This window comes from Platalea leucorodia, assembly GCF_965183815.1.
Source record: "Platalea leucorodia genome assembly, chromosome: 1".
In the NCBI taxonomy this organism is placed as follows: domain Eukaryota; kingdom Metazoa; phylum Chordata; class Aves; order Pelecaniformes; family Threskiornithidae; genus Platalea; species Platalea leucorodia.
The window spans coordinates 56,770,269-56,914,447 of NC_138823.1; the positions used below are offsets into that span (position 1 = coordinate 56,770,269).

The window sequence follows — 144,179 nt, forward strand, 5'->3', positions numbered from 1 at the left end:
TTGCTGATTTTCTTAACACCCTGAGCAGGAAGGTCTGCCAAAGGATCAGGTTGCAAAGCCTATGATTTTAACCGGACAACCCCTCTCCCCCGCACTGGAAGAGCTCCCCACCTGAACTGCAAAACGGGAGTTCTCAGCACAGCGAAGCTGCGGCTCAGGCCCTTGCTGCCTGCTAGCACGCCCCAAGACCTGCCCTGGCCGTACCCTCCGACCATCCCACAGCCGCAACAGTAGCTGACAGCCCTTCTGCAACTTCTACTAACCGTATCCGAAAGGGGGACCTGTGGGGAAGGGGAGGGCAGACATCAGGATAAAGGCCAAGACTAAAGGTCGCTGCATCCTAAAACTTCTAAGGCTGTTCCTCAAGTTGTTTTGCCTTGGCAGCTGACTCCTCCCTAGGTACCCCTCGGTGCTCCTCCACGTCCTCCTGTCAGGGCTGCTCCGTCCTCCAAGGCAGGAGCGCGCTGAGGCCACTGGAGAGAGACCAACCCGCTGCGAACTGGGGCTCACCAGCGTGGGCCTTCCCCTTCCCTAATCCCTCTTCTCTACTGGAGCCCCCGGTCCAGGAGAGGAACCGCAGCGCTGCCCCCCTCACCGCAGCCTAAGGCTCCCCTTCGGAGGGGGAGGGGAGCTGGCAGCACAGCCTTGCTTAGCTACAGCTCAGCAGACGACTGGGGGAATCAGCAGTTGACGCATGTTGATTTGACAGATGCGAATACTGCATCCAAGATTTCTGCACCGAGGAACGCCACTTGCCGACACGCAAGCGATCCTCCCGGGAATCCCCATCGGCTCCTGTCGCTGCGCCCCCCCTTAGGCAGAACCTCACCCCGGTACTGTGCGCCGCTGCCTGTTCTATCACCGTGCGGGGCCTCGAGGTAGGTAGGGGTAGGAGACCTCTGCTGACAGGACTGCTTATCGGAAACAACATTGTCAGGCACAAAAATGAACCCGGGAAAAAAAACCAAAAAGAAAACAAAAAAAAGAAAAAAAAAAAAAAAAGAAAAAAAAAAACAAAGCATACCACAAACCCCCTCAGTCAAAAGGCCAGAAGAAACAACTGTGAAATAGAGGACCAATACAAGGGAAATGGCCCAGCCCTCATTTGAGCCTTTGGCATCACCTTACTCAAACCAAGTTTATCCAGGTTCTTACACAGGAAACCTAGATTGACTAAAAAATAACTGAAATTTCTTTTGATGTTCAAACAGTGCACTTCTCTCAGTAGCCTTGTCAAAAAACATGCAGAGAAGCGTGCTCAGTACCTTCACTTTCGACAGTCGTGATTCAAAGCCACCTGCAGGTAATCCTTTTAAAACATTTCCCATACAGAAATATTACTACGCCTCTGCAGAAATGGGTCACGGTATTTCCAGCAGACCATGATCAGAGGGCTGTAAGATGTTTAAAAATCGGTTTACTTGTCTCTGCTAAGTCACAGTGTGTTTTAATCGGCTAGATGTAGTCCAACCTCAAGCGCAATTGAGCCCTAAAGCATTCCCATTACCTTGGGCTCTTTATTTATTTTTCCGATATAAGCAAAAAGTAAAGTAAAAGTTAAGTAAAACTAAAAGGCAGAGTCTGAAAGCACTCGGGGGTGGGGAGGGAGGAGAAGATCATGCACATTTTAAGTGAGCTTTCCTGTCATAGCCTTATATTTTTAAGGCAGTCTATCAGTACGTCCTAACTCTGCATATAAAGAAAAGATTAATCGCTTTAAATGTGCTTTCCATGTTGTCTGAATGCCAGCACAGATAGGAAGATGAGCCTTTTCCACCACTATCAGAGAGGGGAGAACTGACATGAGAGAACAAGTGGAATACAGAATCAGCTTTTGTCCATCTGCCGGTCTCCGACTCCTCTTCCCGTCCTATTGAGCCAGAGAGGTCCCTGGGCTGAGATCAGGTCAGGAAGCACGAGCACGCACAGAAGCTTCCACGCCAAAGGACAAGGCAACAAAAGGAGACCTTGCCGACGGGAAAGAGACCGATCAAGGCGTAAGAGTGTCTGAGCCACAGGACAGCCTTCGCCTTCTCAATTCAAATCGGCCACCTCTGAACCCCCAGCCTCTGACAGTGCAGAGGAAAGGGGGCAAGCACTAACACTGACTGAACGCAAAAACCATCGCAGCCAGACCGTACACCTGCACAGGAGGGCTGTCTCTTCTCTTGCCGAGGTTGCCAAGCCCAGGCAAACATTTATTTCAGTTGGGCTGAAATTAGCCGGCTGTTCTGCAGTCCTAGTGAACGTAGGATCTTGTCCACGGGGCCAAGAATTTGTGCAACAGCTATCTGGGACATTCAAAACAGCAAAATCTGATTTCCAAGCATCAGTCATGTTTTGGTTAAAAACAAGCTGCCCTCTGGAGGGTTCCAGACATTTGCCAGTTTTATTGGCATGAAATCTGCAAGAAAGCATGGTGAGGAAACAGCGCTACCAAACCCTGACGGGTCTCTAGGGAGGAACAACCAAAGGCAGAGAACCTGCTGTGAAAACCAGCAAGCGGGAGAAAGGCAGACAGTGCTATAACCAGGACATTGGAAAAAAACAGATTGCCCATGACGAAGCTCAAAGAGGAGTAAGCCAAGAGATTAAATGGAAAACAACAAAAATTGCTTGTGAAGGACTGATTTGGCATTCCACTAAGAAGGCAGGGGTAGAGCTATGATACTGCTTTTGGGAAATCGCAGGCCAACAGATGATGATTCGGGAGCCACCTCACTTTCTGCTCGAGAAATCCTGACCAAAAGAGAAATGAATTGAGATACAAAGCTCGTATCTTTCTGCAGGGGAGATACGCAGGAGGGAATTCACCAGGTTCTTTCGTAGTGTTCCCAGACACCAACCCCCAGAAGAAACAGCTCCTTTTTTCACCACTCAGAACCAAGCTGCCCATTTCCTCAAACCCCGTATCCTTAGGGACAAGTTAAAGCTTGAATTACTGACGCTGCTAACACTGCCGCCATGAGAAAATTCCCTATCAGAGTTAAGCAACAGAGACCACATCCCGCAGGCTGTAGATGAAACACTCTTGGGCAATGCTGAGAATAAAGCAAGTCTTTCCTTCCCTGTCAGTTCTTGGGAATCACCAAATGAAGCAGAAAAGAGGCAGACAGACCCATGACATGCTGGGTGAAGAAAAAAAGAAAAGGAGAAAGACAGCTATTTCTCCTCTTCCCTGAAGCCGATCTTTCTTTGTTCCACGTCAGGGGAATTCAGGCACTCTGCAACTGAACACACGCAGCCTTCCTTCGGAAAAGCCTCAAACTCTCTGTCAAATTCACAGGCCTGCACCAGTATTGAAGAAATATGGAACAGAGAGAAATAAAGCATCTGGAAGATGTGTCTCGTTTTTCAACTTGAAGGTGTCTTATCCTTAAAATAACTAGAAAATACCCAAAGGGATGAGATATAATCCTTCATTTTACTGGACTAGTGGAACAGTACATTAGTACAGTAATGGAATTCAGCTGGGACATGTTCATTCTAGACTCAAACACTAGGATTTCTTTTAAGTCTCAGCACTCCTCCAGTGAATACTGCACTTCATTCACAGTTAGCAGACGACCCGAAGCATGCTCTGGTCTGAACAAAGAGCTGATCCCATTCACCTCAGAAATCACACACATGACCTAACAACAATTCCAATGTCGGTACACTGAGGCAAAAAACAAAGGCATTTACGTAGCCTGAACAAAACGCACAAATCGACTGCGCTTCAGTGCGTATTTCTAAAGTGGGAATCATCTGGCCTGGGAGAGGAGTAGTTACTTTTAGTTGTTCTCTGTATGGCAGCAGGGAAAGCTCAGAAATCCTCCTGCCTGTAGAGCCCACGGCTTTCCAACAATCTGCTGTCACCCAGACACACTGCCTAGTCCTCTGGGGATTTGCACATGATTTCTGAACAATTATTGGAGAACATGAGGAACAGAAAACCTGACGAGAATATTACCTATACTACAGGAACTTCTGACCTGGGCATATAGTTGCCTTTTCAAATTTTAAGCAGATTTTGAAAAGAAAAGGGAAAAGCAAAGGAAAAACCTGGGGAAAAAAAATTAAAAAAAAAACCCAAAACACACACACAAAACCAAACCAAGACAAGACTAAAAAAAAAAAAATAATAAAAATTAAACAAACCCCCCAAAAAACCCAAACCCACCAAGCTTCATGGCAGACAGAGATAACTCTGTATCTTAACCACCTCCATGGCTATGCTCAGGAGTAGAAAAGCAGGCCTTTGGGGAGTAAATAGCAACTTTGTTTACTAGAGAAGAAACTGCAGAAGAATCTGTTTTCCCAAGAAAACCGGGAGTGGGGTGGCGGAGACACCTGTCTGAGGCTGAACTGCCAGGGTATCAGGCACCTAACTGATAAATGAAAATGTTCTGCTAAAATAAATCAAAGATAAGCTGCCATAGCCATTTCTACCTCCTCAGGAAAATAAGCTTCACGCGCTTCAGGTTCAGCAGGCTGGAGGAAAGGTGATTTAAGCAAGTTGCCCCTGGAAGACATAGAAGGAGATACCGTATCAGGCATTTTAAATGAGAGGAAATGAAAGCAGTCAACAGACTGAAGGCAGATAAAGAAGGTAGATAAAGGGCAGTTTGAGCTCACAGTTCCCTGTAAATCTGGACCGAGGTGGATATTCAGACTCACTTCAGCAAAGATGCCATTTCACGCTGGAGTGACAGGTTCCCAAGCACAACAGGGATGCTTGAAAGAGAATCTAGCAAAACCTCAATTACATGGCCAAAGTACATCTGTGCTGTAGTATATTCCATCTCAAAATGCAAAATTCTTCACAGTCATTAAGCAAACCCCTTCCCCCTGCAATAGCCATCAAAGTGTAAAGAACCAGAAAAAAAAAAGCCACTTAAATTTCAAACTTATTCTTTTAATGTTTTAAAAAGGTCACAAGATTGCTTTCAATCTTATTAATAAATTTTATTTGGACAAGTAGAGAACAACTTGTATCACAACAGCTTTAAACAACATGATTAAAGACTGCAGCACTCCAAGGAGGCTCACAGATATGTACAGTATATGAAGAAAAAAGTTGCACCTCAGAGCCGATCATGATCAAGTTAAAAATACCTGACTTAAAGTACATGTGCTAATAAATTTCCTTTAGGTCATGACCAGCATGAAAATAATTAGGACACAGGTACTCAGCAAAGTTTTCTGCTAATGGGTACAGCAATATGCTGCATTTAAGGATTAAAATCAAATTCTAGTTTAGTGTTAGCACTGAGCCCTTAAGAGAAATCCAAATTTCTACTTTTCCCCATTTACAAACATCGAAGCTATTCCCACTTAAGGGTGTGCCCAGCTGCACACAAATCAAGTCCTTGAATGATAAAAACTTTTAGCGCTAATACTGGAGGTCTTACATCCCGGTATAAATTTACCTTTCTGGCCATTTCATCTATCAGTTGCTACAGAAAATACTTGCTAAGTTAACTCCTCAGGAGAAACAATGCAGGTTTCTGGAAATCACATCCTTTCTGCAATGAAAATGATCTGCCAATTCAAGTTTCATTTGTTCAGGAAGACAGAAGATTTAAGGCTTCGGTGGCAAAAATAATCCTCTGAGCAGTGTTTTTCTAAAGTCAAGCTGACACAGGTATGGTTACTTTTTCTTGACTTAAAATCCCTGGTATCAGGCTTAGATAACATCCACCTGTTAAGTCTGGCAAAAAATCTCTCCTTCCAAAGAGGTTGTCCTAGATCAACCATTTCAGAAGCATTTGAGGATAGTTTGTTTAAAATTTTTTAATTATAGCAACATTCAGAACTTTTTAATAAGTTGATGAAGCAGTGCTCATGGCATCATCTGCAATTTTGGTACTGGCAGGGTGTATGCTTGCAAAATATTTGACATCACTGTCATCATCCATTTGAAGCGCCATAATTGTTTGCTCCACAGCTTCTTGATGAGAGTTGGCAGAATTTAGGAAATATTCTGTAAGAGAAAATGCACAAGACTTATAGGAGGAAAAGATGGCAGATACTTCAACGCAAACCTCAGCATACTATCATGAGGTTCAAAATCTCATGAGACAGTGCACATGTATGGTTAAACTGGAATATCTGAGCAGGCACGCAATAAGCTTCTGAATAAACCTATGAATTCACCTAAAAAAAAAAAATCCATTGTTTCAGAGCACAGTTGCTCTAACAGTGCTGTTAGAGTACAGGAATTCTATGGTCTTTCAGTATAAATGTAAGCGTGACAGACTCCATGACCAAAGAGGGAAAAAAACCTGCAAAGAGACTCAAAAGGAGTGTGCTTATGTTTGTGATGGAGGGAAGGTATCATAAACCCACGGCCATGCCGCTCCATTTCACTGGCAGGCTTGCCAAATAATTATCAAACAATAAAACTAAGATAACATGAAATAAGAGTGGAAGGAGTTGCAACATGTGACAGTTTTCATGAACTACACAACACAAGTTGCATAAAAGCAGCGTTAACTACAAACAGTTCACAAGAATGGCAATTTAGATCTAAGGTTTAAAAGCTTCTGAACTTATTTTTTAAATCTGCCTTTCATAATCTATCCACCATCCCTAATCATGCACGCAATATCTTTGAGGCAGGGTCTACCTGTATTATAAGGTTCCGTAGTGGCAATGCAGAATGAAGGTGTACCATCCAGGTGGGGAACACAAAAATAACGAGGACAACAACAAAAATACCAATACTACATGATAACAGGAAGAACAGTGACAGCCTTGGCACGGTTAACAGAGGATAAATTACTGCACATCAGCTGATCCATCTTAACTGTCTACATGTGCTTACTCAGAGTCTCCAGCATGCACAAGACAGCTAGCAATAGCCTACTTCTCACTGTGTTGGCATCCTCTGTGTTGTCCAGCGTTTTGAACATTTTGCATTTTTCTTCACACTTGCTATGCTAGGAACAGCAGTCCTCGAGCCAAGGTATGGTTTTGAGGAAGAAAGTGACCAGAACTGGATGAATTATTCCAAGCGTGGACGCTGCTGGTTTACAGAATAGCATAATATTTCTAATACTGTTTTCCTTTACAGTGCTTTGGAATCTGAGCACTGATGACTCTTCTGGCATCTGCTATGCATTGGGGATGCTTTCCTAAGCAAAGTCTGCAATTTGGAAGTTGCACGTCTAATTTCCCTGAAGAGACTCCAGAGAAACTTTCTTCCCACTGCTACCATATAAAATATAAAAATACAGAAAACAAACAGCAGCCATCTCTTCTCCCCCAGTGAGAAAAGAGATGGTGGATTTGTATGGAAGAATTTTTCTTTTTTATCCTTATTACACAGAACAGATTTTTTTTTTAACCAAATAAAAGGCACTGCACAACAACTTCACAGTTACTAGTTGCTCATTTGTGCTTTCTGTGCCCTGACGACACCCCTACAAACTAGCTCATTCAGGAAAAATGGTACAAAAAGAACAGGCTGACATATGAGCAAGAACTCTTATTTTCCCAGTGTTACACAACAACGGCTCTGATACCCCAAGAAGGTTCCTGGTTTTATCTCAGCCAAGGTAACATTCCACACCAAGGAGACTGTAAAAGCAAGAGCAACCCATATCTGATGTTGTTTCTTCTTTCCCAGCTGACTACAGGAAAGCGGAGGGACAAAAAGATACGCAGTCAGCCCATTGCAACTCTTTCTGACCACTAACCTTTCTCTAAAAGAGTTTGCTTTAACGTTTTTGCGAGCAGGACTCGAACATTTGGAACCCTGTCAGATGCCAAGTGTAGTAAGTGTGGCAACAGATGCACAGCAAACTGGTCCATGGGCAGGCAGTCATCTTCGCTGATAGTCTGGCAAGAACACAGAAGCAATTTCATTAGATTTCAGCACAGCGAGGACAAAATCCCAACACATAACCAGGGCTGACAGATCTTACTACTTTCATAGCATGAATACAGTAGGTAGAATCCACAAAGTTTTAAAATACAGTACAATACTTTCTAGCACAAAGTCATACACAATAAAGCAAGTTAGGGTCGAGGAAAATCAGGCTCAGTTAGAAGCCCACTTTATTTTGTATGAAGTCTGGCAACTTCCTTATTTTTTATTGCGTTTTTTTAATCACTGTATGAGTTGAAAAGAGGGAAGAAAAGACCTTCGCAATCCTTTTTAAGATTAATTTAGCCTTTGTTTTAACTAGGTACTATATTAAGTCAAGAATGGTCCATTTCAATGAACATCCATTGTACCCAAACATCTTTATATAAGCTCAAAGATCACATTTCTCCAAGTACTTCAGAGAGCTGTCCCACTTGGGCAGCAGCCATGTTGGCTCCCAGTTTGCACCTCTGCTACAGCCTCCAAACTTGACCATTTCCTTGGGACCCCAGCTAGTTGCAACTCTTCTCCTTATCCTGCTGAGAATACGTTGGTTTTGACCAAGCTGCGCTAGCTGGCTAAGGAGGCATAGGCAACTCATAGCACTTGATTTCTTAAGGGTAACACAAAAAAGTGGCAGACTGCTGCAGCATATTATAAAAATCTCACTTAATGCTGAGTAACAAAGCAGCTTCCCAACTCAGGGATTATTTTGCTATGCGTTTGTTTCATATTCAACACCAAATCTGACAACCTGATGTTAATATGCTATGCTAAAGATGCATTCAAGCTCATCTATGGAGCAACACTGAAGAAAGCAGCCATGAAACCTATTTCCCTTGGAAAGAAAGTTCTCAAATATTCATTAAAATAGTGTCAACAGGCAGCTAAAGAGTTCCATCTGTTTAGGGCCCCTTCATTCTTACCACCCCCCACCTCCCTGCCAAAACCAAAAAGATGAGCAAAAAGACATTTTACCTGGCAAATAAAGACAAAAGTTTGCCGACCGGACCATTTGCGGCATCTACAGAACTTTTCAACAAGTTCATTCATGAGGTCTACCACAAAGGTTGATGTTGAAGCCATGTACAATTTTTTTACCATTTCGCTAACCTTGAAGAAATGAGAAGAAAGAAAAAAAAAAATACAAAAATTACTTCTGACCACCAACCGTCAGAAGTTTGAAATCCTGAATTTACTTAGATTGCTTTACCAGCTTGTAAGAAATCCAACGGACAGAAGACACTTTGTCTGCACAGAGGCTGAAAGCGATAGGTCGCAAGTAGTCATAAATGTCTCTGGCACTGTACAGATCTAGAAGCAAGATCAGTTGCCTACAAGACGGAAGAAGAACCAAACAGAGTACATTATAATAATAAGAAAAATAGCTTTAACTGTGAATATGATCACTTATATGACAACACTTGCCAAATATGCAATATGGCCATAATAAAGTTAATGAAAAGTAAAATCTTTTCTTTTTCAATGCCATCAGTTTGACTATGGGTCACTTGCAAATTTTAAATTGCCACTTATTCACAATAATGGCAAAATGCTGCACGAGCTCAAAGAATGAAAAACTAGGGGAGAGGCAAGGAAACCAAGGTTGCATTTACAAGGCGGGGATCCCGATACTGGCTACAATGTACATGGAACACAGCGATCCAGATGTGAATGACGCTGCAGTGTGCACATACATTTGAATACCTCGTAAAGACATCTCACATACATAACGCATGTACAGCTACAAACCAACTACTCTGACTTAAGTGGCCAAGGATACTTATCAAACTAAGTACACTGATATATTAAATCAATAAACTTCTACTTCAGAGTATACTGGACAACTACAGAAATTATCACTTCTTCAATTTGTAATGAGTTGATTGTTGCAGACACAAATATGCGTCATGAATGGGAGGAAGCATGTCAAAAGAAGTGGCATGACACGTTACAAACAGCCGATTGAACATCTCCATACCTGCAATAACAGGTAAGTGATTTGTAGTTACTAAATCAAAACAACACTTAAATGTAGCAAAAACATGACATCATGATCAGTTGTTAAACTAGGTCTCTTAAAACTTAATTCAAAAGACACACTGCAATTAGTCATTACAATATACTCATTTCATCATTCATGCTAGAGAAGCCCTGGTCCCACAGCTCTCCTCAAAGGGCACATGCTGCAGCCTTGATCAAACTGGTGCCCCTCTGCTGAATTTGTTCCTGTTTATCAGCATCTTTCCTCTATTGGTATAGATGCATTACCCCAGATGAGATCTAATGAGTGCTGACTAGAGGGGGCTGATCTATTTCCTTGATATACTGACTTTGCTCCTGTTGATACAGCCCAGGATCATGCTGGCAGGACACACGGCTGGCTCATGTTCAGCTCACTGTGCTCCATGATACTCTGGGCCTTTTCAGAGCTGCTCCCAGGGCAGCCAGTCCTCAGTCTGTCTCACTGTCAGAGCCTCTTCCTTCCCATGCACAGGACTTGACATCTGTCCTTTGCTGAATTTCATAAGGCCCCTCTGGATGGCAGCCCTTCCTTCAAGCCCAGTCAATACTGGTCATCCCATTCTTGTGTCACCAGCAACCCTGATGAGAGTGCACTCTGTCACCCCCTCCAGGTCACTGATAAAGATGTTAAAGAGGAAAGGTCCCAGAATGCACTCCTGCGGCACCTATAGCTATACTCCAGGTAGAGTACAACCTATTACCCATAACCTCCTGCACCCAACCATCCAATGACTTCTACTCATCTAGCGTCCACCCATCCAGATCATTATGTCCTAACCTGGCTACAAGAATATTCTAAGACATGGTACTAAAAGCCTTGCTAAAGCGGAAGTAAATGACATTCACCACCCTCTCCTCATCCAGATTCAGTCATTTAATCACAGAAGGCAGGTTGTTCAGGCGTGATTGACTCTTGGAAATTCATGCTGACTGTTTTCCTGAAGGAGTCCTCCTTCACATGCCCAGAAATGGTTTCCAACAGGACCTGCTCCGTGATTCCCAGGGCCTGCTGTGAGGCTGACAGAATTTTAACTCCCCTGACAGTACCCATCTTCTAAAAGGCCAAAAGCACATCATATGCCTTTCTCTAGTTCACAGAATCACAGAACGGTTGGGGTGGGAAGGGACCTCTAGAGATCATCTAGTCCAACCCCCCTGCTAAAGCAGGTTCACCTAGAGCAGGTTGCACAGGATCACATCCAAGCGGGTTTTGAATATCTCCAGAGAAGGAGACTCTACAACCTCTCTGAGCAGCCTGTTCCAGCACTCTGTCACCCTCAAAGTAAAGAAGTTATTCCCCATATTCTGATGGAACTTCCTATGTTTCAGTTTGTACCTGTTGCCCCTTATCCTGTCGCTGGGCACCACTGAAAAGAGTCTGGCCCCACCCTCCTGACACCCGCCCTTAAGGTATTTGTAAGCATTGATAAGATCCCCTCCCAGCCTCCTCTTCTCCATGCTAAACAGACCCAGCTCTCTCAGCCTTTCCTCATAAGAGAGATCCTCCGGTCCCCTAGTCATCTTCATAGCCCCTCGCTGGATTCTCTCCAGTTGTTCCTTGTCTTGAACTGGGGAGCCCAGAACTGGACACAGTGCTCCAGATGTGGCCTCACCAGGGCAGAGTAGAGGGGGAGGACAACCTTCCTCGACCTGCTGGCCACACTCTTCCTAATGCACCACAGGATACCACTGGCCTTCTTGGCCACAAGGGCACATTGCTGGCTCATGGTTAACTTGTCCACCAGGACTCCCAGGTCCTTCTCCGCAGAGCTGCTTTCCAGCAGGTCAACCCCTAACTTGTACTGGTGCATGGCGTTATTCCTCCCTAGGTGCAGGACCCTACACTTGCCTTTGTTGAACTTCATTAGGTTCCTCTCCACTTAACTCTCTAGCCTGTCCAGGTCTCACTGAATGGCAGCACAGCCCTCTGGTGTATCAGCCACTCCTCCCAGTTTCGTATCATAAGCAAACTTCCTGAGGGTACACCCTGTCCCTTCATCCAGGTCATTGATGAGTAAGTTGAACAAGACTGGACCCAGTACTGACCCCTGGGGAACGCCGCTAGCTACAGGCCTCCAACTAGACTCCTCACCGCTAATCACAACCCTCTGAGTTCTGCCATTCAGCCAGTTCCTGGTGACCTGCCTGTATGTTCACAACATTTCAAAGGTGATGGCTGATGGCCTCGCTATCACATGGGCCAGCTCTGTCAGCACCCTCAGTTGCAGCCTGTCTGGTTTGATGGATATACATGGGTCGAGTTCTCAAGTAATCCTTTGGTTGATCATCAGCCGTCACTGAAACCTACTCTAAGCACGGAGGCCTGGCAAATCTTGTCAGTGAGTACCTTGTCAGTACCTCAGCCTTCTTTGTGCCCACTATCACTAAACCATCCACCCCATTCAGCAGTGGTCCCACATTTTCCCTGTTTATTCTTTTTTTGCTAACGTAACAGGACTTGACACCCCTTGCAAGTCTCAGTTCTAGCTGAGCTTTGACTTTCCTAATACAACCCTACATGCCTGGGCAATGTTTCTAAATTCCTTCTGTGCACCCTGTCCCTGCTTTTACCTCCTGTATAATCCCTTTTTGCATTGAAGCTCAGTCATGAGTTCCCTTCTTAGCCAAACCAGGCTCTTGATACTTTTCCTTGTTTTTCTGAGTATCAAGATGGACTATCCTTTCACTTGGATGATGCTGTCCTTAAAAATCTGCTGGCTTTCCTGAGCAACCTGACCCTTCAGAGCTGCCTTCCATAGGAGCCCACATACCAGTTCCATGAAAAAGCCAAAGTCTGCTCACATGAAGTCCAAGGTCACTACCCTGCTACTTGCTTTCTTTACTCCCCTCAAGACCTTGATCTCCTCCTTTTCATGGTCATGAATTCAGCCTGCTCATCAGACACAGCAACTTCAATTCAAATGGCTAGAACAATTCTATTGACTTCAAGAGCAAGCAGATGTGGTCTTCTCTTTTGGCAGCTTCTTTTTTTATGGAAGGGTAATGTTTTCAACATACGGTGATGCAAAAGACATTCAAGTTCCAACTTGAGCATTTATAAATGATACACAACTACTAGGAGTTTTTAAGCAATGGGGACAAGTGGAGGAGGATAAGGACTATCCGCTAATTTAAAATGAAGAACGTCACTGTAAGACATTTATTCTATGATATTAACATCTTTAAATATCCATAACAATGAAAACAAGCACCCAGAAAACTACATACTCAGCCAGCTCTGCACGGAAACGCCAGTTCCTGCTGTTATCAGTCACTAGGAATTCCTGGAGCTGATAAAGATACTCTCGTCTTTTGTCAAGATGAAGAAGCTGTAACAGTAAACATAAACTTACATAAAGAAACGTAGGCTACAATCAGCAGATAGAACAAAAGCTTTAAAATACAACTAATAAAACACTTGCTTTTATTTAAAAAAAATACTCTTTAGCAATGGTGTTGCTTTTCTGGACTAAACCCTATCATGCTTAGGTCTCTAGAATCACATGGGGCACTACTGAAAGCAAAATCTGATCTAGTCTCTGCTTGTACTCTAGGAGGTAAGCAATAAAGATAGTATTGATTTTAAAGGCATGATTTATATCTTTCAGCTCCAAAAATGAGGCAGTTACCGAAAAACTCCTAAAGAAATTTGAGAAGTTGCACAGAGAGGTTAGAGCCAAAAGACTTCATACCATCCACTGGCACCTATATATTGAATAAACATGCACAAAACAGGCTCTTCAGAGAAAAGAAAGTATCAGCAACACAGATGTCCTGCAAAATATACTCCAGTATTCAGACATCTGGATTCCATCCAGATTTGTATGGATTCCCACAGAATTATACCAGTGTTTTGTTAAAAAGCAAGTGCATACAAAGAAACGAAGCAAAACACATAATTTCACTTGACCAGAGTTGAACACAGACATACCTTGAGGAAGTCATGCAAGTGTTTAAGCACACCTATCCTGACTTCATCTAGATCTTTTAAAAAGCCATTGAAGACAGGAACTAAATCTCCAGCTGTAAGCTGGTCTCCAAGGATGACAGCAAGTTCATGTATAGAAAATGCTAGTGTCCGCCGAACCTTCCACTGGAAAATAAATACATAAATGAATTTTACTGATGTATCATCTGAAGTGCTCTATTTTAACTTGAGGGTCAGTATCCAAGCTGGACTCCCAGCGAGCTACAGTACTTACAAATACATTTAACAGTGACTCATGTAACAATTGAAAATGAAATTGGAAATCTAAAAAAAAAAAAAAAAAAAAAAAGGAAAAAATGAAAAGGAAAGAGAGGACAAATGACAAGGTATCATTTCTTCCACCTGAATATCATGGAACTAGGCAAATGAAAGTAATGAAAATATTTTAAGGGAAGGAAAATAGTATTCCTGATATCAGTACTCTTCCACACATTACTTTCTCCTTTAAATTCTTTTGGATAAATTAGTTCCATACTAGTTCCACTCTCTCACTTGTCTAATTTATAAAACAGAGCAAGATATATATATCCCACAGTATTTCAGCTGGCATAGTCTAGCTTCCATAATAGGTAAAGTTTCACCCACATTGAGTGCCCAGCAGTCCAAGGACCAATAGAGCTTTTATTCACCCTAAACTGAGGGGGCATCATTTTAATGGAGTAAGTATTTCACGTAAGTCTTTTTAAAAATAAAATAGCATCTGTTCTTCAGCCAACACTTTCCAATTAGCATGGGTAGTGTTCTTTTGCCCTGGTTTGGCAATTCAATCTTAATTCAGATCAGACTGGCGATAAACTCTGGACAGTTCTGAACACAGGGTAATTTGTTTTTATTTATGTTTGAAATTTATTAGTTGGCTGGTTTTAGTGGCTGCGAAAGAGTTCGGAAAATATGAGCAATAGCTATGTATAAAATTACTCACTATCACTGAGAACTGCTGCTCTGACATAGCAAGCAGCAAGTTCGAGAGAGGTGAATTAGTCTGAGAATGTATAAAAAAAAATAAAAAGAGCATCTCCAAAAAAGGAAACAAGGGAGGACTGGGAAACAACTGTAAAATGCACAAAGCCACCTCCTTACCACCTGACAGCAAGGAAAATGCTATTTCCAGTATTTGTTTTTAAAACAGCAATGCTGCATGGTGATAGTGATGTTATTCCCTTATGACTCGATGCAGTACCAAAAGGCCACCAAAAAGCCTGGCGTGAGGCTGACTCACTGAGCTCCAGACATGCCTGCAGGGGCACATGTCTGCTCACGCACAGCAGCACAGCCCAATTTCTCGTACTTATGAGAATCCCAAGCACTGCCATAAGACCTCAAGCAAGCAGAGGAAATCAGAGACCTCTCCTCACATTCCCACTGGAGATCCACCTCCCACTCAAACTGCCCCACTTCCTTACTACCTGAGCACCACACACACAGCTTCCTCTGAGACCACAGTTACACTTCTATTCATTATACGAATAACTAATATCAGGAATGGAAAGCTCCACGTAAAAAGCGGAGCAACCCAACACCCAGTAAACAAGAGAAATCATCATAGAAGTTCAGATTATTCACGGCCACATCATAAAAGTTCAGATCATTCACTGTCAGAGCTTCTTGAGCTTACCTGCATGTCGGATGCCAGCGTCTCATAGGTATCTTTCAAACAGTGCCAATTTTGTCTGCCTAACGTAAGTGCCACACCCGGCAGGCTGTAGGCACAGTGTTTGGCAATCTCAGTATCAACTGTTTGTGCGCGGGATGGATCGGTCATTGATAAATACTGATCCAGCAAGGCTTGAGGTACAACATCCTACAGCAAGAAAAGGGTAGCGTGTTTACACTATTTTCAATAAATCCTCATAAGGCTTACTAAAATTCCAGGGCATACTGTCAGAAGAACAACTACAGAGTATTATTTAATTACAATCTCCTAATAAGAATGCAAAGATTTTGTATTTCCTAAGTTCCACCAAAAAGTTCCAAAGAAATGATGACATGACTGGGGGCTACTTGAAAATATACAGACCAATGTAACAGATGAGTGGGTGGATCACTGTCTACTTAGGCAGACCAGGAAATTAAGAGACTACATTCTACCTTTCTACGAACATTCAGGCTCGCAGGCTGTGCAAATTGGCTATTTTAACTCATCCATAAAAATAGGCAGAACAGCAAGTGATGAGACTTGTTCAAAAATCATTTTCCTATTCCTCTCAAAATCTTGGGGAGGTGGGGAGAAGAAAACTAAATTAAAATGCCTTGAGGAGGGGGGGGAAGGGGAGGAGGCACAGTATAGTGCGTTCAATATTGCTTCCAAACTCCCTAAAGAGACAGCAGGAAAGAAAAGAGTTCTTCAGAGACAGAGATCTCTGGTGAAGACCAATCCTCCTCTCTGCTGAGAAATTAAAGCATCTGAACTAAAATTTTGTGAAAACCTGTTTGTGTTGACTTCAACACTGTCTTTGCCTCAGCTGCTGTCAGTTTATCTCGGGCACTGACCCTACCCAAGGGGGTGCACAAGAGCATTTCCCTAACACACAACTGCCAAATAGCTCGGCTCACAAAAAGCAACAAGAGGGACTGAGGTTTCCACTCAAGGAATCATGCTGATGCAGGGTGGCACACACAATACTGAACTATGTAACAACAAACATTCGATTCCTTTTGGGGAAAAAACAACAAAGAGACAGCTTGAGCTTAATGAAATGCTTTCACACCTTTTCTTCAAAAAGCTGTCAGAGGTTGGGGACAGTTCCACTCAAAACATTTAACAAAAAATCCAGTTTCCTCAATAACCTAATTTCCATTACAGGATAGTTTCCATAGAAAATGAAACCATTGAAACCAGAGCCTGGAAGTCTACAGTATTGTTCTCATGTCAAACAATACTGTCATCTCTTATACATAACTAAAACAGAAGCAACTGCCGAATGAAGCCATTATCTCTGGAAACACAGAATATTTTAAAATTACTTATTTTAAGAGGTTTGCCATATTTTACAGAAAACACATTACATCAGAAATGACTGAATGAAATGCATAAAAGAAATCCCCATATACATTCCACTTATCTAATACATGTAGGAAAAACAGAAGCCACAGTCATTTACCTGTACTTTGGATTTTCTTTCTTCTTCAGGGCTGAAACTACTGTTGGTGCTCAAATCTGAATCATTATGAATATAATGAAGTGTAGAATCCATGTTCTATGGAGGGGGAAAAAAAAAAAAGGTCACAAAATACACTCAAGGATTAAACACAAAACAAATGTCAACATCAAGAAGTGCTGTCCTCACCTCAGGGTCTTTTCCTCTATTAAAGCAACACATGTTTTAATATCAAATACAATTTTGCTACAGCTCAAAAATCAAAAGGCCTGTAAGATAAATCTTTGTGTTTAAATTTCATGCACAGGCTCCTCTTATTCTGCTCCATTTTGGTTTTTACGGAATGAAAATCACAGGAGAGGAGTACCTTTGAGACTGCATTAAGGAAAATGTAACTAACATATGAGTCACACTGCTTCTCCCCTGAAGGGAAAATGAGAAAACATCTGTAGCAGATTTTGTTGGATTTGTTGCTTTGGATTTGTGCTAGAAAAAGGTCAAAACAAAGCCACCCTCACACTTAAAAGTAGAAACTGATGAGATTTATGCTGTTGCTCCTTTCCTAGAGGTGATTATTCTATGATCTTCTCTGCAGATGAGCTTCACCTTATAATACAGAGTCCTCAGGCCTCTCAGCAGTTCTATTAAAATAATTTTTAGCAATCATTCAAGCATCCTGGCTACATATCTGGGCCTTGAAGATAAGGATTGAGACTCTGTTTCAGAACTCTACCAAGCAGCAGAGGTTTGATACGCTATGATAAACTGTGCTGCTGAGGGGATGCACTGTCACTTTCTATACCAGTGGAGCTCCTCAAATACAATGGACTTTGCATAATCAACCATGAATTTCAAGAAGTAGGTGATGAATATTTGGAAAGTAGATTAGACTGCTGTCTGGTAGAACAGGACAAAGGCATTTTTGTTATATGTGAGCCAAGGTATCTGTTCACAGACGCTGCAGGGCAAGCTCTCAGGGTCAACACAAGCACCAAGAATATGCCTACTCCACCAGCTGCTCAGATCAGTTTGACAATGAGAATTTTCAAGCAAACTATAAACTTCTTCAAAAAAGCCTCCAGGATACCATCTGTCTTCCTTGGTTTGACTTCAGACAGTTGCTTTTTCCTCTTTCATGATCTGCTTTCATCTAAGCATTGGGTTGTAATTTTAGTCACTGAGGTATAATTACAGGTGATAAAGAACAGGGAGAGCTGTGAGGCAATTGCATATTGCTGGCACAGCAGCCCAAATCACCTGTCAGGCTTATCAAGCAGCAGCAAGAAGGTGTCAAAGAGCCAAGGAAAGAACAGATCCGCAAGTGACTCCGTAACTAAATGTGTCCAGCAGCATGTAACTCCAACTATAAATCCTCCAGAGGCTCTGAAAGCCATCTCTGCAGGATTTTAGTTTGCCAGTCAATTCTTCACTCCTTTTTAGCCTTTTTTTTTTTCCCCCCTCCAGAAAAAGAGATTGTTTTCAGCATTGCCAGAACATCACCAGCTTTCAAATCAAGAAATTATGAGGCAGCCAGCACAACATAGCCATAGGGCTTTCCATGAGGTGCCCAGGTGCATGGAACTGGAGGCTAGTCATCCATTCTGCTACAATAAAAATGAAAAGACTTCATCTCTCAATCTCTGCTACCCTTGCTTTAAAAGGCTAAGTTTTTTTTAAAAAAAAAAGATAAAAATAATACTTTATTGATTGAACTAAGTTGAATGACTAAATATACTGAAGGGTGTCACAGATGCGAACATTTTTACACAGCCACTTTTGAAGTCAAATATGCGTTCCAGAAAGGAAGACCTTCAGTACAAAAGAACCACAGCATCAGTCAATGCAGTATCTCCATTCCTGTAGATGAAGTTCCATCTGTACGGTTTCCATGTAACGTGCACACACTGAACTGAGCATTGCGGAGAGCCAGGACATAAAAATTCAGCAGGGTTTAGCCTGAAAGCTTCTCGCGTACCAAACTGGTCAACCACCACCTCAGAGATGCAAAATCTTTGTCGCGGCCTTACAAATCTCTTATGCGAGGTTTCCTTAGCTGCAGTGTAACAAGAGCTCCATGGTTGTGCTCCACAGACCCCTGCTCTGCAACATGGGTTGCACACAAAGCCCACAGCACCAGGGCAAGTGGTGCTGGCGTTTCCTGACCAGGCAGCTGGCCCAAACACAGAGAGATGAGGCCAGTCTCAGGGCTCCAGTCTCCTCCTGGCATCCACCCTCTTCTTAAAGAGATGTACTTGTGCCAGACAGGGATGTCCTGATTTTAGTCCAGTTTCCTTTTTCTTTCTTTTCCTTCCCTTCTCCCTCTACCTCCAACCAAAAAAGCAGACTCCCACACTCATCCACTGGAAATATGACTTAGGGGATTTCTTGAGGCTAACATTCATTTATCAAACCTTATAGAGAGCATACAACCTAAAGGAAATGAAAACGGTGGCTCTTCAGGAAAAATAAAACAGCTACCCTCTTCCTCAACAAACAAGCTTCATCTATGTCCCCAAACCTTATCTGTTCACTTTATTACAACATTTATTTTCATGTGAATAGAGAATCTCTCTTTAACATGTAGCACTAACTCCTTCGGGAGCCTATATAGCTGCAGAAGGACAAGCAAAGTATGATTTTGCTTTGTGATATGTGTGCAGAACTGTGAAGGCTGCTTTCAAATACAAAATGCTGTAGCTCAAGTTTTCTAAAGTATTCGGTACCCTGTTGACACTTTACTATGCTGAGACTTAAAAAATGAAAACAAAAAACAAACAAAAAACCCCCCACAAACAAACAAAAAAAACCAGCACAAAAACAAACTACCTGCGAAAATCGGAGCTCTCCTCACTGCTAGGGGCAACAGTTCACTCACTCAACAGATCACAGCTTGATTCCCAAATTCTAGGTCACCTCTATAATATCCTTTCACTTTTAAAATGAGGACTTGATTCAGTGCCAGTAACAAACAAGGAACTGACAGATTAAGAACGTCCTTTTAAAAGTAAAACCGAAACATGCAAAAACATCATATACCAGCAATGTGACAGGTTCTTAAACTTTCTGTCAGCATCGTACTCTGTAAAGAAATAAAATGCAAGAAAGTCCCTCTGAACAAACACCACCCTCATCACCTCCAAAAATGAGAAGGACAGAGGATACATTTACGCTGTCATTTTACAGGTTAGCATCAGAAAGAAATGACTACAACAGATCCTATGATAAAGAAACATATCAGGCCTGACATCAGGAATTGGGGGCAGGTTGTTGTTTGTTGTTTTTTTTTTGAAAAACAAACAAACCAAACACATTGGTAGTGTTAAATTATGACTGTGTATAAACAGCAATATCCAAGTAAATGTCACATTCCTCCACTCCCAAAATGTTTTTGCACTACACAGTAGTCCAGCAGCTTAGGTGAAAAGTTAATTAAATGTCATCTGCTCTGATAAAAGAAGGTTGAAAATGTCTGCACTGGACTGATGTCAACTCCTAGACTTTTCAAAGACATCAAAATTCCATCTGAAAATACCATTTAGGCAATATGATTCAACAAATCACTTGCTGTAGATTTATAGAGCGTATTTTGGAACCATTGCTTACTACATAGCTATAGCTTTTAATACCAAAGCTTGTGGCACTATATGCAGTGAACATAGTGGGTTTGGCCTAACACACAGTACAGAACAGAAAAAGATATCAAATGCCACAGGCTTCAGTCGGGCAGGGGGCAGTGGTGGAGTGCTGAAGAAATAAGTGCAAAAAACTTTAAAATGTTACTGATTGCTAGAAGCCATTTTCTCTTTCAACAGTCTTCACAACATCCTAGACTGCAGGTCCTGAGCTACTCTTCTTCTGTCTTTGACAGGGAGCACAGGGAACAAAGTACTTCTTTCTCCAGGGAGAGCAAGGGAAGGCAGCAAAGCAGGGAGGGCACTGGAGAAGGGGATTAACTTATTATCAGTAGGGCTCTGTTTTAAGTAAGGCAATTTTGCAGTGATCAACTGCAGTAGTATTTAAAACATCTTAAAATGTGATATTCACAACAGAGATTTTAACAGAAACAATTTAAAGAATTTACATGGACAAGCACAGACCTAGCAAAAACAAAGGCACCCAACACAACCCATTTTATTTTAGCAGCTAGCATTTCAATACAGCCAACAAAACCAAACATCACAGTAGCCAAAAGTAAGAAGCATTTGGCTGCAATTACCGCACAAACTCAAAATACAGCTCTATTACTGGAGCCCTGGAAATCCTGAAGCAGGGGGAAATAGAGTACAAAACTCACTTCTTACCTCAACAGTGTCACCAATTAAAGGCACAATATCACCCAGTATAGGTTTAAAATTTTGTTGGTCATTGATGGCTAGTTCAGTCTGTGAGTCTGTTTCCTTGCCGATGCTGGCTATTGTCTCTTCTTGAGGATCCAAACTGGATGCTCTGAGTGCAGCAGACAACACCTCCACTTGTGCTACAGCATATGAAAGAGAAATACATGAGAGACTGAACTGCAATAAACTTTTATCAAGTCCACAAATCAGCTTTTGGACAGTGACTAATTAACTGAAGGATGGCAGAACAACTACGGGGCAGGTACAAATTTAAGATTATTGACAGTTAGCAAATCCCAAACTGGGGAAAACTAGCATAAAATGTAAGGCAGGTTAACACACCACTCTTTTCCTAGGGTGCTCAACCACACTACAGTTCAGTGGAATTTGTCTGTAAATCAAAAAAAAAAAAAAAAAAAAAAAAAAAACAAAACCAGGAGTAAGAGATTGCTGTTACGGCAGGATCCGTTCTTTAAGAATCTCAGTACATATTAATGGTGCAAATAGTCTTTGGGGCAGAATACTAACTTACTGACTGGGTCTTTTGTGGGTGGTGGGACTAAGAGAGAGAAGGGAAAAGTAATTCAAATAAAGGTTGAGAACAGGTTTATTCATACTGAAAGGATTTCGGTTCTGAGAGCCTGTGTTATATGGCCTATATATGGCCATTAAATTCTTAAGTTTTTATAGCAACTCTAAAGCAAGATCTATACAGGAAGGTCCTAGACCCCAGTAACTCTCTTCTGCACAGGATACTTTAGACTCCTTGCATCCTCTAAAGGAATAATGAAGGTTGCACTGTTTTATGTCCTCTTATTCATCAAAAGAAAGCATTAGCACTTCACACTGCCATCCACTCTTTTGAAAAAGATCCATCAGTTCTGAGACTGCTCTGCTTTCCATCCCTCCACTTAATGCTAATTAAAAAAAGCTTTGTTGAGCAATGTTCCTTGGATATAGCCTGACCTAAGCAGATCAGGTATCAGAAGCAATCTTAGCTGCAAGTGACACAGAATTCAGCGCAGACTGATCTACCCTGCCTCTCTCCTCCTCCACTTCTTTCCAAGAAGGTAAGGAGGAATAATCTCCTGACCCATTAAATTTACCCAGCCATCCGGAAGCTCTGCTCCTCATAGACTTTGGCTTTTCTGAGGTTTCCTAAATGCTTTTTCTGAAATTAAATGTGAAACCACATGCTTGGTTTTAATCCCACATTGACATACTAAGTTACAGAATCTGAATTTCTCCCTCTAGCTTTTTTGATAGGTTTATTAACAAGAATTAGACAAAGGTAGTTGGATTTGTTTGTAGACAGAACAAACAGACATGCAACACATCTGTTACAAGAAACAAAACTATAACTCAGCACAATCTTAGATAGCAAAAAATTGGAAAACACACTACAGATTCACTGGTTTCTAGATGGGAGTCTGACGAGCAGGAGTAAAGATAATTCTTTTCAATATGCAATGCTACGTTTGTAACTGTGTCAAATTTCTGATGGAATAACTGTAAGATATTCTTGCTGTATTACTGTAATTCATCTCAACAGGAAAACCCACAGCAAGTAAGACACTTAAAAACTAAACAAACATCATACTAATACTTCCACTATAAAACGCATTATGTTAGAAAATATAGTTTCAATATATATCCACAATATATAATATATGATCTATACATAAATTATAACACTTAGGAATTTTACAGTACAATTTGTAAGATTAAAAAAAGCTTCCTATGGCTTCACTATTCAAGCGTTACTTCACTGACAATAAACCTCTGCACTTTGAGGCCCACAAGAATAAACAACATCAAGGCTAGCAAATTCCTCCAAAACTTAAATATTCAATAAACCACCCTAAAATCATGCAAGATAGGTGGCACCTGCTATGGCAAGAAATGCCTGTTGGATTCCAGTTTATTCTCATTTAGAGAAATCAAACAAGAAAATTAAAAGGAATTATATCCTGCTGCACATCAAGGAGACATTTTTCACGAAGACTTCTTTCATGAAGGACTTCATGAAAAATGTATGCTCATTTTCACTTAAAAGTCAAGAAAGCTTACTCTGACTGGGTTACACATACTGCTTCAATACTGAATATTTATTTACTGAAAAATCCACACAAAGCTCTAAAGATTACTTCTAGTAACAAAAGTGAAGGTATCTACAGCAGTAATTGGGTGTTTTCCAACACTGCCAGCCTGCGTGCCTGGACCACCCTTGCTTGGGGGCTTAATGGGATGGAGACCACACGTATCCTGATCTCCTCTGCCTGCCCTAGAGGAGATATGACACAAACGTGCATCTCCTCAGCTTCTTGTCAGTTCTATAATCCCAAGACGTGGGGATAAAGGACAGGAGAGGCCAAACTCCCAAGGATTTCACTGACTGGCAAGTGCCTTCTTGCTTCATTGAGTGCTTCTCCATAGGTCCTGTCACCAAGGGTGACTCCAGTGCTGTCATTCACTGAAAAGTGAATGACCTTAAGTCTGTAAACATCTTAAGGTCCTAGCCAAAAAGAGAGCCAAACACAGAAGGCTCCAGAATGGTGGAGTAGTGAGTAAAGGAGGAAGAGAAAGAGAGTGCATGTGTGAGTATGTGCATCTAGGTGGCTGCCTTGAAGATACTGAAACTTGAGACAGCACCCTAATGAGCTGTCTTCGCTCCCCTTGTAATCCCATTACACACTGACACAGCCCAAGATCTCTGCTGACACACTTCTGACTGCTGTGGCTGCTGCTCCTCCCCATCTCCCACAAAGATCTTTCCTACAGCCGTAAGACAGGCAACATTTTCCGGAAAACCATTAAAAGTACAAGCAAAGGATAAGGCTCCCCTCTCATGCATGGCACAGAAATGCTTCAGAGCTCTTGGTAAGCAAGGTTTTGGGAAGAAGACTGGAACAGAATCTGCTGACTAACAAGCTTTCACAACTACCTTCCGAAAAAATTGGAGTGTAAAGGTCAGTTTTATGCATTATACAGAACTCATATATTGCATTGATAAGATAAAGTCAATGTTCACTGGATCTTAAACCATCTGCTAATTAACTCTTCCTTTGACTTTTGCTTCAGGGGAGAAGTATTTTTCAGCAAGAAATTATTTACGCCTGGCTACTGTACCTGCATCCTAAAATAACTGTCACAACCTTTCAACTGAAAACCACATTTTACCTGGACTTATTAAATTTCCAGGTCCTCAGGAGGAGAAGGTCCTCCTTCTCTCCTTTCAATGTGCTTTATTGCTGTTTCCTGTTTCTCCTGATGTTTCACTAGAAGACACTGATATTTCTAAGAGGCATGCTCCCTTCTTTTTTCTGAAGGATCTGTGTTCCTTACCCTCACTTCTTACTCAGAGGCAAAAGCTATGGGCTGCATTAATGGGTACAGAGATGCAAGTAATTAAAACACAAAAATAAGAGGAGTTTCTTCTCCACTTCCTCCTCACCTACTATTCCATTAACAATACATTTTAGACTTCTACTGCAGGCAGCGCTAGTAGTCTAACTTATAAGCATAGTTTTTATAAGGGAATGGGATCAACTGACCCCGCATTTGGGCTGGTTTATCCCTATTAGGTCTCCATTTGGCAAAGCAGCCTGTAACTGGCATAAGCCACAGTTAGCCCCAGTAACCTGCAAGTCAGGCTTTCTCTCTTCCCCTCAAATAATACTAAGAAAAGCTGACATTATACGATTTAGCTTTTTCTGTGCAGAACGTAAAGAGATAAATAAAGCTGAAGAAAGTGTCCCTGGAAAGAAAACTAAAGAAATAAAAAAATCTGGGGAAAGAAAAGCAGCCTCTGAAGTAAGTGAAGACGGCAGCAGCCTCAGGGAACTGGAAAAAGGTGACCTGAATAAAGACCCTGTGATAATTTTAAAAGAGCTGGCATACTTCAGAGGAATGTGCAGGTTTCCATCTCCCAGTTTGAGACCCTCAGGATGTCTGGCCAGTAGATTGGAAAGGTCCTATTAACAGGGATTACATACCACTGCTTAACTTTGCACAGCTTGTGTAGCTCCGCTAGCCAGCGGAGTTTGTCTGTGAGAAGACAGGCTGTCTTTATCTTGGTTGCTGACTGCTCAGCTACCTATTACTCAAATTTATCATTCTGGCAACACGCTAGTTCTGGAGAGAAAGCCTCAAGGTAAAGATTTTGGGGAGTGAGATTCAGTTAAAGCAGTTCACCCCTTTCCGAGAATGAGATTATGGGAAAAAAAAAAAAAAGTGTTCCATGGCAGTTGCTGGTCACTGTTAAAAAATTCTATTTGCTAGAGACCTAATTGGTCTCCATGCCTTGGAGAAAGGATTTGAAGTTTGAAATGGAAACTGCTCCGATGATACGGAGGTGCACTACAGAAACACAGAGAACACAGTCAAGTTACAAACCTAAAAACCCCCAAAACAAACAAAAAGACCCCAAAATCCCACGCAACCACAAACAGCTCATTCTGTGTATGTAAACAGTAACCCATTAGTGCTTGGCAGCCAAGACATCTGCAAGACTGGGGTATGCACTGAATATACTGTACTCTGGGCTGCATGAACTGGCAATGCCTTTCCTTTCTACTGATCCTTCCCCTTGTCATGGTATGCTGAAGTACCCCTTAGATAAAAACTGAGTTATTCTGTTCTCAATACTTCTGCTATAATGATGCAAGCAGGTGAGGGAAGAAGCACCTCACAGAACATAGAAGGGCGAGGTGAGATGTGAAGTAGAGGAATGCAGAATCCAGAAAGGAAGAGAAATGAAAACAAAAAAGGAAATAAGAGGGGAAATACATATGGAGGGAAGGGATAGGGGTAACAAAGGTATAGTAGTTGCTATGGATGCATATACAGCACAAAGCACAGGGAAGAGGGGAAGAAAAAAAAAACAAAAAACAAACAAAACAAAACAAAAAAACCAACTGTACTGAGAAAGAATCATTGCCAGTTGAACTCCAGTACCAAATCTCCACACCTGCCTCAGCTGTCAGGGACTGGCTCTGAAACCAACTAGCAAAATGGAAATCAGTGTCCACTGATTGTACCATGAAGGACATCACCTTATTACCGTCACCAGTTATTCTGTAGTGTATTCAGTACGATCTTAAGATCCTTCAAAAACCCTGTGCCAATGACCCTGGCCAATATGGTTCCACACAACAGGTATTAATTTTCTTCTTTTTTTAAGTTTAGAAAATAGTCTCCAAAACAAAACATGTTAAGAGGACGCTTAAGTTGCACAGTCAAGCACTGAGAGGCTAGGTACAGCCAGAGTTAAGGTCGTCCAAACAACTTGTGCATTTGTCAGTAAGGTTAACATCATACACTACAGTCTCATTCCCAAACTACACTATCGCTAACTCATCCCCACTTCATCTTGTGATGTCGCTAGGATGCTTGCCCCATTTGTTATAGAAACCAGAAGATGTGTACCTATGGGAGCTCTCCAGTATGGCAGGCCTCTGCTTACCGACCACAGCGAACACAACATCTTCCACTCCCATTCCCTGGCTAGGAATGCAGCAATAAAGACAGGAGCACAGCATGCAAGCAGGAATTCAGGACTTGGGTGACAGCAAACCAATGAAAAAATAAGTGCAAGAAAAAGGTCACAGGGATTTAAAAAGAAAGAAACAGAGAAAGAAAGAGAGGGGGAAAAAAAATTCCTAGCTTGCTCAGTCTTTGCTGTCAAGAACCAGCCCACTCACAGTACAAGACTCAAAAACGTAATGGCTAGTCTTGTGGGGCAGGGTGAGCAAGGGAAGACCATAAGCACCAGCTGGGACCAGGGCTGTTTGGCAAACACTTATAAGCCACATATACTGCAGACAAAACTTACTGTGAAATTAGGAAGTTTCATAAAATGTCTATGAAAATAACAAATTAAGACAACCTTTGGACTGAATATTTATACCATCAGTTTGCAACAACAGTTTTAGATGGTAAAGAAGGAAGCATTATTCCTGGTATTGCCATGAGCAAAGAGGCAGTCAGGGCTCTGATCTTCTGGATCACCCCCAAGGGGAGTTTACCTCCCTCCTGTCACAATTTATGGAGCGTAAGGTCCAAAACATAGGCATTAAGTCAGCTACTCAGAGACTGAAGTCTGGATACCTACCACTTCTACATGCGCCTTAGTGTTTGAGACAAGCATGCAAAATTAATACTATTCTATCAGTTTTGGTCTCAATTTCCTTATGCCTCAATGCACTTTGCCTAAAATTAAAATAGCAATAGTACCAAATCAAAATAGGCATGTTGTTAAATTCCAGCTTCTGAAGTATTTAGACCACATAACGAGAGTACAGGCAAGAGGAAAAAAAGAGTACAAGGTTTAGAAGGCGTGTTTCATGGGCCTTCACTGCACAGCCCTGACCAAGTCAGAGGTACTGAACGGAATACAAAGGTGACTGAGTAATTAAGACCACCCACCCCCACTCCACCCCAAATTAGAATAAATGGCACTGGTAACTCTAATTCAAATCTTTCCTAACTTGTGGGCACTGGGAACACATGGTGTTGCCAACCTAGGAATAGTTTTCTTCTACTGAAATGCACAAGTGCTAGTCAACAACTGCACAGAAAACCTCTTGACACCCAGTCGAGAGCGCTACAAAAAGAAAAAAAAAACACCCTGCTCTGAAACCAGACACGAACACACACATGACAAACAACCCCATACCACAGGACCATTCTGAACATACAAATACATGCCTACATAAATCTTCATTACAAGTGTTCAGGATAGGTTCTGTAACTGGACAGAACAAGGTTTTATAAAGCAAACCTAAACAGCAGTGCAAGTTTTAACAGTGGGTTTCAGAGATGGGTTATGTGAAGACTGAGATCATTAGCAAGGCTGAAATTGTTTTCTTATCTCTTTCCTTAGAGAGTGCCCAAAGCGCTCTTAAGGCAACAAAGTTTCATCTGCTGACTTCACAATAGATTAAATAGAAGCAGCCCAAAATGGATTTAAGAAAAGTTATTAGCGTATCAACCTACTAACAAAAAGAAGTTGCAAGGAGTACCAGTTTATTCTAAAATGTTTTTCCTACTCCCAACTCGCCCCTCTTTCTCCTGCCTACTTTTTCTGAGGTATGCTTTCCCCTAGGGATTCTTCACCTCCAGAATAACACGGCTTGTTCCTTAGTGGTACCTCTGGACTTCCTGACTGTGACGCTTAAGCTTGATGTGCCTTAGAATTTATTCAGCATACGAATACCAAGGGAAACATATCTCCAGTAAGTATGTGTGAAATGGCTGAGTCATTTTAGCCCAGGAGGTATCTCTGAGGTACTGCTCCAGCAGCTGGTCATACTTATGAAACCCTTCTCCACCCTTCAAGAGCTTTTAAAATTGAGGATAGGCATTGACTTCAAGAATTCAGTTTGGATCCATTCGCAGTTTGACCTAACAAACTCGGCATACTTAAGTCAACAACATGAGACTGCAATAATAAAAGACGTTGCAGAAAAATGGAGAAGACTAATTCATTAAAAATAAAATGGCTAATGCATAAAATGAAAACCATTTATCATGCTTCAATATTTAAAAAAAAATCTTAATCTGCCTTCTTATTTTGCATGTATGCTAATTACAAATTAATTTCCTGATGAACAGCTTATGCCATTGAACCATTTATTTGATTATACTGTCAAAACAGGCAGTCAGAAGTTTATACTCCTAACTGTATGTGTATGCAGTTTATGGAAGGAATACCTTTCTACCTTTAAACATCTTTACAAAAATGCAAGTTCCCTTTTAGATCATCAGTTTTCACAATTAAATCAAAATAGATACCATCTCTTTGAGGACCAGGAGAAAGTAGTACTTCTGACTTACAACAACTGAAAGGTTAAAGCCCAAACTGCTAAAGCAATGTATGCATACCTCCAAATACTTAAAAATGCTTCAGTATCTTTACTATACCTTTAACGTCTGGATCATCTATATGGGGTTCCAAATTTTCTATCATTTCTTCCAATTCTTTCCTTGTTGCCATAGGAATGTTTGGAGACACTGGCATAGTGAGTTCCTGAATTTCTCTATCGAGTATTATCTCAGAAGTCTGCTGAAGCTCGAAGTCAATATCTATTTCAGGAAGCGGAGTCCGCCAGAAATGGAAAGAGTTGTACAATTCCTGCTCTGAAAGAGAGGTTTCCTGTGAATTCATCCCAGCCTCCCGCAGACCTGCTGTACAGCAATGAGAACTTCGCTTGTTCTTGTCAGCCATTTCCCCACAAGATTCTGAAGACAAAGTGCAATGGAAGGATGACTCAGTCTGGAAATCACTTTCCCTCTGGGAGTTATTTGACACTGTATTTTGATCTTCCATGGCATTTTCAAGTTTTGTTGCAAAATCATCATTATCAACATGTGAAGACAGATCCTCTGTCCTGTTGTGCTCATCCTCTGTTGTGACATCTTCTGTAGTCCTGATTTGTTCACTGTTGAGTGCCAAAGCAAATGAACATTTAAAAACCAAAACACACTTGTTGCAAACAGATGCTCTTGAAAATTCACACACATGCTTGTCAGCTTGCTATTTATCAAACTAGATCTACTTACAGCATAGCATCATAGAATCACAGAATGGTTGAGGTTGGAAGGGACCTCTGGAGGTCACCTCATCCAAGCCCCCCTGCTCAAGCAGGGCCACCCAAAGCCAGTTGCCCAGGACTGTGTCCCAACAGCTTTTGAGTATCTCCAAGGATGGAGGCTCCACAGCCTCCCTGGGCAACCTGTGCCAGTGCTTGGTCACCCTCACAGTGAAAAAAAAAGCATTTCCTGATGTCCAGAGGGAACCTCCTGTGTTTCAGGTTGTGCCCATTCCCTCAGGCCCTGTCACTGGGCACCACTGAAAAGAGCCTGGCTCTGTCCTCTTTCCACTCCCACTTCAGGTATGTGTACACATTGTAAGATCCCGCCTGAGCCTTCTCTTCTCCAGGCTGAGCAATCCCAGCTCTCTCAGCCTTTCCTCACAGGAGAAGTGCTCCAGTCCATCATCTTTGTGGCCATTCCTGGACTCTCTCCAGTATGTCCATGTCTCTCTCGTAGTAGGGAGCCCAGAACATGACCCAGCACTCCAGCTGTGGCCTCACCAGTGCTGAGCAAAGGGGAAGGATCACCTCCCTCGACCTGCTGCCAACACTCCTCCTGATGCAGCCCAGGATGCCATTGGCCACCTTTGCTGCAAGGGCACACTGCCAGTTCATGGTCAACTTGGTGTCCACCAGGACCCTTAAGGCCTTTTCTGCAAAGCCGCTCTCCATCCAGTCAGACCCCAGTCTGTACTGGTGCATGGGGGGTTGTCCCTCCCCAGGTGCAGGACTTTGCACTTCCCCTTGTTGAACTTCAAGAGGTTCCTGCCAGCCCATTTCTCCAGCCTATTGAGGCTCCTCTGGATGGCAGCATGACCCTCTGGTGCATCAGCCACTCCTCCCATTTTTGCGTCATCAGCAAACTTGCTGAGGGTACACCCTGCTCCACCATCCAGATCATTAATGAAGATGTTAAACAGGACTGGACCCAATATTGACCCCTGAGGTACACAAGTAGTTACTGGCTTCCAACTACGTGTTGCTGATCAGCGCCCTCTGGGCCCAGCCATTCAGCCAGCTGACAATCCACCTCACTGTCTGTTCGTTCAGCCCATACTTCCTCAGCTTCTTTATGAGGATCTTATGGGAGAACATGTCAAAAGCCTGACTGAAATCTAGGTAGACTATATCCACTGCTCTCCCTTGTCTATCAAGTCAGTCATTTCATCACAGATGGTATATCATCCTAAGGTATGCTAAGTTACTGAATAGTCATGTATTTTTAGTAAATAACTGAAAATTCTGGTAGTCTATTAAATAAGATGATAAGTTCCAGATCTTTCCATTTATCAAGATAAATACTCAATTTATACAGAAGAGTTAATTTTCTTAACTTGCAGTTCATACAGAAGAAAAACAAGGAGCAAGAAATAATCTGTAGATTTAGCAAATTCTTCACCTGTTTTCCTGTGCAGAACCACAATCTTCTGGGTTTTTACCATCATCTTCTTTAAAGTACTGGCCACTGCTGGATGGATTAGCAAAAGTTGATATGAAAGGCCCCAGAGACTGAAAAGCAGCTTGGCGGACCTAGTGGAAAGGGTCCAAGGTAGAAAAAAAAATTATTTTTATATATAAAGCTTGCTGTCCTATAAAACATAAATGCCTGTTACTAGGAATTGGAAGAGTCATAAGCCTACTGAGGAAAGCAACAGCAGAGGCTCTGGTCTGGAAAGAGGCAGCCAGCTGTATACATAAAGTGCTAAGTAAAAAAAAAAGTTAAGAAAAAGCAGGGTAAAACAGTTAAATCATGGGTAACTAAGTTGACAGGCCTATTCCCCACAATCAAAGAAATCACAATTATTTACATAGTAGAAGCAGGTAAATGTGAAAGCTCAGGTGAGAATTTTAACAACTTGAAACGAAACAATTATGTGCAGTGAACAAACATTTCACTACCATAAGTTTAACTGATGATAAGGTCTGCATTTCTTTCCCTTTCTTATTTGGCTATGTTGTTCATTTGCTCCTCCTTTCTCCTACTACTTATTCTCACCTTCTCAACAATTATCTTATCTACCTTGATTTTTATCATTTGATTAATTCTGCTGGGATACAACCTGCACAGCTTTCCAGGATCCAAGAGCTCATGCTCCTGTGCACAAGATATACTTTTGGCTCTCGGAAGTTGTCTGCTCAATAACAAACTTAACAAGGTTTGAAGAGTAGGTCTTCAAGACAAAAAACAAAACAAAAAACAAAACAAAAAAACCCCACCCAAACCAAAGCCAAACAAACCCAAACCCAACAACAAATACTATCACCCCACTCCACTACCCCCCAAAAAAGGTGGTGGTGGTAGGGAACCTCAAGAAATACAAATAAGTCACATCTAATTTTCCAGTTTTGTTAATGATTTTCAGCAATGCTAAGTCACAGGCAGTTCTGTAGTTAAGAAAAGCTGTCCCACTGACACAGTTTTTCTTGTATGCTCCAGTGAAAATGTGAGGGACTCTCTACACCCATGGACAAACTAAGCAGTCTAAGAAGAATTTTGCTTGAGGTGCGTGAAACAAGCTATGCTATCCACAACTGTGGGGAGAAGTTCTATATGGAGTATCACAGTAAAATGCTTTAAATATATCAGCTATACAAGAAATAAAAAGTATTTCTTACCCATCGCGAAGGATCACTAATCAAATTAATAAAAAGGGTTGACAATTTTGTCCTCCGGACTTCCTGCGATGTTGCACAAGAAACTGCCATGAAGCATTCAGCACAGGCTTTCCTAACTCCCCACACATTATCAGAGCAGAGCTGGAAAAACCTCGGCAGCTGTTAGGAGTATAGTAAGTTTGCAAATCTTAACAGGCAGTACTTGTTTCAAAGCAAGTTCTTTTTTCACATTCATTTTCTTCATCCCATTCTCTGCCGTCATACTCAGATGCACCGAGTTGTAACATTTGCAAGACAAAGAACACACATTCAGTAGCACCACCCTTCTAATCGGTTGCTTTCATGTTACTAATGGATACAGATAAGGAAAATTCACCTGTCTGAAGAATAGCAAAAAAGTACTAATTTCCTAACTTCATATATAGCAAAAAAAAAAAAAAACCCAACCAAACAAACAAAACTCCAAAAACCCAACTCCAAAAATACCCCCAAGCCCAGAAAACCTATCATAAGACAAAACTTCATCTCTACACCATTCTTTTAAAGCACATAACATTGAAAGGAATAAAACCATAAATAATACTGGTGCATTAGTGTTTTACCTATCAGAGACCACTTCAGATTTTTGTAAGATTCTCACTGAAATTCAAAGGAAGAGCATCTTCAGAAAGAAAGCAAGCCTTTCTTTTCCACCTGAACTTCTCATTGTTAGATTTACCAATCTCTGTCACCACTTACCCTACAAAGCAGGACCTGAACTGCATAGAATAGGGGAATGAGAAAAACACGGCATTTGGCGCAAGAGAAAACAGGTTTGAACAGAGCAGTGGTTTTACTAATAAAACTGAAGCATTCTGAAGTTGTTTTTTTGGAAACGGTAATGGTAAGGATGAAACGGTGGACAGAGTGCAGGTGAGGCAGTCAAAGACATGCAGGTCATCACATGGCCGCCTTCGCTTGCAACAGGCAGAGTGGTAAGGTGCAAGTAATACAATGACTGTTGCGACAGCACTGTTCTCAATTATTGATGTTCAGCTGTTCCTACTTTCTGCAGCAAAGTCTTCTGGACTTTGCTTCTGATTTTAAAAAAAACACTTATATTACAAAATGAAGTTTTATCTAAAGCCATTCAGGTTTTTGCCCCCCCCCCCCCCCCCCCTTTAAATAGTCCCAAAAGAGGGAAAATTGTATTTTCTGTTATGGAAACAGATCCCCAAGTGTCCAGCCACATGTTACTGCTTTCACATAAAATAGCCACCACTTTTTTATTTCATAGTCTAATTGCATTCTCTACAAAGTTTTAATCCAAATTCATGACGTATGACTAAGAGGGCATTTGTGTGAGCGACATCAATTTACATCCCCAATCAAGAAACATACGGTATGTAAATCTGTGAAACAATACTTCATTATCAAATGGCTTGAATCACACAGTACCTAGGGAAAAATGCAGCAAATGCTGTAAGAACACAAGAAATGCACCGAGGGTCACGCTAGGCATACCTGTCCCAATACCACATCTGCAAAAGGCTGCAGAGCCTCTTGTTGAAGTCATGCCTGCATTTACTCTCTCCATATAAGTCCCTCACTAATTCATGGCACTGACTCATCAACCTCCTTTGGCCCTCAACAAGCTCACTGTCCACATCCCCAAAAGGAGAAAGCTTGAAGAAGGACCTCAGAGACTGTCAGGCTGATTTCTGCTCCCTAGCCCTGTCATGTCTCCAAGCCTAGCAACATCCACCAGCTCCTTGGACCTGCCAAGGGAATGGGGGCGGGGGGTACTGTTAAGGATCCTCTGCTCACTGCTCCATCCAGTTCCCTGCTTTTCTATTTTGAATTTGTGTCTCCTCCCTTCACGTCATTTGTTATTGCCCAGATGAATTTATTTTCTCTGCGTTTCTTTCTCTTTCACTCCTTCCCAGGAGGGTTGTGAGGCTTTGTTAAGAGTCAGGAAAACTAACTTTAAAAGATTAAATCAATGAACAGAGGCATTAAGTGATGCTGTTTAAAGAGACCACATAAGCCTCGTCACTTCTAGCAGCCTATACCACCCATGCTCCTCCTGCATCTGCAATTTCTCATTGCATTTATGGACATTAGAAGACATACTCCTGCTTACTTCTTGCCTAATGTATTTTTGAACTTGCAGATACTCTCTGCCTCCACAGCCCGAGGTATTTTCTTCAGTCTTGGTTTAAACACTTCTCCCAGCTCTAGAATTGAGTACCCCTTAGGTCTAGACTGTGTGACTTGGCAAGTAAGAGTTCTATATTCATAGTAACTGTCTTCAAGATTTTGTAAACGTCAATTATAACCTCAAGTCAGCAAAACTGAAGTCACAGCTTCTTTTAGTCTCTCCTCACTAAGGCAATGTAGCATTTGTCTAATCATTTTAGCTGCCCTTCTCTGTACCTTGTCTAACTCCACTACTGACTTGTCTTAAAAAGAAAAATCCTTTAAGAAACGGCTTACCAGCATTTCTTCAGTGGCTTGCTGCCCAACCACACTGCAGATATCTCCAAAATTGGCTGCACATACCTAGCAGACAAAATGCAAGAAATAACCACTAAGACCATAGTTTTAATACAGCAAACAAAATCAAAGGAAAAATGTAAACAGCTTTTAAACCCATAAAAACAGGTTTTGGTGCAAACTCAGTATCAGCCACTTCCCCATTCCAACAGTTCCCATGGTTTAAAAAAAAAAAAAAAAATTAAAATAGTTTTCTTCATTCCAAGCTTAATCAGCCTTTTTTAATCATGAAAGAACCACCCCAGAATGTAAGTAAAAGGGAAGGAGGATAAAACACATTCAAAGTGCTGCTGTCACATGAAAGAATACAAGCAGTTATCAAAGAAAATAAGCTATGCAATGGCAGGGTGAAACCAAAACACAGCCTCAGCACCTAAATACCATGATGGAGTACTGGTTTATTTCATCTTAATGAGCATCCTTAATTCCATCTATGCACAGAGATATGAGGTCAGGTGGTTGATGCTGTATCAGTTACAGTTGGTTCACATTTTTGTGGCTACCTACACAATCATAAGGACATGCAGATTCTTTCTTTGTCTCTGATAATAAAGGTAGGGACTCTGGAAAAAACTCAGTGTCAAATATAAAATCATTGGAAACGCGAGCTACAAATGAAATCCCATAGCTTTCACTTATACATGTCACAGATGAGATCGAACAGGAAAGAGTCACTTAGACAAATGCAAGTTCCAAGTTGATGACACTCCTTTCACAGACAATCCAGATCAGATGCTGATAATTCATACCTTACGAACATGAAACATTCTGCAGTCACAGCACATCTCGCAAAACCTAGGAAGAACAAGTCTTTCCGTGATGTCCTTTCCCACCATGGAGGCCATTTTGCACATTATCTAATGGCAAGACAAACACTAATCAGGGGTGCTTGCAGAACACACAATTCCATATCACTTAAGTAGAGGCTTTTTACGTTTACTTTTCATTCTGATGCACATAATTTTATTGAAAATTGTGAAAAATACTGGGGGAAAAAAAACATATTTTGAATTGAAAAGGTTTGGCCACTTCTGCAAAAAGCTTTTTTTTTTTTCTTTTTTTTTTTTTTTTTTTTTCTTTTTACACTCCCCCTGTCATGATTTAACACAGCTGTAGAAGACATTAGTCTTTCACCAAACTAAATCAAATTCCTAATTAATGGAGATAACTGAACTCTCAGAAATTACTCTCATATCTTACCAGATTTACAAAAATAAAAAAAACATGTCCAAGATTCTTTCACTATTCCAATACTTAACAAATATATATTTACAATTAACAGAAAATTGACAATTAATATGCTTAAATGACTTCCACAACTTCTGTATGATTTAAAAATTAGAATACTCCATATTGCACATATGCAACTCCCTAACATAAAATTACTGAAAAAGCATATTGTACCAAAGAAAGTGACAGCTTTTCCCTCTGACTGCACTTCCATTCTGATTTTTACTACAACTTTCAAAAAAGAAGGTAATCTAAAAGAATTTTATGTTTAACTTTCCTAATCGAGTCAGTAAAACGACTTAAATTTGTTTTCCTATAATAACAAATGATTATTTTTTTAACCTCTAGGGGCTCAGTGAGCTACAGAAACCTCTCTCAAGTTTCAATACCTTCAAAACAACAAAGATGGGTAAAACAATTCTGCTTTACATTTTATTCCCTTATGTATTTGTAAGCTGCTTCAAGAAAAAGTACTAGAAATTTGGTGCCAAATACAATAATGCCCAGCCTGCTTATTGTTTACGAGTCCAGCCACATTATGAAAGCAAAATATTAATGAGGTCTCTCCGAACCAAAAAGAATTAAAAAAAAAAAAAAATAAAAAAAATCACCCAGCAAAAAGTATCAACCTAAACTGCAAAAATTCAAGGGAAACATAAGGACATACATCTTCTGCCATTTCTCCTTTATAAATTAGCTTACTAATTTGGTTACTATTTTAATTCAACACACAATAATTTTTAGTTATTAAGGTTGTGTCTAATGCAAAAAAACCCTACCAGCCCACCATGAGTTAATCGACTTAGATGCTTATTATCTCATTCAACAAACCAAAACAAAATCAATAAAGAGACTAGACATACAGCAAAGACTAACAGAATTCAAGCATTAAAGATTTGCCAGTGATCAAAATTTTCCACATATGCAATTTAAACTTCTGTAAAACAAACCAACCTGAAAAAAATAAAAAGCCAACAATAGCAGATGCTTTAGGAGTCAATAAAATGAATCCCCTGATGGATTTTTCTTTACAGCATATATAAGCTATTGAATTTAAATCTAACCTCGACTTGAGTGTAACACAGCACAGGAAAAGTTACAGATTAGTTATGGATAGCAATATAATTTTTTCTCTTTAATACCACATGGATGTGCATCTCGGAATCACACTAGCATTACTGCAACCTCACGCATTCAAGCAAACTTTATACTATGTAATTTGGGATTGCTGTTACTTACAGCCACGGCTTCTGTCTTGACATCGTCATTGCTGTCTGGAGCTGTCAGGTCTATAAGAACAGGGCATACTTTGGTCTCCACATCGTATCTCTCTATGAGTTCTTGCTCCAACAGAACTAGCAATGCGGCCTGGCTTGTTTTTCTTACCTATCATAAAAAGACAAAAATCAACCCAAGGAATTCAAAGACAGTTTTTTGTTTTTTTGTTTAAATATGTGTCCTGTATTTTGGAAGCTGTACCTATATACTGCCACACATCTATATCAATTGCACTCAGCAAGAGGACAAGTGCTCCAAAACCACTTTTGCAAACACTCCATGTTTGAAACAAACTATGTTTGAACCCAAGCACACCTGCATATTGTAAACTAAGGCAACATTATTATAAAAGTGTCCACCTAGATACTTCCTAAAACACAGGACAGCAAGATCAAAAAAAGCAGTCATGGCAAAGCTCATGCAAAAAAAGCAGCACAACTAATTGGGAGTAACAAAGTTCTACGAAATGTGAATTTTATTAAACAAATCCTCTTTTTCTGAGATTAACACGTTTGGCTGACAATGAATAGCCATACTTATTTCAAATGTATTTTAAATTCTAAGAGACAATTTTTCTTAGTCCCATCTAACAAAAAAAAGACTGTACAAAAATAAGATATCCATTAATAATTGACTTCATATGTGGCTAGCCCCTGCCTCTCAAAAACTTCATCAGAAGAGAAAACATTACATAAAACAAGAGACTATATACTGCAATGCGGCAATTTTGAAAACACCTTCGAGATCTTTGTTTCAGAGCAAACCAGCCAAATAACTATGCAGTATCAACAGAAGTTAAGGCAATGAACAGAATCACTGATCTGCTAGCAAGAGAATATCAAGAAGTATGGTTGTTGTATTATACATGAACTAGCAAACCAACTATTAAGAAAAATAGGTTTTGGTACCTATTTTAACTATGAAAAAATCTGGAAAGGGCAAGGGAAAAAGTGACAAACTTAAAATACTTAAAATAATGTATCACCTAGGATTAGTCTAGTCTGAAACGACATGGAGAAGCCTAGAAAAAGCTGTAGACAAGCTAACTCAGACATGCAGAGAAACAAACCACACAAGTCCAATCCAAAAGCTTCATTGGATTGAGATACAAATAACTGGTTATGAAGGTACATAACGATGTAAAAAAATTGAATTATACCAAGGAGTCAGTTTTTCATAACTACTGTTCCTTTTTGTCAGAATTTAAATTATGTAAGCTTATCAAAATGATTGTTTGATTTTGTCCATAAGAATACAATGCCAGATAAAAGGCCCCAAATCAAAACAGAACACTTTAGATGAAAAACTGTTGGAAGTTTTCTTTAATTAAAGTTCAGAGTGCCATGTATTTTATGTCATTCAAAACCTTTTTACCCTGAAATATTACACAGTTGTATGATGCTCAATTATTTACATTGAAAAACCTCACACCAGGTATATTCAACTAGCTAATAAACTACTTGTGAAAGACACTTACCTGGTTATTCTGGTCTGCAAGGTATCGTACCACAATAGGCAGTAAGTATTTGGAAAAAGCATACGGGATTGAAGGTCTGTTTTCTTGACAGAACATAGCAATATGAGGCACCTGTTCCATCAGTTCTGCCCGCACTGTTGGCTCTGTCAGGGTCAAAATAAAACCAAACAAGGCACAATAAGTATTTACAAGCATACTGCCAGAACAAGCTTTTTACAGTCCTGTACATACAAAACTATGTTCTCAAGTATTTATGGCAAGCTTCATTTTAACAAGAACCATCTTTTTGGAAAATGAGGTATAACTACACTCTGTACTGCTAAACTACTGAAAAGACAGGTCTCACATTCTCAGTAAAAAACAAAGAAGAGGTATATGAGAGCAAGCCACCAAACATGAGTAGCAGAGTCTGTCTGAACTCCCTACAAGCATCACCTACTTCCAAGAAACCTGCTAAGCAGAAAGTCAACCCAACACTGGTACCACTATGAGAAGAAACAAACTGAGCGGTGCTCCTGGCCTCAGCCTCTCATGCGGGAAAAATCCCACTGAGCAGGACAACCAGCCACAACTACCAATGCTCTTTTTCATTCTTTGCTTTTTAAGGCTACTGACATTTTCGTCAGATAGAAAAGGTCCTGCATCTTTCCAGTTGCTTCTGTTAAACCTTTCAGGTATGTTTTTCATCAGTCGGTGACTATTTAAAAAAATATTTAATTAACTTTTTAAATTCAGAAAACAGTGCACTGCTTCAATCAATCCTAATCCCTGCAGAACATGGACCACCTATTTTGGGGGATGAGAGGAGAAACAAGAGAAGAAATACAAATATGGATTAAATGCCAACTATTAAAAAGTAGCTTCAATTTAAGAAGCAGATCATTATCACATGCCTGATAGTCCACTTGTCCACAGGAAAAAAAAAAAAAAAAAAAATTTTAGACCTAAGTATTTCTGTCCTTTCAGAATTTTTACATCTGTAGTTACTATTAGAGAACTGAGTATCTATAAAAACATATAATGAAAATTCATCAATTACTCTCAAGTTACAGTAATTTGATTTACAATATTTTAAATAATAAGATGTATACTGTTCAGAGGATACGCATCCCTTACTAAATTTTTATTTATGAATTGTTCAGGTAAAACTTAATGGTATGAGCAGAACCCTCTTCCTTGGAATTAACATGATATATTAAAAATACAACCTCTTGCTAGGTAGAAACATGGAACTTGCATTGGTATTTAACGTGACCAACGCATGCAGCACTTGGCTTTCTTGAACGCTGGTTACAAGTGACAACTTAGGCCTGAATAAAACAAAGATAAAGCAAGTACCATGCTGTGCGCAGTCTCTTCTTCACTGAGGACAATAAGAACAGAACAGATCATAGCACACAAAGTAATCAAATGCCTATGGGCTCCATTTCTTTGGCTATAGACTTAAATTACTTTTCCTATAGAAAAACATAACAAAATGCTCTGTAAAGTTTATGAATTGCTGACAGAGTTTCAAGAAACAAAATTAAATCCAAGATAAATCCATACTGAATAGGTTTGCTGTTCATGACAATAAAGAAAAAAAGTCTTCCAATCTGCTCTGTTTCTCCTCCCAAAACATTAACAGGAACACAGAGGACAAATGCCTTTTTATTTAAACTTCAGATGTTCTGAAACATGCGCAGATTGAACTCCATAAGCAATACACACATCCCAAAGTTTGTAATGAAGAAGTCTACTCAAACTATGTGCAAGTTCTAGCAGACTTGAATTAACAAAAATGAACAGATAACAAAAGGCTAAATTCTAGTTTGGTGGACACTATGTTTGTAGCACTAAACGTGACAGTTGACCAAAATAAGCACCTGTAAATAGGACAAACATAATAATTAAGGAGATCATTAAATCTAAAAGCTCAATTCTACATATCATATTGATGCAAAGAAAGGAAATACTGTTTCTTGTAGTTTTTCTAAAAAACGTAGTCAGAGAATAAAAAGTTACCATCCCCAGTCTAAGTTTCTAATTTCAGTCTAACCTTCTGTTGGGAGCTTGCAGCACCTCCTACTATTGAAGCTGCCTCCAACTTCCTATCATAGTAATTCATCTTTCACTTCCTTATAAGAATTGGCCAGAGCAGTCCTTAGAGCAAGAGACAGCATAAGCTGCAATTCTTCATTAGGATGAGGTTTCCGGGGGGGGGGGGGGGAGCGTGGAATCAACCACAGTAGATCAGCTGTTTTCAAAACTAAAGTTGGCAAAACCATCTATCTTCTTCTGACATTGAATTCTTGTCCTCTTATCTGACAAGGCCTAGCTTCTTCACTTGTAGAAGAGGGGCTTGAAATGTGCCAGAGAGAGGAGTCCTTTTACATCTCAACATGTTTTTTCTGTGAAAACCTGCCCAAAGGTGGCTGAGCTAAGAGGCCTTGAAAACACCCTCCATTTGCACCTGCCCAGTAGCTGACAGAGAGCACAGCAACTACAAACTGAAGAGTCCTTCCTTGCTGAGCAGGTTTTGAGATGGAGAAAGCCATCATCACTGCAGACAGACTGTACACAGCCCCTCTCCCAAGACCAACTCTTTTGAAAAGGCTGCAGATGGGAAACAGAGTGGAACGAGGAACCACCAGGCTGGGTAAGGAGGGATGGAGGGCTAAGAGGCGAGTGACAAGGAGATAAAACTAACGACTAAAGGGAAGGGAGGCTGAAACTTGCTGGACAAGAAACTGGAACCAGGGCCCAATGCCAGCACTGGACGGACTCGCTCCCACCTTTCCCATCAGGCTGCTATTTCAAAACATACCCAGGACAAGGGTACAAGAGGCTTGTGTCACAACACTTATCACTAGGATCTCGTTCTCGCTTCTTAGGACCCCTGCCTCATTCCTTGCAGCAGACAGAAGATGACTGATGTGGGGAGGGCAGAGAGGAGGGGGAGAGAGGAAGAGAAATTTGGCTGAGGCTGCATGTTTGGGCAGCAATGCTTCTTAAATTGTTTCCAAATTTGCTTCAGGCAGTTCCCACCCTCCCAAACCCAAAACTTGCTGCTGGCCTTTCCATTATACCAATGCAACTGTTTGTGCAGCCAGACTACAAACCATATCAAAGAACTGATCTGGCTGACGCAGCTTTTGCCCTACCACAGCTGCATGATTACACAGCAAGAACTGGCACTTAGATTTGTCTCCCTGTGCAATCACACGTTTCCCTCAAGTAGCAGAACTAGCTGATGATGGAAGCAAGTAAGTGATGGTAAGAGGGGGCAGGAACTGCTTACTGTGATATTACCATCAAAAACAGAGTGAAAGAAGTAAAATGCTGAGAAATCTGATTTGTTCCTTTGCCTAGCGTGAAGCTGTGCAAAATGCTCAGGCCAAACTCTTCACAGAGTAATTGCACACTATTCATTTGATTGCTGTCCGAACTCCATGTCTTCACTGCTGAAGAAATACCACCACTACAATCAAAGGCAACAAGAGCTCTGTATTAAGCTTATCAAGAGCTATGTATAAAGCTTCGGACACTAGGCACTCAAAATGGGCAGACTGTTTTGATTTTGATACCTCTACAGTTTGCCTACCCACTGGTAAAGTAACACCAACTCTCCCTTTCCTCAAACCAACTCGGTTTGCTATGAAATTGAATTCATAAATTTCTTTATGAAGTTCTCCAGTAAGAGAGCAATGAGTACCAAAGACATAAGATCCTTTTTCCTTCAGAACAGGTTTCATCTATTATGCAGCATTTAAGAGAGTGGTCACACCGCCTGACAATATTGAAGAGCTGCTCACGTAAAGCGAGCCCCCTTCTTACCGAGCTACTAAGTAAGCTCTGGCTTTGTGAGGATCACAGACAGATGAGATGACGCAATTAAACATTTGAAAAATTCATGCCCAGGAATGAATTAGAACTGTAAAGTCACCTTAGTTCTTACATTCCCTAACTTTTAAGTACATGGCTCTGAGATCTTAGTAAGGTCAATTCAAACCAACAAACAAACCAGCACTGTGTATGTAACTGGCTGTGTAACGGAACACCGCAATTCACTATCAGAAAGGCATTTGTGCTCTTCTGGGGAATTACTGCTGCTATGCAAGAACCTGAACCTTAAGCTTACCAATTTAGATAAGATCTCAATTATTCCAAATGCTGAAGCATATGTTTCAGTGTATACTGAATAGAGCCTAATCTTGCAGTCTGATGGGGTTACAGTAGAGCTTTTTTTTTTGCATTCTGTTTCCTAAAGACCCAAGCAACAATGCCAAAAATTTCCACTAAAGATACAGCACTTTCTCATTCCCTTCATCCATTCCTCAGCTTTGTCTTTAGCTTAGACGGGTGGCAGCTTCTAATACAGATTCCAGCAGGCTTCAATACATGACAGTGTCTGCCATTTCAGTTTAAACTTTTCTGTTGTTTATAACCAGACTTATGGTTTGGTCATCAACACAATGAACAGAGCATGGCAGTATCAGTTAAAATTATTACACACAACTTCTTAAAGCATAAGCTCATCCAGCTGGGGAATACATCTGTATTACATATTTTTTGCACTGTACAATACAGTCGGGATCAGGCGTTCATACAGTATAAACAAAATCTGGGTGGAGAATTTTGCTTCACATCAAGACTGAAAGTTTCTATTTTAGGTACTCTGGAAAATCACTGTGTACAATTAGGTTCTCCATAACATTTGCTTGGAACAGGGTTTTTCCGTTTGGCAGAGGAAGTATTTTTAAATGCTGCTCTTTTCAAACTGTCTCCTGAAGGTACAAGTTTATGCCTTAAAGCAGCAGGCTACTAGAAAAAAAGCTGCAACTTGTCAAAACAAAATAATTTAAAAAGAAATATTAATATAAAAAATTAGTTCTCAGAAGCAAACTCATATTTGTTTTTCTCATTTATTAGCACTATATTTCATTCTATCAGGTCTTGTGTATTCTCTAGGTACAGAATTACACTGAATTGAGTTTTAGAAATCAAGTAAAACTAAAAGAATGACAGAAGAAAGTGAAAATAGACTTCCATTTCTTCTGTTTGTGAAAGAACTTTGAAAAGAAGTTGTCAAAATAAAATGACACAGTTCTAACTCTCTCGATTTCCAGACCACATGAAACCAGCAATATATTCCAACCAACATCTCCAGAACCTGGTCAGACTTGGATCTGCACACACCAACCCTCAGTTTTAGCTATGTCACAAATCACCATTTAAAATCAACATCACAAACTGACTCCAAAATCATAGAAGTAATCAATTGTTCTTTCCCCACCCATGAAAAAACCATCTAAATTTCCCCTAGAATTTGACACCATCTTTCATGTAGCACATACACTTAGCTTTCCTATATAAATGTATAATGTTTGTTTCACCCCTGCTGAAGCTTCAGGTCACTCTCTATTCCAGTTCAGCTATGAGGAAGTAAAGCACCACGGTTAGCTGTCTACTGGAAATTAAAAGGGGATTATTGCAGAGCTGCACAGTACAATACCAACTAATTGCTCCAGAACAGTTATCTGTAAGTGAAGTAATTATTCCAGAGCCAGCTGACAACTAGATTTATTTCACAATAGCTTATTCTGCAACAACGTACAGTATTTAGAAGAAATTCTGCAAAGCTTTCATTATCCCAAAATGACCATTCTGGAATACAAGGAGCAGTCCATTTTCCCTACATTTGTGAGGAGCTGTAAGGCTTTTCTGTTGTAAAAGTGTATATGAAGAACAACTGCTGGTGATGTTAACACTGCTTTAACTGATGATTTTGATGAATGTTTTAAGTACACCTGAATATTAATAATATTAATATTTGTTCTTATTAGGGTTGTGAGTAAGAAGTAAAGGCGTACGTGCATAGCTTTGCATTTACACTTTCATTCTTTTAAAAAAATATTTTTGTGAAAGGCAAATGAAAATACTGATTTATATGTGCTAGAGAGAAACAAGCAGTGCAGAAAACACCTTCATGCCCTTCCTCCTGTATAGATCCCCATTTCTGTATTCAGCCTGAGTATAAGGTCCACAGCATACTAAGATGCCAATCTGCCAACGGCATAGCAATAGTACTGGATTTGTATACGTGTCTATTCTCAAACTGAATGTCATTTCCATGATCGAAGACAAAGTTTAAATAAATTCTACAGCTTATCAACTGAAACTTTATCTATTCCCTTCTTTCCCAAATATAACTTTCCTTCCCCTCCTTTTTTTCCTTCTAGTGTCATCCATATTTTCCCTTCTGATTTCTCTCATTTCCTGTTTCATCTGTCCCTCCAACTTTCCTACTTTTTTTGAAGGCAAAAGAAAATCTAGACAAGTGAAAATACACCGTAACCAGAGCCCATCCATTTTAGCTTACGAGTCCATCAGAAAGATTGATGTGTCTGACGTGTGTGCTGCTTCAGTAGTCAGGTTCTTTCCTCTTGCTAACCAGAAATGGACTTCATTACTGACTGGCAGAACAAGGAGTGAAATACAGACTAATGAGGGAGGGTACAGTCATTAGTCATCCATCAGATGCATGGAGAGACAAAACAGGATCACATCAATCAAAGGAAAAAATTCTTAGTGTAGCAGGAGATGAGAGAAGAGGTATGGAAAATCCAGAAACATGAAGGCTGGGAGAAAAAAAACAAAACAGGTGGAGCTATTGACAGCTGGGAAAGGCAAGTATTAGCACTCCCATTAATACTGCTTATATATGAAGATTTTGTTAAATGAAATGCTGTAATATGTGCTATTCAACAGGTACTGTTGGCATCTCTCACTATACCAACAGCAGTAATTGAAATGGTCTTACCAACATAGGTTAAGCACACTATTAAGTAATTAAGGTTGTGAGGCCATCCACATGAAGCCTGATTATACAGCTTCAAAACATAATGACCAATTAGTCTAATAATTGTTTTTAAAATCAGTTTGTTTTGCAAACTGCATTCACAACTGATTCTATGCAGTAAAGAGACTACTTTTCATTCAGGACAAAAAAAAATTCTAGCTGGTTATATTCAAGCAAACAAGCAGCAGTCCTCCAGGAAGTCACTTTCTTTTTCCCCATCATTTCTTTGGAAAGATACCTATATGCATCTATTTCAAAGCACACTAAAATACCACATATATTTTAGAAATGAAGATACAGACTCTAAAAGAACCCTCAGACAATAAGATTTAAAGCTTCTAGCACCCAGTTTTGCAAGCACACTGAGCAAAACGCCAATAATGCAATAATTCTGGCTGAGGCTAACTTTCGAAGCCAGTTAATTGTACTTGTGTGCACAGTGACGAAGCCTTATATCTGATAAGCCATTCACAAGCTGGTACCAAAAAAAAAAGTTTGAATAATACTAATTTACTCAAGCAAAAAAGACAGACATAAGGGCCTTGTTCAAGCTCACATAAGTCTGTTGTTAGTCTATATTTGAGAATGAAGAAGGCCCAGCTGTTTTAACACAAAGCTAAGCACTTCATCACTAACAAGGGTTTATGGGGGATAAATTAACATCTGCCAAGCACTGAGCTTCTATGCCAAGCTGCTTCTTGGCTTCTATAGGTTCAAAGACACCACAAAAACATCTAAGTGGGAAGCCATAACCAACATCCCTAAAGAAACAGAGAAATTACAATGTGACTAAACAGCAGATTCAAAAGCAATACAAGGTAGCACCTTTCTTAACACAGCTGTAACTATTCTAGAGAACTCACTACCAAAGATGGTAGGGAAGTCCAGAGTTCGGAAGGATTGGGAAAAAACCAAACCCCACAGCAAAATCACAGACTTGGCAGTAACACCCAACTACAGCAATGAAGGCAAACACTGAAGAAAATAAGCCTTCCAAACAACTGAGATTTGGAGAAAAACTTTCTTTGGCAAGCAAGGGGGTTGGAGGCAGCAGATTGTTCCCCAGCTGCCACTGATGGGTTTTCTCCACTGGAACAGCTATTCTGTGCTGCCATTTACATATAGCAGGATATGATACCAGGGCACAGCAATTCTGGTGTTCCATCAGCACTGAGAACAGCTCTTTTCCGGTATCACCCAAAGTGGATATTTTTTCCCAGTAGAAACATACTAGTGATCTTAAGGTTGCAAAAGCCACATGTAACCTGGAACTAATTTATTAGAAAGAGTCCAAACTGCCCTGTCAGGAGAAAACCCACTTTATATCATTTGTATGTGCAGTGACACAACAGTAGTCAGAACTGTCCTTCATAAAATACATTTCACTACAACTCACTGCCTGTCCACCTGCAACCCACACACTGGCTGTTGACAGAGAGATGTTAAAACATCACTTAGCATTCTTTAGCAATACTTAATTCTTCCCCTCCCAAACATACTTTCATAAATTAGTGATATTAATAAGAGATTACTCAGAGTCCAAATGAGCTCCCACCAAAAGCTATTTCTTTGGGAATTTTTTGTCAACAGTTTTTTAAAAATAGTTTTAGAGCTGATATTTGCCTTTGCCATGATGCCTCAAAAAAATTACGTCATGGCTATCCAGTCGGTATGTCAAGATCTGTGTCAATCATACCAAACCATAGCCTCATGATTTTTTGTACCTTCCATCCTACAACCATATATTTGGACCCAGATCTTTTTCTAGTAAAGATTAATTTTTATTTCATGTTAATGCAGTGTTTAGCATAACAGAGATGACATTTAGCTTCTTAAAGTGTTATCACAGTACATGAAGAATAAAAATAATTATTGTTTTGAAAAATCTCTTGCTCTCAAACACAGGAATGGCTGCCTCATTGTAGCCCCAGTTTATTTATTTAAAAAGAAAACCAAACCAAACGTTCCTCAATTCAAACCTCATTATACCAGCTACTGCCAAAAAAAGTACCTCGCTTTCTGTGACTTGATTTGACGAGAGAAGACAAATACTTCCAAATGCTAACAGGCATAAGACTAATGACTATCACCTATTAGAAACAAGAAGACCTGTACATAGCTGAGTTTGTCTTCCCAACAATTTGGTTTTATTTTTTATTATTTATGCATTTAAACACAAAGGCTTGACTCCAGGATGGCTCTAACCATACAGACACCTGGCTCTAACCAAGCAAGTCAAAATGCACAGATAATGTTTTCTTATTCCAAATTCAAGGGTTGTTTTTGTTTTACAGAACAAGTTGGAAAAAATATCGTAAATGAAAAAAAGCATTAGATTAGAGAAAAATGAAACACAAGTCTAGTAATAGCAACCTTAACAACAACAACAAAAAAACCAAAACAAAACCCCACACCCCAGAACAAAAAACCGAACAAAACCCACTGTGCTGCAGTTTGAATAATAGCCAAGCACATATATTAAGAACATACAAAGCATATCTAGTTCCCTAATGAATTTTCACATGGTTTAAGACACAAAGATATTCTAATAACCTGTCTTACGGAAACAGGCTAAGTCCAATACTGCAACTGCTCGAGGCACAAAAATCACAGTCAAGTTTGCAGAAATTTAATTTGTGGGGCAGCTGCAGAATCCAGTGCTACTAGTTTGGCAGATCTGAGACAACTTCTACAATGCAGGAAAAGCCTGAAATGCTGCTTTTATTGCCGCTGAGAAAATCTCAACCCTGACTAAAAGTGTACTCCACCCTTGTTAAAGGAAACAAATTGATTTGAGCTCAACTCTTGGCTTCCATTACATTTCTACCTAAAAAAACGTCAATTTGACACACTTAGTTGGTCACCAATGAAAAGCCTAAGGCTACAAAGTTGCTGCACAAGGCCATTTTCCCCGGACACGCCTGTCCTATTTTCCAAACTTGAAATGAAGCTTCAGAAAGTTTCTGATGCTCAAAACTGTCAACGTGATCACACAAACAAGCACTGTATATACAGATTTCAGAAGCAGAGCTTTGCTAGGAGAGCACTCTGGAAACAGTAGCACGCCACTGTTCTCAATTAAAGACACATTTAATCTTAAATGAATAGTGACTTTTTTTTTTCCTTTTAAAGAATCCTTGGAGACGTACTCAATACAATTATGTAATGCCTGCAACAGGCTGTTTTTCCTGGCTAAACAAGGACATTCCCTCAGAAAAATAAAAACGTGCATTTTATATGAAGACAGTAATGACAGAATAACAGAAAGGAGCAGAATACCTTTTTACCCTTGGAAAGCATTACGTTCTGCACTTCCAGAAGAAGGGAGAAAAACTAACAGACATTAAACAGAAGAAACATTTTCTTCGCATACAAGATTTAATACAAGTTTCTCTCCATAGCACTCCTACAATGACAAAAGAATGAACTTCATGTGTTCTCTGATGTTTTGCCGCTAAAGCCTTCCTTCTTCCTTCTGGTGTATCCTTCAACTGTATCAGCTATGTTGAAATCAAGCCCTTAATTCTTTCTAGAGCATCTTCAACCTCGAATTTTATTACAGCTCTCCCACACCATTTTTCCCTTCATCCACTCCCCCACCACTTTTCAAGCACTCCTTTTCTTTCACAGTTGTTTTTCATTATTCTCCTGCTTTTGCCTTTTATTCCAACCACCCAGTAGTCTCAATATATTCATGAGCAAAAGGCCCTCTATATTTACAGAGCCCTCCTACTCATTACTCATATCTGCATCTTGCTTACCAATTCCTGCTGCCTCTCTTTTTTTTCACAACTGGTTGCCCAAAAGGGACCAACTTCAGCATTTAAATTCTATCAAAACTAATGGGAGTTTTGCACAGATGTTTTGCAAGATTCTTTTCAAGGCAAGAAATTAATCTTTATCTACAAATCTAAAATAATCATGCAGATCTGCTGAGTAGCCAAAGTACATAATAAAAGTTATTCAAAAATGCACTGATGGGAAGTGGTAATCCCATGTTTTGAAAGGGCTTAATTCTGTTGAGCAAAATAGCAAGGAGAAAAAAATCATTTTTGGGGGGATGATTTAGCAAAATGAAATTTTACAGTATTTTATGGCATGTGCAGAAGCCTAGTTTGAATATTGAAGATCAGAAAGAACATATTGGTCCTGTGCTGAACACAGGTTCAGCAATTCCGACTTTCCTTCATTAACCCATTAAAATGTTTAATGCTACCTACCTGAATCATCAGCTAATCTGCTGATTCTCTCCAACACAGCAATACAATCTCTCTCATCATCACTGACTTCCTTCAAAGTGTCCAGCAAACTTCGAGCCACCATTTGCCTAGTTTACAAGAAAGATTAAAAATTAGCATTATTTGTGTCCAGAAATACAGCCAAATCAAGTAATTGTGCAATCATACAAGTTTCTTAAACCAAACAGTAAAATTTTACATAGATTCACTTTTAACCCAAGTAAATTTAGTTAGTCCTGTTTTGGGAATTCTTAATTCTGATACCTGGCATAATCCTAAAGAACTGTTAACTTTAAATGTAACATTAAAAGTATCCCTTTGGTTTACAAGGATAAGGGAAACCAGCCACAAAGATAAAAAACAGTAATCATCTGCCAAGTGGGCAAACAGGAGCTGAACGTTAGGAAGTCAGTGTCAGCCTTCCATCCTCACCTCTGAATTCCCTAACTTGTTCCATACAAAGCAAGACACCACCACTATTGTCAGAATAGTTTTAAACAGAACTATGAACTTACTTTACAAACAAAAGCATGAAAACTCAAGCTGAAAATTTCCATACTGACAGTGACATTTAGAAGCTAAACTTCATTCAAATACTACATAGAGCAATGGGTACATACACTGTGAAAATAAAACATACTAGCCCATGTGTGCCTGGGACACATATTAAGCAAAGTAGAAAATGAAACATTAAGAAAACACGAAACAAGTCAGAGTCAACTCAGTTACTATTTCTAATGCATGAGAAATTTTTCTAAGGATTAACTTGTCAGTGACAAGACATAGTCAAATTTGAGGTTTTGTCCTCTAAGGTTCTGTTGCAGCCTATGTTACAAAGTCATAGCCATCCGTTACCTAGAGAGCCCTAAACATTAAGTTTTTAAGCAATGTATCTGGCAATGTGTGACAATCAACCTTTCTCCTGAACAACAGCCTGCACGGGTATAACTTTTTTCCCCACCCTTTTGGACAACATGGGTTGAACATCAGTTCAGATAGCTAGGAGGATTACCCCAACAGTGGAACAGGCCAAGGAACAGTGTCCAGCACGCTGCTAGCTCTTGTACTGCCCCAGAGCAATTTTACCAAAATGCTGAAGCAGCAAGGGTCAAGTGCCAGGTATTTCCAGAACTGACTGACAGGAACACTGTTAGGATGTAACCTAGATGTAAGCACTGTTGACAAACAGCAGTGCTGTAGACAAGAGCAGAAGCATAGCTAAACTTGATCATGTTCACTACAAACAGTGAATGTGAGCGATGGTCGCAAACTGGTAAGAAACAGACAGTTACATTCCTAGTGTATGGGAGAAGCTTGAGAACTTTACAATTCCATGCAATTGGAGAAATGCAGCAGGTTTTCATGAATTCCCACAGCTAAGCACACATTTCCATTTTCTCAAACTAAAAATCAATAATTTAAATGTTTCACATTGGCCACTTGCAAAACTATCTTAAACTAAACTGTTTTGACATACAGATGAACAAAATCCTCTAAAAAACAAGCTGCAAAAAACTGTTTGCCTGTAACAAATTTCCTCTCCCTCACTCTCTTCAACTTGGTAAAAGTGCAACATCTCTCAGCCGAGATCTTGATATGCAGTTGGAAGTTCAGCTATCAAAATCCTAATGGAGGGAAACAGACTACATGACACACTAACCTAGAAGCAGAGTTGACTTGGTCTTTTAAAGGGCTGGACACCTCTGAAAAGAGAAGAGGAACAGATGAAGCATATTTCATAAACCAGCCTGCCTGGATGCATGCGTCTCCTACATATTAAACGTAATCTTGGAAAGCAAATACAAGTCAATGGACCCGCTGAGTTGGTCTCAGCAAGTAAGTAACCACAATAAACAGCTCTATATCCCATCTGGCTCCTGGGGACTATGGAATGGCCCCCTGCTATGCTGGGAGTTTTGAGAAGACTCTCATCTCCTCATAGAGCTTTGTTAGCAGTATCCTGAACTGTGGTGGCTGGATCCCACAGTAAGTCTTTGCTAGCTCCTGTGAGTTGGACAGATGGCTACGCAGAAGTAGCCACTCTCTAAGCTGAAGGGCAGAAACCTTCTGCTCAAGAGGAGGAGATGAAAACACAAATCCTAACTTGAAGTAGATATGACTTATTTATTAAATACACTCAAAGCTAAGAAGGGACATTCAACTTTTTCCCTGGACTAATAAAGGTAGAAGATGGCCCCCAACTGCACCCAGGTGGTATTTCCCTCTTTGGCTTCTAAAGGAATCAATGGATCTACTTTTACATTTAGCAGATTCTGGTAAAAAGCATTACAACAAAAGGCAACAGGGCAAGCTAAGCTCACTTTAGAAAACCTAACTGGGTAGGCAGCCAGTAATGACAGGGTAATCTCTTAACTCCATCCATCCAGTGTTCTGAGAGATGATGTCCACTCATGTCCTCCAAGCATTACAGGCTCTGACCTAGCTCTGCCACTATCCCCAACAATCTGCCAAAATTATTCTTGTGCTTCCAAGGCGCAAACATGGGAGACAGAACTAAACCTACCTCACATTTGCCACAGGCTGAGAGCTAGCATGCAGGCAACTAATGCGGAATGACTTGAGCCCTGCAAGCTCACACTTTAACATGCTCCACTCACTGGAGAGTAGAGAATAAGCACGGGTCCCTGGTGCCCTGTCTAGCAGTCTGATCTTCCTTCTCATGCAAGCATTGGCAATCGAGCTGCAAAAAGCCTAGAACACAGGACTGCAATGAACTACCAATGCATAGTAGCATAACATAAGCTGACAAGCAGTAGCTTGCCCAGCAACTTGCCAGGTGAGTACCAGGTGAGCATCTGTGAAACTCTGTCAGAGTTCTGAAGGATGACCTGTCTGCTCTAGAGACAAACAAAACAAAAATAGGCGGACATGCTTCATGCTCAAAAGGCAAGGAGGTACCTCCTGTGACAGGGAAAGAGAGGAGCAGGTTTCCTGTAGGGATAATGACAACACATCCCCATAAACTGCATTCTAACAGGGAATCAGATGCCTTCAAGTACACACGTGACAGAAATGACTCCACCAACATTAATAATGACAATATAAGTGATTTCAATGGCATACGTTCTGTTACTATACATTATTCCTGGTTATCAGGTTACGATTTGGGACTAGGATTAACGGTTTCTTGCCATTTCCCTCCTGCCACTGGCTTAGGTTTGTGCAGTGCTTGCCTCTAATGAGATACCAAGCTCCACTAAGAACTTCCACCTTTACACATTCTCAGTGCCAGCAGAGTGGTCTTCATTGCAACAACTAATAGAATTGCATCTTCTTGCCCATTCAGTCAGCTCTCGTACCTGACCCCTCCAGGTCCAAAGAGACTTTCGCTAGCTGCTCTGGCAAGTGAAGCTTCAAATCAATAACCCTACAGCTGTGAACTCCGAAAGAAAATTATTTATTCACCATATGTGTCTTTGGTATACAACTGCCACCTAAGCAGCAATGCATCTATTTATCCATTAAATAGCTTACAGACCAAAGAAAGGGCAGAGGTCAAAGGCTGGAATGTAACATGCAGTACAAGTGTTTCAGCTATTATGTACAGAAGTGGAGGATTATCCACAAAGTTCAAGTTCTCATGAGCATGCATGGGGAGAGCTTCTCCAATGGTAGAAAAACCGGCAGTTAGGATATCTTGTAGGCACACTTCACTGCAATTAGCAGTGGGATAAAATGGGGATAGATTAGAAACACCCTGCCTTTATGTCCACATGCAGGGGACAGATATTTCGAAGACTCTGCATGCACGGACATAATTAGGATTTGTGATGATATACTCCAAGAGCAGCTATAAATATCTTTGCTTGGCTCATTCAATTTAATGAGTTCATCTGCACAAGGAGTGCATTTAGCAAGTAAGTACATGTTAAAGGACAAAAAAGAGAGAAAGAAAAGAATTTTTTCTTCGCCCATTTTTACAGAATTTCTAAATCAAGATTTGATGACATTTCATGTTTAAGTGAATATTGGTAGTAGTAACTTATCTTGGCACTGTTTTCCCCCAAAAATCTCAGAAGATACTCTAAATAAACTCCCAATTTCAAAATCAAAATCTTTGTACCCTTCTTAAGAAGAAAGGCTAAATATGCAGAGGTACATTCCATACTGTTGAAGTAATTAAGACATCTCTTAGTACTTTGGGAAAATTCTGTCCTTTGATAGTTCAGCTTATCATTTTAATGTATGCTTACAAGGTAAACTTTCTCAATCTATATTGTGAAAGTTAAGTAATTTATTTGGTATGCACATATCTGCAAATTTGTGCGAAAAATCTGTGGTTTGAGGTTTGTTTCATTTTTATTAAGTTTTATTCTTTGACATACAGTGGGCTCAGGAAGACTGAAACATGAAAATAGAGGAGAGTTAGAGATGAGGAGAAATAACCTAATTTATCCTAAAGTGATGACAAGTGAGAATGAATACCACTAGTTTCACCTGCATGGTTTTGGTATGAGTTTGGCATTTCCTTATTGTCAGTACTCAGCAAATACCTCAAAAAGAAAAAGTTTAAACTGGGCTAGGCTGCACAGACAGAAGGAAAGTGAGTGTGGAGAAAAAAAAAGCTGCAGCTGTGTATAACCAAATTCTCAATTAACTTATTGGTTATAATCTGATCATACCTAAATGAAAATAAGGCAAGGTAATTTCTTACACTTAAGGAAGGTCTTGATAAGATTCTCAATATCCCACCAAACATACTATCTTAGAGAGGTTTTTGATACACAATACAGCACAGAGGGATGAAAACAGCATTCTTCTGTTTTAGTGAGGGTACTTTCTGCACGCAAGTCCTAGTTTTTAAATACACAGTAAAATGATGTTCTTGACTCCACAAAAGGGAGTGGAGAACTGGAAAGGCTTATGGTATAGCCCTGATATATCTTCTAATTTATCGTTACGCTTAATTCCTTGGAAAGAAATTGATCTCTCAGTTCCTGAAACAGAGCATATATTCTAAAAACTTCTAGACTATTTTCCAGAATCACAGACATGAAAAACCAAGGTTTATGTTGTGATTGTTGGAGCTAGGAATCAGATAACCAGATTAAAATAATTCATTGCCACATGTGGTACAGCCTCCTTTCTGATGCCAGTCTCTCTTCCACCTGGAGTCTAGAAAGCAAGGCTACCTTCTACCGACCACATCAGAAACCACGTCTGTGCTATTAAGTCAGAGGAGCATATCTTTTAGCCAAAAAAGTTACCCAGAATGCTTTAGGCCAAATCTTCACCTACACTGTAGACAGCGGAAGTACTACTGATAAGGTGTACGTGAGTACACACACCTACACTTAATCCCTCTTTGAGATCCAATATAACCTCAATTACTGCTGAGTGCTGCTCTATGAGTATTTTGAAGTTAAACTATTTCAAAAGACATCAGGTATTCTCCCAAGGGAAAAGCAAAGAAGTACTTCAGAACACAAAGAAGCACGGCAAGAGGATAGCTTAAAAATATCTACATTGATATGTAGATATAGTCTTGATAGCCAAGACTGATCATACTGATGAATGAGAGTCTGCTGCCAAGATCTGCTTTGGTTTGAAGAGAAAGGGCAACAGCAATTCCTCAAAGAGCAGGCTGATTAAAAGGAAGGGTCTGCTGTTCAGGAACTGCCTCACTATTCAAACTGATCTATTGGTGAGTGTTATATACTTCTGAGCCTTCTTAATGGGGAATGGAAGCAAGTTAATGGCAATAAAGCTTAGGAAAACCCACAAAGGATTTTTAAAAGGAGAACAGACAAAAGCTATGCTCCAATCTGCACCAGCAATTGTTTTTTAAAGCAAATAGCAAAAGCGAATCCTCATCCATGCATGCATGCACACACACCAGCACTACCAGACACAAGGAGACCTTGTGTTTCAGGGTCATGGTCTTGGCTTTCTGCTCGGCATCTGCTCTTGCTGCAATATGATATTAAGGCATATGCTAGAGATGGTTCTCAAATCTGGTCTGGAGGTTGCCTCTTTGTTAATAAAAACCATAACCAAAGTCCCATTTGCCTTGGTTTTCAGATACAAGAGGGGTCATTTATTGTAATATTCATCAGGTTCCCCTGCATTCTCATAGACTAAGACAACATCAGTGGTGCTGATCAGCAACACTTAAAACAGTGAGTATGCAGACCATAACATGCCAAGAATTGTTCACACAGCAACTCCTTCCACCATTTGGGAAGCTGATTAAGGTTTCCCTACCTCACCCTCTTTATTTCAGTTCATCCTGTAAAAAATCATATTTAAATGAATATGCAATTTCTATTTGCAAGTTCCAAGCCCGACCTGCTAAAATTTCTTAGGATGCAGACATAGATCCATTTCCATCTTGGAGCAACTGGCTTTGTCCTTCAGACACCAGCTGAGAAATCATGAGTGCTCAAGGAATCCACTCAAAGGAGATTAGGCTTTTGTAGTAATTGTTAAAAATCACCTTAATCATGCAATATAATCACACACTGCAAATATGATACATATGTAGATGACTAACCAGATAGAAAATTATAATAAAAACAAATGCAATGAGAAATAATACTTGAAATGAAATTTAAAGATTTTTTCCAAAAAAACCCACACTAAAAGCAAACTCATCCATTTAAAGAAAAAAAAAAATTTAAAAATCTTACCCTAATTTACCCAGGCTCAATGATTATGTTTCAAGGGTTTGGGCATCTATAATTTGAAGCTTCCACACAAATGCAGGTTCAAGGTCACAGAAACAACCAAAACATTATTAACTCAATCATAATATAAAATAATGTTAAACTACACATAAGTAATTGGATGTGATTATACCATACTAAGAGACATAAATTAAATTACATTTAAGTTGTTTATTCTTATCTTTTCCTTATGAAATGCTCCAGTTCATGTGTCTAGCAAAAATCTCTTTAATGATTCCCAAGACTGACTAACGCTGAATCATCATAAACTGCCTGCAATAGTTACTCACTATCACTGCTAGTCACAGTTATATCACTAATGGCTGTCATATGTTATTTCCTATATTTTCTTATACTACCTAACACAGTAGGCCTACAAGGAGAGCTAGGATTAAACATGTTCATACCAGAAAAACAAACAAACAAACAAAAAACAGAACAAAACAAAAAACCACAACAAACAAGCAAACACACACCAAAAAAAAAAAAAAAAAAAAAAAAAAAAAACCAGGAAAAACTGCAGTTACTCCACCCATCTTGCCCTGCAGGAAAGCACAGGCAAGCACAGGATGCATAAAAGCTGGACAGCATCATCAAAAAGATTTCAAGCTTATGCATGCCCCACACCCCATGCAATTCATACTGAGAGACTCAGAGAAGCAGTTTTTTCTTAAACAGGCAAGTAAAATATTAGGACCACTATTCTTGTTTAAAATTCAACAACACACAACTTGAGTTTCTGAGTTTGTTCTCCTCCCTACTTGCTTTTATTACATAATCGTCACCTATAGCCCTAGAGGCTCCTCTTCCCTCCCCATGAAAAGTCAAACTCAAAAAAACTCTCTTCTGTTTGGCAAATTGCTGATTTCATCTCAAATTGTAAAATACCACAAACTCTGGATTTCAGGAAAAGAGAAAACTTTAAAATCAGGCATTTCAGAACTAATTTATGCATACAGATTTATGCAGGTTATACTAAGAGAAGCCATTCTATAATTGTTAGCTTCAGTTCAATCAGAATGAAAACCTTCCAAATGGGGGATGTTCATACATGTAATATGGAATTTTAAGTACACTTCACATGACTAAAGTTAAGCACAGGGCTAAATCCTTACAGAACTCAGGCCATGAACAACAAAACAGAGGCTAACCTACAGGGTGGTTGATCATAGACTTATCTTCCGCATACTACTGTATTAAGAATTCAACATAAAAGCAAATGTGCTTTATTAAAGATTTACTTGGAGCCCAAACTAAACTATGTTAAAATAAAACACCAGAAAACCTCAACCTTAACATATTTTATATACTTCTGTGATCTTGCAACTGTTTGCAGTTACAATTAAAATAAGTGCTGGCTTTGAATTTCTCCATTCCATTGCAGAGTGTCTGCGTGCAGGGGATTGGGGGGGGGGGGGGGGGGCGTGTCTGTCTGGAGTATGCTACAATATCTGTGCTTTTAAATGAAACAACTAGCATTACAGAAATAAAAAGGGGAAAATGCAAACCACAGTATTAACTGGGTAAGATAAGACTTTCTTTTCAGCAGTTTTCATTTTCAATAACCAGAAGCAGCAATACTGAAACTGTAAACTGCGGATGAGAATGATCCTGCAGAACACTTCTTAGGTTCCTCTTGCAATCTACAGTGATGTTCATTATCCTCTCCTGACCTTCCATGAAGTATTTTCATAAAGTCACTTTCCACACAGAGTTATAGATACAGTTTACTGTTATCTTCTAGTCCTGTGTCAGCAGGAATGTTAGCATCCACAAATAACCTAAAAGGATGCGGTCCAATTAATGAAAAAGTTCAAGAAGTCTTGAATTACAGTTACTTAAAAGGTAAGCAAATGTTTTTTCTGTTATCATTAATATTTTGCTCTATGTAAGTAGAAGGAGTATCAGCAAACAGAAGGAGTGGAAACTGCAGAATTTTGTAAAGTTGTTGGGTTTTTTAAAATTAGTTGTATTTCATGCAAATTAAGTCAGATTTGAATCAGATGTAGAGTTTGCATACCGTAAGCCAGACAGGACATTTAAAAAGCATACCTGTTAAATATGTTCTCACTTGCAGCGTACTTGTCCAGTCTTCCCAAAGGCGTCAACATTTCATCTTGTGAGACAAAGTCCAGGGCTGAAGGTATAATAATCACATCAGACTCTGAGCTGTAGTCATCCACACCAACTATCAGAGACATCAGAAATATTCCTTATAATCACAGTAGTTTAACACTAAAATGATGTCTGTTGTTGGTCTGAAATACAGAAGGCTAGGCAAGGTCCCACTGACACCATATTTACTAACTGCACTACATCATTCCCCCTAGCTTTCCCCAACCCCCATAAAGCCTTTTCTAAACAAGAGTGACTGATTACGTATAAATTGGACTAAATGGATTTTGAGTAATTTTCTCTAAATTCCCAAATATGATGTTTCACTGAACATCCAACGTTCATGATATTTTTAGCTGACAAACAGTAATTTTATACCTTACATTTTTATTAAGCAAATGACTTTTAGCTAATTCTAAAGTCAGATTTATGAAGACGCATAGACTAAAATAATAGTGGCAATGAGCGCAGAGATAAAGAGTTAATACAACATCATCTAACAGAACAAAAAAGAAGTTTTTTCAAAAAAGAAAAATCTAAATTAAATGCATTAAAAAGTTCAGATGTGTGTTGCTATATCCCACTACCAATTAAAATAGGCACGATTCACCTATGGCATAATTATTAACCAGCAGATCAACAGGGAACTTCATATAAACAGACACCTTTATTACACGGAACCACAATGAAACGTCCTTCCCTGCTCTGCAGAGCTGCTTGAAGAATTAGGATTTGAACTACCACCTTTTCTGGCTTCCATAAGCCCCCTAAACTGCTCAAAAACTCAGTCCCATAACAAATACCTTAGCCTACAAATCCAGTCACTTATTTGCTAGTATTGCAAATGCATTCACTTATTTGCAAGAACTATCCCAGGTCACCTGCTTTACTCTTGAAAATACAACACTACAGTACACTACAACTATTCTTCAGTCTAGCCAAGTTTCTCTGAAAAGCCTTTTGAAAACTGGCAAATAGACACGGATAGAAGAGAGGCAGATCTAGGAGTCCCACAATGACTTTTTTCAAAAGTAAACTCTATAGAGGAAAGAAAAAAAGATTATTGTCCTCTTACCTTCCGTACAATTATACTATGTTATCAGACTTTGTATCATTTTCTTCAACATTGAGAATACACAAGCAGCTACCATTTTCTGAACGTCTTCCTTAACATATTTCAAATGTCAAAAGATTTAACACCAAACTCTCCATAAGAACAATATTTTTAGACCTAAACTGAGTTAATAGCATCCCTTTACCAACAAACTAATTCTCCCATTTTCTAGGTAGAGAATCAATGGACATTGTTTAATTGGTCATAAATAAATCCCACCCCTGGAGGAGGGTCCAAATTCTGCAGTTGCTGATAGGACATGAAATCCTTGCCAGAAATCAAATGAAGAAGTGATGGAAAAAGAGCAAGGGCATAAGAAGAATCTAGGAGACGGGGCAAAGAAGAAAGTGTGCTAGGAGCTGCGAGACAAAGTAGAGCAAAGAGTAGACAAAGAGCAGCAATCTGGGGAGAGGAACTAGTGCTCTTGGATACAGCTAAGGTAGAAGATAACAAACTGCAGGGGGAGGAAGAGAAGGCTCAGGAAAAAAAGGCCAGCTGCAGAAAGCTATTGCAGCACAAGGGAAAGTGCTTAGCAACCCCAGGTTTACACAACTGTTTGAACCTGTGTTTGGTTTGGGTTTGTGGGTTTGGTTGGGTTTTTTGTTTGTTTGCTTTGTGTTTTTGCAAGAATCACTTTTATTTTCACAGGAAAGGTGGGGGAAGGTAAAAATGCACTCATAATGCAAGTTAGGATTTTATGCCAGGTTAAGTTAACAAGGAACAGGCTACATCCTTTGAGAGGCTCATAGGCCTTTAATTCAACCCATCCAGCTAAAACCAGAGGTTTTCCTGTGTTTGTAAGTTATGCCATGCACCTTTCTCACACAGATTAGTCTTTTTAAAATAGAATATTTCAGTTGAAGGGACCTGCAACGGTCATCTAGTCCAACTGCCTGACCACTTCAGGGCTAACCAAAAGCTAAAGCACATTGTTAAGGGCATTGCCCAAATGCCTCTTCAACACTGACAGGCTTGGGGCATTGATCACCTCTCTAGGAAGCCTGTTCCAGTGTTTGGCCACCCTCTCGGTAAAGAAATGCTCCCTAATGTCCAGTCTAAACATCCCTTGGCACAGCTTTGAGCCGTTCCCATGTGTCCTGCCATTGGATACCCGGGAGAAGAGACCAGCACCTCCCTCTCCACTTCCCCTCCTCAGGAAGCTGTGGAGAGCCATGAGGTCACCCCTCAGCCTCCTTTTCTCCAAACCAGACAAACCCACAGTCCACAGCTGCTCCTCATACAACATGTTACTGTATGCAAGCTCCTACTGTCGAAGGGCTGACTCAAGGCATACTTTGAAGCAACAGACACATTCTGCAGCATCCACACATGACATAGGTCAGACAGATACTCCTCATTCCAGGAAATGAATTGCTTTTTTTATCATTATAATTGCACCCTTCACTAGGGAGCTAAACCACTGCACTCAGATCAATTTCTAAACTACAGAACTTAATACAGTTAAGTTGTGACATAATCAACTGGGAAGAAAAAAAATCACTCTAATATTCAGTGAAATTAATGCTATGACAGGGTCCTATTTTACTATTTTGAAGTCTGTTGATCGTACCATAAATTTAAAAGCATAAATTGAAGAAACTATGTCAAAATACCAACCAATTATATTGTCACCAATATAATTATTTTTATTTCACTATCAAATGCATGAATTTAAAAAAAAATAAATAAATGCTTATCATTATATCAACCACCACTAGCTTTACTTCCTCCATTTCCCTCCTCTTAGTCTAAACTTTATGTTCCATGTTCCTCTCTTTCCCCTCCGCATTTATTCTCCCTTAATACTCCTCAAGCGAGTGGTCCAATGTAGATGCCATCTTAGACAGTGCAGAACATAGCGACTGCTCACTCTCTATGTCTTAACACATAAACATGCACCAAAGTTGACTAAATCATAGAATCACAGAATGCTTTGGGATGGAAGGGACCTTTAAAGGTCATCTAGTCCATCCCCCCTGCATTTGGCAGGGACATCTTCAACTGGATCAGGTTGCTCAGAGCCCCATCCAGCCTGGCCTTGAATGTTTCCAAGGATGGGGCATCTACCACCTCTCTGGGCAACCTGTTCCAGTGTTTCACTACCCTCATTATAAAACATTTCTTCCTTATATCCAGTCTGAATCTACCCTCTTTTAGTTTAAAACCATTACCCCTTGTCCTATCGCTACTGGCCCTGCTAAAAAGCCTGTCTCCATCTTTCTTATAAGCCCCCTCTAAGTACTGGAAGGCTGCAATAAGGTCTCGCCACAGCCTTCTCTTCTCCAGGCTGAACAACCCCAACACTCTCAGCCTTTCCTTATAAGAGAGGTGCTCCATCCCTCTGATCATTTTTGTGGCCCTCCTCTGGACCCTCTCCAACAGGTCCATGTCTTTCTTGTACTGAGGACTCCAGAGCTGGATGCAGTACTCCAGATGGGGTCTCACCAGAGCAGAGTAGAGGGGCAGAATCACCTCCCTGCTGTGGCCCAGGATACAGTTGGCCTTCTGGGCTGTGAGAGCTCATTGCCGGCTCATGTCCAGATATCTGATGCCTTTGATTTAGTGAACTGCATGTTCTGATAATTTTTGCCTCGTGAAACCAGTTAAGTCAACCAAACTGCTAAATCCACTCTGTATCAGATGTAAATATCAATGATAAAAATATGAGCAGCTGCTTACAATTTATCTGTTTGATGTCTCCTACTAGTGCAAACAGAAAGCGAGGTGTGTGGATTTGACTCTGATGTGTTTGTGCATTGTAAAATTAAGTTTAGCACTACATGGGGTTTGATGTGCCTCTGCTTATGCTGAACAACATTTATTATTTAAATAATTCCAGCATCTCAGCTCGTAGTCACAAAAGAGATCATTCAAATGGCAGCATCCTGATAAATACAACACTAATACCAGCAGAGAAAAGAGGGGTGATAAAAATAAATCAATCAGTACATGAACAGTTTATAGTTCTTTTAAAGTACCATTACAGTTATCTTACATATTCATTTTCACTTTCAACATCAAGACACCAATCCAAGTGAAAAGAGTCATCAGCCCAGTAGAACTCCCATTCTAACAAAGCCCCTCAACTGGATGTTTGTCTTTAACTTGCCCCAAATATGATTCACTAACAGTCTAAGCACTCCTCATCTAAAATGCATAAAAAGCATACTTTGCATTATTCAATAAACCAAGTCACTTTGATATTCCCTACACTTGGAAGGTTATTCAAAAAAAAGCTATCAAAAAGGCTATTAACTGAATATTGCCTCTTCAGCCCTCCTCTGCTTTCCACCCAAATTTGCGCACTTGCCCAAGTACCACAGAACCATTTGTAAATTTTACAAATGCAAAAAACACCCCTGAACACAAGTGTGCTGGCTTTGGCTGGTATAGAGTTAAAATTCTTCATAGTAGCTTGTATGGGGCTATTTTGTGCACCTCCAACCTACTCAATGGCAGGGCAGTGTGAGGAGTAGAAAAGACCTTGATGCTGTGTAAGTGCTGTTCAGCAGTAACTAAAACATCCCTGTGTTACCAACACTAGTTTCAGCACAACTCCAAAACACAGCACCATAGAAGCTACCATGAAGAAATTTATACCTCTACCCCAGCCAAAACCAGTACAGCAAGTCTTGGCTAGTTCAAATGCAGAATGTCCAGGTTCATTCCCACTTCATAATGTAGACCAAGCAACAGAGCCACATGTTACTTTCCTCTCCTGCTGCATAAAAACTATAGGTCACTTTTCTTATTTTCTCTGCTTTTTCAAACCAATACAAATAAGTCTGGACCAAATGCTCAGCTCCAGACCAAATCTAAGCTACAAGACACCACTGAAAAATAATGCAAGTTCAGAGCCTAAGTACCTTTTAATGTGGTCTTACATGTTCACACCAACATGCAAAAGGAGTAAGAAATTAGGAGTTTCTATAAAAACGCCCTGCCTCAGCAGTTTAAAGTCACTAGTGGTGATGGGGGGAGGAACAATAACTGGACAACAGTGTGAAAAGCAATCACAGTGCCCCTATTTTCTGTCCGCATGAGCACCAAAGCAGAGCAAAATGAATAAATGCGTTATCTAGACTAAGTAGTTTACAAACTTCTCTTCAAAACTCTACACTACTGCCACCAAACTCAAGGCAGCATCGCATAACAAGATAACCACTGGATTTTGTTTCAATATCTGACTATCACTGACCTTGTTGTATGACATAAGCCACGTAACTCCTCCTCTCTCTACCTTCATTTTTCTGTCCAATCATTTGTTTGACTGTTTTTTGCAGAAGTTGTTCAGGCTTGTTTGTCTATCTTGTATCTGGTCCATACTGTACCAAGAATATATTAACACCCCCCTGCTTTAAGTTCTCCTATTTCCCTTAAGTTCTCCTCTGTTTTATGGCGAGGATACAACAATTACTTGCCACAATTAACTAACACACACCATACAGCAGTCTTGCTGAGACAGACTATATTTAGAGGTGCTTAGTCAACCATTGACAAGTTTGGTTGAGCGTACAACAACAAAACAGAAGTCCATTTAAAACTCAGTTCCCTATAAAACCATACTCTATAGGCCAATTTTCAAGTGAGCTGATTTTTCTACTACGTCTCATCTTCATAGTACCTTTCACAAAGATCTTGATCGTATTGTGTCTTTTACAGACAGGTGCACAAGATCATATTTGAAAAAAAAAAATATTTTTCTTTTATTTAATAATGCATGAACTCTTTGCCATAGACTGTTCAGTAGCAAGGTCTCCCTGTATTCTTTGTACTTGAGTCCATGGCAGAAACATATCCTCCCTCATTCTGGCATGCAAACTCAGTAACAAGAAAACAGGTATTCTAAAAATGAGCAATTTTCATTTCTCAAATCTGAGCAACAAACAATTTGAGAGATTCAAGATTTCCAACTAATATTACAGTTCCCTTATTTTATCTTCTGCAATCCCAAGGCATTCTCAAGATCTATTAAGAAGTCTCTATGGCAGCTGCTACAGATACATCTAGTAAAATGGACTAATTTATATTCAGCTGTAGTACAGGCTATTTGCAATGGTCTACATCAATTGTTGCCATAAGCATGTTCAGGTTAATACAGCACTTATATGCAGAAAGAACTTAGTTCTGTTCTGCTGTTCAAGCAAGTAATTTTTCTATTTAATTGTAAAGCAAAAATAGTAGTCCCACAAGCCCAAACATTTGATATCATAATCACAGGATAATAGCAGCAAGTTTTGTTCTAAGTCACCATCCTCTATGCTATGAAAGAATAAATTCACTTTACATTCAGATTTCTGCAGAACACAAGTAGTGTTCTCAGCCCTTCAATATTGTAAATACATTCCTTTCCAACTCATTTTCTATAGGAAGTATTGTTTTGCATCTTGATGTTCTGCAACGAGAAATCCACCTCAGCATGAGGACGGAAGCTAAACATCTATATTTGTCCACGGTTAGGAAAGCATTACTCTTACCCTTTCATAGTGCACTATATTCCAGCTCCGGTTCCGCAGTGACATCACAGACCAAAGCGTCAGTCATGCTATTTCAGCTTCACTTGCTACCAGAAATTTACTGCACTGCTTCAGTAACATTAACCAAGAGCTATTGCGATAACAGTTACACAAATATTACAAAATGTGTTTGTAATGCTGAGTTCCACCATCTTGCCTGCTAGATCCAGGTGTCACTCACTGGTGATCATAGATCCCACTGTCAGAAAGTGGGAGCTGATTTTTCCAAGAGACACTTAAATATATCATCTCTGTTCTCCTGCTGTAGCCTGAGACTGAAAATGCAAATGAGGTGCTACCAGTTTACCCTGATACTGCAAATGTTTTCAGAGAAAAATGCAAGTTTGAACTGTGTGTAATCTTACTCAGCAAAACTGCAAAACAGGTGAACAAAAGTATAAAAGGGATCTGCAAGTGATACTCTTAGATTACAGTCCGTCCACCATATTAGCAGAAATAAGAACCACACTTCCCTTTCTCTGTATCTCCCCCAAATTTCCCCTTCAAACATGGAGCACTAACTGCCTTGAGTCTCTTACAAATGTGGTAAAGTCACCACACCTGAATCCATAGACTTTGTTGTCTGCAATCCAAGTTTAGTGGGATTAGATTTGGGGGTGGGGTGAAGGAGGAGAGAGGTAGGAGCAAGGTAGAAGATAAGAAGGGGGAAATGCAGAGCAGCTCTGATGCAAAGCTGCTGTGCTAACAACAAGGCTTACCACATTAGCCCCTATGCAGCACTTTCATAGCAGAGCTTGCTAACAGCTTGAAGCACAGACAGAGCAAACCCTATAAAATAAAAGCTTCGGTACAGGCTTGGTAGGGGGAGCTTTGGTACAGGCTTGGTAGGGGGAACATTTAGCAGATGAAAGACAGACACAGGAATCAAAATCGGCCACTGTTTACATACAGAACTTACCCAAATATGGTACAGCAAATTTAAAAGACCTACTAGACTAAACATAACAAAGTATTTTCATTTAACAAAGGCCTTCAAAAAAAGATACAGTTATCAAGCATGCCAAAGGAGTTCCTTTTCTCATCAAGCATCAGAGGAAACAAGGGGTGACAGAAAATTCTTTAAGCAATGAGGACAGGTGCAGCTACAGACAAGTTTGTCTCTTCAAGGCATACACAAGCAGCACTGAAAATCCTGATTGCTCTGAAACAAAGGAATAGTTCTCTCTCATATTGCTCGCTAGTCATTTATTTGCCCAACAGCGGAATGTACCTTTTACCAGTTAAGAGTTTGACCTGCAACAAAAGCTGGTCCAGAGGAAACTGAAACAAAGAGAAGAACATCCGAGCTACCAGTTAAAACAATCAACAGTTTATATTTTGTCTGCCAGTTTCCTGTTGGGAGCACGTCACGCCCATCACCATGGTACTCAAGTCTCCTGCTATTTGAGTCCCTATCTTTTACCCCTTCCAAACAACTCCATACAATTAAGAATTGTGGAATGAGGCTGGAATGAAGCAAAAGTTAGCTAGGGCAAGCAGGAAGTTCCTCTATGGTACTTTTTTCTCCTCTACAAGTTCCTTACAGTCAAAGAAAGGTATCCGCCCTCTCTCTGCAGAGCACTGCTACTTGTGGAGTTTTTGATTCCCTCCATGACTGACTGAGAATTTTGTAGCACTGCAAAGAGCATCCCACTTCCATTTTCAACCAAGATGTTCTTCTCCCTGGTCCTACCATGACAGGACACATACATCCACTGCACTTGGGGCCATGCTCAAGTTCTGCCCCTAACTGGGTATCTGGTACACACAAAAACATCAAGTTCAAACTACATATGCTTTAACCTTGGACTAACTGGACAGGAGAGCATTATGAAGCAAGCTGTTGAAGCTCAAATGCTCCAAATGCATGTGCTAGCTTTGCAATGCTGATGTGACACCATGAGTTATAACGCATCAGGTAATAACTCTACTCCACTTGAACCAAGTGTTGCTCTGCTGTGCAGTTACTTCAACCAGTTCAATCACCATAACTGAAATACACTTACTGGGGCTAAATGCTGCAGAGAAGGCAAGTTCTATGACTAGTACATCCATAATCTATAACGCATGGCTTTGCAACATAAATAACTTTGAACTTCCTAACTGTACTTCTCCTCCCTCCTCTTAAACCCCAGACAATGCTCTTGAGATGTTGTTTGACAGCATACAAAACTCTTGGTGGGATAAGCCTTCGCGTTTCCTGAGCATTCAGGGGCGGAAATTTGTTCTGCAACTCTTCACACTTTTCTTCCTTCTGCAACTCTCCACAATTTTCCTGTCCGTGCTCAGCATAAAGTATAAAACTGGGCTATGGGAGAAAATTGAGCAGTACAGAATGCAGTGGATTGGCTCTTAGAAAAAGCAAGAACAGTCATGGGTGTTAATTTCAATGTTATTTAAAATAGTTTCCTCTAATAAAACATACATACAAGCAAACTTGCACAAGCAAGTATCCCTCCAGACTAATCAAGCTATTCCTCCTGCAGGCTAGAGAGGAAGGAAAAGGTGGTCTCTCTTCCATTCAAATATTTGGGAACTGTTCAGGCACTATGGCAACAAGGCAAAAAATATCTAAGCAGACCTATTTATTAGAGAAAAACACTCCAACAGTCTGCATTGTCGCTCATATAGAATGTCACTTTTATACATTAATATATTTAGCTTTTATGGAAATTGTATCTCAGAATAATGTGTATTTATTGTACTATTTTCTTTTCATTTTTCTTTACCTTAAAAATAGTTTAAAAAAAAAAAAAAACACACAACAAAACACAAAACCAGTACTCTCAACTCTCAGTGCAGTTGTTCTGCTGTCACAAATGAACACCCTTCACAAACCTATTTTGACACTTCATTCAGCCTATACATTTGACAGGATTTTAACACTCTATTGTCAGAAAGAACCGCAGCATCCCACCCAAACCAAGAAAAAAACATATTAATTTTTCTTATGCTATACCTTCTAAAGCAGACAGAGAAGCCCTGATGTTCTGCGTTCCTTTAGGGGCAGCCGTCCCTGCCTCACTCTTCCAAAGACAGAATTGTTACTCCAGTTCTCAAAGCAGAAGTTATCCTTTCATCCAGTTCTGCTACTGTTACAAGTCATCTCTTGCAGCTACTACTCTTACAATGAAAACTTCCTGCCCACACAGAGGGAAAGTCTTAGCAGCAAAAGACACACACAGGAAAGAGAGGCATTTTATCTTCAACACACTGCGGTCTGCCACCTCCACAACAGGTCAGCAGTCAGAAACAACTGCATGAACACTGAAGTTTCACTCTGTCTTAAGCTTAAGATTTTGAAAACTTCCATCTCTTTCCTGACTCATTCATGCCTTCCCCTTTTTGTTTTTTTCCCTCCAACTGGGAGAGAAAGGGAGAAGGAGAATACCTGAAGCCGTAGGAGATAAATCAGGAGACAAAGACAAAATTAAAAAAAAAAAAAAATAAAAGAAAAGAAAAGAAAATAAAAGAGGAGCTGGCAACCTTATCTGAGGATTCCTGCCAGAGACAGGAACATAAAAAGTGGCTGGTGAAAAGCACATTTCCACATCAGAAGTAATGCTACTGGCTTTGGGAAGCTGAAAGCCTAGAAAAATACCTCATCTTCAATCCTCTGCTAGGTGTAATGTAGAAAACGTGCAGCTGCATGAGGAAGGTTCATTAGTCTCTATCAAATCAAGGACAACCCTTTCCTCACATCATGTCCTTCTCTCTAGGATCCTAAGAGGCTGCTGGAGAAAAAGACACTAACCATTACCCACCTGAGACCGCTGCTAGAATCAGAATTCCGTGGGGACACAGCCATCCACCTGAGTCTCCCAGTTTCTATGAGGGTCAATCACCACATTAAAAGACAAAGAAGTGAACTGAAGAGTCAGGGGAATTAAAACCTGATCTCTGGGGGAAACAACAGACTTAACAAGTATGCTTCATTAGCATTAAAAACCAGTTATTAGCTTCCCAATGGAACAGAATCTCAGTCACACCAGAGAACTGAAACAGAAAGTCTGTCATTAATTTCTGTTATTATTTTTTTGCGACACAGACATTAAAGACTGCAGACTACTGAAATGCCAACCCAGTAACTCAAACTATCTCAGCACTCTTTCACCAGAGCCAAGTCTGTGATGGGACCAGAAGGTCAGTACTGCAGCATGGGATTTGAACATTATATTGGAAATTTAGCTATATTCAAAGCTGGAATTAAGTCTAAGAAGTTACCTGACTTGCAGTCTATACATAACAACCAACACATAACAAAATTTGCTAATTCTTGTTCTGTGGTAAAGGAACAAAGGAACCACAATACAAAAGCTTCTGATATTACTATGTACAACTGCGGGAAAGGTAAGGTGAATTTTAACATACTGAATGCATGTTATTTCAGCATGATTCACTGCAAGGGAATAACAACTACAACACAGCATAAAGCTGTGATTGTGATTTGACACCACAGGGAAATACAGACGATTTTATTTAAAAACAAACAAACAAACAAAAAAAAAAAAAAAAAAAAAAAACCAACCAACCAAAAAACCCCCAACACCTTTTAACTTTAAGTACTATAAAAAAAGAAAAAAAAACTTAAAAGAAAAAAATTAAATTGAAATTAGCTTCTATTTGGAAAGAGACTTGTGTGCTACCTGAGGCTAAAAGAATAATTTAATTAAAAGCATTCAACCAATACAAGCTCACTGCTAATACAAATGATTTGCTGATCACCTGGAACAAGAACATATCATCAAAGATAAACCAGCTTTTGATACCTGCAGATGCACAAAGAGTATTTTCTTCAGCTCAGCTAAATAACTGGTTCGTTCACAGCTGAGAAGCCCAGTGGGAGGAGAGACTAGAAAGACCTGTCCTCCCTTTCCAATCAATGAAAAAAGAACTCAATACTAAAACCAGAAGTATATTAGATTATAACTACTGTATTTTTTTTAATCTTTAAAACTGTTTAATCCACTAGTAAAATCTACTGGTAGTAACACTAGATTTGCTAATTGTAAAAACTATCTTATTGTTAAATTTTAAGTCTGTCTTACTGTTAAACTCTTATGCTAAAGCAAACAAGTTTACACACAGGTGTGTATACATCTCTATAAAAACTCACTTAACAGTTCTAAACTAGAACTGTCTAAACCATGCTTAGATATTAAAATACCATTTTCTGCATTTTTAGTTAAAACATCTGAACACTAAGTGTACAGACAAAGGTAGCTTATCACTCATCATTTTTCAACATGATAAAAGGTAAAGCTTTGGAATCTGAATGTTAAGCTACATAACCACCAAAGCATGTACATAGTACTTGCAACTATCAAAAGTCCAAAAGTTGTATGTAAATGCAGCTGCCAAAAACCCCATTTTTTCAAAAAACACAAATGCAAAACATTATTAAAACCAGTTATTAGATCAAAATTTCTTTTCTCTCCTGATTTAAATCACAATTAAAATACCGAGCTAAATAAAGCTATCCTCTTTCACAACCTGAATTCTAATTACAGATGGCTCCATTTTTCAGAACACACATCCTGCACACATCAATGGACAGACTGAAAGAAGTCAGCATCATGGTACGTTTGGTTGCATCTATCTGTACTGATCAGTCCAATCTTCAGAAACATCTAGGAGGAAAGGGGATGTGGAACACAAACTATCCAGGAAGAATCATAAAGAACATTTTATTTACCATCAGAAATATATAATTCTACAACCCTCCGTGTTTGCTTTTCAACCATTTTTGTTGCTTATTTTCTTTTCTGTTCTATACTTAGCTTATACAGTTATGTTATTCTATTATAGGATTATATTATTTTGATATGCACAAAACAGAGATTTGAACAAAAGCTAAATTTTCGCTGACTTCTTTTCATATACTATACAAAATTTTAGACAAAAGATCAAGGAAACCAATAGTCCAAGTAGCCTTATGGGTAACTCTCCAGCTGACACTGAACCACTACCTTAATTTTGCCACCTTATAGCAGCCAGATGGGATGGGGAGTCTTCTGCAGGCTTCCACTTTGAATTTTCACCCTATATCTTTGGGGGTTGGAGGGGGAAGTTGCCTTAATGGATATCATGCAAGGATTCTTGTTAGCTTCACATTCACACAGATGAAATGCAATGATCTGTTATTTATTTGGGGGGTTACAGTCAATAACAAAGTTGCCTTTCACAATAAGAACTTATATTTAGGAATTAAATTTCCTTTATAACCTTCTGTATGTTCAGCCAGGACACAGTCACTGATTTTTTTTTTTTCCTTCTTCTTTTACTTCAAACTACCAAACAAGGAAAAGCCACTGGCTGAGTATGCGCATTATTATCATAGCCTCTGACATCAGAAGCTACCTCTACAGAAACAAAATATTAGCTAAAATTAAAGTACTGAAATACCAAGTGCCGAGCTATGCAACTACTTAAAGCAATCATCTGTGTAATGTACCATCAGGTGTAAAGTATGCATTCACCTGGAAAAAGAAAAAAATAAAATCAGAGCTTTCCAGTGGTTACCAAGCAACCAAGAGCAGAAAATAATATGAAGCTTTCAAAATAGAAATGCAAACCAAAGCTGAAATTAATTATTTAAAAGTCAATCCAGCTGGTTTATCAACCACTCTCTAAAAGCCTTTCTTATAAAAGCTCCTGTTTAATCTCTGACCTCTTAAACAAGTAAACAAAAGGCAATTTTTAAATAGCTGCCTTCCACAGCATATATTCTGAAGCTCTCCCACTACTCCAAAAACAGATTTACTACTCTGCTGAAATCCAGGAATGCTTCATTTAACCTAAATATTTATCAAGTTCTCTTTGGAAAAAGGTAAACTTTCTTTTACAAGCAACTATTAAAACAGTACTCCAAAGATATAATAATTTACTGTTTCATATTTCAGGTTAATCAGCATCCAGTGAGTTTGCACAATAAATGAGGAGAGGCACAAATTGTACAGTTGTACAAGTTGTTGATTAAACACCAACTTTCCAGTAAAGTACTTAATTCCAGAGACCTTAAAGACAACGATCATAAAACAGCTGTTCTTAACTCCGCACATATAAAAAGATATACAGATGCTTGGTTCGTTACTTTTAGCAGCAACTGTTTACTGTTGTTTGCTCAACTCCAGGACTTTCTCCTAGTGCTTTAGAACATGACCAATAAAAGGTATCTATTAGTCACCTTAATGATTCTTTCATTTTCTTTTGTACTTTTATTGTATTAGAAAATGGTGAATCACATTGTAAATTATCATTATTAAAATAAAAACAAAACCAATTTCGTGATTCCGAATCAAACAGACTCACTGATGAGCTACAAAGGAACGCCTAATCTCATGAAATGTCCTAAACCATGTGCCTAATCAGAGACCGAGATTCAGATGTCCAATCCAGATCCGTACACACACATCTAGGCTTAATCACTCCTGGTTTCTCCAGTGTACCTCATAGATGTTTTGCTATTACTTGATACCAGATCAATTACAAACCAAAAAAATCTATTGAAAACCACATTGTTCACTTTTCAAAATAGCCAAACAATTGATCCCATCTCAGTCTTTTCTTATAATTTGTATTATTTTACATTTACCTAATTTCTCCTCCTAAATTACACCACCAGGACTACAGGTATGCCCGCATGTCTTTTACCTTGTTTGTCCTGAACTATAGCTTAGCACATTTAATAGCAAGACTGCAGCTGACAGAATCACGCGTACATAAAAGCTGCCAGCACTTCCAGTTTTCTCACAATTGCATTACTACTTCAGGAACACACCTCTAAACCAGTGTCTAACTCTACCGCTTGAAAGAGCTGTAAATATTTGAAACATTTACAACAGAGAGGTACTGTAGGGTGGGGTTCAGGCTTGGCACAGCCAGGCAAAAATTGCGGCTTTTTGTCTTGTTTTTGGCATTGTCTGTTTCATATGTGCAACCATGAAATATAATCCCAAACAATGCATCAACTGGGAATACTTTCATAAATTGCATGAGACCTGTTGTACATGGGTACAAGACGTGGTTATTTCAAAGAAATACCACTGCACAAGAAACAGCGCTTTTGACTAGATACGTACAGTCTTCCTGGTCTGTATTATTTTTCTTTAGCTCAAACCCACCCCACAAGAAAAAAACCACATAAAATTTAAAACCATAAAAGACATCGCATGACTGAACTATGTCCAGACAGCACACATTGATTCATACAGATTTCTGTTTCTCCTCTTAAAATAATATGCAGAAGTATTGAGCTATTCACTTTTATCTACTTCCATCAAAACCTCAGTAATTTTTAATGAGGTTTCAAATGTTTAGATTTCTACTGCTCCTGCCTTCAGGATGCTCTCATCTGGATTGAGTCATATCTCCATGCATATATTATGCTTTTAAAGACAAGACCATAACATTCAAACCATCACTAGAAACCCATAGGTTCAGAATCATCTCTCCGATGACTACACTCATATCTATCTTCAACTCCTGTCAAGAAAAATCATGATCTAAGTGGAAATTTAAGACGCTACTTTTTTTTTTTTTTTAAAAAAAGTGTGTCACTTCTGAGAAAGTCCTCTTGTAATCACACAAAGTTTTCAAACAGCTATGCTATCAATCTGAATTTCAAGCAAGCAGAATTGGGGGAAAGAAAAAAAAAAGCCTTAGAGAAAGGCTCCCTCTTTGTGCAAGGCAACGCACGATAGAAGCCTTTTAAATGTCAGATGACAAAACTGAAAAAGATGTAAAACGTTTACAGTTAAATTCTGAAAAGTTAAAATAACACTTCCCTAAAAACGTAAGGCATAAAATGAAAGCTTTTTCTCCTGCAATCTAGTCCTGGTGAGCGGATCGCTGTGCAGACTGCACGTCAGACAAGATACCTTCAGACAGCGACAAGGGTCCACACGCCCACGGCAGACTGCGAGGCAGACGCCTGCGTTACCAGCTGCCTCCGCCTCCATTTTCACTTTCCGCCCAAAATTTATCCTCCTCTGCTTCCAAGAAGCTCCCTCGGTATTGACATTACCAACAGATGCCTTCTCACCTGAGTAACATTTTAACAGTCTGCCCAGCCAGGCTTCACACCCCTGAGTTAGTAATTTTGCACCAGAGCCACATTCTGCAATTTGCACCCTGACATTAACTCTTTTCCACACATCTCTCCAGCAGGGTCAGGAAGAGGGGGGGGGGGGGGGGAGGGGGAGGGGGACGACACACACACACACACACACACAAAAAAATATATATAGATATAAAAGGAACGAGCAACCCACACGCTGCAGCCTCCGACCCGGCAGGTTTCTCCTCGCCGGAGGCGTCCCCCCGTGCCCGGGCCATGAGGGGACGACTCCCCGCGGCGGCCCGCAGGCTGCCACACCTCCCGGCGGGGCGGCCTCCCGCCCGCCCTCGGCGGCCGTTAACGGAACCCCCGCACCGCCCCCCCTCCCCCCCCCCGCGCGTTTCCCACCGGCCAACGCACCCCGCTGCGCGCCGCCGCTCCCCCGCGGGAAAGCCCGGCGGAGCCCGGCCTGCCCCACGGGCGCCCGGGTGCGTGTCATGTACACGGGGCAGCGCGGAGCATGGCCTCCCTCCTCCTCCTCCTCCTCCCCGCCGCCTCCCACAATGCACCGTGGGCGCTCCCCTCTGAAGCCACTTCCTCGCCCGAAAGCCGCCCCGCGCCGCCGCCCCCCCGGCCCCACTCACATCCGTCGATCTCCTCCTGCAGGTCCTCCTGGAGCAGCGACAGATCTGCGGGAGACACACCATGTGCCAACGCGCCCGGCCCGCTGCCCCCCGCCGACCCCCCGCCACCTGTGACCCGGCCCGCCCGCGGCGCCGCCGCCGCCACCGGGCTCCGCAGGCTGCGCCCCGGTGTCCCGCGCTCGGCCCGGCCCGGCCCGGCCCCACCCCGCAGCCCCCCGCGCTCCGAGCCGGACAGCGGCGGGAAGCGCTTCCGAAGCCGGGGCGGGGGAGAGGAGGGGGGGAAGAGGAGGGCTGGCGCCTCACCGGGGAGGCGGCGTGTGCGGAAAGGGGGTGGGGGGCGCTACCTACCCGCCATCTTGCTGCAGCCCCCGCGGGGCGCCGGGCTACATTTAACCCGCGGCCGAGAGACGAAGGGGGGCGGCGGTGCGGGCGGCGGGAGGAGGGCAGGCCCCGCGCGGTCCAGGCCCCGGGCCCGGCGGCGTCTCCCCGCGTCCCCGGGAGAGTCGCGGAGGGAGGAGGGAGCGGGCGGGCGGGCGGAGGAAGGCGGGAGGAGGGGTCTGGGCCGGACACGCTGCCCCCGCCTCCGCCCGGCGGAGCCGCGCTCGCTCGCACAGGCGGCCGCGCCTCCCCGCCCCTCGCTCTGACTCACGCCCGGAGCCGCCCGGCCCGGCCCGGCCCGGCCCTGCCCGCGGGGGGCGAGGCGGGCGACCTCCAGGGCAGGGCCGCACGCCCCGGCCCGCTCACCTGGCCTCGCTTCCCCCCCCCGCCGCCGCCATCTCGGGGCTCGGGCTCCTCCTGCCGCCCGCCGAGGGGCGGGGAGGGCAGCGGGGCCGAGGCGAGGCCCCACCGCGCTGCCGGCCCTGCCCTGAAAGGCCCCGTTTTGGGTGGCGTGGGGTCGCCCGGCGAGAAGGGCCCCCGCAGGGCGGCCGCGCCGCGAAGGTCCTCCTCCCCTCGGGCTGCCCCGGGTCGCTTCCAGAGGAAAGGGGCCTCGGCGGGGCCGCAGAAGCCCCCGCTTCGGGCGTTGTGGGGTCACCTGGAGAGAAGGGTCCCCTGAGGGGTGGCCGTGCCGCCCACCAGCACCCTTCTCCTGGGGGCTGCCGAGGCGTGTCAGCAGCTGGGAACCCGCGGCCTAGAAACACGCCGTGTTCCCCGCCGCGCTCGTCTGACTTCGGTTTTTAAAGTACGCAATTGAGTTGGACGTGTGCGCAAAGGTGTCCCTCATTCCCTGCTTTTGTTGGCTGTACCTTATGGTCAGTGCTGATGGTTGTTGCCGTTTTAACTGTTTTGATAGATTTTTCCACTGTAAATTGGAAGACTAAAAGTGTTGGATCAAACAAATGCTCTAATTAGTTGATACCCAGAGCACTTGATAAAGGAAAAGCACCATTGCTGGTACTGGTGCTACCTGGGAGCCTCATCTGAGTCTTCCATAGTCTTACTTTTATCTCGGTACTAACTGATGAAGTTGTTGATACACAGATAAGCAAAATAAGTTGGTTTTGCTCAGTTTTTCAAAAAAGGACGCAATTTCAGTAGCTCTGTTTTGAACTGAACGTTCAACAGCATGTCTTGTAAGCTGCTTTTTAACATCATGCGGTTGTTTTTGTTTTGGAAGCTGGACAAGGTTTAAATCTCTACAGTCGTTCATTCTCTTTGCCATAGTGGCTGAAAATGTGTAATCTTCTTTTAAAATGCATACATCCCTTTCCTTACAATCCTATAGAACAAGCTCTGCCCTGTTTCATACCCGTTAATCTTTAGACGAGTCACTAGGGCCTACTGGATACTGATTATCCAACACTTGCTTTTATTATTATATATAACCTCAAAATCTGAGTAAATTGAGTAAATTCACCATGACTAAGTTATATGAACCATGCCATTCTCTGCCAGTGTAATTTAAGAGGAGATTCAGGGGAAATACTTGACATTACAAATTGCTGGCAATGATGGATGTAATAGCAATAGACCTAGAGCAGAAAAATAAAGTGTACTTGAAGATCCCATTTTTATTATCTCTAATACCGCAAGTTATTTCCCGGAAGTTTTCTCTCATCTCCTCTGCATCCTTCACCACAGTCAAGGCCCAGTTTTGCTACCTCTGAATTCAACAGCAACAGCCTAAAATGTGATGTGCTTCGTTTTACTGAAAGAATCGAGGGGTTTGGTTCCTCTTTCCAACTCTTTACGAAGAGGCATTAACGCATACTAACTATAGATTACTGTGGTCTGAGAGCATCAAAGCTACCTTGACCATTATTATTATTCTTATCATGAGAATGAGAAATGGAACTTAATGAGATATGTCTATGACAACTGGGTTTATAATTTGGAATGCACCAGAATTACTGCTTTTAAAAGTGTATTAATAGTGTTAATTATTGTCAATTAGTTATTGCCCCATATGTAATGGACTTTAGAGTATTTTCGATTTTTTTTTTATTTCTGTGTACATATTTGTTTAAAGAGAGGAAGTACAATTTATGCAATAAAGCAAGGTAAAATGATGATTGCCAGAGATCATACTTAACATAACTTCATATAAATTAATTTTGGATCTTCCTATGTGCATGCGATCTTCTTAAGTGGTGGTTAGTTCCTTCTCTCTGTGTGGTGTTTAAATAGCACAGATAGCAAGGATCAGTGTGATTTAGCCTTGCAAGACAAATTATAATTTTTCAGGAATTGCCATTTTTTTTGCTACATGTTACCCGTAGCACATCAGACTGTGTTCCTCAGGCGCAGTTGATCCCAGCACCATCACTAGCAGCCATCAGGAAAGGTCTCTTCCTCTGTGAGTAGAAACTCTGTGGCAAAACCTTTGGCTCATACAGTGACACACACATGGAGGGGAAAAAATAACAATAATAAAAAAAATTATTTGGCTTCATGCCAACACACAATGCAAAATCCCAGTTAATTAATAAGTAACCATATTTCTCAACTTCTCAGCCTCAGTAAATCCCCAGGGACTCCTTAAGGGCCTGATCCAAAGGTCGAGTTGGTGGTAAGATTCCATGCCACCGATCACAAGCAAGGCAGACAGAGACCCTGTAAGCGTAGGACAGACGCTGACTCTTTCAGACAGTGTGATGAACGGCAATTCTAAAATAATATACCTAATTATGAAAGAAAATTTTCATAACAGACTCGTTCTATTAGATGAGACGTGTTAAAGAGCAAGCAATATAACACCTGCCAAAACATTCTAGCAGATTTTGTGCTGGAGCTCTCAGTCACTTCGAGTACCCTTACAGGCACTGGGAAGTAAAAAACTTAAGAAATAGATAAACTCATGTTTGTGCGCTCTGTCTCACAGACAAACACACTACAAAGGGTGGAAGCCAAGGCTATGGGTGGAAGGATACAAACGGAAGACTCCTCGGCAAGACGCTTTGCATGTGATAAAAGACACCTGTATCGCTGTCTGCATGATGTATCTCAAAAAAGTCCATAGCAATCGGCAAGACGTTATAGTATTTACATAAATCCTTTCAAACCTACACGTGACCAAGGCAGACACGAGATACCCAACATCCATCTAGACATATTTGCAACGTGTTATTCCGTAGTTGGATTAGTGACATTTCTTCAGTCAAAACCGCTCCAGGTATAAGGACCTGAGGCTCAAAAACCCTGCAGCCCCAAGAACTCTCCCATATTATCTTATTCTATTATTATCTAGCATATCATTATCTATTTTCTCTCATTTGCTGTGAAGAAGCAAGTCTGATCAGACAACAAGGCCAGCTTTCAACGTCCACGTATAAACTAGCTTTGCATTTCTCCCAGGCTACCCTTCGTGTGTGGGAAGAGCTTCCCATAAATATCTGCGCAGCCATCTCGCTAACCTCCTTCGGATTCCTTTGCAAAACTCTCTTTTCCTGTAAAGCCTAGCAAAAAATGTATCGGGGTTAGACTGCTGGTGCACCAAGGCAACTGCTTATCCTCTTGCATAATACTGACTCACAGTTTTCTTGTCCACCCCCAGGATTCTGTCTGCACGCATATGTTGTGCTTTATGGTTAAACTATACACTCCTTATTTTTTAGACCATCTTTTTGTTCTTTATAGAGTGCTTAACCAAAATTGGCCCATGACTAAATATACAGATTGTTACATATACACACGTAAGCACAGGGGTACCTATAATATGTGTAGATACACATGAAAACCTGATGGCTGAAGCCTGGGACGCAGTCAGTTTGTGTTTGAAAATATAGTAAAGCATTTCTGCTAAAAAGAAGTGGTCGTCATAAAACCTTTCCTTTCATCTCCTTTCCCTTTTCCTTCCTTCTCTCCTTCCCTTCCCCTTCCCTATTCCTGTTCTTTTTTTCCTCTCCAAGAAAAATACTGGAGGGGTTTTTTTATACATCTCCTGTGGTTGTGAAAGTTGTTGACTGTGCACCACGCAGTTTTATTTAATTTTCCCTGTTTCCTGGGTAAGAGCTTGAGCTGGTGACTACCTGCGAACCTTAGCGTCAGAGTCCAGCTGCCACTGCTCCCAGTGAAGGCCTCACAGAAGTATTATAAACACATTAGTATGCCAACCATGAATAAATTAACACCTAAATTTGCTGACAAAGAGCTTGGTTAATACAAAGTTAAGTTTGCCTTGTGGGTTCCTCGTGTCATTCCAGGACAGCAACAAATTCCGTGGCAAGTTCAAGTGGATGCTCAAACCTCTGAAAACTAGGAAATGCCCACCTGAGCTACATCAAGGCTGCCCCTGGAGCTTGCAATGGCTCTTGGCGTTAATTTGCAAACAAATCTGTTGCACCAACGGCGTGAAGAGGGTAGCTGTGTGGGCAAAAGGAAGAGAGGCATCTAAATTGGGAGACAAGTCTTGATGCCTCATTTCGTGATTAAGACCACTACCAGTGGTGATATCCCCAGCTCCTTTGGCTATAGACACTGCGTGAGGGTGGTCTGTGGTCTTTACAGTGGGCAAGTGAAAGTCCATGTCTGTATCTGATCCTGTAGGTGCTCAAGCTCACTGTGAAAGAGGACAAGGAATTAAGGTATCAAAGGCTGTTTCACAGACGTAGGTCTCGGTGTTTGAGTGCAGCGTATGTACAGGATTCCTCGTTTAGTAGCACTTGCCTGGACACAGGTTTTCCTTTAAGAGAGCTGTGCTACAGCTCTGAGATGCTCTGCTTCAGGAATCATGTGTCATGCATATGTATGTTACGGGAAGACTGAATCACTGATCAAACAAGGCAGAGTTCAGGTTGTACCGATGCACCTTAGCTCTGCATTTCCTGGTTCTCAGGGGTTTGTGTCTCACCGACATACTGGAAGGAAACAAGACTGGGCAACCAGAAACTGAATCTTTTCTTCACTGAATTGCCTGTTGAATTTTCTCTCTGCTCAAAAAAAAATCCAAATTTTGGCTATTTCAAGAAATTACAGCAACCACATATATGTGCAGCTGGGATACTATTGTAGTAGATGCTGATATCCCCCATCTCTTCATCCTAGATCTCCAAATCATTTTGAAAGGAAATAAATGTCATTAATCTCATCTTACAGGTAAAGAAACAGAGAACAAAAGAAGCACAGTGATGTGCCTGATACTGCTTGAGGCCTGAGATGGAAAATAGTGAATAAAATAAAACAGACCCAAAAAAATCTTCTGCGCTATTCTTCGCTATCTGATGCCATTACGCATATGACAGGTAGCAATCTAATGCACGGTTCCTAATGTGCCAGCTCTGAGTTGTATGCCAGGCCAGACCCTGCCTCCCTGTTAGACTTGCCCTTCAGTCAGCCGGGCTTTCCAGCCTTTCCTCAGCCCACGCAGTCTCCCTTCCCACCCAACCAGCCCCTACCTGGCAATACCTAACCTGATTTTCAGATTAATATATTTGCATTTATTCGCTCCTTCATTTCCTGGTCTACTGAGTTTAAATTTGCATCTCTCTAGGTCTGCTTAGATATTGGCACATACCGTCAGCTCACACTCTTCTCCTGGATCAGAGATGAGTTATTCAGATCCAAGAACACATCTCAGAGGGATAAATGGGACTGAATGACCACTACCAGCAAACCTGCTTTTCCTTTTGGCGGTTGTCCTCCAACATCAGTTTCACATCCTTCCAGCTGGTTCCTTCCTATGATCCTTTCTCTTCTTACTACAGCACCAGCTCTCCCCACCCCCTTGCTCCTCCATCCCAAACTCCTCTCAGCAAGCTGCTGTGTACAGCACTTTTAATTCTGTTTCTGTCGACAGGCTTGGAACCTTCTTACTGTTTTCTTATCCTCACATTGCATTTTTCCAAAGTAAAATAGAAACAAAACCCAAATCCTGGCAGAAGTGGAGCCTGGCAACCTGTCTGCAGACCTTTTTTCAGATTTGAACTGGGCTTAGGTCAGATTCAAGAGTGACACTGTTCCACAATGCTTGTGAATACTAGCTGGCTGGAAGTCTTCTTGGCCACCCTATTCAGCCATCAACAGTGTAATCCATTTAGTCAGGGAGAATTGGGGACATGCCTGTGCAGGCCGCTAAGCTCCTTTTTTGCTGATCTGAAGGATAGTAGGTGCCAGTGGGATGCGTGTCAGGAGAATGATTGCTTTGGGACATGGCTTGTTATCCTGGTCTGTGTGATCGCTAGGACCTGTCAGTCCTAAAAAATGCAAGGGGTGGAGAAGTCATGGGGTTACATCCTAAGAACTCTTTGTTTAGATAACCCTGGCTCTTGTAGGAAGCACACTGAATTTTGGGGTCAGTTACACACGTGTATTTTAGATCTTTGGAGGAGTCAGTCTTCACATGTGTGTATTTGTACAGTCTTTTGAGGGCAGATGTGGACTCGTTCTGCTCGTGCTCCAACTCCATCAGCAACTGTGTAATTACAGTTCATGTGGCACTGAGCCCAGACAGACGTATGGACAGACAGTGGCATGACATTTGGAAATCAGTCAAATATATGCAAAATATAGCAGAGGTCCATTCACTGAAGAAATAATTGAAATAAAAATTGTCATTCCTCTAAAAGTGGAGGCTGAGAATATTCTAAAAGACTCAATGTCTATCTTATTTACAGCGTTGGAATATGATCTACAGACTATGAGCAAGGATTGTGTAACAGAGGAAACAACCACCAAAAAGCTACCTAAAATAAGGAGGACAACTGAATGATGGTTCTCGACATGTGCCGTTTTCTACACAGAGCTTTTCAGCTATTGAACTGGGAGGGAATCCAAAGAACGAAGTGTTTTATCTGAAATAAATGTACACAAAACTAGAGGGGATACAAATAAACATAAAAACCCATGTATAATCCCTGAGGAAGATGGTGATACAGTATGAGTTGTGAAATCTGAAAATATACAGGGCTAGATGGTTTGTAGTAGCAAGTATCAAAAGTTTAAAGAACTGTCTGGTCAAAGAATAGTTCCTTTGTTAATTAGATTACCTAAGAGGTGAAAGGGCAATTACAGTCCTAAAGCAACTCCTGGCTGGGCTCATTGTCTCAATAATTTACAAATCAACTTTGCTCACTTGATATGTAAATCACCTTTTTTTTTTTTTTTTTTCATCATATAGGGCTTCAACCACTGGGTGCCTGGTTGTGGCACAAATGTAAGCTGTAATATTCTTTAACTATGGGAACAGTTAAAGGGTGTCAGGTATATTAAGGGGCTTTACATTACTGCATTTCGACTTCTTGGATTCGAGCACTGGCAACATTTCAGGTTCAAAGGTTTTTGTTTAAAATGAGATTTAATGTATGTAGACTGTAGCATTGCCAATAATATCTTGAACTGGGTGTGTTTTATTGGGTGATTCATAAAGAAAGTCAGACGAAGTATGCACAGTGGTATTGGAATGTGGGTGGAATCAAAGTAATGATTTAGTGGAATATGTTTGTCAAGCACAGCATACAGGAAATCTTTCTGAATAAAGATGGATTTAGCCCATGAGAACCTCAGTATATTTCCAAGTGTCATTTATTCCAGTGAACCCCAGTGAAAATATCAAAGTAAAACGAGAAAGCTGCATCGTTCACCCTCAGATATTCCATTGGCAATGAGACTACCGTCAGACTTGTTGGGAGCAAAGGGCAGGAAAACGAATAAAATTAATAAAAATAACATTGATTTAAAGGGACACTGTCTGCAGTTCCAACATAGAAGAAAATTCCATCTGTTCTCTAACAGGGTGGCGGCAACATTTTTATTTAAATACAATTTCGCTATTAATTGAGCATCCATAAGCCTGCTGAGCAGGGTTCGTTGTGATTGTACATTTGCATGCATATACCTCACTCTCTCTGCACTCTTCCTGTTTGCATCTCTTTCTAGGCAGCATTTGCAAAACCACAACGTTGATTTTGTTTCTGAGACTAAGGAGCCACTCGTACTGAGAACAAGGAGCTCTAACACTGCGAAACTGGGTCCTACTTAGAGGGGTCATACTGGTATGAGTGATAATGTTGTTCTGAGCTCAATTATTAAAAAGCAAGCTGTTACATTTATAAAACATCTGTTTAAATATATTATGTTTAATTTCTCTTTGGCTCCTGCTCAAGAGTTATGTCTCTCTTTTTTTATACTGCTTGCTAAACAGTAGGAACAGACTAGTCTGCCCTTATCCCTGCTTTCTCCACTTTGATGCGCTCGGAGGGCATAACCACCTTGGAAGCCCAGCCATGCTTTCCCCCAGCCCCGCAGGGTGAAGGGATGTCGTGGCCTGCTGAGCAGAGCACCTCTGCTCTTGTGCATGCCCAGAGGATAGCATGACACGTGCCGTACCACGCAATGTACATGCGCCATATGTCAGGGAGCCAGAGGAGACAGGCTTTCTCGTTGCTTTAACAGTACCAGTGCCATTTTTCAATGCCTCAGTACGGTTCAGTGGCTAAATGATGTTATTACAGTGGTCCTAACTGCTTCCTTGGCAAAATCCAGGCATTTGTGAGATAGGACAGCTTACTGGAATAAAAGGAAAATTAGCAAAAGGAAGGTTGTGGATACCCTGTCTCGTAAGTAGGAGTTTTATGGAGGAGAGGGAGCTTGGAAGACTCAGGTTCCCACAAAACAGGGGCAGAATGGGACAAGGTGAACTCTCCTGCTAACAGGAGCTAAAAGAAAGACTCTAGCTCTGACCCTAGTGCTGGAAAGGATTCAGCGTAGGAAACAGTGAAGATATAATGTTTTCAGAGGGCTTTCTACCTTTGACTTTGAAAGGCAGTCTGCTGTTTTTCCAAGACCTGTGTATAGAGAATTAATATTCCACAGATGCTGTTTAGTTCCCAAAATTTCTATCATCAACTGTGTTTTTTTAAGGGTATGAATGCTATTAACCCATAGGTTAATGGATCAGCTTTAAATAATATATTACATCCTTTCACTCAAATGTACTTTAAGATTTAAATTAGATTAAATATACAGGGAAGATTTTAGTTTGTAATTTGCCTCAGCGAGAAATAGATGAAATAGAAGGCTGTGCTTGCTGTGGTGTCCTTCACTTACCCATTAAGTTAAACTGTACAGTTCCCAAAATTGTCAGGGAACAAAACTTCAGGATTTTAGGAACTTGAGAATAAAGGAAAAGTTCTTTCTCTTGGAAAGCTCTAGTTTATATCCATTGATTATCTCATGATACCTTTTGGTTAGCAAACAGAAAAGCATGCAGCGTACAGCATGCCAGCGCAAGTCAGAGGAGAGGGAGTGAAAATTTGGCTTATCTTGAAAAAACAAGCTGTTGGAGCAATTTTGTTTCTTTGATCCAGAGATAGAGCTTTCACAAAGATAGAGCTGGGAGCAGCCTGTCTTGCTTTAAGATAGGCTTTCTGTGTTCTTATCCTCAAAAATCTCTGCATCCTTTTTTCTTCCACATTTAGCTCCTTAGATGCCACTAACACAGCATACGTACATTGAGCCTGATTACTTGCCTATTTTACTTCTTCCCTTGGGCTAGATAAACAAACCAACCGGCCCTCAGTTTGAGCTTATTTTTTAAGCGACCAGTCCAAGAATCGGTGTAGAATAGGTGTCCCCTCAAAGGGATGCTTATGACTCAATCCTGTGTTGGAATATATAAGATGTTACGAACTTGCTCTTGCTATGGGATAACACACACAGACAGCTCTGCATTTGGATAGAAATCTCTGAACTCACACAGTGTCCTTTACCTCCCCTTCCTGCAGGATAAAGCCAGCCAGGCGTTCAGTTTTTCCCCATCCTCTGTGCAAATCATTTGGGACGCAGCTCCCCAAATCCTCTGTTATTTCCAGAGCTCTGATTTCCTTACTTTCCAGGTTGCTGTTTGTTCTGCAGCCACAAGCAAGCGCTGCGACCTAGGTCACCCAGATGCCCAAGTGCTCCCATTCTCTATGTAGGGGCCAAAGGGGATAGCCCCGCCGAGGTGCAGTTCATCTGAGCTTTTTTGGAAGAGGGATTACAGTCAAGACACATGCCCAGAAGTTCAGTGGATGGCAGTAGCTCGAATAAAGTCCAAATTGTTCACGGGCTAAGCTCCTCCCTTTGCTAATGACTACATGAACGCCTGGACCAGGGGGCTGGGGACCACACCTCCATTCCAGCCACCTCTCCTACGGGAAGAATTTAACTTCAACCAAGAGTTAAAGAGTTCAACCAAGAGGTTGTTTTTTTTTTTTTTTAATATGTCCTAACACCAAAATGAGACTTTTGACTCTGGGTTTTGACTGAATGATATTTTATCTCTGTCAGAGTGTCAGATTTAATTATTTCCTAATCCTTTTTATCACCCTCCTGATATCATTAGAAAGACTATGACTGTGGTAGCTTCTCCTTAAGGTTGTCCTGCAGATAGATCTTCACTTTGCTGACTCCATTACTGCAGATAACTAGTGCCAGTTCTCTTTAAACTCTTACCTTCACAACTGACCTTTCCAATTATTGCTCTATTATTTTTATTCTCATCAGTTTTTAAAGCTTTTCTAACTGTGAAGGTGAGAGATGTGGTTTCCTGATCTACCTGCTACTTGGTGAAGGTATGTCTGCATACCCTTAGAATGCAGGCTTAGTACAGAACTTTGCCTGGCATTTAACTAGCCCTAAAAAATAACATTTAGAGCCTCCTAGTGTACTGCAGGATCTTTGGACCTGACGTACCCATCACCGTTCAATCATCTTTAAAGAAACTACAAAAAATAATTGAAGGGGAGAGTGAAAAATCTGGACTGATAAAATACGCTGCATTTTGTGTATTTCCAATTTCTGCTCTTCAAGATAGTCTCTTAGCTGTTAGTTATGTCAGGGTAATCAGCATCTATTGGTGCACTCAAGGCCCTGACAAGTTTTTGCTTATTTGAAGGGATAACTACATTATTACTCCTCATTAGAAAAATAAAGCTATTGATCAAGTAGTGCATTCTTTTCCCCCTTGTAAGATATTTTATGTATTATATGTAAAAATATGTAAAATATTTTAAATATTCAAAAACCTACAAAACAAAACATACAGACTTCTCCTTTATTTTTAGGTTTGAACAAACTCGGATTATCTGTGTTGGAGATAAATTCTGAAGTCCATAAACAGGCAGTACTACCACTGATGTATATGGAAATTAGAATAAATAAGGACAAGGACTTGTCCTGAAAAGAAAAATACAGCCATCATAACAGCAATAATTATCTCTTGTGTGGTCAAAACTTTGCAAAACTGCAGGTTTCTTTAAGGGTTAATTTGTCCTCATAAAGGGCATAGACCCAAAAGGGGATTTGGAGTTTACATCAAACATCCTCCACATTTCAGGACTGTTTAGACTGGCAGTGGGAAGAGGAGAGGTCACACTCCCAAACTCAGACATAAACTCATTCAAACAAACAAAAATTTTATTCATAGCAGAAACAGGGAAAAAAAAAAAAAAGTTAGGAACTCTTATCTTTCATGCTGTAGGAGATTTTTTGGATTGATGAGAATTTCTTGATCGGATTTTTCTCCCTCTGAGATTTCTTTCTCAGATTGTTTTCCTATTTACTGCTTGGACTGCAAAGAACCCTCTCACTGTTAAATCTAAACAAATTAATCAACTTTAGTCCATAAGATAAATCTCCTCAGTCACCACCTGGCTTACAATTGAATTTTAATTTCTCCTTTTCAGTTGCCTCATGATTGTTTAGAACAAATACCCAGTTCCACTGATGCAGAAAAAAGATAACCACAAGCTGGCTACAGACACCCTACTCACCACCTAAACTATTGTAAAGCCAGGGAGGATAGATGCATTTTCATTTGCAAATTTTCATTTGAGGGTTGTTTGGAAGATCCCTGTTTGGGTCTTCTGTAACCAGAGGAAGCACCTATCAATGTGCGTTGACTGCCTGAGGATTTAATGAGAAAAATCAATGTGAAGTTCAAACCTTCTCTGGCTGGCAGCACACATACACTGGGCATGTTTTAGAAAAAACCTGATGCCCACTTGGCAGGACAAATTTCTGACAGTATAAGAGCCCTGTTATCTCTCCTTGGCAATATGCACAATAGGAGCCTGCTTGCTTGAAAATAAAACGTTGGCTTTAATATAATACTCTTTTCATAGCTTACAAGGCTAAGCTTAATTAAAAGGAGAATTGTGGATGCCCTCCTTTCATTTGGTAGTAAACACAGGCTCCTTCACCCCATACAAAGCTAATGGTGGTAAACTGGGCAAAGTAAATCACTAGATACTATGCTATTCTGTACGAGAATAGTGTACTGTGGAATATACTGCTAGAAGGAAACAGCATTACTATTCAGTAAATCCAGTTGTAATTTATAATGAGACTCTCACTGGGCTGTTCTTGCAGTGAGCTGGAAGGCAAAAAGGTATCACTGTCCTGCTGCAAAGTCTCCGTGCATTTGGAAAGGCTTTGTGCCAGAAGTAGAGATATCTCTCTCTGATTATCGCTCCAATCAGACAACATCTAGGCGGGTGCAGCTGCTTTTCAGGCAGCAACTAGCAGGCATCGGCTATACCAGAAGCATGAAAAGAATGGAGCAAACCAATGTCGGCACCACAGAAAGCAAACTGAGACACTTCATGTCACCACCGTGGAGTCACTTATAATAATCATCACGCTGTCTTTTCAAACTGCGCTCAAAACTGGCAGCCTGAGGAAAGGACCTGCAAAACGAAACATGTTACAATAGCTACGGACACTACTGAATTGCAGCCCTGAGTGCCCACAGTCAGTGAGCCCCCTGTTTTGAACTGCACCTCGGTACATGAAATCACAACATTTTGTTTGGATTGCTCTTTACGTTGCAAACACGTCCATGCTCAGGCAATTAGCAAGCGATGGGACAAGAGGAAATGGCCTCAAGCTGCGCCAGGGGAGGTTTAGGTTGGATATCAGGAAAAATTTCTTCACCAAAATGGTTGTCAAGCATTGGAACAGGCTGCCCAGGGAAGTGGTTGAGTCCCCATCCCTGGAGGTATTTAAAAGACGTGTAGATGTGGTGCTTAGGGACATGGTTTAGTGGTGGAGTTGGCAGTGCTAGGTTAATGTTTGGACTTGATTTTAAAGGTCTTTTCCAACCTAAACGATTCTATGATTCTGTGATATTTTTGTATGGAATGTAACATGAGAAAGGACTCATCCAGCATCGGGGGCTGTCATAAGTATTTTCATAAGGTTCATATGGAAAAGGATAGTAAGATATGGAGCTTTCATCAGAAACTGATTGTGTGAATTCATCCTGTGTAAATAATATCCAGGCTGAAAGTAATATCCAGGCTGAAGCAGCTGGATGGGTTTTGCTGGACTAAATAAAATACATTGGTGATTTCAATCATCTCAGTAGAAAGAGCTCTAACTTGATTCATTTGTGACACATCAGGCCTGATGTCCAACCTCAACAGTTGGTGTTGACTGGCAAATTTACTTAGTGATATAGACAAATAACCTATTGGATCACTGAGTCTTGACTTGTGTTATTTCAGGTCATCTCAGAAATTTCTTTTTACATATATTGCACTTTACCTTTAAATTAGTTTGCTTTTCATTTGTTGTTCTGACAGCTACTATTAGAGAAATTTTCCAAAGCCTTGGAAAGCCCTACTCCTAACTTCCAGTTCAAATCCATCTAAGGCTAATTTATGCCTATTTTTTAATTAATTTTTTAAATTTAATTTAATTTTTAATGTAATTTAATATTTTGCTTTAGCTAGTTCTTGTCCTTTCTTTGTGCTTATTTGCCTATAGTATTTGTAGTGTTCTCAAGTTGTACCTCGGCTTCTGTTTTTTAGGTATAAGAAAAGAGCATTTTTGATTCTTTCCCCATCGAGCAGCCTCAGTGGAGAAATGTAGTGCTGTCACCAGCTTGGGGCTATGGCACATCACTTGCAAAGAATGAGAAAACTTGCATTACTTTTCACTAGCATTCTCCTGCGATAGGAGATTGCCCTGGGGATTAACCACGAACCAGCAGAGGGAATTTGACCCTCTTGACAAATGTAGATTTATACTGCCAAAAATCTTTTCCAAGCACTTTAGGAACAGTGCATCTATTTCAAGGTCTATCAAGAAGCATTCTGGTAAGCTTTATACAAACAACCCCCAGGTTTTTTTCAACAGCAATAATGCTGCTTTTCAAAGTACTTGGCAGTGAAGCTGCAAGTAGGATCTTGCAGAGGTTTACTCGCCTCTAACCTTTTCCAGCGGATTTTCTCTTCAGGAGGGAGCGACTGAACCATATAAATGCCACAAACAAGAGATGTTAAAACATGAAGCAACACTACAATAAAATGAAGTAACAGGCAGCTGCAGATTCTCCTGGCATTAATGCTGGAACCAGTGAGCTATGGAGGGCCTAATTCACTTTTTGCATGTGAAATGAAGTGGAATAACCCTACTGAAGTTAAAAAATTGCAGTGGCTTAAGACCTATATGACTGCAATTGGAACCAGGCCCTCAATCTCCACCAGGTCATTCCTGTACTTCTCTAGTTTTCATGTCTCGGGAGTCTCATGATGCCTTCCCAGGGCAGCCCTTTTCTAACCTTTGTGGCGATTAATCATAGAATCAATCATAGAATCACAGAATGGTTTGGGTTGGAAGGGACCTTAAAGATCATCTAGTCCAACCCCCCATGGGCAGAGACACCTTCCATTACATCAGGTTGCTCAAAGCCCCATCCAACCTGGCCTTGAACACTTCCAGGGAGGGGGCATCCACAACTTCTTCAGGCAACCTGTTCCACTGTCTCACCACCCTCACGGTAAAGAATTTCTTCCTAATATCTAATCTAAATCTATCCTCTTTCAGTTTAAAACGGTTACCCCTCATCCTATCGCTACTCTCCCTGATAAAGAGTCCCTCTCCATCTTTCCTGTAGGCCCCCTTTAAGTACTGGAAGGCTGCTGTAATGTCTCCCCGGAGCCTTCTAAGTAAACAAACAAACAAACAAACAAAAAATAGCATCTTTCAGACTTTTAGCCATTTTGTAACCACTGGATTTTGCATGGGATCTAGGGTCTGAGCTGGAAGCTGCTCCTCCTGCTCAAAGAACTGCTTGCTCAGCAGCAGCTGCTTTCCTTTTGAGAGATTTTGGCAGTTTCTTGGGCAGGCACCGGCGAAATTTCTGTGGTGGCAGTCATTACTGTACTGCACATTCATGTCATCCATGGGACGCAGAGGCATTTCTCCCCGGGCAGCGTGGAGTTAACTTGCCTCCTGCTCTGTGCCTTGGGAATAAGAGCTGGGATGGCAGCCCATAGTAGGAGGGCCTGGATTGAATTCGCCAGTGAAGAGGAGGGATAACATTTTTGTGTGAGGAAGATGCTTGCCAAGAAATAGAGAAGGAAAGCAACAGTGGGAGAAAGGAAGTAACTCATCAGGTGCTCGGGACAGACAACAGCAGTCTCGGGAGCTGGGTACACATCAGGGTCTTGGAGGGATCTTTCTCTGCGTAGGTCAGTCACCGGAGAGAGAAAGGAGGAGGAGGAAGGCAGATGCCTTCATAAGCCTGGGGACATTGCCAGCACCTCACAAGCATCCAGTTTCCTACCAACCCAGGCTAGATAAATACCACTACACCACTTCTAGAGAGAAATGGACTGAGTTGTAGAAAACTTTCAAACGTAGGACAAGTTTTCTACCAGCACGAGCCACAGAGGGGCAGGCATATGTGGGTAAGGGCAAAGAGGAGGGCAGCAGCAGCCCCAGCTACCATTGCCCCAGGCTGCGGGAGGACTGCACCCCGGGGCAGAGCGCTGTTAGGTGCCCAGCCCCACGTCTCACAGCAAGGCAAGGCTGCAGGCAGGAGAATAACCCAGTCACCCTGACTCCTCGTCTTGTGCCTCTAAGCAGGAGGCTACCTTCCTTCCTCTCCTTCATGGGTCTCTTCACATGAAATCGGTGGTGGTATACTGAAAAAACGAGGGTGAGTGACAGGATAGTCCTGCTTTAGCTGTCTAAGCAAAAAAAAACCAAAAACAAAACCCCACAAATTCAAGGATGAATCAATCCTGCCCTCCCAAGGCAACTAGTACTACCTTGAATTTCCAGACGGAGACAGGCCTGAACAAACTTACCAATTATCACACTCAGAAACACCTTGAGCCAGATCGCATCTTGCTGGCTTAAGCCCAGCTCTGAGGACCTACATCTCTCACACTAAGCAGTAATTAATTTGAGATCAGTGCAATTGCACTGCTATAAAATTAGAATAAACTAAAGGATGGTCTGGCTCCTCCAGTTTCTGCAAACTGAAGGAAAAGATTTCTGAGGAGAGAACAGCTTACCTGAAACTCTAAGGGGAGGCTGCTAAAAAACAAAGCCGCTTGGCTTTGTATTTCCCAAAAGCAAAATACAGTTGGGTAGAAAGAAGTGAGGTAAATCATTGCTTCGAAACTTATAATTATTCATTGAATAAGATGCTACAAAAGGGAAAAAAAGAAAACCTTGAGGATGGAAAGACTTGTTTTCCTTTGCTTTTAACCAGCCCTTTGAAAACATTGCAACATGACCAATTCCTCAAAAATGTTTTCCTGACCACAGCGTCTTGCATGCAGACAAACACATGGATTATGCCAGTTCCTGGAAGAATGAACGTCATTAGCTTTTTTTAATAGTGGAGCACATGTCTGTTTGTATTGTTTTTTTTTTCTCTTCTTATCTCCCTAATTTTGGGGAACATTTTTTCCTTTTTTTTTTTTGTTTGTTTCTAGACTCTTTGTTTAAACAAGTACAATGGGTTATTTTTTCCTCTGGTTGTTCTTTTTTTTTGTTTGGCTCTTCAGACTTTTTGCCTGTGCAAGTAAAATTCCTCTTTCTTAGCACTGTCTCTCCTGCTGTTTCAGCCTGAACAGCTGCCACCGGGTCACCTTCGTGCTACCTTTTTAAACAATTTGCTTGTTTGTAAGCAGCTAATTAGTTATTTGCTATCTTCAGAAATAAGCTTTTGACATCTGGGCTTCAACCTTTTTTAGTGAGGGCTCCTGTTTCACCACTGTGTATTTGAGAAGTAGTTTCCCCAGATAAGGAGAAAGATGGGAATCTGACTTGCTTTCCTGGGCAGATTTCTCAGGCACTGTTTTGTATTACGGTGGTACTGAGTCAAGGCAGCAATTAGGCACGTACTTACACGCCTTTGAAGTCAGTGGGATGTATTACTGTCTCAGAAATGGACGGGCTTAAGCAAGTGCTCTCCCAAACTGGAACTTTATTTGTTGTACTCTAGTGCATGCCTGGATTGAGAGGCTTTGGAAAGTTAAGGTGCCTCGGTTAAAGCTGCAGAGTCAATGCATGTATAGTAAAGTGCGTTAGTCTGCTCTACGGATGCTCTCATTACATCAGTGCAGCTTAATCTGAGCGCACTTATAGACAAGCTCTCAAGCAGTGCTTGTGACACCGAACAGCTTTGAGCAGTGTGCCACTTACCAATCGCTTTCTGTAATCCACAGTCTAATGTACATTTGATTAGAATCCAATGTAATTCAAGTGTTTCTTGCTGAAATTAATTCAGCTGGTATAATGTTTCATGTGTACAATAAGCAAAAATTCCCAAACTTCGAGAATTACAAAATCTGGACCAACGAAAAGGGATAGATGACCAATGGGATACATCAAAGACATGGAAATGTTTAAAGATGCGACAAAAAAACGAAGAATTTATGGAAAGGTGATCCTGAACCATAACACTGTCTGTGAATCTCAGTCCCTCACCAGCGGAAAAGTCTGGTGTTAGTTAAAGGAGCGACATTTAACTCAGACTTAAAATTGAAAGAAAGGATGGAGTGAGATGGTGTAAAACCTTAAAAATTCATATCTTCTGTCGATTTGTAGAATTAATTGCTGGCTGAAATGTTGGGCTGCTTTAAATTAGCTGTGCTATGAGTGCAAACTGTAATTGTTCTATGTTAGTAAGTATATTCCATTTGCTTATTAAAGACTTCATTGTATAATGCATTCTTGTGGAAAAACAATGAGCAGACAGACTCCTAGCAATATTGTGTATTGGTTGTCTGAAAACCTGCTGTGCTTTGTTTCTCTTTGCTAAATTCTCCTAAAAAAAAAAAAAAAAAAAAAGCTTAATTAAACCACAAGCATCTGTCTGATGAGCCTCTCCTTTGATATCTCTCTTTTGGTAGTCTCTCTCCTGACAGGCTGTGATACTCCACTCGAAATGCTTTTGTGTTTTCCTCCTTGGGGATAGCAACTGCTTTGTTCCAAGCATTTCCTTGGCCTAGGATTCAGGAGTTCTGGAAGAGTGCAAACGTCTTCTTCCAGCCTATCACTGTGAGTGCAGGACCCAATGTGGAACTAATTAGTGACATAATGAACGCCACAACAGTTTATTGCCAGGAAGCTCCTAATGACGTGGCAGTAATCTCACGATGACTAATCAAGATTTTCTTCGTTTCCCTTTAGCAATTCTACCTGATAAATTAGGGAAAAAATGAAAATAAAACTGTAAGCAGAACAGAGGCTATGACTTGAAGTACTTGACAGGTAACGCTCTTCTGCTTTCCCGGGGTTATAGCATGCAAGTCTTCTCCATAAATTCTAGGACTTTGGCTACCGAGAGCAGAGCAGAGTGGTTACGAACCCCCCCCCCCCCCCTCATTGATTTTGGTGGACTGGTCCTAACATGAGCTGCAACGTAGTATTTAGCATAACTTTTTGATGTGTGGGGTGCAGCCCCACGATCAGCCCGAGGTGGACTGTTTTAATCAAAAGCGGGTATGTATTACTAGGATTGGGTGAAAATGGAGTTACTCCTTTTAAATGTTTTCTGCACGTAGTAAGTCAAACTAAAAAACAAACAAACAAACAAAAACCAAACAAACACACACAAAAAAAAAAGGTAGATGGGATTCAGATCGTTCGCAACCGAGGCAGCCCACCTCCCCTTACCCAGCCCAGCACAGGGTGTGCGGGACGAGGCGTCCGTCCCGGCCGCCGTCCCCCACCGCTCGTTTCCCCTCACGACCGCACGTATTTGCCCAACACCTCCCCGCGCACACGCCCGCTCCGGGGCGCAGCGTTCAGGCGCGGTTGGCAGCACCGAGCCGGTTCCCCCCTCCAAGCCGCGGAACCACCCGGTGCCCGCCCCGGCTCGCTGGCAGCCGGCACCCCGCGACCCCCGGCAGCCGGGGGGCGGGCGGGCAGCGGCGAGGCGGGGCCCGGGCGCATGTGACCGGCGGCGGGGGCGGCCCCGGGGGCGGCGGCGCGGAGCGGCGGCGGCGGGGAGCCGGGGGATGCGGAGCGGCCGGGCCCCGGGCAGATGATGGCGATACGCGAGCTGAAAGTGTGTCTGCTTGGAGTGAGTAGAGGGGATTGGGGGGGGGGGGGGGTCGCTTCCCTCCTTTCTTTCCCATCCCGCAGGCGGGGGCTGCGGGAGATGGGGTGCTCGCTAAAAAGGGGAACGCTTCCAGCCCTCTCCGCCCCCCCCCTCCGGAGGGCGCCGCGTCTCCCCGTCCCGGGCGGGGGGGGGGCTCGGCCGCGGTGAATTCCTTCACGCCGAGACTTGGCAGCCGCGCACCGGGGGGCGGGGGGAGCTTTTGGTGGTGTTTTTTGTTTTCTTTTTGTCTTGTTTCTGAACTTTTTAAAAGTGAGAAGGGCGTAACGCGTTGGGGGGGGGGGGGGCGGGAAAGTGAGGGGCTTTGTCTGGGGGGAGCCTCCCCCCCGGCGCTGCCCAGGCGGGGGCCGCCCCAGAGCCGGCTCTGCCCGGCCGCGGGAGGCGGCGGCGGCCCCGCGGCGGATCTCCCTCCGCTGCCGGAGCCCCGAAAAGGCGTCCGGGAGGGTTTTGCTGCCCGCCATCCCGGCGGCGGGGTTTCAGGTCCCGTCACTCGCGGCCCTGGCTTCACCGAGCCCCTGCAACGGCGGTAGGAAGCGAAACCGAGGGAAGCGGCAGCCGCAGCCGCCGCGCTGCCCGCCCCGGGACGGCATTCCGGGTGCCCCCTTCTCCCGGGCGCCTCGGCCCCTGTCACCCCTGTGCTGTGTCGGTGCTTTGTTTAATTCCTTGCCTGGGTTTATCCAGTGCTTCTCTTCGCTCGGCTCCTTACAGGAATGTCCCTTCTGCCGTTGCTTTTTCTTCTTTTGCTTTTTGGCGAAGCCGTCTGCGCGTTTCACATCTGGAGCAGCAATGTGCTTAGCTTTGCAGTTTGGCTCCGCCTGCCCCCTCTCTGCCCAGCACGCAGGGAGCTTCACGGCAAAATGTGCTCGCCGAGTTGTTGCAAACACCGCTGGGAGAGCAGAGCCGCCTCTGCTGACAGTGCCGAGCAGAGCATCACTACTTAGCTTCTTTTTAAAATCAAACACCTGAAATTACCAGGGGCGAGTTAGGCTGCTTTTAGGTCCGTATCTCCATAAACATTCAGAAAAGCTGCATGAGTGAAGGCGTTTTAGAGTGAATTCTCTTTCCTGCAGTAAAAGTGAGTTGAACATTTAAAAAAACAAACAAATACAGACACTTCAGTTCTCTCTGATTTGTGTTGACACTTACCCCGCAGGAGTAAGTGCCAGGAGGTGGTGCCAGGGCACTGGAGAGTTCAACCCAAAGTATTTGGCAGTGACCGTTCCTCCTTTCTTGGTTAGAATTCCTGCCTTCAACTTTTAAAATGGCATAGAGGCAAAATAAATGTGGTTTACACAAACGTGAGGAGTCTGTGGTAGAATATGTGGATATGTCTTTATTTTTTTCTTCCCCAGCAAAAAATCCTGTAATTTTGTAGAGATGAAGTGTCTTGTGGAATGACATTCCTCTTGCCCATTATTTATTGCTGTTTTGTAACATTAAAATGTACTGGAGATTTTGCAAGGCAATTGTTTACTTCTTTTAAGACAGGAAAAGAAACCTATAAAGCAGCTCTGTGTTACAAGGAGTATGCAATTACTCTGCAGGTTCATTAAAATGATAGGGTGGCAGTGGGAACACTTAGGAGGATGTAAATGTGTGTAGTTATAGTGGCTTAGTAGTTAGTGAGGTGTTCCTTCCTGAGTTTTAATAGGGTATCATCCTAGAAAACCATCTACTTCTGTTCATAGGCATCTCATTTACCATGGAGGTTGATACGCTGTTTTCCCAAAAGAGGAATCCTTCATATGACGAATCCCCTCGGGAAGTTCAGACAGATTTCCAGAACAGGGAAACTCCATACCTGTGCTTGTGAACAAGTGCAGGCATTAATCTTCTGATCTGCTTGAAAGCTAGATGTCAACTCAAAAATATGTTTTCAGATCTACCAACAGGAATCTCGACAGTTGTCTTTTCAGTAGGCCCTGGACCTGGTAGGTTGATCTGTATTGTATCTAGTAGATTGCCTGATAATCAGACAAGTCTGGCATATCCAAGTCCCAAGATGAGTTCCTATCCTTGATAGAAATGGGGATTAAACCGATTTGTAAACCTGTATCCCTCTCCACTGCTGCACGAAGCTCTAGGCTGCACCTCTAAATCAGACAGGAGGATCACTGATGGTCTATGGCCCTCAGCTGTGCAAAGGGCCTGGGCTTGGGCTGTTTCTGCCAGCTCAGAATTCCCCCAATGAGGAAAAATTGCAGCTGGTGCAACGTTTGCAAAGCCAGCTTCTCCACAAGCCCTGAAGCCCCATTTGGCTGTAGAGGGTCTAGATGGGAGGGTGAGGAGAGAGGGGAAGAGAGAAACCAGAGCTGTGCTCCATGCTGCCAGCCCTGTAAGCTGTAGTACTCCAGGGCCAGTGTTTGGCCTGGAGCCATTGCAGTAGAGACGGGGGAGTAAGTTATCAGCTCCTGGATGTAAACCTGCCTTGCCAGGAAGGAACCTGGCCTGTAATTTTTAGCATAAATCTAACAAAACTGGGCTTTGTGTATCTGCATTTCACTTCCTCCTCTTCCAGTGTATCTTGGGGTTTTTAAAGCTCTCTGGGTGTGATGGGAGCGATTTGGAGCAGCCTGGAGTAGCGCACAAGAGGGGATGGTCATGGGGTTTGTAGATGCTGAAGGAGGCACCAGCAAGAGAAGGACAGAGAGGAGATGTGGGGCAGCTCAAGGCTAGGGGTGAGTCAGTTTGGAAGGCAGGCTTTGTTGATGGCGGAGCTTTGTTATTCATGAATTGGGGAAGGCAGTGCTCTTTGAGGAGAGGTGGTTCCAGCTTGCTGGTGGGCTGGCAGGACCAGGATGCCTGCCTGATTGCTCAGTGCCTCACAGCCTTAGCTGTAAGAGCTACCAAGGTACTATTTTAATGGCTCTCTTGAGTGTGTTGCCACACAAGTGGCCTCAAGCCTGCTCCTAAACTACTTCCCCCAGTAAATTATCGCTGCTGGGCAATGAGGTATCTACATGTGGAAGGTGTTCATCTTCCTAAGTGCAAAAACTTGAGCATCTGCTCCAGGTGCTGTCTTGCCACCCCGAACTCTTCTTGGTCCCTCAGTGCAGTCGGTTGGTTGTTGACAGCAGTTGTCCCTGTGTTAGAGGCCACCTGCTTCTGGGGCTGAGCGAGTTTTAGCTGCAGCTCAGTTTATACGGTGGAATGAAGCGCAGCTCCCATTTGACTTGCGCGATGTTTCTGTCCTGCGTGGGCACCCTCTCGAGGGGGTGAAGGCGAGAAGGGCGGAGGGGGGCCGCTGTGTTCCTGAGCTGTGCTTCAGCGCTGAAATGCGGCCGGGCGTGCAGCTGCCAGGTTTCCTAATCTGGCTGTGGCTGCTGAGTGCCATGTGCCTTGGCTCCTGACATTTTCTTTATGCGGGCTGGAGGAGTGATTTACAACTCTCTGCCAAGTCCTGACATAATTGTGTGTGGCAACCGCAGAAGAGATTGCCAGGTTTAGGACTAAGGCAAAGTTTCTTGTCTTTGTCACTTCCTGAGGAAACTTTGACGGCCCTTCAGAGAGACTTTGGGAGGTGGTTTGCTAACTACCATCTAAAGTGACCTCCATTACTCCTTTTGTTTATTACATTTTTATGTTGTGACTGTTCATCACAGGACCAAAGGAGTTAGGATTGGAAGAGGCTCAGGGGTCATCCCTTGGCCCTAAAGCTCCTCTTATAACTTTCCTGACATATGTTTGTCTTGCTTGTTCCTAAAAAACTCACAATGAAGGCTTATGCTCTCCCCAGGGTTATGTCCCAAAGTTTAACTACTTTTACTGTAGAAAGTTTTTCCCAAACATAGTGCCTACATCTTCCTTGCCTGGACTTCATTTCTTCACCCTCCTGTTTGTGTTTCCATTTGCTTGCTCATAAGAAGTCACTTGCTGGCCTGCGTTCTGCTAGCATGTAGTCTGAAAATACTCTCTGAGGTTGGTAAGCCTACATTTGTAAAAGGAGCGACATTTCATCTGTGGAGGAGAAGGAGGTTTCCTCAGGAGTTTCTCCACAACTGAATCCCAGTTGCTAGGTACAGAGAACAGTTTATTACCCTTGATGATGTTGTGCACCTCGGTGTGCAGCGTCTGCACGTGCAGGCTGTGGAAATGAGCTCAGAATTGTTTGATATTCAAAGTAATTGGGAATATGATAGTAGTTTTCTTAAGGAGAAAATCTCTCTGGTTTTCTTGTCTTCAGGTCATAATGTAAAGCTCTGGATTCTGCTGAATGGAAAACAAATTCCTGTAGCACAGCATATGCATGCATGTGTCAGACCTTTTAGTGCAAAGTTTAAGTACCCACTCTTCTTCTCTAAGTGGCTATTATACTGAACACCTATGACTGAGAATCTTTTCGTTTGTGTTGCTGTTTATAAAAGACAACAATTTTATTTCTCTTTCGACTCTAAAATGTTTGTCATTATTAATGCTCTTAGTGCCTAGGTGACCCAACCCAAGCAGGAGCACTGCTGTTAAAAATAAAAATGCACCCCTGGATGGGTTGTACCAGTTAAGGACCTTTCTTCTCACCGGATATGTGCAAGGGGGTCTACATGTGAAGATGAGCATCCAACTGAAGACAGTAACCCTACACAGGTGCAGGAGCTGTGCATGCATCAAGAGCTGCAGTGCTGTCACCTAAAACAGAACAAGAGGGACCAAAGTAGTGCAGATGACAAAGGTGGTTGTGAAAAGAAGAAAATTGTACTGATGAAGCAAATGTATGCCTTCTAAAATTTTGTCCACAAAATAGCCCTCTGAGAGAAGAAGAGACTGACAAGCGACTTTTTTTTTTTTTTCCATGTTAATGGTTCATCATCGTCTACGTATTCATTTGTGTTTTATTATGTAAACAAGTAGCTCTATCATGAGAGACATTTTTGAATCATGACTTTGCATGGCTGTCTGTCTTGTGGAGTCACTGGTGTCCAGTGTCGCAGCCTTTCCATCAAAGGAGCCCTCGTCTGTGTCTCTCTCCTAGCTACTTATTTCTTTGCATTGTAGTGAAACATCAAATCACGTGTAAAACTGGACAATGACTTTAAGTCCACAGGGAACTGAAAGGCAGACAGCCAGACACGCTGTTAGCATGACTACATATGCCTCATTTCCTTGGGAAATGGTATTCTCGGTATTCTTCCATTCTTCCTTGGTGAAGAATACTCTGAAGTTTGCACTTACGCCTGCATACTTCCATGCTCCATTGCCCTGCTTAGCCATTCAAAAGAACAGTCTACCGAGATACTGAAGAAGACTGAGACTGTGGTCATTTTGGTTTGGGGGGCAAAAATATTGCATAAAAATCCAGTTACATAGCAAGCGAGAAATGCCTTTTCTCTTGTGTCAGTAATTAAGTATGTCCAGAAGCCTAATCTGCCTTTTACTATTAATTTCTAAAATGTTTAAATGGCTAAATCGGATTTCTGCAATGTAGACATTAAATATGTAGGTAAACAATTTATCAGAATTTAACAGAATTCAGGATTTCATACTGACCTTGGCCTTACTGCTTTCCTGACGTATCTACAGAACTTTTTTGTTTACTCATATCTTCCAAAAGTTTTGGGTGGGATTGCTTAGAAAAGTAAGTTATGACCAGAACATCCTTCTAGGAAAAGATAAGTGCGGAGGCCACGTTCTGCTTTCATTCCCAGCAGCACAACCAAACTGCATTTCGGAAGCAGCCGAAGGCAGGACTTGAAGCAGGTTTTGCTTTCAGTAGCTGCAAAGCCTCCGAAGGGGAAGCTTGCTACTACTCATCAACTGGGCAGCAAAAGACGACCACGTGGCTGGTGCCTGTTGCTGCATGTGATCAGCTCCGATCTGCTGATAACCAGCTCTCAGGTCCCAGCCACTGGTTATAACTTGCCTGTTGAATGAGACCATGCTGCGGCTATCGTTCAGAACCCATATGCAGGCTGTAGTTTTACTGTCTCTTGAATTGTATTTATTTCTTTTGTTTATAGTGTTACCAATTGTTTGGTTGTTTTTTTTTTTTGTTAAGGTTTCCCCAGCCCCTTGCTTCAGTCCTTCTTTTTGATTTCTTAGTATTGGCTGAAAAATCGTGAAACTTCTTGTTTTATAGTAATTGTGAGAAAAAGGTAAATTCTTTCTTTCTGCCAAAATAAGGAAGTTGAATTGATAGTAAACTCCATTTTTTTTTTAACATGGATGAATGCAGTTAGCCCTACTCAGTGAAGTAGTGCTGAGGCAGACTATGTGAAGCAACCAGAAACTCTGCATGCAAGAAGTGCGTGGGGAAAAGAAAAACCTTGTCATTCTCATCAGACAATTCCTTTTAACTGGCTTAAGTCAAGCCATATTAAAAGGCCATTTTTTATTTACATTTAAGGTATGTTTTCTGAGACTGGTTGATGGTACGACTTGTTTCTAAGGCGATAATTTGCCTTATTGATAGGGTGTGTTGCGGTTGGAGTGCAGTTTAAGGAAGTGGCAAAATAGACATTAGCTGAGCTGGTCATGGGCAAAGGCCTCTGAACCTGCAGGGCTTTTGCATACAGCAGGATTTATAAATTACAGTGCTGGTAAATTTTGCTGTTGTTGGCTTGTGTCTGAGCTGGGTATGTGGGTGCTGCAGACAGCAAGCGTACAAGCTGGATAGACATATTCTTTCTAAAATTTCTCAAGGTAACTCCTTGTTGAGAGAAGGATTTACAGGGAGGCTGGAGCCACAGCTCTGCTCCAGTTGCTCTCAAACACCCACCTTTTCTTTTGCCTCCCTTCTGCTTCTTCTTCCAAGTGCCATTTGCCCGGTCTTCAGGGCTGTTAGACCCTCAAGAGTCTGTTGTTGATCATGTATCTCCTGGCTGCGTCCCTGTTCAGATGAGATCAGGGCAGGCACCGTTTTCTTCATTTCTTACGCCTTGGTTTTTAGGGGGAAGACAGAGGGGTGCGTTGAAATGGAACACAGCTGGCTTTGGCAGGTTTGCACTGTTGACCGCAGCTTCCCCACAGTTCGGGTGCTGCCTCAGAAAACAAGCTGTTGAGCGCAGGGCAACTTGTTTCTCCTCAGCTTCAGTGGCTCATCAACCTCTCTTGATGGGGGACTGGAGTTTGGAGTTGTGGTTTGACCACCCTGCCATCATCTCCACCTCCATCTGGAGGTTTGGGGCTTCCTTTGCTCATGTTTTCCTCAAGCCGCTTCTGGGGCCAGCTGAATGCCCAACACGTGGATGGATACCCAGAGGTACCCTCCAAAAGGGTCGGGAAAGGTGGTGGGAAACTGAGTGGGTTCATCTGGTCTGGTCTACTGGATCCTGACATCGAAGGGAATAAATGCATTTGCCCTGGCTAAATTAGGTAGCGTGCCCACTGGGCGTTTCAGTCTTTCTCAGGGTTGGTCTTGTTCTTTTATGGAGCTCATCTGTAAAGCTGGGAGCACCAAGGATCTCATTTTCAGGGCAACAATCATTTGCTGTCTCCAGAGCTGGCAGTGCATGTCAGTTCAATAAGTATCTATTCCCTCTTCTGCTCCTCGGTTTCCTCGCCCGTGCTGGAGATGCTGGCACGCAGGCTAACAGCCGAGTGCTTCTCACTCTGGGTCGGGGCTTCAGCTGCTCCCTACCAGCCCCGCAGCCCCGTGGGCGAGCCAGACCCACAGAAACTTGCACAGAGGGCTGTAGGGTGGCACACAACCCACCCGGGCACGGCCGAAGCTCCTGGCTGCGGATCGCTCTGGCATCCCTGGACCTTTCTGCAGGGGTGACATGAGGACACATGTGGGAACAGCTCGTCCTTGGGCAGTCTGGGCAGTGGCCCTGCCTGCTGGGGGAGGAGGAACAGGAGTGCTTGCCACTTCCTAGCTCTCCTGCAGTTTCTTGCTCTGATGGGCTTTCCCTTTGAAAGCCATTATGAGCTAGTGTTCAGCCTGGTCTTTTCCTTCTAGTTTACATGGCCTGGTATTTCTAAATGCTTAGCCTACTAACCTTTACAGCTGGTTTATTTTTCCCCTCCACTTCCTATGAATAATTGGCTGCATTATAAAATATTAAAAAAAAAAATCGTGTCTCCGTCCAGTGCTAATCACACCGATGGGTTAGATCATCCCATGCTTTTTGGACAGAGCAGAGCAAGCCTTCAGTGCTCTGCTCCTTGTCAGGGCTTGTCATGTCCCCCACTAACTTGCGTTCGCAGCCTCTGGGCGGCTCGTGTGGATATAACTCCGTGGCCCCTCGCCAGAAGGTGCGTGACAGCTGCCATGGGGCACGCACTTCTGAAGTAACTGAGAATAAAAGATGTTTTTATTCTCACGGAGATGTTTTTCTTATGTCTGCCTACCTTGTAGAGACTGGGTAATGGCGTAAGGGTCAAGGTGAATGGAAATTTCTTAAATTCCATCTCAGCTTAACTTGGAACATGCCAGGAGAGGCAGACATTTCAGTTTTCTTCTGAAACATCTTATACACCCTTCCCGTGAATGCTTGCAGTTTTGAACAACACAGCAAGAAGACAAATCCAAGCTTTAGAAAGCCGCCAGCGGAGGTGGATAGGAGGCCGGCTTGGAGCACAGCCTTGTGTAAGCAAATGCCAGTGGTTTGATTTACAGTCTCCAGCCTCACAGGGCTGCTTGTGAAAGCTAAACAACAGGCAGTGGAACAAACGCTTTTTATTTTCGCCTGGCTATTTTTAAACATAAATGCTAGTTAGTGTGTGGTTTTTATATTTCTTGGAGGAGAGAGGGTAGAGCAGTTACGGTTCTGCACTTTTTGTTTTGGACGGGGTAGGTTCTTATTTCGGCAACATGTGGAAGTACATGTGCATGAAATCCAGCTACTAAATACTTTGTGTCCCCGAGTTCTTGTTTCCTCCTTTGTCAGCAGAGCGACAGGATGCTGCGGACGTCATCGGGTGTCCCGGTCGGACCGGTCAGCCTCTGCCGGGCACAACTGCGGGGGACTATAAAAAACTGTGAGGGCAATCTTTTAAAATGATAAGTATCAGCCTCTTGCAGAAATTCACCTACGGTTAGGGACTCTCTGAGGCAGATTTTCCTTTGCTTTAAAGCTTGTCTACAGAACCAAAGTGAGTTAAAGATGTTCCTAAAGTGGGTTTAATTTTGAAAAATTAACTTTTTTTGGCCCATTTAATTCTGCAGGAAACAAAACTTAGTAAGCGTCGATAGGATCTAATGGTTCATCGGCGAAGCTGTGCTGATGGATGGGATGCATCTGAAGCCATTTGCGTGTCCTCCCATGCTCACTGGTGACCCGTGAGATACGGTGGGCATTGGAGTAGCTTTAACCTTCTCTATCTTATGCTTGTGATCAGTAGCTGGTACCTTGTCTCCAGGATTGCCGTTGCGTGTGTTCTCCAGACGTGCCCATTTCTTGCTCATGAGGCTGACGCTGGGAATTCAGCGACAGAGGAGGAATCCTTAGGTATTTGGTCAACATCTGGTGTGTGCCAACACAGAGAAGATGTAGTAGGGGTCACTGGGCTTCCCAAAGACTGATGTGAAAAGCATCCCCAAGAGGACTCCCTTGACTGCGGTGTGGAGTCACACCATGGCTCAGTTTGGCTCTTGGGACTTTAATTCATTTTTAACTACTTGATTTAAGGGGGTGAAAGAACATTATTGCTATGGTTAGTTTAGGAGTTAGAAGCATGTTACAACTGAAAAATTCGAGGCGTTTGTCCATGCGCAGTCATAATTTTAATCTCAAGCAGCTTCTGCTGTCTGTGGAAGCAAATGCTATGTTTCTTTGCTTAAGACAGTCTTTCTTAATTTAAAAAAAAACACTTCTGACTGACACGCACCACTACCAGTCTGTAAGGGCACACTTCCACTTTGTGGCTGGGTAAATCTGGCGGTTGGTTAATTCCTGGAGTGATTTGGGAAACAAGAAAGAACGGATTCCCTTTATTGGATAGGAAGGACATTATCTCTCCCACTCCCCCTTTTTTTTTTCCTTAGTGTACTAAATATAAGTGGGTCTATTTTAGGAGTCATAAAATCAACACTTGCAACATATTTTGTTAAAGCTGATATGAACAGGAAGCTTCCAACCACATCTAGGCCAGAAGTCCTTCGTGGTGCATAATCCATACTGACTTCAACCTTTGCAATACTATGCAGACAGTCTTACTTTTAGGATATTCAGTTCCTGAGTGTGCTACAAAGAAGGTTTTATCTGACATTATCCCTTAAGTCAGCATTTTTCTTTTTTTTGGACAATATCTCTTGTGGAAAATTCGAGGAAGGCTGGACTTTGGTTTTGCCTTCATTTGCTTGAATGTCAATAAAGGAGTTAAACATTGTCCACCACGTTTAATGTCTTCAACTGTTACGACTCCAGCAGCAAAGTGTAGTTTGTGTGAATAGTCTTCAGAGTCAATTGTTCTATCCTTTGATTTTTCCCCTGTCCTTGGATATTTTTCTTTTTTTTTCCTGCATGATGTGCTTGAAAAGAATAAATGTATGCCTAGGCATTAGACAGGCAGTTGGAGCACGTTGTATGTGACAAAAATGGCAGTTGTATAAAACCACATAACATAAATACTGATTTAAGATTATGTTACTGAAGCCCTAATTTGAGTAGTGTCCTTAAGCACGTGTTTAATTCTATGCATTGGGGTAATCCCGCTTCAGCAGTGTATCAGGGTACGTCGTTCAGCCTTTGCTGAACAGGCTAAATTGAATCCCAAGCTTAAAGCTCAGTGTATACTTTAATACAGAGCTGAATGCAGTGCTGCGTGGAGGACAAAGATAAAAAGTTTATGTAAATTAAGTATTTGAGATAACGCAGCTCTTGAGTGATTCCTGTCATTTAATATTAGAAGCAGATAAAGTAGCTCAGTTTTACCTCTGCTTGTTTTTTAGCATCTGGTAGGCTCTTTGGAGATGGTGCTTTATTTGACGAGGTAATTAAGTTGATCCAGAGTTCCATGGCCAGGTTTGCCTTCTCCTTTAGGCTACTGTGGAGAAAGAGAGAGGGAATGAACCTCTGGCACCTGCAGAATAAGTCCAAATTAAAAAAGTTTGTCTGAAGGAGAGTGGCAGCCCTACAGCCTAAAAACTTTTTATGACCAGTAGAAAAAGAGCTGTAAAACTCAGCGTAGAGGAGATTTGGAGGAACAGAGTGATAAAGAAATAGACTAATGGAGGGGAAGGAGGAGGAGGTGGTGGAGGACCGAAACTGAGAGACCGAGGGAAAGCATTAGAGGAGCATTGTGGGGGACCGGTGGGAGGGAATGAGGAACATGGGGTAAAGTCGGAGCAGGAGCAAGGGAAAGAGAAGCTGAGAATAAGGAAACAGAAAACCACACAGAGCAAAACAGCAAAGGGACTAATACATACAACATAATAAGGTGGGGTGAAAAAACCCTGCCACCTCTCCCTTGGTTTTAGCCTTCAGTTTCTTTTTTTTTTTCTTTTAAAGCTGTAACTTTGTCTTAGTGTTGTTTCATTTATGTTTCAAAACATTTTTGTCCAGCTGAACCTGCAGGATTGTTGTTTACATTGCATTAAATTAAGCTGTATCTTTTGACCAGTCGAGAACACTCTGGTTCAGATCTGGTGGCTGAAAGGGAAGGTCTGGTAGAATCTCATGGGTCACCTGAGATGTTGTCCAAAATCCCCGTGCCAGTCGTTCTGCCATGTCTGGGGTCTGCAGGAGCTTCAGACTCAGTCCCACGTGGTCCCAAGCACTCAGGCTGCAACACAGAAAGCGCGTTTAGCACCCAGACAGCCTGTCCCGAGAGGGACTCCTCGGTACCCTCTGCATGGCTCAGTCTCTTCCTGCTTTGCAGGGAAAGATCAAATTGGCTCTTCTTCTAGCCTAGCTATTCTTGTGCCTTGAGGAGATGTCCTTAAATGTACGAAACTTCATGGTTTAGCATTGCCATTTGAAATACTCCCAGTGTGTTTTCAGTTGAGATTTGCAAAGTCCGTAGGCTTTTGACTACTTCTGGATCCCTGTTTCTGAGTGAAGATGAAAAAAAGGGCAACGAGGCTGGTGAAGGGTCTGGAGCACAGGTCTTATGAGGACCAGCTGAGGGAGCTGGGGTTGTTTAGCCTGGAGAAGAGGAGGCTGAGGGGAGACCTTATGGCTCTCTACAACTACCTGAAAGGAGGTTGTAGCGAGGTGGGGGTCAGTCTCTTCTCCCAAGTAACAAGCAATAGGACGAGAGGAAATGGGCTCAAGCTGCGCCAGGGGAAGTTTAGATTGGATATTAGAAAAAACTTCTTCACCGAAAGGGTGGTCAGGCATTGGAACAGGTTGCCCAGGGAAGTGGTTGAGTCTCCATCCCTGGAGGTATTTAAAAGAAGGGTAGACGTGGTGCTCGAGGACATGGTTTAGTGGTGGCCTTGGCAGTGCTAGGTTAACGGTTGGACTCGATGATCTTAAGGGTCTTTTCCAACCTTAACGATTCTATGATTCTATGAAAATTGTCCAGGTGAATCAAAACTTTCTTCTGAGAGTGAGTTGCAAGTTAGATACTTATTTCCTAGTTATTTTTGTGGTGGAGAGAAGAAGGTGCCTTAACGATAACGGCAAAAAAATCCGTTGCTGCTCATTTAAAGGGCTTTTCCCTAAAAAGTTGAAGTCCTTGGCACTAGTGGTACCAGCTTTAGGAGCTGCTGAGTTTCATTCCTGCTGAAATCAACAGGAGGTGAAAACATTCAAGAAGTCAACTGCTTAAGGGATACAGCCTTGCGCTGATAATGTCTTCCTTTTATGAGCCTGTTCGGTGCAGATAGCTTTACTCTCAGCAAGTTCACAGCAGCACACAGTAAACCCACAGATAAAAAACTCAGCCCTGGGTTTTATTAGACTGTGCTTGCTGTTACCTGTACTATTTACTTGTGTGGGTGACAGAGGGGAAAGCACCAGGTGGGTCCTTATATGAGGCTGTTTAAAACAAGTGGTGATGTTTACGGTATCAGGGAGAATTTCAGATCCAGACAATAGGTGAAATGAACATGAAATCGCTATGAATCTAAGTTAATTGAACATGGTAGTTTGGTGAAAAATTTTCTAACACAGATTTATGTTTACGCAAACCTCTGATTGTCCATTCTCAGTCCTGCACTTCAATTCAGGAAATGAAAACCCCCAGTTTCAAGGATTTTAGACCTCTCCTTGATGCCATTTAAGGTCCATGCAGATGTATGTTATGTACGTTATCTACATTTAACTGTAGATAAAAAATAATGGCATATTCCAGTAAATCTCAACTCACCCCCTTTCCCTGATGCCCTGGGGAAAGGCACATGTTGGAAAGTGGAAGGGTAACGAAGGCACGGTTCCAAAGGCTATGGGTGGGCTGGCAAATTGTAAGGGCAGCCTGAGTAAAGAAGATGCTGTTAGCAGCTGGCTGACCTTTAGGCTGCGATTGCCTCAGACCTTCAATGGTCATCAGCGACTGCTGATTTTACGTGTTGTATCAGCTAAAAAGGAACTGATAAGCAGAGGCAGAGTTTTTGGCAATAAACCCACTAACAAAATCCTTACCTCCTGTCCCACCCGCGTGGTGTTTCCTGAACTGCTTGAGGATGCTGGTGTCCGGCTGCCTTCAGCCAGCGGAGAGGCAAGGAGGAGTTGTTCACCTCTGGTTGTTGGTAGGTGACATACCCTGTCCTAGGGCTCTGCTAATTCGGAGCAAAGATTTGGGGCCATGAAGCTGCTTCCCATTTGTTAGGGAAAGTGTCTTTATATAGCTGCCCCGAAACTCTGCCTCCTTTCTCTTTGTCACCCATTACTGCCAGAGAGAGGGGATCAGGCTTTCCTTTCTCCAGCACTGAAGTTTTCGGCTGGTGTTTTAGTTGGCACTCATAATTTATGTGGCTTTTTTCTTCCTCTTTGGATACCATTCATTTGGTATGAAATGCAATAATAAGTTGCAGGTGAGGTAGTTACAAATTGGGAGGGGAGTGTCTGAACATTGAATTGAGTTGCTTGCTGAGCTTGGACAGGCAAATTTGAAGGTAATTCAGCCTTCTTACAAATTTTTCAGGCAACCGCTGGACAGTTTTTATGTTACCGAAATAGTAAACTGAACACCAAGAGCCATTTCCTCAAATGCTGTACATAGTTGATATGCATATATATAGTTCATTGCATAAGAGCCACTGCCTTCATTTAATAAAAGAAAATTACTTCGTTGCGATTTGTAGGCAATCTCTAATCTGTAATATGAAACTATAATGTTTGGATTGGATTATCAATTCCAGACTGGCTGGAAGATTTTGAGTATCTCCTATATATTGACAGGTATATCAAATCTCTTTTTCTTCCTATTTAGTAAGTGAGACTAACAAGTCTCTAGTTCGAAATGATGGCCCCTAATGATAGGATTTGACAATGGAAGACGCAGGGCACTGGAGTATGAACAGAAACCTGTGTCAAATGGCAATTCAGGTCAAAGATTATTTCCTCATCATACAATTATTTTGAAAGTTTCAGCTGCTACAAATGTATGTGGGGAAGGTTCACTTAGGAAAAGAATTTGGTTTGGAAAGAATAACACAGAATTGTTTATGCAATTTTTTGCTGCCAAACTGTATTAAAAAACAACATTTGTCAGGATGCTGTTGCCTAACATGTTTACTGAACTATGAAAGCCTCAGGTTATTTATGTATTTAGTCTGAAAATTGAATTTAGTTTCTCTGATATCTGCATTGCACAATGATGATGAATGATATTTAACCAGATTGCTGGTGTGTGTGCATATGGCCTATAGAGATAACAGCCTTCGCAATCAATACTCATTATCATTGACAGTGTGAGGTACACTGACTTTCTTAACACTTATCCCTTACTTAATTTTTCAAGTTCAGGGCCAATTATCAGGATTCCTAAGCAGATGATATTCACACAGATTTTTACTGTATTTTAATTAGGAATTTGTCTGTGTGAAGAGTAGTACGTCAAGTGGATTTTTGTGACTGCTTGTATATTTTGAGATAGAGTGGGTAGGAAAAGGATGGCGGTGTGCAGATGTTAAAAGGTCTCCTAAGTTTGTCCAGAAAATAAACTCCGACCATTTGTGTTACCAAAATCAGATATTCCTCTTGGTAAATTCCATGGGCATTAAAGCAGGACTTGCAATTTTTCTTTGTTTTACTTCGGCTTTATTTAGCTCCTCCCTGTTGAGGCTTCACATGCTGGAGAGATCTGCTAAATTTGCTCTTGGTTCCTACTTCGTTGGCGGGCGGGGGGATGATGAGTGGTGACCACCACCCATCTTGGCACCACAGCAGGAATTTTCCCATGGTAAACCGGGGCTCTCGTTTCTCCTCCTCACCTGAAAAATGAAGTGGTGAACATGGAAGTGATCGTATTGAGGTATCTGTGGTGGTGCTCAGCTGGGAATCAGCAAGCTGGTAACAGGGAGAGATCCTTAAGGTGAACTGGGGTGGTGGGAGCGAAGAGCATACCATGGAGTGTGAGATAATACGCTTTCTTATCACTTACAGGCCATCTGGCAGGGTAGGTTTACCTGCTGGTCTGTGTTATGCCTTGGTCAAGAGGATCCTATGATTCAATGATCAGTAGAGAGCAAATAGTGGCATGATTCTTGTTTGGGTGGTAGTGACTCTATAAAGTCCCACAGCTGTAGATCTCCTAAAAATGAACAACCCCCCCCAAAAGTCCCTCTGAGGCATACAGCATTGTTGATACTTTGCAGGCTTGGGTGGTTTTCTCCTTTCATGGTACATTAATACAGTGATTTATGTGTGGGACATGGGCATCCCGTTGCAGCTGCCTTTGCTACGTTCACACCACTCCTTGCCATGCAGGGCTCCTGAGGTGGTAACAGCAGTGGGAGATGCTTGTGTTTCCAAGGGAGGGTGCTCAGGCACTCTTCATCTTTCCGTCTCCATCTGTCCCATTTGTGTTCGTCTTGTAACTCCATCATGCAGTCCTCTTTCCCTCCTTACCCCGGCTCTTGGTTCCCAACTCACTTGGGCAATTTAGCCAGTGCTCCTTTCTCCTTTCCTCCTGTCCCAGTATGGATGAGTTGACCGTTTCCTTCTCTCTTAGTACTAGGAGTCACCAGATGGTGCTATTTCCCAATTAAATGCCCTCCTTTGCATTGCAGCACAGTCCAGCCCTTGTAGGAGGGTTTTGTGGTGTTTGGTTTTGTGATGGAGCTTTCTTTGGTGGGCAGCTGTGTCTGGTATGGAGGGGTCTTGCTTCTTGCCATGTGTTCAGTCTTGAGTCAGTTTTTTTGAAGCAAAGTTGTTCCCTGTGACTTTATCAGCCAGTGCCTGTTCGACGCCGAGGTCCCCAAAAGGCTGGACTGCTTCTACACAGCTTGTGACCACACTGTTGTACTCAAAAGCTACTTTACTATAGTATAGAGCGCGAGTAAGTCTTGCTAAGGATGGCCTCAGGCTTTGCACTGTTGAGTCCCCCCCACCCAGCGGGAGGGTTTTGTGCTCATCTGTTGGCATGTGCTGCTGCTCCAAAGGAGATTTGTGTGTGTGTGCGAGTGCTCCCTGAAAGGTGCTCCTCTTGTTTCTCCTTTCATCCTCTCATCTTAGTAGTCAGTTAGATTGTTACCACCTTATTTGCAGCTGCTTTTTGTAGAGGTCATGCTCTTACTTGAAACTGTATCAGCTGTTCAAAACAAGGAGTTCAGAATCTTAAGCAAATAGCCAGTGTCCCCAAAAACCACAATTTGAGATGAAGGAATGCAAATAAACCCCAAGTTCCCGTCTTCCTTTTCACCAGGCTAAGCACTTCTTCATCCACAGCTGTCCACACCGCGTGCTGTCAAGGGCATAAGAAATTGATTGATTGAGATTCTGCTCTTTGATTTCAATTTAAAACCCTCATTTTTCTCAGCAGTTCAGCTACCGCTCTGAATTTGATAACTTGTGTGGAGAGGTGAAGGAAATGTGTAAGAAAAGAGACAGAGAATTAGCTGGAAATTTGATGTTGGGAAGCAGTTTCTAAATAATATTAATAACGATTGAAGGGTGTTATCTTTGCTATCCACACTCATGCTAATGTGGCAGTGTGGTTAGCTTGCACTTTGTACGGTAAGATGCAGTGATTAAACATATATATTTGAATTAGAGTATGGGTTTGGGTGTTTTTTTGACCAAAGTAGATGACCTTTAAAAATTGCTAAGTTGGACATTCCAGGGCTAGGTAGGCTGCAGTGTTAATTTGTGGTTATTATTTTTTAATATATTCTGCAGTGTTGCTGTTCTTGAGTTATGTTGCAGAGAAAGGCGCTGAGGTAGCTGGAGTACGGCCCCACAGGCTATGTTTTCTACATCAGTCGCATTTCTGTTTTGCCTTATGGTTTTATTTATTTATTTTTAATCTGTTGGAGTTATTTTAAAGAATAGCTTTGAAGGAAGCTTCTTTGTTCTTCCTGTCCCTCTGCAGCCCCCTGTCTCAGAAATAAAAATAGCTTTATAATTCCCCTGCTAACTTTACACACAAAAAAGAGTTGGCAGGTCACGGAAGAGCAGCACGGTTTGTAAGCGCTGGGTGAGTAAATGTGCAGCAGCCACATGGGCCACTTTGTGATTTCTTGGGTAGTAGACAGTTTAACTGACCGCTAATCCTGCCACCCGCTGCTAGTGCAGTGTAAAACAAGGATTTGTTCCTTACTGCTGATTCAATGCCATGTCAGTCACTGGACTATGTACAAAGGAAAAGATAGCTCCCTTTCTGACTGGGTCATCTTTCCAGCACCGTCTTGCCTTCTTTCAAGGTGATAATGTTCCTTCTCTTGAGTCCCCACATATGGAGAAACCTTTCCACACTTGGAGTCAAATCTTCAGCTGAAGTTAGTGGAGTGCCTACTAGCTGCCAGATGAGAAAGAGCACTCTGGGCGAATCCATTTGAAAACCAAGTGTTTGGGGAAGAAAGAGGAGAAAAGACACAGCGGGTCCACTCATCTGGAAGTTCTTCAGGCTGCAGCTGTGACTCTCCATGCCTTCAACTCAGCATGAAGAGCTTGAGATTGGAGCTCTAGTTATGATAGCAGGATAATGCCAAGTATCTTGGAAACGCTGTAGGAGAGACTTTGGTTTCATATAACGTTACATATACAGAAATAGGAATGTCCCTAGGAAAGTGAATTTATTGTTAACATTAGCTGCTCTTCAGCCTCTGTCATCGCTGGCCAGGCGCATTGCTTTGATAGGGCGATAAAGTGCTTTTGGCCATTTGTGCTTGCTTTCGTACTTTATAGTTTGGTGAGGCCATGGTGTTCTTGGGGTCTCTGGGCATATCTCTGACAAAACTAGATAGATGGAAAGATTGTAAATAATATTGCAGTCCAGAGGTGGGGGAGGGCTGGAAAATTATTTTTTGTCTTTGAGAGTGTAAAGGATGCAGCAAAGTATTAAAGAAGGTGTATTTGAAACTTGGGCATTAGGGTTGTTTGTCTCCAAAAGATTAGTGGGCTGGGATCTGGTGGAGAGCAATGGACCTTTCAAAGTGAATACAGACAAACTTACTAACTCCAGAGAAGCCTACAAAATGGCAGGACAAGTAGGACTGCATTCCCTGGCTCCAAGTACGGCAGATAGCAGAGCAGCTATGCGTGCCTGAGTTTAATTCCACAGGAGGATGTGTGCAGGATGCGTGTGAAAGGAAGCCACAGGCTGAATAATCACAACCGGTAAGGGAGCCAAAACCTGGCAGCAGCCGTCTGGCTTCGGTGGCCGTTTGGGAAGGCGAGAGGTGGACAGGGCTGCGGACACATCCAGCTCTGAGGTGAAGCAGATGGGCAGTCACTGTGCTCATTTTGCTAACCAATGTGGACAAAAGGAAAAAAAAAGAAATCCGAGAGAAAGGCTCAGATGATACGGTATACATTCAGAGGCCAGATAGCATTAAGCCCTGGCCAGCAGATATTTTTCTATTTTAAAATAGCCACTAGGAATATACGGCTGGTATTGAAGACGCATATAAATACCAAACAAATGAACTCGGCACTTGACTATCTCTCAAGGCGCTTAAATGGTTCTTTGTCACTGTACTGTCTGAACATTTTACAACTATCGCTGATTTAAATCCTCATAATACTGTTACAAGGTAAAATCAAGTAATTATTATTTTCATTTAACAGCTAGTGAGCTGAGAACGATAGAGCCGAGAATTCCTGTGCCAAATGCAGTCCTTGCAGCACTAGGAGGAAGGATTGTATTCTAATATAACAGGGCTGACCTGGTTGGGGGTAGAAAAATGTCTCTGAGAACAAGCGGTGCACTTCCTACGTGTAGAGGGAATTGGAGTTAATCTAATTCTAATGCGCACCAGAGGAAAAAGCCTTATTCTATAGCTAATTCATGCTCCACAACACCAGCATTGGCCTGAAATTACACTAGCAATTAGAAATGATGTGTAGGGTATTTTACTGTTGGAGAATTGACACGGATCATCCTAACTTTATGGGAGTAATATATCAACTGACTTAAAATGTTACCACGTTGTGAGTTTAAAGAAGGGCATGCAACAAACAGAAATGCAGACAGGGATGCTCTTGTAAGGTTCACACGTGGACAGATGACCAAAAGAACTGTGGTGGTTCCTGCTTAAATAAGTGAGATGCTGCAGAATAATCCTCCCCCTAAAAACACAGTTGCATCGAGATCTGTGTGTTTGTGCTGGGATCTTGGGTTCCAGTATTCAATGGGAGCATTACTGTTCATCTGGCATGTACCCTTCACTCAGGAAAGCACATGATAGCACGTGGACAGTCCTGGAGGCCAACTCTGGTTCCGGTTCTTCCCTGTCAAAAATTTGGTTTGCAACTGAGTACACCCCAGACCTTTGCAGAAACTCCTTGTACATCAGTGGTAGCTTACGGCTGTGTCTGATATCGTCTGGAGCTCTTGTTGCAGAAGTATGTCGCCAGGCTTGTACAAGCTTTTCAGAGTACCAGAGGTAATGAATGAAGTCAAGCAATTGAAGGTGGTGGTGATGGGGTAGGGAGGAAAAATACAACAGACCTCTCGTTTGGTAGAGGGCCTGGCTGGGAGTTGAAAAATCGTGCTGCTGCTTTGGGAAGCAGGCGTGCCCCTGGGCCAGTTCCGTAGCTCTGGAAGGGGGATCCCAGCAAATGAACAGGAAAGGGATCTTCTCTGAGAATCATGTTGCTCACGGGGCAATAATCTATTTCTCATTGTACAGGGCTGTGATGAAAATTGGTATTTACAAAAATTATTTGTGTCCTGAATGAGATGCGTATTCTTTCGACCGCAGAAGTGAGGCTCCAGAGCACCTCAGCCTGCATCCCTCTGGTTCAGGCTGAAGCCTTGGGCGGTTCTGTGTTGGTGAAGCGGCTTAGAGCCCATGTGTCAGTCTAAGGGCTGCTCTTGTATTTTCATCTCTGTGCTTGTGCAGTGGTGGGATTTGCTCACTTGATACGTCTTGCAGATGGAAAAACTGAATACAGCGAGAAGCTATTTGCACTTCTTCCTAGACACCACTCCACAGTGCATGGCTGCATTTTTGCTGGGACAAGCCTGACACTTGGCAGATTCAGTTCAGTCCCAGGGGTGTCTCTGAACCCAGGTCTCCTGGAAGGTATTTCTCCTTAGAGCAGTGTCTTCAGACAAGTAAGTGATACCCAAATACAGTGAAGGATGAAGGATGTGTTTAAGGCTAGCAGAAGTTTATTGGGTAGAGTGATTCTTGGATTAAAACACTGCCCTTGGAAACCATTATCAGGAGTCTGTTGTGCATAACTCTTCCTTCTGTGTTCGAATGGTTGATAAAAATCCAAAGCCAGTTTCACATGCTCTTCAAGCTGCTTGCCACAGCCTTCCAGAGCAGCTGTAACTGGATTAGTAAGACATGGAAAGTATTGCAATGCTGCCTGCATCTGATCGTCTGAGTAACGATTAAAATGTTAATGGCAGGCATAGAGGACTAAAGCAGGCTGCAAATTGAAAAGATTTATTTTGTTGTTCAGCTTGTTGCTTTTTTACCTCCAAACGGCATTTAAAAGACAGCCGTAATCCTGTACTCGGCCTTACCACATCATATGCCTTTGGGTTAAGGACTGGCATCTCCAAAAGCATCGAAGATGCAGGTTAGATATCTCAGTGCTGCATGCCAGACCTTGCCCGAGGGGTGACATTCCTCCTAGATACCAGGCTTGACCAGAGCTGAGCATACATTTCTGCAAAAGCCCAGTGATACTTTACGGTGCAGGCCTAGCGATTTGTTTGATGATAGCTAATAAAATGCTAACCATCTAGCAGCGCTGCGATGTGATTACACTGCTGTGAATTTTCAGATTCCATCAAAGTCCTGCTGAGGGTAATGGGAATGGGCCAGGGGGACAGCTGTAAATCAAAAACTAAAGCATGGCCAATTCTGACAGTGGAAAGAACAGCTATTTTAATGTGCAGAAGCTGAACTGCCAAGTGAAAACCAGCTGCGCTTTACAGAGCTACTAGAATGAAAGGTCTCTCTAGATCTGCATTTTTTTGTGAGACTCATTGATTATTTTTCCCCTAAAGTTTAAACTGTGTCTTTCTACCTCAGATTTGCCTGGGCAGTTGCAGACATTTTGAGTGCCTTTTTTGTTTGTTTTTTTTTGTTTTTTTTTTGTATTTAAGATATCAAATGTATTGATGATAAAGGACAGTTTTCTTCTTTTTGGCAACTTCATACCAACTCAAATGTTTTCATCTGTACGTCTTAATTACTTCAACAATCAAAGTTCTGCACTGGGCAAGGCAAGGACCTCTCCTTCCGATCTGCTGTAGCACTGGCAGGAGTCAAATCGTTGTCACAACTTGGGAAGTCTTGAGCATAAACTGGTTCCTCTGTTATTTTTCAGTTAGCAACGAACCAGCCAAGAAGTTTGTTTGGTGGCATCAATGTGTGACAGGGAGCCAGGAATTGTTGCTTCTCTCAATAATCAGAAACAGCCAGCTTCCTCTCTGAGCAGATCCTCTTCCAGGAGAGTGGGATGGCTTTTTGACTGTACCCTTGTTCTGTGTGTTTGATCGAGCTCCCCCACCCCATGTCTGAGAGACAGCACAAGGCAGTGTTATCGCACTGGAAGGTGCACTGAGAAAATCATTGGTGGGCCATATTTGACCATGGTTGTTTCTGGTGCGTGCACTTATCGCACCTCTTGATGCTAACCTTTGCTTGAGAAAGCTTCAAAATAGCTTGCTGGCAGGTTCCCGTATTGCCTTCTGCTTACAGCCCAGGTTTTCATCAGTGTGAGCAGCTTTGTAATTCCACCTGTATGCATGATGAAGAAGCTACGCCACGGGAGGCTGCCTGGGGGTTACACTAAATCAGCCCTGACTGCATCGGTCGCAGTCTTTCTCTCTTGATCAGGGATCCTCAGAGGAAGGGCTGAGCTGTCAAAAGGCTCTTGGTGCCTTTGCAGTTAGGGTGGTTAGCAGGTCAGCGTTTGGGGTGCCCCAGCACAAAGTGGCTCTGAGGGGCAGATTCATTCCTGCTGTGAGGTGCAGGGGAGTCCTGCTGAGTTTGGTGGAAGCCATGTAAGCCACGGGATCAGTTTCTTACTTGTGGGAAAGGATACAGGGTTGTCACTTCCAAGTGTTTCTTTGAAGTAATATTGGCTTTATCTGCTTTTCTGGAGCCTTGGTATTAATACTTCCAGGTTGTTAGCGTATGCTCATTCTTCTTCCGATCTGCAAGACAAATGCGTGTTAAACCCAGTCAGTTTTAATGAGACCTCTGCCTGTAGATCATGTCTCAGTGAATTTTGGTTATTATGAGAAATGCTTTGGAGGGACAGACATTTTTAATTTGTAAAAATTTATACAAATTGAAATACCGTGGATTGAATTTTGGCTTTGTCTAAGCTGATGGGAAAACTTCCATCCTTCTGAAGGAGCCGTGTGCTGGATCCCTATTTTATAGAGATCAGTTCTTCTTTACTTCTCAATGCAGATTTTTGTGGCACCCGTCTCCAGGGTATCTCAACCTTCTTTTAAAGCTGAAATGGGAAGTTAGTCATGAGATCTGTGGTGGTTACAGGCCAGATGTTCTTTTTTTTTCTTACTTTGCAAGTGGGAGGACAGAAGGCAGTTTCTTCAGTATGTTCATTCTTAGTGTGCCATTTCCTTGCATGAAATGCCCTCTCATATTCTTGTTTTGTTTGCATTTCCAAAATCCTAGAGTCATAAAAGGATTTTTGCATGGTTTATAATTTTACATATATTTAAAAAGCCCTCTCTGTTAACATAGCACGGAAAGATTCTGCGTTGTCAAGAATAAAATAGCTGTTGCAGCAGTGTGCATAATTATAGGGCTGCTGTTTAGTCATCAGTCACGATATGTGTGGATTTTTTTGTGAATTCAACATTTATTTCATTTCAGATGTAAAAAGAATTTACATGAAGAGTTTAGTTTGCTCAGCACAATAGGACTTGACCCATCTGAATCTATTAAAAGCTATTGTATTATCAAGTCAAAAGACTAACGTCCTAATCAGGGATGTGTTTACAGGGTAGTATAGTACCATTCAATTTGGAAAAGTGCTTGAGGACTGAGCCCTGTGGTTGTGCAAAGATATAAATGAGACATCCAGATTTAAATTAAAGAGCTAAATTTTTCTGCATCATTTTTTTCTGCCAGGATGCACACATCTGGAACAGTAGATGTGCTGCCTATTTGTAATGGTAAAATGGTTTTCTTTTTTAATATAGATTTCTCATATTGAGCATCTGCTTTCTTGGTTTTTTTTTTTTTTTAGTTTTTTTTTTTAATCTTCCTCAGTGCTGCTGCAAATCAGCCAGAAGAAATCAGCAGCTCAGTTGTTGTTTGCCTGCAAATTAGTTGCCAGCATCCTGTAATTCTGCTGGCTTGAAATACAGTCTCATCTCCTTTACAGTAAAGCAAGCTAAGAGCCAAGTAGGGTGGTTCTCCACGAGCAGGAGTGTGGGTGGAAGCACTGTTTTTTGTGGCGTGCTGCTCTCCATTCTGGTATTCTTAAAATCCTCGTGCCTAAATCTGCGGGTAAAGGATTTTAGAGGAATAAGGAATGTCTTTTCAGGGTTAAAGGGTAAAAATCAGGAATTAGTCATGCTTGCATTGGTTCCTTGTATTTATCAGAAACATCTGATACAGCTGTAGATTTCCATATCTGTTTTGGATGACCGATGGGAGATGCTGAAGTTGTAGCTACTTCTTCTGGTGAACTAATAGCAGTTCGCTTACTGTGGGTTACAGTTCTACTCCTTTCCTTCCTCCCCACCCCACTCCACCCCTTTTGCTTATCTTAGTACAACGCAGTTTATAACTGATATTTTCTAAGTAAGTGTGCCACGAGGTTTATGAAGAAGAAAGGAGAAAAGCAACACATGCAGTTGGTCCCATGAGTGACTCATCAAATGCATGATGATCACCTTGGTTCAGAACAATTATTTTATATTTATTCCTTTCTTCCGCTCCTTTCATGGAGTGGTATGCTCTTGATCGTGATGAGTCAATTAGTATAGTGCTGAAACCCTTGGATTTCCCATGGATAAGGATTTTTCTGAAGAATTGCAGGATCTGTTCCTTAAAATGTGATATAACTCCTGAGGGCATGTTCTTAGTTTCTGAAACTTGTCCAATCCACTCAGCTCAATACCACTGTGACCTTTTACATAAGCCAAAATGTTATTCCTTGGTGTATGTTTGGTGTTTTATGTACACCAACATGGAGTAAAACAAAAAAGAAAAACAGATTAGAGGGTGTAAAGAGCTGGCAAAAAGCAGAACTTTGAGAACTGAAAAAATAAGTCATCTGCATGCCTGAATGCTACCCAGGCATGTGGCTTGACAAGTGTGTTATAATCCTTTGAAGAACAAGGAATGAAAAAAGGATGATCATCCCCGTCAGATGTTAGAAAAATGGGTGTATGTAGAGGAAGACCATATAGTAAAGGACAAAGCAGATGGTAGCAGGAAAGCTTTATACAGCCTTAGCAAGGAGGTTTCATTTCAATGCATTGCCAAGTAGTGAATGCCTTTTCTACTTCTTTGAAGCAACCGTGCTTTCCTTGACTTCTGCGAGATCGACCTGAAAGATAGTACCCTATTGTCAATAAAAGATAAGGTCCGATTAGCAGTAAAAGATTTCTACTAAGTTTTCAAGTTGTTGTATAATTTTCATGCGCCATGATTTGCTTTGCTTTCTGGCAGGTGAGCGTCTTGTTTGATGGGTGCATACAGTAACATGGACTGAAAACTCTCTTAAGTAGTTTTAAATCCTGCAGTGGAATGATAATCACTGCCTCAAGTAGGAAGCTTTTTCTTTTTTACTTCCTTCTCCTCTGTGCTCTAATTATACTCCGGTAGCCAGCTGTTTGTACCCTCCAGGCAATAAAACAGAAGCTGGGAGCGCTTTTCTCAACTGAACCCCTTGATGCAATAAATTGCCTGGGTCCTGGAAAGCACTGGCCACTGGCTGCAACAGTGGCCGTCCTAAAGACGGGTTCATTTGTGGTCCAAGTCCGTGGATTTCACTGGAGTTACACCAGGGGTAAATTGAGCCCTCTCGGTAGTCCAAGCAACCCCAGGAGCAAAGTGTAAGAATGCTTTTGAGCTATTTGAGGGCTATCACTGTGCCTGGCATGGGCTCAAGTTTAGCTGTGCTTGTTGCGAGAGATACAAGGGCAACAAAAACTTTTAAAGTTCATTTAATGCTAGCATGAAATGTTAGTAAGATCCACGAACTGCAAGGTGAAGAGATAGGAGCTTCCAGGAAAATGAGCTAAGCTTTAATCCGCACTTGCGGATGTCACGTCCCTGCCAGGGACCAGGCTCCTCTTGCTCAGGAGCTGTAATTGCAGTTGCCCTTCTGAGTGACCTGTCAAGGGAGCTGAAGGAAGTACATGAAACTAAAGCATCAGCCGGTCACAGGAGTCAATGTCTGGTTTCAAACATGGTGGCAGAAACTCTGTCCCCAGAAGAGGGAAATGTAATTCCTCGCACCCAGCGCGTGGTAGTTCTGGTTTATCCGCAATGTTTAAAATCCAGAATAATAATTAGATCCTCAGTTTCAGCACAGAGGACCTTTTTTTTTTTTTCTAATGTGTTCTGCCATGCTGGTCTAGTAATTATGCAGAGATGTCAGCTGGAATCGATAATGAAGGCAAAATTTGGGAATAGCAACAGGATGTGTTGCTGCTATTGATCAAAGGCTATGGGGCTGGTTTTAAACACTGCTCCTCTCTTTGATCTTTTTTTCCTATTGATTGAACACAGTAGATAAACAACCATCTGTGTAGCATGAGCATTTATTATGGCTTTTAAGCTGACAAAGGACAGCTTTGAATTAAATATGAGAGTTTAAATGATGGTTTTCTAATAAGTGCTGTCTATAAAGACTTTGCTTGCAGTGGTGATACAGCTTCATTTAAACATGGTGAAAGGAAATCTTAACTACAGGCATTCTTTTTCTTTCATATTCAAAAAGAAGATAAAATATTGCAAAATTGATTACAGGAGAGGCAAAGACTGTTTTTTTTTTTTTTAATATGTAGTTATGCCTGTAGTGCTCTCAACAAACTGTATTCTCTTGTCTTGGCACTTTTCGAGAAGTTTATGTAAATTATTCAAGTGTCTTAAAATGTGGATACAAATGGAACTATCAGGTGCAATCTGGTAGTTCTGCAGTCACTTCCAATGAAATTAATAGAAAACTTTCCATTGACTTTTTAATGAGTTAGATTGGACCCTGGGCTGTCATTGTTAATGTCTGGGAAAGGTCAGGATCGATTTCCTGGCCTCCTTTTTGTCTCTAAGGAGGCTCTTTGCCATTCTATGGGAGACCTAGTGATATTGCTATTCTTCTTTCTTGATAATTCTCTGTATAATTTGTGTTCTTCTACCTACCATCCAAGGCTTCATGGAGTAGCAGAGACAAACTGAAAAATGCAGCTTTTTGGGGAAGTTGTTCATATCTTAAATGCCTAAAATAGTATTTCTGAGTAATGTCAAGCTTTCCTTCCCTCCCCCCCCCGCCCCAGCATTTATTTTGAATTTTATTCTAGTACTGTACTACTGCTATTTTTCCTTACAGATTGTGTGTGTGTGTGTGTAAAATAAGACTGTTGCTGCAAATGGAAGCAGCCTGCCACATTGCAGCGTAGAGAGCAAGTTGTGTTGCATTTAAAGTACTGCTGTTTCACTGCAGTCCAGTAACACAACCTGCACAGGGATAGTTGCACGTCTCTGGAGATCCAACTCTTTGGATTCCTGCCTTTTCAAAACCACCTGAAGCCTCTGTGAAGTTTGCACCAAGTAGGCTTGTTTGTCTTGCCATGGAAAGGTTAGTTCTACTAAGTTAGTGCTGTCAGTGTACTAAAAGGTTGGTGTTAGTAATCTGTTTTGGAAGCGTGCTTGGGCTGCCCTTGCAACAGGTCTGGATGAAATTGTTTCTCTGGTTTTGCTGGGTAACGCACCATGTGTTTGAAAGCGCAGGATTTTCTTGTACAAGTAAATGGTTATGCTTGAAGTACTGCAGTCCTTGAAACAGGAATATAAAATCTGCCCCAAAAAATAAAAGGCTTGGAGAGAAGGGAGTGTTGGGAAGGGGACCAGGGAGCTCCATTCGCCATGCTGATATTTGAAAAGGGTAATCCATGTGCTCGCTTTTCTTTTGAAATGTTTAACCTGCCCCACTTGCCACTAGAGAGGATTTAATTTCACAAATTAATATCTGTCTGTTTCTTCAGGTGAAGTATTGATCTCTAGGATCTCCTGAACTCACTGTCATGGTTTCCTTTATTTTCAGGATACTGGGGTTGGGAAATCGAGCATTGTTTGTCGGTTTGTCCAGGACCACTTTGATCACAATATTAGTCCTACTATTGGGTAAGTACCATGTGTAATATCTTTTTTCTTCTATATATTTTTTTTTAACTCACTGCCCTCTGCTGAGCTCCTTTCTTTTCCTTGCTTTCAAGGCTCTGAATACTGTATATGTTTTTTTTCCTCCAGTTTATCAATCTCAGTGAACCCCTTAGTCTCCTTGAATGGCTTTCAGCTCATGCTACCTGTTCAGAGAGTCTGAGGCTGCCTCAAACCAGGTCTGCTCTGCTCTCCCTGTTCTGGGAATACTTAACCATATTGCAGCATAATCTGGCTGCAATAAATAAGGCTGACAGAGCTCTGCCGTTCTCCTCCTGTGAATGGTGTCTCTTGAAATCACCTCTTCTCTGGGGCTGTCCAAAACCATGCAGTATTGACCTGTGTTGGGCATAGCCATGGCTTCCAGCTGTTCTGTTTTCTTTTTCTTCACCTATCTTACACCAAGAGATTCTTGGATGTCTTACTCGGCTGGTGTCCTTTTCTTTTTGTCTTGTCAAGAGCTTCCCACTTTACGTTGTGTTTTGGTCATAGGAACTTAGGATTAAAATCACCTTAGTTCCCACTGGTCAATGAGCTAGCAAATCTGATCGTTGGAGCTTAAAGAACCAAAACCCCACAACCCAAAGAGGCCGTGATCTGCACAATGACCAGGACACCCCATGGCTAAGTAATGGCAGGAGAACTGTGGGGAGCCCTTTAACGTACCTATGTTATGTGTCCTGCCAGGCTGGGCTGGAACATGGACAATGTCTGTTCCCAGATGTGGACATCCTTTCGTCTAGGTTTAGGACATGTTACAGCATCCTGTCTTTCTCAAAATAGGGACAGTGCAATTTAAACTAAGTCTAATTAATTCACACCTGTTCTTCTTTAAAAACTGCCAAGCTTCTGCATGTCAGACCATCAGAAGCCTATTGGTCCTTTAGTTGATTTTAATTCCAAAATTGTTTTCTTTTAACATTTTAGGGACGAATCTACCAAGTCCAGTGTTACCTGGAAAATTTTGAAAATTCTTGATCTCTTATGGGAAAGGAAGCTAATATGTAATGTTCACAAAGGAGTTATTCGGGTGGGAAGGGCTGATATGGCTTGTGTGTTAGAGCTGTTTTAAATCGCCTGTGAAGGATGGGTATTGATTGCTGTGTGGGGTTCAGAGGGTTAGATGGTATCTTCCAAAGCTCTGCCTTTCGATGCATGAAGGAGTCTCAGCTGGAAGTTGCGTGTTGAAGTTCCAGGGCAATTTTGGACTCCTGAATGTAATGAACAGAGAAAAATGGACAGAGAGAAAGGAAACATGTAATGAATAACATTACTGACTGAAGGACAGTTGTTTGCAGTGAAGGAATTGATGGGAACTTGAGTCGTTCTTTACTTCTAAATCATCAGCAGGCTTTTTCCCCAAGTAGTTGTTGCTAAGTAAATGTCTTCTGCTCAAATGGAAAGAAAAAATCCCTTTAATTTTCATAATTATGATAACTGAGGGAAAATATGCTTCTATTTGAGGATTCAAATGTGAAGGCTAGCTTGCACACAGGTGATACTACTTGTCTGTATAGATAAGGTTTTTATTTTTATTTTCTTCCAAATTAATCAAATGTTTTAAATATAGAATCCTTGCCATCTACAGTAGGTGCTGCGGCTCTAAAGTTCCTGTTTTTGAAGCTGTAAAGTGTTGCTTAATGCTTTGAGAAGGAGAGTGGCAACTGAAAGGACACACCCTGAAAATAACCAAAGAAAACGCTGCTTTTTTTTTGCCTAACTTAATATTTTTATAGGCAATGCAGCATTGTTAAATTTGAGCAATTTGCAGGTGTCTGTAAAGGAGAACTCTGGTATATCATTCTCAGGAAATGTTTTGATCAGTCATATGCCATTTGATGTCATTTGGTGCTTTTGTACTGACAGTGCATTGTATCAAATGCCTCTTTATGAACCAGGAAAAAAGTTACCACAACAGGAATTGTTCAGCAGTATCCAGATGGATGGGGGAAAAAAAAAAATCTACCAGAAGTTTGGCCGTCTCTCCTAGCCAGTTTTCAGTTGAAATGCTATACTGTAGAAAAAGCCCATGAACTTGTAACCCTCTTTCCTAAATGAAGAAAAATCACACTGTGAAAACATAGACAAATCGCATTTCCTACCAAAAAATACAAGAAGCTATGAAGATTTCTTCATCTGAGTTGAGAGGGGGAAGAAGTGCCTTCCATTCATTCACCACATGCATTCCAGCAGGTGACTCTTCTGCTCCCTGCTGATCCAGTCTCCTAGGTTTAACTGAAAAGTTGCACATCTGTTACCTGGTATGATGCTAGCTGATGCCTTTTTGTCAGGTCCATATCACCAAGAAGATGGGGCTTACTAGTAGCAGAAGCTATGTGTGAGCGGCAGGAGCATTTGTGACCCTGGGCCCATGAACAAATGCCCTCTGAACCTCAGAAGCTTTTCCCTTCTTTTAAAATACATACATAGGTATCATATATTTCATCTGAGAAAAGGGAGACTTTCACTTCTGTAGGCATTTTATCAAGGTTTTGGAGTTTCCCCATATGTGGTCTAACCCAGCAGAACTGGCTAAGGTCTATAGGTTGCATATTCAGAGTGTCGGTCATGTTACAAATTTCTGCTGCTTCCTTCTTTTCAGAGCATCCTTCATGACTAAAACTGTGCCTTGTGGGAATGAGCTTCATAAATTTCTGATCTGGGACACAGCTGGTCAGGAACGAGTGAGTATTACTTTGCAGTATGTCTTTGTTATCCCAGTCTCTTTTAATGTGTTAGCATACTTTTTCTAAACCTTTCATCTTCAGAAGGCTCTCTAAGTATAAACCTACTGAATCTTTGCAAGGCTCTGCGAAGCAGGTGGTCAGCCATCACCACGCGTATAGGTTCCCATTTCAAAGGTGGGGAAAATGCAGAGGCAGGCTGACCACAGCACTTACCTAAAAAATAACAAACAAAAAACCAAAAAACCCTGGAGTGAATTGTCAGCCACTTTCCTCAAGACAGCTCGGGCAGCGCCCAAGCAGTCTACAGCTCCCCTCTGGTTTCGTCAGGTTTACATGTGGCAGCTTTCATTGGTGTTGGAAAGCACTTGACTTCCAGCCCGTGGGCTGGCAGGTGGTCTGAACCTAGGTGGTGACCCCAGGGTTGTCCTGCGTTGGGACATTGAATATGGGCACGGGTTGTGTCTGATGTTATTATTTTGGAAATAAGCACCAGCAACCTGAAGCACTTAGGGTTTTCATCTTGATTTTTCAAGTGTGTGAAGTGAATTGCTCAAATTAAGTAGCTTTTCCTTTGGCTTTTCAAAAAAGCCATAACGGAGTTTGTGGGCATTAGTTCATATTGACTCTGTGTAAGCCTGGTTGGTCATTTGTTTCTTTTAATAGCCTCAGTGGCAGTAGTATGCAGTAATAGGCTGTAGAACTGTAGAGTTCGCTTAATGCATGCCCACATTTATCTTGAGAAGTTCGAAGGAAGTGGAAAAACCCATGCATATGTTTTAAAATATCTTCAGACTTTCTTGTGAAATTGCACTGTTCCTGTTCATAGAAAAACATAGCCATGGTCATGTTAGGTTGGGGTAAAAAGAGATGCTTACACAGGCTATAATGTCAAGTCCTGATACATCCCACTGTATTCTCCATGCCTTGTACGTGAATTGCAGGCAATGAAGATTTTTGCTGTTAAGTGTAGGAAGTGCTTGTGCTTTTATTTACGATGCGCAGCATGATGTAAAGTGGCCCTGATGAAATCTGTTGGCTCTTAGCAATTCAGTATGTTATTTATGATGGGAAAACGGATCTTGAAAAACATATTTGAAAGTATAGCATAATTCCTTCCCTTGAATCTTGTTTGTGCCATTTCTGCATGGTCTGGAGCTGATAACTGACTAATTATTGCAAGAGGTAGCAAAGGTTCAGTTTTCTTTCCCATGGTTTGAGTTTCCTTGCTTACTCTCTCTCTCTCGCTCTCTTCCTTCCGCTGCCCTGCTCTGCTTTCTTTTTTCTTTTTTTTTCTTTTAGCTCTTTAGTACACCAAACTCAGTTCTTGACATTTAGATATAAGTATTAATCTATTTTCCCACACAGTCTTAAGACTCTCAAAGCTTTTTTTTTAAGTAGGTGAATATTAACAAAGTCATATTTACTGAACTAAATGGTGCCTCATTTGAGGAAGGAAATCTGTGACTGAGCTCTGACTCTTGGACACAAAATCCATCCTTCCCATCTAGTCCCTTATGTTTCCTCTCAATTTTTTTTTAAGTTCATCATTTTTCAAACATCTGCTTTCCTTTTTTTTTGTGTCCAACAATGGTGAGCAGTGACCACCACAAACCTTGTTAAATTGCTCAGATCTGTTACATAAGTTATGTTACAGGTTGTCACGTGTAATCGTGAATTATAACCTCTTTAGGCCAGGGACCATCTTTTTCTTCTGTGTTTGCACAGTGTATCCCCAATTCTTCCCTAGGACCCTAGGTAGCTGGGGTGATAGAGTAAACAAAGTTGATGAGTGTTGAGTTCTAGCTACTGAGGCAGACAAGTTTCCCAAGGTAAGGTCCGTACTGTTCCAGGTCATTCTCTGTCCTACAACATCCCCATTTTACAGCTAAACACATGACACTTCTCAATAGCTTATTCACTTTAATTTGTACCTGGGATTTTGGTTACTTTTTTTTGTGTTGTTCCTTCTGATCTGCTATTCAAGATCAAATGTCTTCCCCTGTTAATTTCTTTCTCATTATCCTCTGAACAACAGCGATGACCCAAAGCTTCCAGCCTACCCCAGCCTCTGGGCCTATTTCTATTTTTCATAGCGTACTAATAAATGTCTTGTGAGTGGTGTTTCTGCTTTGAGAGCTGTTGTCCTTCCCTTGTTCTCTGCGATTTTTGTTGAGGCTTTATGTTCCACTGCTGAAGTCTGGAAGTTTCATCAATGCACCTATTGTCTATACTGCTGATAGCAGTGTTTAGGGCTTCCTGCTCTTTCAACATTGCCTTCGTTTGGCTTCATTCTCCTAAATGCAAGGCCAAGCATAGGACTTGCATGTGCTTATTCTGGAGTCAGGACGCTCTATGCTTCCCCAGCTGTGCCAGCTGTTGCTACGTCTACGTATGGCGGTGGAGCCTTCACAGCAGAAGAGCCCCGGGTGAGATTTAACTGAAGCCTTACTTATGCCATGGAAGTTAAGCTCAAACCTTAACCGTGGTAGAGTGGGCAGGCAGAAACAACAGCAGTGGCACTTCTGTGCTCCTCGTTCATGAGTTTCTCCTTTTTCATGAGTTTCTCTGGGCAACACTGGGAAACTGCCAGCCTGGAGAATGTAGAGAAACCACTCTTAAATATCGTAGTCGCAAGCCTTTATTTAAGCAATGCTCTATGAGAACCGTGCCCTCCTGGCTGCCTTCAGTCAGCTGGGAGAAACGGGAAATTCATGTGGCTGCTTCTGGAAAGGAGCCGTGTCCTGGGTGCTCAGAGAAGCCAGCTGGAAGCACTCAGCACCCCCTTGAGGCGTTAAATCAACTTTCAGATAGCCACTTGTACCGTTGTGAGCCTTCGGAAATGCTGGTCATTGTTGGGTTTAAAAGCTTGTAGGAACACCTGAGTTAGCTGAAGAACCTTATTATACAGGCCAGCCAGTCAGAGGTCGGTCATGGAGAACAGATAACTTCTGATTCATATGGATAATAGATGTAATATTTTATTTCCTTTGTGTCAGGAAACTCGGAATTGTAGGCAGAGTAGAGAAGGAAGCAGAATTGCCATTTTGTGGGAAATAACAAGCAAACGTTACTTCTGCAGAGTGACAATAATGCAGCAGAAAATGGAGATCAAAAGCATTTCTACCATAGCCTTGGTGGGAGCGAATGCTCATTGTCCTTCCCGGAGGAGACTCTGGAGAGGGGCACGTGGCTCTCCAGCAGTTCTTGCTGTGGAAAATTCACATTGTACTTGATCACAAAAGGAGAGAGCTTCTTAATCCTTTTATCTTGTTTCTTCTTTTCCCTTTTTTGGGTAGGGAGAACCTGAAACTGGCAGCACACTTAACAAAATCCCCCTGCTTTTCTGTTCCTAAGTACTGGTCTCTGCAGGCCCAGTTGCTTTGTGTTGGTGTGCTATCAGACAAGCTGGCTTTATTCTGTTTCTCAGAGTCACTTTCCTTCCACCTGACTATTTTCCAAATGTCACTTTTTTCCCTATCTCACTTTTCCCCCCATCAGCTTTAAATTGTTGCCGTGGAGTTCAGGACTTAAATGCACAACAATTACGTTATTGTTAGCAAAGATTCCCTCCCCTAAGAAGAGTCTCTTCACAAGTTAGTTAATGATGTTTTTATTAGCATACATTTTGGTTCATGGTGCCCTAAGTAGCTTCTAATTACAATGCTTTGTCTGAATACCTTGGGTGGCTGCCAGCTTTCCATTTTGCCAGCTGAGGAATATTGTAGCAAATAGTTAGGGAGCCTGAGGGCTGTGTTTCTAGGGCAGGAAAATTTATCTCTGTCCTTTTTAAATTTACTGTGTTGAACTCTGGGATTTTTAATTTTGTTTAATAGAAGGAGCCTCAATTACTTGAGCCCAAATTAAACCTTGATAGGAATTACCCTGAGTTGTGAGCTTTTTTTTTTTTTTTTAAAAAAACTGCTCTATTTCCAGGAAAAGGCTGACAGATGAGGTATCTACAGCACTTTATGGCCCTCTCTTTTTTTCTGAGTGACAGTAGTTGTCCTAGTGATTCAGAGACAGCGCCACAAGGTAGGAGGTGAAAATGCTCCTCAGAGCAGGACTTGTCCTTGCTGCAGTCTTGACTGGGACATTTCCCCTAAGCTGAGCAACCTAATAAGTGAATATGTTATTCTTACTATTTTTGGATTGAGCGTAAAGCATGGTAAATCATTTAGGAGATGCATGTGGATGTGTTTTTTCCTAAGCCTCAACAAACTTGTAGCATGCGTAGCTTGACAGTGAGCTGTGGTTTAGGTGTAGTGTCTTTTGCATCCTTTGTTTAATGACTGTAAATTTCAGAAAGGCTAAGCTCAGGTCACTTCTGTGATGTTGCAAAAGTTTGTTTTCTGCTTATTTAAAATATCTTCAAAAGATTATCCTAAAATGATGGAATTTTTCCCTCTTCACTTTAAGAATTCTTACATATTTGAGAAAAATGCTCATTCTTATATATATATCTCCAATTTAACTAGCAAAAAATACCCATAGGTCGGAGACAGACAGATCTTTCCTGATTTATTCAGCTTGTGAATCCTGAGAACTGGAATCTCAGCCTTCAATCACGTAGGGAAAACTACTCAAGGTTATGAAATGCTAAATGGTATCTGATAGTGGCTTTCATGCATAACATTTTTCCATTCGCTCTTTGCCAGCTGAGAATGTCAGGAATTTTGTATGCCTCCCTGTGCCGCTTCTTGTGCGAGAAGCTTATGTGTCAGGATAATCTGTTTGACGCTTCTGGTTTTTGCCTTTGCTTCTCTCCACACCCCGATTTTCTGTTTGTTGGCAGCCGCTGCCTCGAAGGTGATGGGAACAGGGCATGTAAATGCCCAGAGCTGGGCAAGTAGAGGCTCCCAAGCTGTAGAATAGGTACTGTTCATGGTGCACAGACTGCTTCAATGACCTCCTGCAACACAGATGCAGTGGTGGCAACCTCTGGCTCTTCCCCGGTGGGTGCTTGCCTGATCCATAGAAGCAGTTAAGGCAGCTCTCCTAAACAGGCTGGTAGTAATGTGTTTCTGGCACTGGTCTACCATGGTCTTCATCACAAGAACATCAGTGGTTCGGGTTGTAGGAACAGAGGACAAAGTGTGAGGAGGAATGTGCTTCTGGTGGGTTTGGGAATAGGACTGAAGACCCCTTCAGTGGGGGTGGTGTGGCAGGAAGGGCCAAGGACAGGAGAAACAGGACACCCAAAATCACCTGCGGAGGGGATGGGAATGGACTGCTGGGTGAGGGGACCAAGGTGCATGAAGGTCCTAGTCTAGGAAGGTGAGTGTGTGTGTGAGGGAAGGAAGTTGCGGAGGTATGGCACTGCCCACACACGTAAGCGGCTAGCAGAGAGCCAGAAGCTGTGGCTGTCCTTGCCATTAATGCCACCCAGATAAAGAAAGGGTAAGCATCTCTGACCTTGAGAGGAGCCGAGTGGTTTGGTCTTGGCCACTGGGATGCAATGTACGTAGTCGGAGAGCAGCTTCTCAAGAATGGGAATGAAATCTCGTCAAATGAGTACAGCTGCCAGGAAGCAAATCTTGTGCTGCTATGCACCTGCAGGTGCTTGAAAAGGCACCGTGTGGAAAAATCTTAGCTGAATTCAGCCCTTGACGTGAGAAGGTACGTAAGACTTGCTGAGCGCTGATCTGGTTCTGCTTACTCTGTGCATCCTTACCCTTTCCAGCCATGCTTGTAGGCAGAATTATAATCCTTTTGCAGCAAGAACGAGTGATGTTCTTTACAGTCTAGGATGGTAAAAGCAACCCAGTAGAGGCATTGTGGGGTTTTTTTTTGTTGTTGTTTTTTGTTTGCTTGTTTGTTTTCCTCTTGGCTGTGGAGTTTGGAAGAGGCAGCCCTGCTGTGGCAGTAAGCCAGCGCTGGGGTGTAGCACTACAGGACAGTGCAAAGAGCTGCGGGCATGAATTAGTGTTCCCTGGTGTGCCTGGCAGATTGAGTGAATCCAGACTGTCTTCAGCAGCATTTGTCAGCCTCTATATAAATGGGCAGGAGTGGTAGTTTTTTATTTCTGTATTTATTTGGCCTCTGCTTTGCTTTCTAAACCACTATTACATAAGACATGGTTAAGAGACTTTCACTACCACAACTCGGGTGTGATTTACATTGTGTTACCTTGAATTTGTTTTTCTCTTTTAAGTATTGTGATATAGCTACTCTGTGGGGTTTTCTTCTTCCCCGTTCTGTACTGTTAGTACAGAGGAACTGTGAAAACCATTACCTACGACCAAATATACCTCTCCATGATGAGATGCACAGGAAACAGAACGCAAAATGTTAGAGAGCTTTTAAATCGGTGGTAAATTCCTTAATGGCTGCTTGGTTCCATTTTTCTGCCCTTTGCAAGGGCAAAGCTTCTGTTGACTTCAGTGAGATGGCCAGATCAGGGGTTGCAGAATCCCAAAATATTCCTGGAATCAACGAGAGCAACTCTGGTTATGCTGAACTTGCATTTGCACCACTTACGACTGAATTTGTCCTCTATGCTGCAGGGCTGTACAACTGCAAAGGCTGGGCAGTTTCTAGTTGGATTCTGAGAGAAAAAGGGGACCTCCTTTCAGAGGAAATTTCATAACGTGCATGTGGCCTCACTACTTCTTCCTTAGTGGCAGAGATGGTGAACCACAAGCGCGAAGTGGACATGTTGGTAGAGGAGCACGAGTACGAAGGTGCTCTGAACCCAGTTAGCACTGCACCAGTGTTCACACGATTGTGGAGGTATATAGCATGCTGTGTGGCATGCTCTGAGGAAGAGAGTCTTAAAAGTCTGTGTGGAGCTACACCAGTCACTGATTTTGGGTTTTGGCATGTCTTTGGTAAAATAAGTTTCTTATTTATATTTTGAATGACCCTTTTGGCCTGGCTGTAGCTGTTGAATTGGAAAATGTGCCCCTACAACTTAACTATTGCATAGGTTAGTGACCGCAGCCTCACAAGTTGTTGTCAACCCCTACAAAAGCAGAACAGGCTAATGGGCAGTGGAAGTGGATCAGTATTAGCAAATAGGCAAACTTTTTGCGGGTACTGAATGAGAGGCGCAGGACTTCTAAATTTCCACAGTAGGTGAGGTGCTAATGATAGTTTACCCATTATACAAAGATGGGAGGTATTCCTGTGACCTGGATGTCTGTGTGGCGGAGCCGGGGGTGGCTGCCTGAGCATTTTGGGTGGCCCTTCTGGAGAAGCAAAGCTGTTCTCATGCTAAATCTCCAACTGCTCCTGTTTCTCCTAATTTTCTTGGGAATTACTGGGTACAGAAATACTGAGCTATAAAATCGAGGTTATAGACGCTGTAATTCTTAATGCAGAAGGTAGTCCTGTGAGATTTAATTTTGTGAGCTGCTTTTTTGTGTGTCTCTTGTTTTGAGTGTCTGTCCCACATTTGGTCCTTGGCAGGTGAAAAATGTGCACATTAGTACTTTGTATCCCTTTAATTAATTTTGCGTGACTCTCTTTTTCCAGGTAATTAGGCCAGAAAAAGGACTTTGCTTTTGGGCACTGATTTAAAAGAAAAAAAAAGCGCAAAAAAAAAAAGCGCAAAAAAAAGCATCAAATAAACATAACTTTTTGCATAATATTTTTACTAGTATGTTTGTGATATTGAAAAATCCATGCTCATAAACCACATTTGTTAAGGCTCTATTATTAGATCATGAAACTTACTCAGAGTTACAATTTTTCAACCCCTCTTGATTCATTCAGTGTTGCAAAGAATCTTTTCCTGTTTTCTTGTGGACAACAGTGATTTCTTATGACTGTGACATAGTGTATCATCATGTTTCTTTATTAGGCTGTACAAAAGAATGACAAAGGGGATTTAATATTGGTTTTATTTGATATTCTATACTGTGGTAACTGATAATAGTTGTTACTAGTGTACTTTCAGTTGTTACTAAAAAGTTTCAAAGTACATTTTTCCTCAAAGACCACAGGAAATTGCATTAAGATGTATTGTAATCCCATTTTGGTCACTTTATCCAATGTAAAATATGAAATCTTGAATGTCAGGTTTATCCAAATAGGAATATAAACTTACATGCCAGATGAAATGTATCACTTGACATTAAAAAAAAAAAAACCAAATCCTGAAATGACATGCCTAAATATGGACAAAATGTTTTCTCCTTTTGAAATGCCTTATAGCTAAAATATTACTATAGAATCATGAAAGAGGAAATAACTGTCCTGTCAGCTGAGCAAGTAAATAGATTTTCAGTAGAGTAGGGAGGTCATACTTACATGTTAACAACAACTACTGAACCTGAGTGCCTTTCAAAGGCAGTTGTCTTTCTGTGCCTAGCTTGCTGTGATCTTGCCCCCCCCTCTTTCTAAGCTTGTGAGGAACTGGAGTATTTAAGTAGATTATTTTGTTTTAAGTAGCAGAGGAACTGCATTCCTCCTGCATGCTGTGCCTCTGGTTGCCACTTCTTATGTTTCTTGACACAAGGAGCAGGTCAAACATAGTTTGATGTAGTTTGGCATCTCTGTTACAGAAATGCAAGATGCTATTGAAGTGATTAATTAATCTCTCCAAATGTTTCAAAAAAAGTTTTCCTTGTGTATGCATTTTACCTGCACTGATTTAAAAGGACTATTGCTTTCCTTGTGGGGAAAAAAAGAGTAAAACTGACAGTGGCAGTAGACTATGCCAGCAGAGATGGGCACAAAGTAGTTCTGCAAGTGCAGAGCTATTTGAGTGTGGAATAAACTAATGTGAATGTGGCTTCTAGTGGTCCTGTCTTTCCTTCTTTTTCTCAGCCACGCTTTCCAGCCCCTTCCTTTTGGCTGAGCCTGGGGCATATCTGATGCACAAGCTGGTTTGGGAATCCAGCTAAAAATTAATCCTACCCAAAAAATGGTAGTTTGCATCCTCTTCCATTAAAATCTACTTGCCCAGGATCCAGTGAGAGAGGTCTGCTTTTCTGTTTGTTTTTGGAGTTTTTTTATTATTATTTTTATTTTTACTTTCTGGCCCTAACACTGGCAATATTCTTCAGTGAAACAGCTATTATGGAAAGTGTTCTTGTCACCTGGTCAAAAGAAAAGGGAGAGAAATTCCCAAGATGTCATACAGTCATGCAGGTTCTCAATGTGCTTTCTGGGCCAGTATTGAAGGAATTTGAAGCATGTGAGTTTAACTGCATGGCTCCTGTGAAGTGTGATTACTGTTATCTGAGAGCTCTTTGTAAGTTCATGAATACCTCATAATCTAGGTTAAAACCAAATCAGCGTGCGTGTAGGGTATGTTTTTTCCAGGAGTTTACAGACTGGGAGGGGTGTGTGTATACCACGAAAGGTCAGATCCACCCTCCAGAGTTAAGGTCCCTGATTTCCAGGGTACTTTAACACAACACATTGGAAATCTCTGTCGTGATCTGGAAGCCTAAAAATTCTGGAAAGCATTTATTGCATTACACATGCAAGTAATAAAGCCACACACTAAAAGCCCGGAACGCACGTGTCTACCCAACTCCCTCCGGATCTTGGCTGATCCCTTTTCTTCAGACCTTACTTCGTGACTGATTCCTCTTTCTTTTCTCATCCTCCTTCCTGCTGTTTTCTCCTATTAATGAGCTCTCCCACCTGCCTCGCTCCCCAAAACACTTCAGCACTTGACCATCTGTCACTGCTGCTGTGCATCCTTACTGTTCTAAGAGAAAGTATTGCCCTTGAGCTGGAGCGTGTGATCTGCGATAAAGAGCTTACAAACTGGCAAATGAACCAATATTACAAATAACTCGCTTTATACATCACACATGAAACAGCACGAAATATGGAAGCTGCTAGGTCTAAATGCTCAGTCTGTAAGTACAGTTCTGAGGAAAAGATGTGTCCAGTAAATCTGCGAAGGTTTGCAATGCAACACATGGATCCGTGCACACGCAGTGGGCAGTGAGATCCATGCCCTGCCCTAATAATGCATTTGATTTAGGAGTTGACCTCAGTTATTGGCTGCAGCTTTATAGGAAACTTTTGCAGATGACTTTACAAATAAAAATCTGTAAAATGGCTGTGCAAGTACAGTGAGACTAAATGTATTTTCCAAGAAAGATTATTTTTGGTTTGCTTAAGACTAAGTTTAGTTAAATCAGCAGAAAGGCTTTTTGACTTCCTTTCTCTGTGTAATTATAAGCTGAAGTTCTAAATCAGCTGCTTAGTCATGGTAAATTATGAAAATTATGCTGCTCGTTGGCAAGCTGTTGTTATAATAAACATATTTATTGCTTGATTTTTTTTTTTTTTCTAAAAGGATGTTTCCCTTGAAACAAAAAGCTGAAGAGTAACTTAAACTGCGGGAACCCATGTTTTTCAAAGTATCTGTCATAGTACAGGATATCTAAACATGACAGGTATTCAGAGTTTTCTGACAAGTTAATTTTATCCAAGTGATTTGCAATGTTTTATAAAAATTGAATGCAGGCTGAATCCAGTCTGTTGCAACTACAAAGCAAAACATTGCTGTTTGCCAGGGGAGGGGATGTGTATGCCGTCAGGTTAGGCCTCCAAGTGCAGCTGATCTTCATGTCAAAACTTGTCCTCCGAGTCCATGCCCTGTAATGGAAAAGATGCATTGAACCAGTAAGTGCTGATGCCGTAAATCCAGCAGAATGAAGCACAGCCGGAGATAAGGGAGCTCTGCTTCCTTGGGATTTAACTACCAAAGATGTCTTTTTCTCTATGGGATGAAAGAAAGTCGGTGGTCCTGCCATGGCAAGTCTTTGTGACCCGACAAAGTGTGATAATTCTGATTTATTAATGATATTTTTTGTTTGTGGGGGTTATGTTTTAACAGTTTCATTCCTTGGCTCCAATGTACTACCGAGGTTCAGCAGCAGCGGTGATTGTTTATGATATCACCAAACAGGTAAGACCTTCTGTACGCTTCTCACCTGTGTTCACTCCTCTGCTTGGGCCAGAGTAAAATCCACAACTGCAGAAGTATTTATATGTTAATTGCTGTTCACATCAGTGGGGTTTATATGCTTCGGTAGTTTGGGTAGATTTGGATGGAGGCGTCCAACTGCCTTAAAAACCTAAATATGAAGTCCAACTTCTGTGTTGTTTAAACTTTGTCCAGACAAAATGTTGGAGACAGCATTTTTCAGAAGTTTCTTTGGCTTTCCTCTGGCTAAGTAGACAGGATGATATCCTGCAATACCCCCTCCCATCACCACCTACGCTGTCTGTATGGATTGAATTTTTAATACAAAAATGAGCTAGCTGGTTTATCAGCTGAACAGAAATTCAGTTGTTTGCGTACTACTGATTTTAAAATTAATTGTGTTTAACTAAGCATATAATCTTATGTTTGCATTGCGGGGCTCAAGTCTTAACTTTGAAACCAGTAATGAAATAATAAGTCTCTGACCTTTGTCTCAACCTTATTCATTTGGAATGAAAATCGTATTTTCAGATCCTAACTGCTCTTGCTCGTTTCTCAGGCAGAGGATGCTAGGAGGTTCTAGCTGAATGGCTCTTCCACTGCTTTGGAAAGAAACCCCCGCTGATAAAGCTGAGTTAGAGGCAGCATTAATGGATGGATGGTCGTGACAGTTCATGTGCATTTTATTCCTTTCCTGCCAATTGAATTATTTACTACTAGGTTGAGAGGGCTGGGTTGATTCTCCAGTGCATTAGTGTAATGATCTGTGGCTGATGATGGTGGCCACTGTTGCACAGCGGTACTGTTCTCCTTTGCTAATTTGCCAAGAAAAGATGAGGAAGAGTGAATCCTGCTGGATTGATACTTACTTTTAATTTAAATGTCTTACAGTTGATCTCGTAATGCATTGTAAGAACAGAATTTTGTTTTGCCAGCCTTTTTCCAAGCTTACATGGAACAGCTCACAGAATAAAGACGGAAAAAGAGGAGCGGAAGGTCAATGTGTGTTTCACTTTCTGATGCATAATATTCAGCACTGACCATTAAAGCAGAATGGATGTTTTTTCCCAAATGACTGATAGCGCTCTCCCTTCAGTGATACTGATACAGCCATCGCTGGTTTTGACACAACTCTTACGTGCATTTCTGAAGGGGAAAAATGATTTATAATATATTTAGGAGCTCACTTTGAGTTTCAGTAATAATTTCAACCATGCATTATAATTAGTATCTCTAGGAACAAAAGTGATTTTAATGCTATTAGTTCATTAGTGTAAAGAAATAGAAAATTAACTATTAAAAGGTAGGTAGCATCAAAAAGCGTTTGAATTTTGTACTTGGAAGGAAAAAGCCAAGTGAATTGTCACCTGTCTCTTTGGTTTCATAATGAGTAAATTGAGGTTTACCAGGTCACAGATTCAGAAATGCCAGGGTGACAGGGGTCACTGAAACCTCTCTTGGATGTTACCGAAAATATGGTAGTGGTTGAGATAGTAACCCACCAGGCAGAAGCTGAAATTAGACAAATGAAGGTAACATTAAAAGTGAAGGAAATTAGCTACTAGCCAAACTTAAAAGAGCTGTGGTAGTTTCTTTGTCACTGGAAAATTTAAGAAAAACATTCAGTGCTGCTTTGAGGGGGGGGCAAAGGGGAAAGAGTCCAAGTTCAAGCAAAAATTAATTTGAGGAAGTCTTATGACCTGAAGTTTGAAAAGCAAATTACAGAGATACAGTGGCCGCCTTCTGGTCTTGTGATCTATAACATTATTATTGCATTAATGCTGTCAAAGCTATGTTCCTCTAACTTCAGAAAAATAAGCAAATACATCAACAGAGACCAGGCTGTTAGCTTATTTGTTATTTCTCTGACTTAGGATTCATTTCATACTTTGAAGAAATGGGTGAAAGAACTAAAAGAACATGGTCCTGAAAACATTGTAATGGCCATCGCTGGAAACAAATGTGATCTTTCTGATATCAGGTAATACGTAAATTTTTGTTGCTGCTTTGATTGCAGTAACTATGTTGTTTCCTTTCTTCAGGTAACCGATTTGTTTTGTTGTTATAATAGTATATCATTTTGGTCAGCTGTATTGAGTTTCCTAACACCAGTGGTCCTGACAGCGTACAACCTCACCAGCAGCAGCACAACTTGAATTATGTACTTTTTTTTTTTAACCTCTCTTTTACTGCCCTTCCTGTGGGTTTGTACAATCTACACCCTTTAGCTGCTGAATCATCGGGAATGGAAGAGTATTCTCTTGTTTTTTCCTTCCATTCATGTTAAAAGCTGCAGAATGTATTAAGCAATGAGCAAAACCAGCAATGTAAAGCTAGAAGGGTGGGCCTGAGGCAGAATAACGTTATTCACAGAGCAGCTTTGAGAACTTGTACTTTGTGCTTTGCAACAACTGAAACTGTCCCATAATACTGGATGTAGAAAGTGTATTTTTGTTGTTTTTAGGAGCAAAACCTCAAGTAAAACTTCTGTCACCTGTGAGAAGCAAAGAATCTCCTGGGTAAAAGAGGGGAGGGTTGAATCTGCCCTCCTGCAGAAGAGCCGAGATGATGCGATTTGGGATGAGAGCGAAGCTAGAGTCACTCTTCTGCTTGTTAGCTCTAGTTTGGATTCACATTTATCCTTTCTGGAAGTGGAAGCGCATTCTGCTGTACAGTAGTGATCCTTTGTGTCAGGCCATGACTCTCTGTTATTTTTTGCTTCAACTATGAGTACAGACTCAATGGCCATATTTGATGTTTTCCTCTTAGGCTCTCATGGTTGTTCAGATATATCCCCCTGTTGTTTTACAATCGTTACTTTGGCCCAGGTTCACCAAAACCCTGAAGCACATGTATAACTTAAATGATGCAGTGCTTCCAAAACCAAACTGTGTTGGGTTTGTCTTGTTTTCATTTTGTTTGGGGTTTTTTTTGTTCCCTCCCCCATCCCCATCAGCCATGAACCAACACAAAACTGTAAGTCGCTGCTTTCGGTAAGACCTGAGCAAGCCCTGATGCTAGAAGACTCCTGGTTTGTGTTGGGCTAAGAACTGGGGACACAGGTAGTATATTGACATCTCCTACTTGATGTCGTGATATGCTTGTCAACATGGTGAAGCTGAGTCCTATAATACGAAACTAAAGTTTTCCAAATGTGAAGCAGGAGAAGGAAAAAAAAAAAAAAAAAAAAAAAAGAAAAACAACAGAGGAAAGGACAATTATAAAAAATAAACCCAAAAACCAGTTAGCACAAACTTGAGTTTTCAGTTGCCCTGAGAGTCACTTTAAATTTAAACTTAGATGTTCCCAGCAATACAATTGCCTGATTAAATCAAGGGTAATAAGTTTGGAGGTTGTGACAAATGGCACTAATAGCAAATGAATCCATAACCAGCCCTCCCCCTGCTTTTGGTATTGTTTGCCATGGCAGCAAGCTTTTAAATGCTGTTCCACCGGAGGCAGGTTAACTTGGGGACATGAAGGAAAACCTGCACCACAGAAGTGTTAGGAGAATACTGGGGTTCCTCACAGAGTGACTGTGATCTTCCCACCACATTCTTCTCCAACACTACCTGTTGTTTACTGACTGCTGATCATCTGTTTCTTGCTCCAGTTCAGCCACTACAGCTCTTGCATGCACAAAATGTTCTGGCGTTTGCGTAGTGCTCATTGTCCTCAGTGAGCTAATATGTCGCTTCCCCCCCCCCCCCCCCAATTATGAACAGTTTTGAGAATTTTTTTATGCTGTTATTCTTTCTGCATCCCCCAGCCTTCTCTCTTTCTAAAGTCATCCAATGATATCCAGTTAAAGAGATTTTGGTGGACAAATAGAGAGCAGACTGTATTGTACGTGATACGTTTTCACAGTTCTTCCAGCAACCTGATTGTTTATGCAACACATGCAGCTGTGTGTGTTCTCTGGCTGCTTTATGTCTTCAGACTGACTTCAGTAAAACTGATTTTAGGTGAAATGTGTCACCAATTTATCAGATTGTTTCCAATGAGTAGAAAATACATATGCCTTTGGGCACAGAGAATTTAAAAATAAGATGATGTGAGCACACAGGAGCAAGCTGTTGTTTGTATGCATTTTTCACATCTCTCTTTGGTTTTGTAGAACTTCTGGCAGATGTTTTGCTGGGTATTAGAGAGAGAGCTGCTTTTAAGACCAACGTGAATAAAAGCAAAAGAGGACAAGCTGACCAGGTCCAGGTTGATTTGATTCTACCATCTCTGTGACTGTAGGAGATAATGTAAGGAGAAATGAATGGAAGCAATAAGAACTGATTCTTTTCCTCTAGGAAAAGTCTGGCACTATTTCTCATAATCATTGACCATGTTTCCCTCCTCATTTAGCATCTAAAATTTGGTTTTGAGCTGCCAAGATGGATTTGGGACACTCGGGATCATGCTGCTTTCCTCAGTGTTGTTAGTAGGCTATCAGCAGTTTTTGGCACTCTGTTGAAGTCAATTTCTTCTCTACTTTGAAGGAATTTCTACAGGTAGACAGGCGATTTTGTTCCGTATATATCCTCATCTTTCTTATAGTACTGTCAAATCTAGTACTGTTGAGTGTTTGGCATACTTTTAAGTAATAGTAATAGACTTTTCCTTCTGATATGTGTCCTGTCCTTCTGATAGGTCATTAAAAAGTAGTTTCAAAGACAGGAGCTGGGACTTCAATGTTAAAATGTTGTAAGTGTCCAAAATATTTTTTGAGCATTATAGAAGTCAGTAGTCATAACAGCAACTAAGAAGTGTTTACTCCCCTAAAAATAATGCACCTTCTTAACAAGTTGTGTTCACTGGAAATTGCCAAATCCTTGGTTAAAAGAATGCAGCAGAATTTTGTGCTCAGATCTTCCCTCCGTGCATCCAGAATATTTCTCTATTTGGTAATTATTCAGAAAATCGCAAGGGAGACTGAATCAATAGAATGATTTGGAAAGGATAAAATGAAATAATGGACATCTTTCAGAATAGGTACTCCTCTAACTTTCCACATAGTCCTGGAATAACACTTTCTCAGCACTCCATTGATGGTTCTTGCCTTCTTCCCTCTTCACCCCATCTTGCGTGTATTCATCTCTTGGCTTAGGGTTCAAGCATTTGTGCTTTTCCTTTTTGACAAGGTAGCATCTTAGCAATGTTGACATCCAGATTATGGTAACTCCACTCGATGTATGCAGCCTTCGCAGTGTCGACAGCACTGGAGAGCGTAACATTTATTGCCCACGTGCTGTGGACGTTTATAGGCTTCCTTTAGAAATGTCATCAGAGAAGGCTAAGAAGTTTTGTGACATTTCCTTGGACTATTGTCACTTGCTGCTGTTTTACCTTTTCCTTGATTCCTGAAGTTTGCTTTCTCATCTTAATTACAGCAAGTTGAAAGTCTTCATTGCACAGCCCTGTGCTCTCAAATTTCTTCCTTTACTGTTGTTTGAATATTATGTTACATAGTTAAGTTTAATTTTTCTTATCTCCAGGGCCATCCACAGAGGGTGGTACCTTTCATAATAAAAGCCAAGGTGCCATTTCAGAAATAGCAAGGGGAATGCTGCCTTCCCTGTGTCTTCTGCAATAAAAAGACATGTAATACAAAGAAGCAAGTAATGGAAACAAGCTCTGAATCCAGATGCTGGAATTGCAGGTTAATTTTTTGAAAACCATTTGTAATAAATCAGGCAATTATTCTGCCTCTCTGCATGTTTCCCGTGAGCAGCATATCTGATTCATTTAAAATACATACCTCCATAAACTAATTGTGAAATTGCATTGCTGTGCTCCCACCTAGGTACCTTCTGTTAAAGTCCAAGGCATTCATACTAGGAGAAGACTGTACTAGGAGTCTCTGGATTGGTACATCGGAGCTGTGGGGTGAAGGAGTTGGTGCAAATTCCACATGTGCAGCAGACAGCTCTAAAGCCACGCAAAACACACCAGTTGATGTATTGAACAACTGGAAGAAAAATAGTGCTGGCAGCCTGGTGTTTCATCATGTGCTCCCCTGATCAAGTGTACCTTGGGTGCCCGTTAGCATATTCAGTCTCTGATTCTGAGCTGTTGCTCAAAAATCAGGGATAGCGGTGGTTACAGACAGCAGTGGACACGGGCACATTCAGGTTTGCCCTCTGGCTCAGCAGATACAAGGTCAGCATGGGGCTTGCTTTGTGTCTGAAGCAGAGGTCTTTTGCATGTTGTAAACTGCGTTTACCAGCTTTGGGCATATGAAGTATTGGCCACAAAATGAGGATGTTCTACCAGTGATTTTAAGATGGTGTCACTTTGGTGACATGGCACAGAATGGTGGTCTTCCCCCAGTGAATCTGGCACTCCTAGATTGCTCTTGCCAATGTGCTCGGAGTCAGTGGCTTTCATATTTCTTTCAGAATCTCTCTTGTTTTCTTGCTGCTTGCAAGCACTTAGACATACGATGCTCTTATCGTTTTCCTCCGCAATAGTCGTACCCTATCTTGTTTGAATGCTTGGTGTGGACAGTGCTGGTTGCTGCCTGGATCAGCAGTCATATGTCTTTTCTCTAGTGTTTTAATGCTTTTCGTAGCGGGGTCAAGTTTAAAAAACAAAGAAATGGGGCTGTCAGTTAAATTATCTTCCTTTGTCCAAGGCATGGATTCAGCAGCAAGTCCAAGAAATCTGCAGATTGGTCATTGGTGAAATTTTGATACTTCGAATATGATGATCTAAATCACAGAATCACAGAATGGTTTGGATTGGAAGGGACCCTAAATATCATCTGGTTCCAATATGCCATAAGAAGAAGAAAGATAGTACTACTTTTGCAGGGAAGAAGAGCATGCTTTTCTGATTAGGCTATGTTTGAGGGTTTTTGGGTTTTGGGGTTTTTTTCCCCTCCCCCCCCCCCCCCCCCAAATAAATTATTTTTTGAAAACTTTGTTTCTTTTATTTGTTTTTTTGTTGTTGTTTTGTAGGGAGGTTCCTATGAAGGATGCCAAAGAATATGCAGAATCTATAGGTGCAATTGTTGTTGAAACCAGTGCAAAGAATGCTGTTAACATTGAAGAACTCTTTCAAGGAATAAGTAAGTAAATGTTCCCTTTATTTATTTATTTGTTTGTTTGTTTGTTTGTGATTGTTTGGAGGTCTTCTGAATATACAAGCTTCTTTCCCCAGGACATCAAGAAATCCACTGGGCCAGTAGCATGGCTGCTGTTTATGCAGATGTAAACTAAGAATGACTTTGAATACACCAGAGCAAAACATAGTAGATAAGGGGTAGGCCTATTCCTTCTAAATCTGTATATAAATCCTGACCTGGGTCACATCTTCTGTTTCAGACCAAGCCTGCTGCAGAGGCGATACTGTTGATCTTATCATCATGTTGATAAAAACTTAAATGTTGAGAAATGCGCCTGGAGGGCTATGATAAGTAGAAAATAGTCATTGCAGTGGAATCTGTTTAAAAAAAAATATTTTCTTTCTAGGCCTTTTAAACAAGATGAGACTGACATTCCTCATGAGGAGAAGAAAAAATGACTTGTTCAGTTTGCCTTCTAGGCGTTCCAGTTTTGGTCTCTGACTGCAAGTGGGAAGAACCTTGTGGACTGGAAGGGAGCTCAGGAGACCTTCAGTCCAACTTCCCACTCAAAGCAGACTTGACAGCGAATTCAGACCAGGTTGCTCTGGCCATTGTCTGGCTGGGCCTGAGAGCAGAGATTCCACAGTCCCTCTGGGCAGCCGAGTCCAGTGTTTAAATAGTCCTCACAGTGGCATCCCCCTC

At 41.6% G+C, this 144,179-nt stretch overlaps 2 protein-coding genes across 7 annotated transcripts in view; one reads left to right on the forward strand and one right to left on the reverse strand.

Annotated features, from left to right (window-relative positions):
• Window positions 1-4,323: 4,323 nt before the first annotated feature.
• Window positions 4,324-75,758, reverse strand: PPP4R1 (protein phosphatase 4 regulatory subunit 1). 6 transcript variants are annotated; one of them, XM_082319363.1, is made up of 20 exons: window positions 75,591-75,758; window positions 75,243-75,287; window positions 58,848-58,932; window positions 50,092-50,198; window positions 39,031-39,173; window positions 37,515-37,661; window positions 35,795-35,902; window positions 34,986-35,051; window positions 32,511-32,669; window positions 31,294-31,424; window positions 29,224-29,741; window positions 21,265-21,440; window positions 16,967-17,062; window positions 15,481-15,666; window positions 13,809-13,970; window positions 13,106-13,206; window positions 9,066-9,186; window positions 8,831-8,965; window positions 7,683-7,824; window positions 4,324-5,965 (listed from the first exon to the last, which is right to left on the reverse strand). In XM_082319363.1, the coding sequence occupies exons 1-20, from the start codon at window positions 75,595-75,597 to the stop codon at window positions 5,802-5,804; spliced, it is 2,799 nt and encodes a 932-aa protein (XP_082175489.1). In that variant the 5' UTR covers window positions 75,598-75,758; the 3' UTR covers window positions 4,324-5,801. The 6 variants fall into 6 exon arrangements, with proteins under 6 accessions (XP_082175489.1, XP_082175488.1, XP_082175490.1 ...); XM_082319362.1 differs by having other exon boundaries at window positions 58,848-58,983; XM_082319364.1 differs by lacking the exon at window positions 32,511-32,669 and having other exon boundaries at window positions 58,848-58,983.
• A 19,164-nt stretch (window positions 75,759-94,922) lies between these two features.
• Window positions 94,923-144,179, forward strand: part of RAB31 (RAB31, member RAS oncogene family) — a 60,999-nt gene continuing 11,742 nt past the window's right edge. The window contains exons 1-6 of the mRNA XM_082327356.1: window positions 94,923-94,986; window positions 122,724-122,803; window positions 125,442-125,523; window positions 136,331-136,402; window positions 138,295-138,401; window positions 143,371-143,480. Of these exons, the coding sequence (XP_082183482.1) occupies window positions 94,948-94,986; window positions 122,724-122,803; window positions 125,442-125,523; window positions 136,331-136,402; window positions 138,295-138,401; window positions 143,371-143,480 (490 nt within the window). The 5' untranslated portion in view covers window positions 94,923-94,947. The remainder of the gene's footprint in view (window positions 94,987-122,723; window positions 122,804-125,441; window positions 125,524-136,330; window positions 136,403-138,294; window positions 138,402-143,370; window positions 143,481-144,179) is intronic.

Bases quoted from the DNA above. Each gene is read 5' to 3' on its own strand.
- PPP4R1 (XM_082319362.1), bottom strand. The intron at 58,984-75,242 runs GTGAGTGGGGCC...TGTCTCTGATAG, and splicing joins GCAGGAGGAGATCGACGGAT to TTGGTGTGGATGACTACAGC. The intron at 37,662-39,030 runs GTAAGTGTCTTT...TTTTTATGATAG, and splicing joins TTGCAGACCAGAATAACCAG to GTAAGAAAAACAAGCCAGGC.